Source organism: Hyla sarda, chromosome 9, assembly GCF_029499605.1.
Source record: "Hyla sarda isolate aHylSar1 chromosome 9, aHylSar1.hap1, whole genome shotgun sequence".
Classification (NCBI taxonomy): domain Eukaryota; kingdom Metazoa; phylum Chordata; class Amphibia; order Anura; family Hylidae; genus Hyla; species Hyla sarda.
In genome coordinates, this window is record NC_079197.1 from 16325133 (window position 1) to 16456226 (window position 131094).

At 45.2% G+C, this 131094-nt stretch overlaps 1 protein-coding gene across 7 annotated transcripts; it reads right to left on the reverse strand.

The window, feature by feature from the left end:
• Window positions 1-28902: 28902 nt before the first annotated feature.
• On the reverse strand, window positions 28903-100751 carry AK1 (adenylate kinase 1). Of its 7 annotated transcripts, XM_056540452.1 has the most exons (14): window positions 100324-100574; window positions 90107-90284; window positions 88047-88202; window positions 87645-87817; window positions 82450-82563; window positions 81771-81962; window positions 80058-80148; window positions 79860-79936; window positions 43725-43764; window positions 38010-38045; window positions 37751-37914; window positions 36777-36893; window positions 32156-32347; window positions 28903-29007 (listed from the first exon to the last, which is right to left on the reverse strand). In XM_056540452.1, the coding sequence occupies exons 1-14, from the start codon at window positions 100381-100383 to the stop codon at window positions 28939-28941; spliced, it is 1659 nt and encodes a 552-aa protein (XP_056396427.1). In that variant the 5' UTR covers window positions 100384-100574; the 3' UTR covers window positions 28903-28938. The 7 variants fall into 7 exon arrangements, with proteins under 7 accessions (XP_056396427.1, XP_056396434.1, XP_056396431.1 ...); XM_056540459.1 differs by lacking the exons at window positions 87645-87817; window positions 88047-88202; window positions 90107-90284; window positions 100324-100574 and adding an exon at window positions 83949-83965; XM_056540453.1 differs by lacking the exons at window positions 28903-29007; window positions 32156-32347; window positions 36777-36893; ... (1 more) ...; window positions 38010-38045; window positions 43725-43764 and adding an exon at window positions 44945-45253 and having other exon boundaries at window positions 100324-100751.
• Window positions 100752-131094: the final 30343 nt, after the last annotated feature.

A 131094-nucleotide genomic window follows, 5' to 3' on the forward strand; every position in this document is an offset into this window, starting at 1 on the left:
CTCTTGTCTACTCCCTTGTACCGCGCCTATCTTCAGCAGTCAGAGAGGTTGAGCCGTTGCTAGTGGATACGACCTGGTTGCTACCGCCGCTGCAAGACCATCCCGCTTTGCGGCGGGCTCTGGTGAAAACCAGTAGCAGCTTAGAACCGGTCCACTAGCACGGTCCACGCCTATCCCTCTCTGGCACAGAGGATCCACCTCCAGCCTGCCGAATCGTGACAGTAGATCCGGCCATGGATCCCGCTGAGGTTCCCCTGCCAGTTGTCTCTGACCTCACTACGCTGGTCGCCCAGCAAGCCCGACAGATCGCCCAACAAGATCACCAGCTGTCGTACTTGACCACCATGACACAGCAACTTCAGTCGCAGCTACAGCAGCTTCAGTCACAGCTACAGCAATTTCAGTCACAGCTACAGCAGCAACAACCATCTCCTCCGCCGGCTCCTGCACCTCTTCCGCAGCGAGTGGCCGCTCCTAGCCTCCGCTTGTCCCTGCCGGACAAATTTGATGGGGACTCTTGACTCTGCCGAGGTTTCCTGTCACAATGTTCCCTACATTTGGAGATGTTGTCGGACCAATTTCCTACTGAACGGTCGAAGGTGGCTTTCGTGGTTAGTCTCCTGTCTGGAAAGGCTTTGGCTTGGGCCACACCGCTCTGGGACTGCGATGACCCTGTCACCGCCACTGTACACTCCTTCTTCTCTGAGGTTCGCAGTGTCTTCGAGGAACCAGCCCGAGCTTCTTCTGCCGAGACTGCCCTGCTGAACCTGGTCCAGGGTAATTCTTCAGTAGGCGAGTACGCCATCCGATTTCGTACTCTCGCTTCCGAATTATCTTGGAACAACGAGGCTCTCTGCGCGACCTTTAAAAAAGGCCTATCCAGTAACATCAAAGATGTGCTGGCCGCACGAGAGATTCCTGCCAATCTGCATGAACTTATCCATTTGGCCACCCGCATTGACATGCGTTTTTCGGAAAGACACCAGGAACTCCGCCAGGAAAAAGACCTTAATCCCTGGGCACCTCTCTCACGGTATCCCTTGCAATCTACCCCTGTGCCTCCCGCCGAGGAGCCTATGCAAGTAGATCGGTCTCGCCTGACTATTGAAGAGAGGTCTCGCCGTAGGGATAAGAATCTATGTCTGTACTGCGCTAGTACCGAACATTTCTTGGTGGATTGCCCGATTCGTCCTCCTCGTCTGGAAAATGCACGCACGCAACCTGCTCATGTGGGCCTGGCGTCTCTGGGTACGGAGTCTGATTCTCCATGTCTCACTGTGCCCGTACGGATTTCTCCTTCTGCCGACTCCTCCTTCTCTGCCGTGGCCGTCTTGGACTCTGGTTCCTCTGGAAATTTTATTCTGGCCTCTTTGCTTGATAGGTACTGCATCCCGGTAACCCGTCTCATCAAGCCGCTCTACATTGCTTCAGTCAACGGAGTCAAGTTGAACTGCACTGTGCGTTATCGCACAGTGCCTCTGCTTATGAACATTGGACCACATCTCGAAAAGATTGAATTCTTGGTTCTGCCCGGCTGCACATCTGAAGTCCTTCTCGGTCTGCCATGGCTCAAGCACCATTCTCCCACCCTTGACTGGACCACCGGGGAGATCAAGAATTGGGGTCCTGCTTGCCGCAAGGAGTGCCTCACGTCTGCTCCCAGCCCCGTCTGTCGGTCCTCAGTGTCCCCTCCTGTGCCTGTTCTCCCCAAGGCCTGTCAGGACCGTGCCGTGCCCCCTCATAGTCCCCGTCCTGGTGACACTCTGCCCCGTGTCAAGCCTCACCCTCTGCCCCCCCTCCCCATTCCCACTCCTTCTGGACTATCTGCCATGCATGGGCATACCCAGGACTTCGCTGTCCCCCGGAGGGAGACTCTACAGCCGCTCCCGATGTCCTCGTCCTCTATGGAGCGACATCCCGACAAAAAGAGGGGGAGACCTAGGGGGGGGGGTACTGTTACGCCGAGCGCTCCGGGTCCCTGCTCCTCCCCGAAGCGCTCGCGGCGTTTCTCTCCCTGCAGCGCCCCGGTCAGACCCGCTGACCGGGAGCGCTGCACTGACATGGCCGGCGGGGATGCGATTCGCATAGCGGGACGCTCCCGCCCGCGAATCGCACCCCAGGTCACTTACCTGTCCCGGTCCCCGGCTGTCATGCTCTGGCGCGCGCGGCTCCGCTCTCTAGGGTGCGCGCGCGCCAGCGCTCTGAGATTTAAAGGGCCAGTGCACCAATGATGGTGCCTGGTCCAATCACCTTGATTAGCTGCACCTGTTCCTAGCCCTACTTATGCTCACTTCCCCTGCACTCCCTTGCCGGATCTTGTTGCCTTAGTGCCTAGAGAAAGCGTTTACTGTGTTTGTCCATACTGTGCACTTGACCTCCTGCTATTGCCATATTGACTACGATTCTTGCTGCCTGCCCCGACCTTCTGCTACGTCCGACCTTGCTCTTGTCTACTCCCTTGTACCGCGCCTATCTTCAGCAGTCAGAGAGGTTGAGCCGTTGCTAGTGGATACGACCTGGTTGCTACCGCCGCTGCAAGACCATCCCGCTTTGCGGCGGGCTCTGGTGAAAACCAGTAGCAGCTTAGAACCGGTCCACTAGCACGCTCCACGCCTATCCCTCTCTGGCACAGAGGATCCACCTCCAGCCTGCCGAATCGTGACACATATTAGGAAGTACTGTGAAATAACCATAGCAATATGCGCCAAGTACTCAACAGAGCAAAAGGCAAGGCACAGAGTGGTTAAGAGGAAGGGAAAAAATTAAGATTATCACAATTGGCAAGCAGCTGAAAACCTGCGCCTAATCTCTGCACTTGACAGAACACTATTGAGGTTACGAGAAACTGCAAAAAATGAAACAAGAGGAGCAAAACTGAGACCAGGAAGGCCATGTGGCCCCATAACGGTCCACATCTGATGGGAGGACCGCCAGAAGCTCCTCCATGCGTTGGACTCGAGAAACCTCAGCTACCCATTCAGCCAGCAAAGGAGGAGCAGGATCTTTCCACTTCCGAGGTATAACCGTCTTGGCCGCCTGAAGGAGGTGGCGCGCCAGAGACTTCTTATATCTCGACTGGGCCATAGGGAACATAAATAATAAGGCTGATTCAGGGGTTTGGGGGGACCAGAACCCAAGTAATCTCCTCAATGGCGTTCAGGACCATGCGCCAGAAGGGAGCAAGCCTGGGACAGCTCGACTGTCACGATTCGGCTTACAGGTAGTGGATCCTCTGTGTCAGCGAGGGATTGGCGTGGACCGTGCTGGTGGACCGGTTCTAAGAGGCTACTGGTGTTCACCAGAGCCCGCCGCAAAGCGGGATGGTCTTGCTGCGGCAGTAGCAACCAGGTCGTATCCACCGGCAACGGCTCAACCTCGCTGACTGCTGAGAAGGCGTGGGACAGAAGGACTAGGCAGAGGCAAGGTCAGACGTAGCAGAAGGTCGGGGGCAGGCGGCAAGGTTCGTAGTCAAGATGGATAGCAAGGGTTCAGGTAACACAGGCTTTGGACAACACTAAACGCTTTCACTGGCACAAGGCAACAAGATCCGGCAAGGGAGTGCAGGGGAAGTGATCAGATATAGTCTGGGAGCAGATGGAAGCCAATTAAGCTAATTGGGCCAGGCACCAATCATTGGTGCACTGGCCCTTTAAGTCTCAGAGAGCTGGCGCGCGCGCGCGCCCTAGAGAGCGGAGCCGCGTGCGCCAGCACATGACAGCAGAGGACCGGGACGGGTAAGTGACCTGGGATGCGACTCGCGAGCGGGCGCGTCCCGCTGTGCGAATCGCATCCCCGACGGCCATGTCAGTGCAGCGCTCCCGGTCAGCGGGACTGACCGGGGCGCTGCAGGGAGAGAGACGCCGTGAGCGCTCCGGGGAGGAGCGGGGACCCGGAGCGCTAGGCGTAACAGTACCCCCCCCCCCTTAGGTCTCCCCCTTTTTTTGTCCGACAAGTGCTTTACCTGGGACGAGGACACCGGGAGTGAATGGAGGGTTTCCTCAAAGGCAGGGAGTACAGCAGGAGTGGGAATGGGGAGGGAGGGCAGAGGGTGAAGCTTGGCACGGGGCAGGGTGACACAAGGACGGGGGCCATGAGGAGGCACTGAGGCTTGCCTGACGGGACTGGGAGGGGGGGAGAGGCACTTCCTATGGCAGGCAGAGTCCCAGTTCTTGATCTCCCCGGTGGTCCAGTCAAGGGTGGGAGAATGAAGCCGGAGCCATGGCAGACCAAGGAGGACCTCAGAGGTACAGTTGGGAAGGACGAAGAACTCGATCACTTCGTGATGGGGTCCAATATACATCAGGAGGGGTTCTGTGCGGTAACGTACGGTGCAATCCAAACTGACTCCGTTGACCGCGGAAATGTAGAGCGGAGCCGCGCGCGCCAGCACATGACAGCAGAGGACCGGGACGGGTAAGTGACCTGGGATGCGACTCGCGAGCGGGCGCGTCCCGCTGTGCGAATCGCATCCCCGACGGCCATGTCAGTGCAGCGCTCCCGGTCAGCGGGACTGACCGGGGCGCTGCAGGGAGAGAGACGCCGTGAGCGCTCCGGGGAGGAGCGGGGACCCGGAGCGCTAGGCGTAACATCGACCAAATGTGGGTCATCGTGCCCACCGCCGAATTGCATCTCCAGCACTGGTCAGAAACCGAGGGATTCCATTTATGAAGGGTAGCAGGCACCCGGTACCACCTGGAAAGAACTTTATAGCAGGTTTCTTGAGCTTTTGTGGCTATGACTGCCTTGTGGGAAAGAAAAAAGCACTTAGACCACTGTTCGCGAGTGAAAGAGGAACCAAGTTCAGTCTCCCACCCACGACAGAAGGCCGGCAAGGGAGTCGCCCTAGAGGAAATCAATAGACCATAAATGATGGAGATGGAATGACGGGGGCCCGAGGACGCCATACAAAGATGTTCAAAAGGGCGTGAGGGTGCGATGAAGTGAAGAGGTAGAGGGCAGTGATGAGTAAAAGTGGCGAAGTTGTACATATGCAAAGGGGCCCCGTCTGGAGGAGGGTCGGTCCCGGACCAGAGACTCCCCAAGGGTTTGAGGGCACCATCAGCTAGGACATGGAAAAATCGAAGTGGAGTCGATATTTAAGCCCCAAAAAACCCTCCTGCAGAGGAATCGCCTGGGGGGAAGTCAGGACTGTCAGTAATGGGTAGAAGGGGGCCTGTATTGTCTATCAAATTAAGAGCACCATTAGCAGCATGAAGAAAAGCCAGCGTATGTCTAGTAGAAAAGGAGGTAAAAAAAATCACCCTGTGAGGGAGGAGACCAGGTCCATGGGAGGGTGGATAGAGTCCTGGGGCAGACAGCTTGCGCTATTTGGACCCAAAGTTTAGTTGAGGCATTATGAAAAAAGTCTAAAACACGGTCATGGACACAGGCTAGGTAATACATACGGCAGTCCGGGAGACCCACACCATCTGACACCTTCGGTCTAGACAGTACCAACCTATTTAAACGAGGACGGGTAGATGACCAAACAAACTTCCCAAAGCATCTTTGCAGCTGGCGCCAGTAATGCTGGGGGATGTGGATGGGGATTGTTTGCAGAAGAAAGAGAAGGCGGGGCATCAGGGTCATCTTCAGGACATTTATCCGTCCGAACCAAGAGAAGTTTTTACTAGACCAAGAGTCTAGGTCAGATTATTAGATTAGATTAGATTAGATATGTCAGTGCAAAAGTCATGAAACACCAACAAAATGCCTTCAGTAGTGTGGACTGGGTGACCAGAGGATGGGCGGATGCTAGTAATATAGGATTGGGCAATACTGGTCCTCAACACTTTGGCCAGCATGCGCCCGCTCTTGTTGCCATACTCATAAAATTTGCTCCTGCCCATTTGAAGCCAGCGACCCCAGGAAGCTTCTAACAGTCGCTTCACTTCCAATCTATCTAACAATAAATCATGCAGTATGGATTGTGAGAGCGAGCGCTTGTGAGCCAATTCGAGCGAAGAGACCTTTGCAAGGGCTTGGCAGAGAGTGTGGGCCTTCTCCCGTTTCAACCTTGAACCATGCTTGATGAGGACCCCCCGGAGGACACATTTAAGGGCCTCCCATTGGTAAAAGGGAGCGGTAGAGTCTTCAGAGTGGTCGGTCACAAAATTGGCAACAGATCTGGTCAAATCAGCCTCACACAGGGGGTCCAAGAGCAGGGATTCATTGAGCCGCCATGTCCACGCAGAGTTCTGCACGAAAGGGAGCCAGAGGGAGCAGAAAACCCTTGCGTGGTCCGACCAGAGTATGTCGCCAATTGAGGAGGATGAGAGCCAGGACAGGGCGCTATGCTGGACCAGTATGTAATCCAAACGACTATAGTACCTGTGCGGGGAGGAGAAAAAGCTGTAATCCCGATCAGAAGGGTGAAAGAGGCGCCATGAATCGCTCAACTGCAATAAGGAAAGAGAACGCTTCACACGCTTGATAGCCGAATAAGAAAGGCTGGAGCGACCCGTAGAATTATCCAGCGTCGGGTCTAGGGTCAAATTCAGGTCCCCGCACAGGACCACAGTCCCCCGGATCACTGGCAACAGTCGATCCACCAGACCAGATACAAAATCCGATTGTCCCTGATTAGGGGCATAGACGTTAATGATGTCGAAGTCCCTCCCACCCACCGTCAGGGAGAGCGCTATATAGCGGGCATTGGGGTCAGGGAGAACAGAGATAACCTGATGGGCAAGGGATTTGTGTAGGGCAATGGCAACCCCTCTGGACCTAGAGTCAGGGTTATTAGCATAGAACCAAATGGGGTAGTGCCTATTCTTAAGGTTCAGGGTGTGACCTACTTTAAAATGGGTCTCCTGGAAACAGGCGATGTGTACCTCACGCTTGTGAAGGTGTTGCAAGATCTGCGTCCTCTTGGCTGGAGAATTGAGGCCCTTGGTATTGAAGGAGGCCATGTTAAGTTCGGCCATGAGTCGGGCGGATCACGGTACACCTGAAAGGGTCGGGTCAAACGCCAGCGAGTACAGAGACTAGAACGAAATGAAAATTATTAGAGATGAAGATAAAGAACAGGACAGAAACAGAGAGAGGAAAAAGTATAAGAAGGGTGAGAGTGGCAACAGTGGACCTATTGTCCCACACACTAAGGGAAGAGTTAAACACTTTAGAGGCATGAAGTGACCAAGTGACCAAGTGACCAAGAAGTCCAGCGGAGACTCTACCCAACTGGGGGATAGTAGAAGTCACGGATGCATAAGGGGGGAGCTCCTGTCCAAACACACTACAGAAATATGAAATGAGAAAGTCTCTGGCAAAAAGCACATGCAACTGAGATGAGAGGAAGAATGATTAAGGGGAAAAGGAGAAAGAGAGGCCTAAGTAGGGAGGGAAGGGAGGGAGCGAGGAGAGGGAACGGGAGAAAGGTAAGGGACCAGGCTGCAGGAACATAGGGAAAGTAAAGGAGGGGAAAGGTAAGGCTGGGTTCACACCACGTTTTGTACTTACAGTTCCCGTATATGGCTGGGAGGAGGGGGCGGGGCTTAATCGCGGCGCCCGCACTCAGCCGTATAGGGGAACCGTATTTAATGCATGTCCATGAGCCGACCGGAGTGAAGCGCAGCCTCCGGTCGGCTGCGTTTTCGGCCGTATGCGGTTTCCTGACCGCAGGCAAAAACGTGGTCGACTGGAGGCTGCGCTTCACTCCGGTCGGCTCATAGACATGCATTAAATACGGTTCCCCTATACGGCTGAGTGCGGGCGCTGTGATTAAGCCCCGCCCACCCCTCCTCCCAGCCGTATACAGGAACCGTAGTTACAAATTGTAGTGTGAACACAGCCTAACACAGGAGACACGCACAAGGCAGGAGGGGGAGGAAAAAGGAGTTGGAGCACAAGCAACAAGCAGAAGACCACATAAATGATTTATCTATGTCGAGGTTAAAGGGGTTATCCAGGAAAAAAAACTTTTTTTTTATATACCAACTGGCTCCAGAAAGTTAAACAGATTTGTAAATGACTTCTATTAAAAAATCTTAATCCTTTCAGTACTTATGAGCTTCTGAAGTTAAGGTTGTTCTTTTCTGTCTAAATCCTCTCTGACGACAAGTGTCTCGGGAAACACCCAGTTTAGAAGCAAATCCCCATAGCAAACCTCTTCTAAACTGGGCGGTTCCCGAGACACGTGTCATCAGAGAGCACTTAGACAGAAAAGAACAACCTTAACTTCAGAAGCTCATAAGTTCTGAAAGGATTAAGATTTTTTTAATAGAAGTCATTTACAAATCTGTTTAACTTTCTGAAGCCAGTTGATATATATATATATATATATATATATATATATATAAAAGTTTTTTTTCCTGGATAACCCCTTTAAGCCTGAAATGTATAGGAATATATGAATAATCCAGGGAATAGGTTCTCTTCCCAGGAGGCCATGCTTATCTCCAGAGCTGGGAAGCTTATTCTATTTCAGTGGTCTTTAAACTGCGGACCTCCAGATGTTTCAAAACTACAACTACATCGGCTGTCCAGGCATGCTGGGAGTTGTAGTTTTGAAACATCTGGAGGTTTTCAGGTTGAAGACCACTGTATTTCATATCCAGATTTGAAGCAATTCGGGCCGTAGGTTTTGCTATTAAAGAGGTATTCCGGTCAAACAGATTTGTAGATTACTTTTATGAAAAAAATCTTAATCCCGCCAGTACTTATCAGCTGCTGAAGTTGAGTTGTTATTTTCTGTCTGACCACAGTGCTCTCTGCTGACACCTCTGTCCATGTCAGGAACTGTTGTCAGACAGAAAAGAACTCAACCTCAGCAGCTGATAAGTACTGGTAGAATCAAGATTTTTTTCTAGTAGTCGTTTACAAATCTGTTTAACTTTCTGAAGCCAGTTGATATGAAAAAAAAATAGTTTTTCACTGGAATACCCCTTTAAAATGAATTTTATGTAGTGTATGCATTACCTAGGTAGACACCTACTGGACTCTGCACCACCTATGAGACGATGAGTACAGAAGGACCATATACAACCACAATACACAGATACAGATGCGGTATAATGGCTCTCACGTGTAGCGGGGTTGAGTTTAGCGCAAGTCATTATTCTGATCTTCTGATTTTAATCGGTGTTACATGGGACTGCAGGTAAAGCTGGACGTAAAACTATTTTTGGGAAATTTAAAGAAACAGATCATGTTATTTTTAATGCACTGAGAATTGCGTAAATTTAACACACAAATAAGAATACTTGGACATTCTGTATTGTGAATTCCCGCTTCTGAATTCTCCATTCAGTTCCAATACTCATATATTTGGGCTATTGGGAGGGGGCAAATGTTATGCTACATGAAGTCTATGGCATTCTTACCAATCATAAGTCCTCCAGAACATTCTATTTCCTGTGTATAACATACTTAAAGGGGTACTCCACCCCTAGACATCTTATCCCCTGTCCGAAGAATAAGGGATAAGATGTCTGACTGCTGGGGTCCCTCGTCACGCCCCCTCCCATAGACTTGCATTGAGGGGGCGTGGCCGTGACGTCACGAGCCTTCGGCGCTGCACCTGATTCTCTAAACCAGTGGTCTTCAACCTGCGGACCTTCGTGGACAGCAGTTGTCTCCAACCTGCGGAGCTCCAGATGTTGCAAAACTACAACTCCCAGCATGCCCGGACAGCCGTTGGCTGTCCGGGCATGCTGGGAGTTGTAGTTTTGCAACATCTGGAGGTCCGCAGGTTGGAGACCACTGCTCTAAATGAACGCCAGGTGCAGCAGGCAGATCATGGGGATCCTTTGGGTAGGGGGATAAGATGTCTAGAGGCAGAGTACCCCTTTAAGGACACTTTCGGTAGAAGCATATTTGTACCTGCTGTTCTGTTCTTTTAGTTTTTAGTGTTTTCTGTATCATCCTGACCATTTTTATGCTCGTGACTCGTGAGTCATTATGCATGGCCAAGTACTTGTACCAGGGCCGGACTGGCCATTGGGTGCACCGGGCATTACCCGGTGGGCCGGGCCGTCCATGGGGCCAACCATCTGCTGGCACCAGACTTGTTTTTTCAATAAAACAAATGCGGCCCTTTCCGCTCCCTCTGCGCCCCCGGCCACCCCCTCTAACGTGCGCGAGGCCCCCTTCTAAGATCACGCTGAAGGGGGCCTCACTCCTGGCCGGTCTCCCGGCCCCGAGAATTCCTGAGTTAGCCGGGGCAAGGACACTGTTGCTTTAAAAGGCACACCCTGACGTCACGGGTATGTCCCTGCCCGGCCGCTCCGAGCAGAAGGGGGGAATCGCTGGCGCTGCAGCCTAAGGTAACGAATATGTGGTTGAGGGTGTGATGCAGGGCAGATGGAATTACCCTAGGGGCAGATGGCATTAACCCCTTGTATTCGTGGCGTCAGGGCGTGGTTTATCCTCGATACCACCCGAAGGTATACCGCTGAGGTTTACTGAGGGTAGACAGATGGTAAAGTCTATACAGTTCAGCCAGGGCCCAAGGAGGTGACCAGTGATGCAGAGACCTTAAGGGCTTGCTGGGACTTGTAGTAGGACTGGACAATTTAATGCAGATCACGCTGACTTGACAGTTGCTGACAGGGACTGACTTGACTTGACTGACGACGGACAAAGCTATGACTGTCGATTACTTGCAATTGACTGTGGCTGCAGACTGGACTTGAGGCCTCCAATGATTCTGGATACACACACTAGGCGACTGCACTGGACCTCAGTTTAGCAGAAAGAGCAAATGAGAGCGAGATAGCTCCACCCAGGGCTTATATGGGGGAGACTAGCAGGGAGCCCATAGGTCACCTCTGGGATCACCTGGTCACTGGTATCTCCGGGGTAACAATCACATGGTACATTTCTTAAAGCAACAACACATTATATAGTATAATACATAGAAAAACATATATACAGGGGGGAACAAGTACAAGGGTCCCAGGGGACACTGAAGGAGACTGCCGGACAGGGCAGCAAGGGTACGGGGTAACACCTCCCGTACTGGGCCACCACATTTCCATCAATGTGTTATTTTTGTTATCTTTGCAAAATGTTTAAGGAAAACTGACAGCAGGATCACCCACAGTAAACCCAATACAGAGGGTTATAGTGCAGGTAAACCAGATTACAATGAGGCATCACTTACCCAGTTCCGTGGTCGTGTTCCGGAGATACCTGTTGCATTAGCCGGCAATGCTAATCTGGAAATGTCCATTGCTTTGCACACTGGAGGCTTGATATATAAGTTTGACTCACAGCTTGGACTGCTCTGTACTGCCCAATACTGATCAGCGGTTGTGGTCCTTGTATTCAGTCATCGGACCCCACACACGCAATTGCGGGGATCCAATGAGTAAACAATGTGTCAAGGTCCTCCTCACCTGCTCCACAGTAGGTAGGTAGGCTAAACAGATAGATTGGCTCTTTCACTGATCAGTACTATGCCAATGCATAGTATTGATCAGTAATAGCAATCCAAATATTGCTATAAATAGTCTCCTATAGACTTAAAAAATGTAAAATAAATAGCAATTTTTTTTAATGTGTATAAGCCACCCCCCCCCCATAAAAAAATTAAATCAAAAGCCAAAATTGATGATTTTTGGTCACATCTCATCTCATAAAAATGGACTAACAAGTATTAAAGAGTCACACTAGCTACACTAGCTCTCATACTGCCATTTTAAAAAATATTTATTTTGCACGCCCCCTCCCATAGACTTGCATAGCGGGGGCAGGGGGTGACATCACACAGGGGCGGAGTTGTGATGTCACAATGCTCCGGCCCCGTGGTCGCCACCCGGCTGTTTGTGAGCTGGCACCGCTGCGTGCAGCTCAGAAAGGTGGGTGGCGAATACAAGATTGCGGGGGTCCCCAGCGGCGGGAACCCCACGGTCAGACATCTTATCCCCTATCCTTATCCCTATTTTCTTTCGCCCCTCTTATTGCAACAAGACAAAAAGAATGATTTCATGCATGAGACGCCGCAGGGGAGGGGAGGTCACACGTCTGCCGCAAGTTCCCATTTCTAGAAAACTAAATTTACACGCAAAGTAAACATTAGAAAAAAAAACAGTTCCCTAAACAATATAGGAAACAATAGCAGGTGACACGAAAACTGCGAACAGTACAAGGGAGGGACCGAAGAAACAGACCAGAGCCAGAGATGTAGAGATCGCACACAGAACAAATAGGAAAATATCTAATATATGACCTCACTGCACGAGCGTATCGGGGAGACCACCGCGCACTCCTAGACCTCCAATCTGGGTGGCTTTGAGTGGTTCGGGAGACATTGCTGGTCTGAAAATGTTCCCTGCAGGAAACAAAGAGACAGATATTTTTGGGATATAATTGTGCAAGTAACTCACAATAGGAATAAATGGCAGGGGGCATTTCCCGTCTGTCACCCAACATATGACTGGCGACAGCTAAGGGTCAGGAAGTGCCCTGTCTGCGTCCCTTATAACTGCGTCCTATCCAAATAAGTCAAGAGACACCGCGTAGCAAGGGGGTAACATACGGCTGCTGATACAGAACGTGGACGATAGGAAATACAGTGATCCCTCAACTTACAATGGTCTCAACATACAATAGTTTCAACATACAATGGTCTATTCTGGACCATTGTAACTTGAAACCAGACTCAACATACAATGCTATGGAATCTGCGAAACATGTCAATGGCTGGAAGAACTGACCAATCAGAATGGACATTTCACTGGTAAAACCCCTGTATTACTGAAGTGTATGCAGCGACTGGTGTCTGGTAGCGCCCCCTACAGTACAGGGAGGTATTACATGTTCTGTACTCTTTACCTGTATTACTGAAGCGTATGCACTGACTGGTGTCTGGTAGCACCCCCTACAGTACAGGGAGGTATTACATGTTCTGTACTCTTTACCTGTATTACTGAAGTGTATGCACTGACTGGTGTCTGGTAGAGCCCCCTACAGTACAGGGAGGTATTACATGTTCTGTACTCTTTACCTGTATTACTGAAGTGCATGCACTGACTGGTGTCTGGTAGCGCCCCCTACAGTACAGGAAGGTATTACATGTTATGTACTCTTTACCTGTATTACTGAAGTGTATGTACTGACTGGTGTCTGATACCGCCCCCTACAGTACAGGGAGGTATCACATGTTCTGTACTACTCTTTACCTGTATTACTGAAGTGTATGTACTGACTGGTGTCTGGTAGCTCCCCCTACAGTACAGGGAGGTATTACATGTTCTGTACTCTTTACCTATATTACTGAAGTGTATGCACTGACTGGTGTCTGGTAGCGCCCCCTACAGTACAGGGAGGTATTACATGTTCTGTACTACTCTCTACCTGTATTACTGAAGTGTATGCACTGACTGGTGTCTGGTAGCACCTCCTACAGTACAGGGAGGTATTACATTTTCTGTACTACTCTCTACCTGTATTACTGAAGTGTATGCACTGACTGGTGTCTGGTAGCGCCCCCTACAGTACAGGGAGGTATTACATGTTCTGTACTACTCTCTACCTGTATTACTGAAGTGTATGCACTGACTGGTGTCTGGTAGCACCCCCTACAGTACAGGGAGGTATTACATGTTCTGTACTCTTTACCTGTATTACTGAAGTGCATGCACTGACTGGTGTCTGGTAGCGCCCCCTACAGTACAGGGAGGTATTACATGTTATGTACTCTTTACCTGTATTACTGAAGTGTATGTACTGACTGGTGTCTGATAGCGCCCCCTACAGTACAGGGAGGTATTACATGTTCTGTACTACTCTTTACCTGTATTACTGAAGTGTATGTACTGACTGGTGTCTGGTAGCGCTCCCTACAGTACAGGGAGGTATTACATGTTCTGTACTCTTTACCTGTATTACTGAAGTGTATGTACTGACTGGTGTCTGGTAGCTCCCCCTACAGTACAGGGAGGTATTACATGTTCTGTACTCTTTACCTGTATTACTGAAGTGCATGCACTGACTGGTGTCTGGTAGCGCCCCCTACAGTACAGGAAGGTATTACATGTTCTGTACTCTTTACCTGTATTACTGAAGTGCATGCACTGACTGGTGTCTGGTAGCACCCCCTACAGTACAGGGAGATATTACATGTTCTGTACTACTCTCTACCTGTATTACTGAAGTGTATGCACTGACTGGTGTCTGGTAGCACCCCCTACAGTACAGGGAGGTATTACATGTTCTGTACTCTTTACCTGTATTACTGAAGTGTATGTACTGACTGGTGTCTGGTAGCTCCCCCTACAGTACAGGGAGGTATTACATGTTCTGTACTCTTTACCTGTATTACTGAAGTGCATGCACTGACTGGTGTCTGGTAGCGCCCCCTACAGTACAGGGAGATATTACATGTTCTGTACTACTCTCTACCTGTATTACTGAAGTGTATGCACTGACTGGTGTCTGGTAGCACCCCCTACAGTACAGGGAGGTATTACATGTTCTGTACTCTTTACCTGTGCCAGGGTTAGCTGCTCCTTTGGACACCAGGTGAGGGCGGCTCCATTTTCCTTTTTTTTAGGACATTGCGTGTTCTGTACAGGACCCTGAAGAAGCTTCTGTCCTCTACATAGACCAGTGTTTCCCAAAGAGGGTGCCTCCAGCTGTTGCAAAACTACAACTCCCAGCATGCCCGGACAGCCGAAGGCTGTCCGGGCATGCTGGGAGTTGTAGTTTTGCAACAGCTGGAGGCACCCTCTTTGGGAAACACTGAAATAGACAGTGATTACAGCTCCCAGGCGATCTTTATTACTTTTATATGTAAGGATTTGCTTTATCTATATTAGTTATCTACTTATTTTTCTTTAATCCTCACTTTTTCCTATTTTTTGGATGACATTTTGGTGGCTTCAGAAACAATTATAAGGTTTCCATAGAGTTCTGGTCTCAACATACAATGGTTTCACCATACAATGGTCGTCCTGGAACCAATTAATATTGTAACTTGAGGGACCACTGTATGTCATATAGAGGCACGAGACAGCTGACTAATCCCGAGCAGGCGTCGTGTATTCTGGGATATTTTTGGGATATTATGGGATATCCAGTAATGCATAGTGGAGGAGAAGATGATGATGGTGATGGATTTATTTACAGGGATGAGACAATGGCTTCAGATGTCAACATTTACATCACTGAGAGGATCCGTCTTCCTTCCTTATGGAGCAGCTGTGGTAGCCGCACATTGTGGGGGCATCTTAGGTTGGCGCACACTGTTGCTAAGGCGTAAAGATCCTTTGTAGTCCCGAGTCTCTGACATGGTTCATAGGCTTGATATAGTCTAGCGCACTGTTTACCAAACTGTGTCTCCAGCTTTTGCAAAACTACAAATCCCAGCATGCCTAGAGTGCTAAAGGGTTCCTTATGGAAGTGTGGTATGGGGTGTGAGATGCAGGGCAGATGGAATTACTCTAGGGGCAGATGGCATTAACCCTTGTATTCGTGACGCCAGTGCGTGGTTTATCCTCAATACCACCCGAAAATATACCTCTGGATCCTGGGCGAGGCACGGGGGCAATAATGACTCCGACGCCAAGTTATGGACAACGATAGCTTTACTGAGGGTAGACAGATGGTAAAGTCTATACAGTGTAGCCAGGGCCCAAGGAGGTGACCAGTGATGCAGAGACCTTAAATGGGCACTGTCACCAACTTTATTTTTTGATATGTTGTAGTACTTATGTACTACAACATATCTCTAATATAGGAAAACCAAAAAATACAGTGTAGCCCGGACCTTCTAGGTGAGTATAAAATGGATATACATGGATCGTGCTTCAATAATAATTATCATTTATTTATAAAAATAAGATTTCGACACTTCTCACAGGGCCCTTGTGAGAAGAACATACATAATAAAAGGCAACCTAACAATGTATTAGGCAATAGTATTAAAATTATAAACTTGGCATAGAGTAATAGAATAAAATAGCAGAGTAAGATCTGTACCATACAAATATATTAGAAAGTTGCTCTTCTAGATGTTTAGGGTAAATATGTCCCTTTTAGATACAGTAGCAAACAGTCTGTATTATTAGAAATTGTTACCGGTCTGTAAATTGTAGCTCAGGCGATGGATATTGCTCCCGCAATGGCTGAGTGTCCGTGGTGTGCACAGTTCACTGTGCGGTGCTTCCAATTGTAAGCCTGGTCCAGTAGGGTCTGAGCGTGGTGGCAGTCGCTGTCGGATAAGGCGCTGGCAGGCGCCGAAGATCGTGGTGGTGTCCGGGGACTGCTGGCGCTGGCGTGCGTTAGAGCTGGTATTCCTCACCACTTTGTTAGTTGGTAGACAGGACCATATACTGGAGGGCTGGAAGTTCACCTCGTGGTGCCGGCGTCTGACGTCAGAGCCGGGATGGCTACACCAGGATAGTTGCACCGGGACGGATCTGAACTGCTGAACCGGGTAGGTAGCAGAGTGAGAGCGCTAATGATGGTACAGTTCATGAAGTGTAACTGGCCATAAAATTTAGGCACAGTTCAAGTACTACTATGCCAGTAGATAACGACTAGACGCGTTTCAGGGTTGTATAATATAACCCTTTCCTCAGTAGTCATGACTACTGAGGAAAGGGTTATATTATACAACCCTGAAACGCGTCTAGTCGTTATCTACTGGCATAGTAGTACTTGAACTGTGCCTAAATTTTATGGCCAGTTACACTTCATGAACTGTACCATCATTAGCGCTCTCACTCTGCTACCTACCCGGTTCAGCAGTTCAGATCCATCCCGGTGCAACTATCCTGGTGTAGCCATCCCGGCTCTGACGTCAGACGCCGGCACCACGAGGTGAACTTCCAGCCCTCCAGTATATGGTCCTGTCTACCAACTAACAAAGCGGTGAGGAATACCAGCTCTAGCGCACGCCAGCGCCAGCAGTCCCCGGACACCACCACGATCTTCGGCGCCTGCCAGCGCCTTATCCGACAGCGACTGCCACCACGCTCAGACCCTACTGGACCAGGCTTACAATTGGAAGCACCGTACAGTGAACTGTGCACACCACGGACACTCAGCCATTGCGGGAGCAATATCCATCGCCTGAGCTACAATTTACAGACCGGTAACAATTTCTAATAACACAGACTGTTTGCTACTGTATCTAAAAGGGACATATTTACCCTAAACATCTAGAAGAGCAACTTTCTAATATATTTGTATGGTACAGATCTTACTCTGCTATTTTATTCTATTACTCTATGCCAAGTTTATAATTTTAATACTATTGCCTAATACATTGTTAGGTTGCCTTTTAATATGTATGTTCTTCTCACAAGGGCCCTGTGAGAAGTGTCGAAATCTTATTTTTATAAATAAATGATAATTATTATTGAAGCACGATCCATGTATATCCATTTTATACTCACCTAGAAGGTCCGGGCTACACTGTATTTTTTGGTTTTCCTTTTCTAGCAATTAAGGTATAGTTGCTTGCCCCGTTTGACCTCGGTGCGTAATAGTTGTGAGCTGCACACACCTACATAGTTTTTTTATATCTCTAATATACTTTTATTATTTTTTTTTTCCATTAAAAAGGTTTAATTTACATAAAAAAAACGGCCACTGAAAAAGGACTGATTTTGGAGTGGTAATCGGTCCTTTTTCAGTTAGGCTGCACTCGCTCCCTGCCTGTCAATCAGACAGGCGGGAGCTAGCGCATTGGCTCCCCGGCCACTGGCTGGGAGGCCACTTCTCACCGCCGCCGCCTCGTTGCCGCCGCTGTCCCTGCACGCCCGCTGCCGGACTCTGCAGTAACTGCAAGTGTAATGAGGGAACGGGGTATGCGGGGCGGGGGGGGGGGGAGGAGGGAATGGGCTAGTGCCGTAGCGGGGGGGGGGGGGGGGGAGCGGGCTAGCAAAAAAAATTATATAGGAAGGTGGGAGCTACCCTTTAAGGGCTTGCTGGGACTTGTAGTGGTTTTGGACAATTTAGTGCAGGCCACATTGACTTGACAATAGATGACAGGGACTGACTTGACTGGAGACTGACTAAGCTGGGACTTTATCTTACTTGTAGACCTGTATCTTGTGGCTGCAGACTTGACTTGAGGCTCCGATGACTCCAGACTCTTAGGCTCGACTGCACCTCAGCAAAGACTCAGGGACTAAGAGAGAGAAGAGACTCCTCCCAGGGCTTTTATAGGGGAGGCTCTGGTGTGGTCCCATTGGTCACCCTAAAGTCACCTGGTCACTGATATCTCCTGGGTAACAATCACATGACAAGTCACATGACAACTGCTGATCACATGTTAACCTTTCTTAAAGATACAACATTCTCATATACATAATATACAATTACAGTAGAACAGATGCAGGGGGGGGGGGGGGCCAGGGGACAATACAGGGAGGCTGCCTGAGGGGGCAGAAAAGGTACGGGGTAACAACTCCCGTACTGGGCGACCACAGAGGCATCTGTGGCAACCGCACATTATGGGGGCATCTTAGGTTGGCGCACACTGTTGCTGAGGCTTGAAGATTTTTTGTAGGCCCAAGTCTCTGACCTGGTTAATAGGCTAAACATAGTCTAGCGCAGAGTTTTCCAAACTGTGTGTCTCATAGGTGTTGTAAAACTACAACTCCCAGCATGCCTGGGCTGCCAAAGGCTTCCTTATGGAGGCATCTGTGGTAGCCACACATTGTGGGGGCATTTTAGGCTGACGCATACTGTCGCTAAGGATTAAAGATCCCTTGTAGGCCCGAGTCTCTGACATGGTTTGAAATTTCCCGCTGCGAGTTATGATCCTGCAGTTTTTGTTTTCTTGCTGCTCGCGTGGCACCTTGTAAAGTCAGTGCGACACTAACCCCTTCTCCCTCTACATGTGTTATATAGGGGTGTACTGTAAATTATCCCCAGAATAGTGCAGCCTGTTCAATCTATGTCATTGCATAGCAGTGAGGAGTAGGTGCTGTTCTGTCTTGTGAATGGCCAGGAAACTAAGGGAAAGGAAGTGCCTGTGTGTGTACTGCTGGCAAACATCCAAGTTCTGGACTCGACCCTTGAAATAAAGCGAATTAGAACTAGCTGCAATGAACTATAAAGCGTGCTCTAAGGGGCGCCATAACAGTTACGAGAATCGCAAAATGACCTTGTCTCCACTCTGAAGGGAGTTAATCTAACAAAACAACACAGGTTTTCAAAAATCCCTTGAAATCACAGGTACATTTTTGCCTGTTTTTTTTTTTTTTTTTGCTATGGTAAATTGTCGCTAATGTTCACGCAATGGGTTAAAATGTCACAACATTTTGGCGCAAATTATTTGGACTCGTTCAAGAAAACAACTTGAATGTCGTGTGGCAAAATTATCTTTTTGCAGTGGTCGGCAATTTATCAACTGCAACTTTTTTTTTTTTTTTTATCGATGTTACATTTTTGCACAGTCTTACGCCAGCTGGGACCAGACTTAGAAACATGTCTACATTAAAGGCGGGGGTTCATAGTGACGCTGAGCTACGCTAAAGGGAGGGAGTTGAGTGGAAACCAAAAAAAAAAAAATGGCATGTCCAAATTTGTTTTGATATTATTCTTCAACTGTTGCAAAACTACAACTCCCAGCATTCCCGGACAGCCAACGGCTGTCCGGGAATGCTGGGAGTTGTAGTTTTGTAACAGCTGGAGGCACCCAGGTTGGGAACCACTAAAATAAATGCTTAGAACATAGCTCCCCTAGTGGCTGAACCAAGGAAATACAGCTAAATTATACTGTCAGACCAAAAATCATTGCTGACCATTGCTCCATATTTGCAGTCTCAGTCAGTGACCTGGACTAGAGATGAGCGAACTTACAGTAAATTCGATTCGTCACGAACTTCTCGGCTCGGCGGTTGATGACTTATCCTGCATAAATTAGTTCAGCTTTCAGGTGCTCCCGTGGGCTGGAAAAGGTGGATACAGTCCTAGGAGACTCTTTCCTAGGACTGTATCCACCTTTTCCAGCCCACCGGAGCACCGGAAAGCTGAACTAATTTACGCAGGAAAAGTCATCAACTGCCGAGCCGAGAAGTTTGTGACGAATCAAATTTACTGTAAGTTCGCTCATCTCTAACCTGGACTCATAGCCGACCGAGCCAGCAAAAGTGAAGATTTTCCTTTTTCTAATTTGTCGCCTTGTAGAAGACAAATTACTTCCAGCATTTGTTCTTCAGGTTATAGAGCGCTTCCCCCAAAAAAACCAAAAACCTGGAAATATAAAATTCCTCAACTCATCCACCGCGCACAGTTTGATATTATAACGCTTTAAAGGGGTACTCCGGCGCTAAGATATCTTATCCCCTATCCAAAGGATAGGGGATAAGATGCCTGATTGCGGGGGTCCCGTTACAATCAGTCCCCAGAGCGTGTTCGCTCTGGGTCTGATGACTGGCGATCACGGGGCCGGAGCATTGTGACATCACGGCCCCGCCCCCGTGTGACATCACGCCCCACCCCCTCAATGCAAGCCTATGGGAGGGGGCGTGACAGCTGTCACGCCCCCTCCCATAGGCTTGCATTGAGGGGGCGGAGCATGATGTCACACGGGGCGGGGCCGTGACGTTCACACTGCGGAATTTCACTGCGGAGGGACAGTACCATCTGTCACTCAGTAAAGCTACCATTGTCCGTAACTTGGCGTCAGAGTCATTATTGTCCCCCCGTGCCTAGCCCAGGATCCAGCGGTATACCTTTGTGTGGTATTGATGATAAACCATGCCCTGGCGTCACGAATACAAGAGGTTAATGCCATCTGCCCCTAGGGTAATTCCATCTGCCCTGCATCACACCCCATAATACATATGGATATGGCGATGAATCCGGTTCTATACCATTTTATAATATAAAACCATATACGGTCCCCATATACATAAACCATGGGGTGAATGCACCCTTACGGTAGCATGTAGCGTATATACTGCGTATTTAATGCGACATGGGAGTAATAATAAACACCCGTACATTTTGGTAGCACTTGAAATAGGCATATGCATCCAATAGGCATGCATCAAATACGCAGCGTATACCCTACTTGGGACCCTACCCGTATAAGGTTTTGCTGTCAGAACACGTTTTTATAACTGAAGTAGCACAAGGTGAACCAGAGAGCTCTAAAGTCATGGGATGGAGCTGAGCAGGGTATACGCCTGGGTGACAATATTACAGCACAATATCCGGGGCCTAAGTGGCTGACATAGACATAACTTGCCTTCTCAGCTTTTTTGGTTTTAAAGGGGTACTCCGGCATTTAGACATCTTATCCCCTATCCAAAGGATAGGGGATAAGATGCCTGATCACGGGGGTCCCGCTGTGATCTTGCACGTCGCACCCCGTTTCAATCAGTCCCCGGAGCGTGTTCGCTCCGGGTCTGATTACCGTCGATCACGGGGCCGGAGCGTTGTGACGTCAAGGCTCCGCCCCGTGTCACGGCTGTCACGCCCCCTCCCATAGGCTTGCATTGAGGGGGCAGAGCGTGACGTCACACGGGGCGGAGCCTTGACGTCACAACGCTCCGGTCCCGTGATCGACAGTAATCAGACCCGGAGCGAACACGCTCCGGGGACTGATTTTCAAAGGGGTGCGGCGTGCAAGATCACGGGGGTCTCCAGCGGCGGGACCCCCGCGATCGGGCATCTTATCCCCTATCCTTAGTATAGGGGATAAGATGTCTAAGTGCTGGAGTACCTCTTTAAAGATATTTTTCAGCTGCAGTTTTACCTCACGTAACCCTTCTATAAATGGATTATACGGTAATATTCCATGCGTTCAGCCGGGCCCTGTGCCCTTGTGAAGATGACCAGATAAATGTTATTTTATGGAGTGTCATGTCCAATATTCGCTTTGGTTGTGGCACCGAACAGGCGGAGAAATCCCATGCGGCCTCCTGGGCATCTGAACTGTACTGGGTGAACACGTGCTGCTCTATCGAATGGGAGCCCCAACAGTACGGCCCCATGGCATGCTGGGACATTTGGTGCACATCAGTGGGTCAGTCACATTGAATCTGTATTTATAAAAAAAAAATTTTTTTTGGGGGGGGGGTCATGACTACTCAGCTGAATGAACGGTTTTATTGCTGACACTTTATAATATATATAGCCTATAGGGGGCAGTATTTTCTTACACGTAGTGTCTGAGCATGTGGCTAAAAGGGTTAACGATGATGCAGTAAAGCATAGCTGCAATGTGTCATGGGATTCTGATGTCCAAAATCAACTCCCAGCATGCACCGACAGGGAGGAAGTTGCCACATGAGATGTAGGGGGAAGCAAGGGAATGCCCCCCTCCTCCTCAGTGAACTGTATGCAGTGTAAGCAACATAAACAAGAGAAAAGGATGAAAACCAGGATTTAAAGGGGTATTCCAGGAAAAAACTTTTTTTTATATATCAACTGGCTCCAGAGAGTTAAACAGATTTGTAAATGACTTCTATTTAAAAAAATCGGAATCCTTTCAGTACTTATGAGCTGCTGAAGTTGAGTTGTTCTTTTCTGTCTAATCCCCATAGCAAATCTCTTCTACTCTGTGCAGTTCCCGGGACAAGCAGAGATGTCAGCAGAGAACACTGTTGCCAGACAGAAATCAACTCAACTTCAGCAGCTGATAATTATTGGAAGGATTAAGATTTTTTAATACGAGTAATTTACAAATCTGTTTAACTTTCTGGAGCCAATTGATATAAAAAAAAAAGTTTTTTCCTGGAATACCCCTTTAAGCTCATGGACAGGATCAGCACCAGGTAAAGAGTAAGCCTTGAGAACAGGATTGCAGTGTAAACCATGGAGTACAAAAAGAACAGTAGTTTTGTCTGATCCACATATGATATAGGATGGGGTTTCCCAACCAGGGTGCCTCCAGCTGTTCAAAACTACAACTCCCACCATGCCCGGACAGCCGTTGGCTGTCCGGGCATGCTGGTAGTTGTAGTTTTGCAACAGCTGGAGGCATCCTGGTTGGGAAATGCTAACATAATTGCTGAGAACATAGCTCCCCTGGTGGCTGTAGTTGGCTGTCCGGGAATTGCTGAGAGTTGCAGTTTTCCAACAGCTGGAGACACACTGGTTGGGAAACACCGTCCTATATCATCTGTGGATCAGACTAACTACTGTTCTTTTTGTTCTCCATGCTTTACACGTTACTGTTTACCTGGTGCTGATCCTGTCCATGAGCTTATATCCTGGTTTTCATCCTTTTATGGCTCCTAATTCTCTTGCTTATTGTTGCTCACACTGCATGCAGTTCACTGAGGAGGAGGGGGTGTTCCATTGCTTGCCCTTAGATCTCATGTGGCAACTTCCTTCCTCACTCAGTGCCGACTACTGGCTGCTCTGTGCACTGTGACCTGCCCCGGCTCACACAGCAGGCTGATTGACAAGCCAAGGGCCTGCACAGAGCCCTGCTTGTCCCGCCCTCTCTTCCTGTGTTCTGGTCAATGGAGGGACCCCTAGTGGTACGAAATATAGAGAATTTTTTCACCCCAAAATATTAACATTTTTTTTAACCAATTGTATATTACAAATATACATATAATGTTATTATCTACATTTTAGATTTTTTTTTGCAAATGACAGCGCCTATTTAAAGGGGTACTCCCGTGGAAAACTTTTTTTTTATATCAACTGGTGCCAGAAAGTTAAAGAGATTTGAAAATCACTTCTATTAAAAATTCTTAATGCTTCCAATACATTTTATGGGCTGTATACTGCAGAGGAAATGCTTTTCTTTTTGGATTTCTCTGATGTCACGACCACAGTGCTCTCTGCTGTCCATTTTAGGAACTGTCCAGAGCAGCATATGGTTGCTATGGGGATTTTCTCCTGCTCTGCACAGTTCCTAAAATGGACAGCAGAGGTCAGCAGAGAGCACTGTGGGCGTGACATCAGAGAAATCCAAAAAGAAAAGCATTTCCTCTGTAGTATACATCCCCTAAAAGAAGTTGTGTTGTTCTTTCCAGTCTGAACACAGTGCTCTCTGCTGCCACCTCTGTCCATGTCATGATCTGTCCAGATTAGAAGCAAATCCCCATAGAAAACTTCTCCTGCTCTGGACAGTTCCTGACACGGACAGAGGTGTCAGCAGAGAGCATTGTGGTCGGACTGGAAATAACTACACAACTTTCTCTGTAGTATACAGCAGCTGATAAGTACTGGAAGGGTTAAGATTTTTTAATAGAAGTAATTTACAAATCTGTTTAACTTTCTGGCACCAGTTGATTTGAAAAAAGTTGTTTTCCGCCGCAGTACCCCTTTAATATCTGACTGGTGGGGTCTAAAGTTGCCTATACACCTTATACTAAAGCCGTCTGAATCCGCCTCCGCCGGCAGGTCTGGCCAGCTGTATCAGGTGTTTGGCGGTCTCCAGCTCTCCTCTGACAGATATCTTTGGAGAGAAGGATTGGGCATGCTGGATTTTTGTCACCCAATCATTTTATTCTGGGAGAAAGAAGCCAGCGCCAATACTGTCTGGTTAAGGCTTACCCCTCCCCTCATCAGAGAATACATGAACACTTGACTGCGCCGAACATTCATGTGTATGGGTAGGTCAGGAGAAATAACTCTTTTAACACTTGTTACCTATACATAGGATAGGGTTGTGTTTCTCAACCAGGGTGCCTTCAGCTGTTGCAAAACTACAACTCCCAGCATGCACATACACAGTAAATGGTGCCGGAAGCAGACAGTGCCATACATTGTGTAGTGGTCATGCTGGGTTACTGCAGCTCAGCTCCCATTCACTTTAAAGGGGTTCTCCACCCCTAGACATCTTATCCCCTATCCAAAGGATAGGGGATAAGATGTCTGATCATGGGGGTTATGCCGCTGGGGACTCCCGCGATCTCAGCTGCAGCACCCCAGACATCCGGATGGGGCGTGACTGGCGATGTGGGGCGGAGGCTCGTGACGTCATGGCCACGCCTCCTCAATGTAAGTCTATGGGAGGGGGCGTGACATCCATCACGTCCCCTCCCATAGACTTGCATTGAGGGGGCGTGGCTGTGACATCATGAGCAGGACGTGGCCATGACATCACAAGCCTCCGGTGCTGCACCCAACACTCTAAACGAACGCCGGGTGCAGCAAGGAGATCGCGGGGGTCCCCAGCAGCGATCAGACATCTTATCCCCTATCCTTTGGATAGGAGATAAGATGCCTAGGGGCGGAGTACCCCTTTAATGATAGCTGAACTGCAGTACCCCAGCTTGGCCACTACAACATTTATGGTGCTGTCTGCTTCCTGCGCAGCTCACTGTATATGTGGGCACCATGGCTGTGTCAAACAAATGATCAGTTTGGGGGGGGTTCTGGGTGTCGGACCCCCAAAATCCAATCTTGATGACCCATCCCGAGGAAAGGCCATCTGTACAGCCCCTTTACCCTACTAGCAATGAACTGCAGACACCTGCACTTTCATCCGTCTTATGAGGAAACGATTCCCGTTGAGAAAGAAGCTTGGACGTCTTGTGAAACCTTTTTAAGATGACCACCCAGAATTGAACAAAACAATGGTCTTCTAGTAGTAAAGGGGGTGGTCTTCTCCAAGAGGTGGTCTCACTGTATGTCATTAGGGGTTTCATTAGGATTCTAGAACAGTGTTTCTCAACCAGCGTGCCTCCAGCTGTTGCCAACTACAACTCCCAGAATAAAAGTACAGCCTTCAGCTGTCTGAGTAAGGAGGTGGTCTTCTCAAAGAGGCCAATGTGGTGGTCTCACTCTCCCGGCGTGCGGGGAGTTTTAGTTTTGCAACAGCTGGAGGCACACCGGTCGGTAAACACTGTTTATATTTCTGTTACACAGCACCCCATGGATGTTTTTATTCTTATGAATTCTGTTTTTCTATATGTATTACTGAGGCCACACATTGTAGTTGAATCCTACATTCATGTTGCAGGGGTGACCTGAAGGGGCGCTTGCTTTTTGGTAGACTTTTCAGTTGATATTAACATTCCCTAGCACGGGACAAGGGGCGTAACTATAGGGCTGTGTTTCCCAACCAGTGTGCCCCCAGCTGTTGCAAAACTACAACTCCCTGCATGCCCGGACAGCCGTTGGCTGTCCGGGCATGCTGGAAGTTGTAGTTTTGCAACAGCTGGAGGCACCCTGATTGGGTAACTGCTATAAGGGGTGCAGAGGTAGCAGTTGCACCCTATAAAAAAACACCAGTAGTATGAATCATACATGGTAGACATGGGCCCCATTACAAATTTTGCTTTGGGGCCCAGTAGAGGCGTAACTTGTAGCTTCTGGGCCCCAATGCAAAATGTGCAACAGGTCCCCATGTGCGATTTATAATACTTTTCTCTAATGGGGCAGATGTGCCAACATTGATGTTGCAGGGGTGACCTAAAGGGAAACTTAAAGGGGTACTCCGGTGGAAAACTTTTATTTTTATTTTTTTTAATCAACTGGTGCCAGAAAGTTAAACAGATTTGTAAATTACTTCTATTAAAAAATCTTAATCCTTTCAATAATTATCAGCTGCTGAAGTTGAGTTGATCTTTACCCTTCCAGTACTTATTAGCAGCTGTATGCTACAGAGGAAATTCTTTGCTTTTTGAATTTCTTTTTTGTCTTGTCCACAGTGTTCTCTGCTGACACCTCTGTCTGTCTCAGGAACTGTCCAGAGCTGCATAGGTTTGCTATGAGGATTTTCTCCTGTTCTGGACAGTTCCTGATACGGGCATCAGGTTTCAGCAGAGAGCACTGTGGACAAGACAAAAAAGAAATTCAAAAAGAAAAGGATTTCCTCTGTAGCATACAGCTGCTAAAAAGTACTGGAAGGGTAAAGATTTTTTAATAGAAGTAATTTACAAATCTGTTTAACTTTCTAGCACCAGTTGATTTAAATAAAAAATAAAAAATTCCACCGGAGTACCCCTTTACATTTTTGAGATATGTTTCAGTTGATACTACCATTACCTAGCATGGGACCAGGGGCGTAACTATAGAGGTTGCAGAGGTAGCAGTCACACCAAGGCCCCATAAAAGACACCAGTAGTATGAATGGCACATGGTAGACATGGCCCCATTACAGATGCTCTGGGGCCCAGCAGAGGCGTTACTTGTCTACCATGTGCAATTTACAATACTTTTCTCTTATGGGGCAGATGTGCCTTGGGGCCCCCTCAGTCACAGGGCCCTGGTGCGACTGCTACCTTTGCACCCCCTATAATTACGCCCATGGGGCCCAGAAGTGACTAGTTACGCCTCTGCTGGGCCCCAATTCAAAATCTGTAATGGCGCCCATGTCTGCCATGTGCCATCCATACTACTGGTGTCTGTATGTGGCCCCCTCAGTCACAGGGCCCCGATGGTACTGCTACCTCTGCACTCCTTATAGTTAAAGGGGTAGTCCAGGAAAAAAACTTATATATATATATATATATATATATATATATATATATCCATCCACTGGCTCCAGAAAGTTAAACAGATTTGTAAATTACTTCTATTAACATTTTTTAATCCTTCCAATAATTATCAGCTGCTGAAGCTGAGTTTTTCTTTTCTGTCTGGCAACAGTGCTCTCTGCTGACACCTCTGCTTGTCTCGGGAACTGCACACAGTAGAAGAGGTTTGCTATGGGGATTTGCTTCTACTCTGGACAGTTCCCGAGACACGTGTCATCAGAGAGCACTTAGACAGAAAAGAACAACTCAACTTCAGCAACTCATAAGTACTGAAAGGATTAAGATTTTTTTTTTTTATAGAAGTCATTTACAAATCTGTTTAACTTTCGGGAGCCAGTTGATATATATATATAAAAAAAAGTTTTTTTTCCTGGATAACCCCTTTAAGTCCATAGGGCCCTGATGCTACAAGTTACACCTCTGCATGGGTAGTATTGGCGCCAAAAGAAACGGCTCCTAAAATCCATGATATTTCGGCGATACATAATTTGTAGTAGAGAGGGTGACACGTAGGACAAGGCTTCTAGAGAAGTTTCTTGGATTAAAATTTCTCGAAGGCCGAAGATTGAGCCCCCCCCCCCCCCCCTGCCATCATCACGCATAAGTATGTGTTGAATTCGCCAAGAGGCGCAAAAACAACAATCTCCGACCTTGGGCTGTTAATAGGTTAAGTATCTTTTCCTGCTCTGACATTCCATTGATGTTATGCTACGGTCGCCCGGTATCACTTTCTGCTGAAATAATATGTGACAAATGCATCATTTCAGACTGGACACCTCCCAGAAGACAATGTAGTATCCGGTCTAGCGTTCTTCCTCTCTCTCTCCAGCCTGCCTGCATAGCGCCCCCCCCCCCCCCCAACCTGTTCCTTCATATCAGAGGCCAAAGGTGACCTTACAGCTTTCTACAAGGAGATAGAAGGCTTCCAAGAGGAAACAGCCTAAACGGCCAACTTCGGCTTAACCCCTTCCTGGGGCTCTTGTCATGGTGTCCCTTTGACCGAGGCCACGCGAGTCACGGTGAGCCATGGAGGTGACGCATAATTTTTTGTTAGTTTTTTTAAACAAACTTTTTCCTGTTCTGGAAAGGAATGTCTCCTGCCCTGGTCCGGAGCAACAAAAAACAAAAAAACTGGATGGGGGGGCGAATAAAATACGAAAAAACAGAAGCCGAGGCAAGGGACCTGAAATGTTTCCTTGAAGTCGTTTACTGTTCGGGAAAAACAGGAAGAGAGCGAGGATATCAACATTCTGAGGACAGACAGAAGGGGATCGGGGGTCGAGGAGCGCACCTTCCTACGGGAAGTAAGGACGAATTCTTTCGAGTCTCTGGACGGGATTTGGTGACGTGTGAGACTGTGACGGAGCGACACTGACCTGGTCCAATGTTCAAACGCTCCGTGCCAAGTTTGTTCTGTTTAAATAAGATCTGTATTAATATATTTTTTTTTTTGGGGGGGGGATGTGGAGGGGGGGGGGGGGGCGGGGTCACAGAATAAGGCAAAAGAATGTTGTGTACAGAGAAAAATAAGGCATAAATTTTTTGTTTGTTTTTGTGTTTTTTTTTTTTTGTTCAGCTTCACTGTTTATTTAAGGGCATCAAGGGATTCGCTGACTTGTTTGAAGACGTCGTCTACTGATCCTTCGGCGTTGATCTGCGGAGAAGATAAACCATACGTGAATTGATGACATTGACGTGAGTAGGATGGCATACTATATGCCAGTGGGCTTCAACCTGCGGACCTCCAGATGTTGCAAAACTACAATTCCCAGCAACGGCTGTCCGGGCATGCTGGGAGTTGTAGTTTTGCAACATCTGGAGGTCCGCAGGTTGGAGACCACTGTTATACACGTATGTCATTAAAGGTTTCATTAGGGTTTTAGACCAGTTGTTGCAAAACTACAACTCCCAGCATGTCCGGACAGCCATAGGCTGGGTGTTGTACTTTTGCAACAGCTGGAGGCACCCTGAGAACCGTTCTAGTTATAAGCAGCAGTCATCTGATGATCTACTTTAGTGTTTCCCAAAGAAAGGTGCCTCCAGCTGTTGCAAAGATACAACTTCCAACACACCCGGACAGGCGTAGGCTGGGTGTTGTACTTTTGCAACAACTGGAGGCACCCTGAGAACCGTTCTAGTTATAAGCAGCAGTCATCTGGCGGTTTACTTTAGTGTTTCCCAAAGAAAGGTGCCTCCAGCTGTTGCAAAGATACAACTTTCAACACACCCGGACAGCCGTAGGCTGGGTGTTGTACTTTTGCAACCGCTGGAGGCACCCTGAGAACCGTACTAGTTATAAGCAACAGTCATCTGGCGGTTTACTTTAGTGTTTCCCAAAGAAGGGTGCCTCCAGCTGTTGCAAAACTACAACTCCCAACACGCCCGGACAGCCGTAGGCTGGGTGTTGTACTTTTGCAACCGCTGGAGGCACCCTGAGAACCGTACTAGTTATAAGCAGCAGTCATCTGGCGGTCTACTCTAGTGTTTCCCAAAGAAGGGAGCCTCCAGCTGTTGCAAAACTACAACTCCCAGTATGCCTGGACAGGGGTGGTCTTCTCAAAGAGTTGTTCTAACTGTATGTCATTAGGAGTTTCATATAGACCAGTGGTCTCCAACCTGTGGACCTCCAGATGTTGCAAAACTACAACTCCCAGCATGCCCGGACAGCCAACGGCTGTCCGGGCATGCTGGGAGTTGTAGTTTTGCAACATCTGGAGGTCTGCAGGCTGGAGATCACTGATATAGACTATAGAGCAGTGTTTCCCAACTAGTGTGCCTCCAGATGTGCAAAACAACAACACCCAGCATGCCTGGACAGCCGAAGGCTGCTGGGAGTTGTAGTTCTGCAACAGCTGGAGGCACACTGATTGGAAAACACCGTTCTATAGATCCTATACTTCTCTTACACCCATTGCATCCCATGGGGTATGTTTTTAATCTCAAGGATTCTGTATGGGTTCGTATTAAACTGGAGGCACTGTATTTCTATAGGCTCTGTATTGAGACAATAATAATTGCGCATGAGGCCGTGATCTTGTGAAACCCCCCAAAAATGATATCCTCACTGAATTAACACATTACTGCCTTCCATACATGGCCCAATGGACACGTATGGCGCTGACGCTGCAAGACAGCTGCCATATTCTTCTTAGCTCCCATGTATCACTCAGTATCACCAATCTAATTCAGCGCTGGGATTGGACGCTGTGCAGATTGTGGGCGTGTGACTTGCCAGACTCCTACAGTTTTCCCTTTAGTGCATCTCAATGGGAGAGATAAAGTGCTGTACTCGTGTATCTCCAGCTCTCCCATAGAGATGCATATAGGGGGCGTGATGGCCTCTGCTTCGTGCGGCAGTCGACACAGCTCCATGCATTGGGAGAGCTGGGGCACCGGGCAGCAGATCGTGGGGCGTCCCAGCAGTGGTACCCCCCCTTGATCATACACTTTAAGGGATAGTGGATAAATTGTCCTGAACTGGAGTTCTCCTTTAAGTGCATTCAAGTGCTAAGGCAGGAAAGCCATTTAAAGGGGTACTCCGGTGGAAAACTTTTTTTTTTTTTTTTTATCAACTGGTGCCAGAAAGTTAAACAGATTTGTAAATTACTTCTATTAAAAATTCTTTTCTTTTTGGAACACAGAACTCTCTGCTGACATCATGACTAGAGATGAGCGAACTTACAGTAAATTCGATTCGTCACGAACTTCTCGGCTCGGCAGTTGATGACTTATCCTGCATAAATTAGTTCAGCTTTCAGGTGCTCCGGAGGGCTGGAAAAGGTGGATACATTCCTAGGAAAGAGTCTCTTAGGACTGTATCCACCTTTTCCAGCCCACGGGAGCACCTGAAAGCTGAACTCATTTATACAGGATAAGTCATCAACTGCCGAGCCGAGAAGTTCACGACGAATCGAATTTACTGTACGTTCGCTCATCTCTAATCATAACCACAGCGCTCTCTGCTGACATCTCTGTCCATTTTAAGAACTGTCCAGAGTAGGAGAAAATCCCCATAGAAAACACATGCTGCTCTGGACAGTTCCTAAAATGGACAGAGATGTCAGCAGAGAGCACTGTGCTCATGATGTCAGCAGAGAGCTCTGTGTTCCAAAAAGAAAACCATTTCCTCTGCAGTATTCAGCAGCTAATAAGTACTGGAAGGATTAAGATTTTCTAATAGAAGTAATTTACAAATCTGTTTAACTTTCTGGCACCAGTTGATTTAAAAAAAGAAAAGTTTTCCACCGGAGTACCCCTTTAAGATTGTTATTGCACCATGTCAAACTACCCATGGCGTAAAAAGTGTGATTGGTAGGGATGTGATCATAGGGATTTTCTACAATCACTAAACCTGGACTAGACAAGACTTTGCCAAATGTCAGTGGAAGAAAGAATTGGACACGTTGAATAGAAAAGATTTCAACATCCCACAGAACAGTGGTCTTCAACCTGCGGACCTCCAGATGTGTCAAAACTACAACTCCCAGCATGCCCGGACAGCCAACGGCTGTCCGGGCATGCTGGGAGTTGTAGTTTTGCAACAGCTGGAGGCACCCTGGTTGGGAAACACTGGTCTAGACTTAGTGAAGCCTGAGGCCATGTTCACATGTCGCAATTTCATTGCATGCTGGGAGTTGTAGTTTTGCAACATCTGGAGGTCCGCAGGTTGAAGACCACTGCCATAGAAGATAAGCCGCTGCCTATTCTCCTATGCCATATATGTATAGAGGAATGAGGAGGAACGGCTCAGTTGTATGGCCCACATGTTATGACCCCATTGTTGCCTTGCTGGGACCACTTACCTTTCTCACAATGCCTCTGCCTTCATACAGTGCAATGACAGGTTCTGTGGCCTTGTAGTAAGTCTCCAGTCTCTTCTTGATAGTTTCTTCATTATCGTCAGCCCGGCCGCTGGTCTCGCCGCGTTTCAATAACCGTTTCACCATTGTGTCGGAGCCGGCATCGATGTACAGCAACAGTGAGGGGGCAGCGATCTGCAATGATAATAGAGAAGGGATTATCACTGGGATTAGGAGAACACACACGGAAAAGGGTTATACATGGGATTATGTCTGTTTACATTGATCAGGGATTCCTTCTGGATTATGGTGTAAAATGCTGTAAAATCATTGCTATGAATGGGATTACATTAATATCTGCTAGGATTACATTAATGCAGTGTTTCCTAACCAGTGTGCCTCCAGCTGTTGCAAAACTACAACTCTCAGCATGCTCTGGTTGGGAAACACTGAAATAATGTATGGTGGCAAAAAGTGTAATATAGCAACTTACTATACTAATGTTATTAGCCATAATACACAGATCTCTCCATTACCAGAGCTGTCTTACTTGAAGCTGTGACATCACATCCCACTCTCTGAATACAGAGCTCCCGTCCCTTCTCCCCCCCCCCCCCCTTCCTTCTTGTCTGCTAAAGATGAGACTATTCATGTGAAGAGGAGGAGCTCATATTACTGCTCACGAGCCACCATCCCACATCACCAGTCATCTGGTAAGGAGCGAAGTTCGCTCCGTGCACTGGATGCCTGGGGTGTCCGTGCACCAGATATCTAGGGGTGGAGTACCCCTTTAAAGATCACCATACAGTTTAGAGAACGAGCAGCCTAACCAGATGATTTCAGCAGGATCCAGCCAACTATATTTTGTGTATGGGGGCCTCCTGACTTCCTGATGATGTCCAGAGAAAAGAAGGATCGGACATTCTAGATTGAAAACACATGCATACTCAGCTGAGCCGTGTGTCCATGTGTATCAGGGATGTAGTAAAACTCTTTTAGCCAAGAGCTAACGAATAGGTATGGGGACCATCAGCATCTTGTAAAGCATGGGTAGCTGAGTAGATAAATACATAGGGGGAGATTTATCAAAACCTGTCCAGAAGGAAAGCTGCTAAATTGCCCATAGCAACCAATCAGATCGCTGCTTTCATTTCTGAAAAGGCCTCTGAAAAATGAAAGCAGCGATCTGATTGGTTGCTATGGGCAATTTAGCAGCTTTCCTTCTGGACAGGTTTTGATAAACCTCCCCCATAGATTTGTAGAACAATAGACAGTACAACTTTTTAATTGAAAGCCCTTCTTATTAGGTCATTAGGACCCTAGATATATATATATATATATATCTATACTCACTGGACTCCATATATATATATCTATCTATACTCACTGGACTCCATATATATATATATATCTATACTCACTGGACTCCATATATATATATATATATCTATACTCACTGGACTCCATATATATATATATCTATACTCACTGGACTCCATATATATATATCTATCTATACTCACTGGACTCCATATATATATATATCTATACTCACTGGACTCCATATATATATATATATCTATACTCACTGGACTCCATATATATATATATCTATACTCACTGGACTCCATATATATATATCTATCTATACTCACTGGACTCCATATATATATATATCTATACTCACTGGACTCCATATATATATATATATATATATCTATACTCACTGGACTCCATATATATATATATCTATACTCACTGGACTCCATATATATATATCTATCTATACTCACTGGACTCCATATATATATATATATCTATACTCACTGGACTCCATATATACGGTATATATATCTATACTCACTGGACTCCATATATATATATATATATATCTATACTTACTGGACTCCATATATATATATATCTATACTCACTGGACTCCATATATATATATATATATCTATACTCACTGGACTCCATATATATATATATATATCTATACTCACTGGACTCCATATATATATATATATATATATATATATATATCAATACTCACTGGACTCCATATATATATATCTATACTCACTGGACTCCATATATATATATATATCTATACTCACTGGACTCCATATATATATATATATATATATATCTCTATACTCACTGGACTCCATATATATATATATATATATATATATCTATACTCACTGGACTCCATTTATATATATATATATATATATATATATATCTATACTCACTGGACTCCATATATATATATATATATATATATATATATATATATATATATATCTATACTCACTGGACTCCATATATATATATATATATCTATACTCACTGGACTCCATATATATATATATATATATATATATCTATACTCACTGGACTCCATATATATATATATATATATATATATATCTATACTCACTGGACTCCATATATATATATATATATATATCTATACTCACTGGACTCCATATATATATATATATATCTATACTCACTGGACTCCATATTTATCTATACTCACTGGACTCCATATATATATATATATATATCTATACTCACTGGACTCCATATATATCTATACTCACTGGACTCCATATATATATCTATACTCACTGGACTCCATATACATATATATATATATATATATATATATATATATATATATCTCTATACTCACTGGACTCCATATACATATATATCTATACTCACTGGACTCCATATATATCTATACTCACTGGACTCCATATATATATATCTATACTCACTGGACTCCATATACATATATATATATATATATATATATATATATATATATATATCTATACTCACTGGACTCCATATATATCTATACTCACTGGACTCCATATATATCTATACTCACTGGACTCCATATACATATATATATATATATATATCTATACTCACTGGACTCCATATATATCTATACTCACTGGACTCCATATATATATATATCTATACTCACTGGACTCCATATACATATATATATATATATATATATATATATATATATCTATACTCACTGGACTCCATATATATATATATGCATTCCGCCTGAACATTCCGCTGCAGCAGATTCCCATTGATGTCAATGGGATTGTGCTGCGCTGTGCACATGACGGAATTTCCGATTCCGAAATCCCGATTTCAGAGTGCGCAGAGTACACCTATTCACTGCCAAATAGACGGTGTGGTCCAAGCCTCCCCCATTTCATGAAGGCAGAAGAATTATGATTCCAAAAGTCATTGGGGGAGATTGATCAAAACCTGTGCAGAGGAAAAGCAACCAATCAGATCGCTTCTTTCATTTTTTTTTTTAGAGGCCTTTATAAAAAAAAAAAAAAAATGAAAGATGCGAACTGATTGGTTTCTATGGGCAACTGGTCAACTTTTCCTCTGCACGGGTTTTGATAAATCTCCCCCATTGTCTGTAGATATAGTCAGATGGTGAAAACATGCTGGGAGTTGTAGTTTTGCAACAGCTGGCAGCACCCTGGTTGGGAAACACTGGACTCCATTTCTCATGATCCATTCCTAAGGATAGGTGATCACCTTACAATATACCTTTAGACCATTCACACGGTTCACGCGGCGGATTTTGCTACCAGTGACTTCAATGGGTCAGCAGAAAATCCGCAGTAGAGGCAGATTGGCAAATTTTCCTTCAATGGCAGCAAAATCTGCTGCAGATTTTCTGCAGGTAGTCCGTCTGTGTGAACGGATCCTTTAAGGTAGGGTCACACATAGCGTTTATGCAGCATATTTGGCGCTGCGTATTTGATGCTGCATATTTCTGTGCTAGCGAATTCTATGGGAGTAATAGTAAACCCCCATAGATTTTGCTAGCACTGAAATACGCAGCATGAAATACTCTGTGTATACGCTACCTATGACCCTACCCTTAGGGTAGGGTTACACATTCCGTATTTTTCTGCGTATTTCGGCTGTCCGGGCATGCTGGGAGTTGTAGTTTTTCAACAGCTGGAGACACCCTGGTTGGGAAACACTGCCCTGGACGACAATGGACTCCCTTTCTCATGATCCATTCCTAAGGATAGGTGATGTGATCACCTTACAATATACCTTTAGGGTTCATTCACACAGTCGGATTATCTGCGCAATTTCTGCAGCGTATTTGCCGCGGACCAGTGACTTTAATGGGTCAGCAGGAAATCCGCAGTAGGGGCAGATTGGCAGATTTTCTTCCAATGGCAGCAAAATCTGCTGCAGATTTTCCGCAGGTAATCCATCTGTGTGAACGGACCCTTTAGGGTAGGGTCACACGTAGCGTATACGCAGCATATTTGGCGCTGCGTATTTGATGCTGCATATTTCCGTGCTAGCGAAGTCTATGGGAGTAATAATAAACACCCATAGATTTTGCTAGCACTAAAACACGCGGCATGAAATACTCTGCGTATACGCTACCTATGACCCTACCCTTAGGGTAGGGTTACACATTCCGTATTTTGCTGCGTATTTCGGCTGTCCGGGCATGCTGGGAGTTGTCGTTTTTCAACAGCTGGTTGGGAAACACTGGTCTACAGGGAAGTATGGTGTAAGACATCACGTTCCTCACCTTCTTCTCAAACTCTTCCCCCTGCTTGACCTCGCGTGGGTACCCGTCTATGAGGAATCCTTTGGAGACGTCAGCCTTGGCGATCATGGCGTCTCTCAACATGTCCAGCACTGTGTCCTGGGGAAGGAAGAGACACTTGACTACATGATCTACTACCAGAATAATGAGTAAAATACACATACTGTAATAATGCTATCGAAAGCGTAAACAGGACATCGAATCCCCTCTCGGCAGCACGGACCTGCTCTGGGTCACATACTACCGTGTTGTTTATAACGTCTCCAATTTCCTCTAGTTCCTCGGAATAATTTCCTTCATTAAGGTTTAGCGTCTATTAAGGTGTTCGGGGTCATGACTGCAGGGGGCAACAAAACATTCGCCGGCTAATGCGTGACCCAGACCGGGAGCTCGTCGCGTAGAAGGTAAACACAAGACGCCGATGAGTAGAGCTCTGTGTATATAGAAAAATGAGGATACAGCGCCACCTAATGGAGGAGAAGACCCTGACAACTAGTAAAGGTAAGATTTAGGCAAAACGAACATGATCAGACATCTTATCCCCTATCCTTTGGATATGGGATAAGATGTCTAGGGGCGGAGTACCCCTTTAAGCTATCACTTTGTTCCCATTGCGCACCCCCATCCAGCGTTCCTTCCAATATAATTTGTCGCCAAGGTGTATGTACTAGCAGTGGTGCCACCTGCATACTTCTCTGTGCCTAGTGATATTTCACCTCCTTTCTGGTGATCCGCAGGGGTCCCAGCGGTTGAACTCTAGACCACAGATCACCTAGCTATCCCCTATTCTATTGACAGAGGATAGATTAAAATTGGGTTCACACAAACCAGGAGTTTCTCTGTGTCGGGTCCTCTTCAGGTTTAAGCTAAAAATACTGAAATATATTGTAAATCCAGACAAACCCTTGTGTTGCATTGTGTGGGGTCATGTGGGTCTATGTGGATTTTGGACTCACCAAAGGCACAAGCTCTCCCCTCTCCATGATGGCGGACAGGGTCTTCCCTCTCTCTGTTCCTGAGGACACTTCAGCCCTCAGTAGGTCTCCAGTGGACAGATGGGTGTAGCCATATTTTTGGACGATCCTCTCACACTGGGTCCCCTTGCCGGAACCTGGACCTCCTAAAGTCACCGACAATAAAAACTTGTAAAAACCTCTCAGTACCTGACAGAAAGTTCTGTATAACACAGACATGACCTATACACCTGATACTCACCGACCACGAAGATGATCTTACTGTTCTTTAATTTCTCTGAAGAGAGAGAGAAAGATAATAGATTAATTGTATAATAATCACAATTCTGGTCTTAAAGGGGTACTCCGGTGGAAAACTTTTTTCTTATAAATCAACTGGTGCCAGAAAGTTACACAGATTTGTAAATTACTTCTATTAAAAAATCTTAATCCTTCCAGTACTTATTAGCTGCTGAATACTACAGAGGAAATTCTTTTCTTTTTGGAACACAGAGCTCTCTGCTGACATCACCAGCACAGTGCTCTCTGCTGACATCTCTGTCCATTTTAGGAACTGTCCAGAGCAGCATATGTTTTCTATGGGGATTTTCTCCTGCTCTGGACAATTCTTAAAACGGACAGAGGTGTCAGCAGAGAGCACTGTGCTTGTGATGTCAGCAGAGAGCTCTGAATTCCAAAAAGAAAAGAATTTCCTCTGTAGTATTCAGCAGCTAATAAGTACTGGAAAGATTAAGATTTTTTAATAGAAGTCATTTACAAATCTGTTTAACTTTTCTGGCATCAGTTGATTAAAAAAAAAAAAAAAAAAAAAAAAAAAAAAAAAAAAAAAGGTTTCCACAGGAGTACCCCTTTAATAGGCTGGGCTCATACAGTGCAAGGTTGGGGCTATGGTGATCCATATTAAACTATGTGCAGTGGCGTTTTTAGCAATAGGCCAACATGGCTCACGCCTAGGGCGGCAATTTAAGAAGGGGCGGCAGAAATTCCTTCTGAGCTGCATCTGTCTTCAGGAGGTGAGAGAGGAGACTGTGGCCGATCCAGGGCAGGAGAAGAAGCCGGCAGAGAAGGTCCTGGTCCTGTTTGAACATCATTATGGTAAAGTGGATAATCATACCCTGCCCCCCCCCCACCCCCCAGAGGTGTAACATGTAGCTTTTGGGCCCTATGTATATCATGTGCCATTTATAATACTGGTCTTTTATGGGGCAGATGTGCCCTTAGGCACCAGGGTCCTGTTGCAACTGCCACTTTGCACCCTTTATGGTTACGCCCCTGCTTCCCCCCATCCCAAGGCTAGCCCATTACCCCAATGCCCCCCCCCCCCCTTCCCTGTCTAGGGCAGCAGAAAACCTTATTACACCACTGCCTATGGGTGATGATCAGGAGACATATCCGTTAAACAGAAACTTACAATGTATTCGTTAAACGGAGCCCATGTTAGTCTATGGGTGATGGACACCGGGATATAAAAACGTATCCGCTATCCTAAAGGTAGGGAAAAAGTGTCAGATCGCGGGGGGTCTGACTACTGGGACCCCCTGCGATCGGACAATTATCCCCCACTTGTTTTTTTTTTTGGAGGGGGGGGGGGGGGGGGAACGCCAAGAAAAACGCCAATTCTGCCACATGGCGTTTTTTAAACAGAGATCAATTTATGTGTGCGGGCAGGGCACTAAAAATGTAGCCGACAATAATAAAAATGTAATGTGTGTTTCACTTTTTATTCTTTGTTATTTTAATTTTTTAGGTTGCACTACTACTTCCAGCATGGAACACACTGTTCCATGATGGGAGTAGTAGTACCTGTACTAATTGACAGATCTCCCCAGGTCCGTTGTGATCCTCCTGTATAATGTATAGATGCGTCCGCCGCTCTTCTATGGTCCCCTGCACTGCCGTATATATACACCTATTCATATTTCCCACAGAGAGCTGTGATTGGCCAGATGGTTCCAGCCAATCACAACTCTCTGTGGGAAATATGAATATGTGTATATATACGTCAGTGCAGGGGACCATAGAAGGGCGGCCGCCCGCATCTATATATTATACAGGAGGATCGCAACGGGTGTCAGGAGTGACACCCGCTGTGATCTGTCCTTAACTGCAGGAACTACTACTCCCAACATGGAGCACACTCTGCTCAATGCTGGGAGCTGCAGTACCTGCATTAATAGACAGATCGCAACAGGTGTCAGAAGTTACACTTGCTGCGATCTGTCTATTAATGCAGGTACTACAGCTCCCAGCATGGAGCAGAGTGTGCTCCATGTTGGGAGTAGTAGTACCTGCAGTTAAGGGCAGATCACAGTAAGTGTCCCTCCTGACACCTGCTGCGATCGTCCTATCTATTGCAGAGATGCAGAGCGGCTTTCTCCTGTGCTCCGCATCTCTGCACTATACTCCGGCCAGTGATATGAATAAGAACATCACTCCTTCATATTTCCCGCTGAGAGCGGTGATTGGCTGCAACCATCCCGCCAATCACCACTCTGGGCGGAAAATATGAATGAGTGAGGTGAATTTCTATTCACCTCACTGGCAGAGATGCGAGCGCTGTATAGAGCCGCTCCACATCTCTGCTATATTATGGACGATCACATCAGGTGTCAGGAGTGACACCCGGGTGATATGTCTATTAGTACAGGTACTACTACTACTACACTTTATTAAAAATTTATAAAAAGTTTGTTATAAAAAAATGTAAATTTCGTTAAATAAATTTTTTCCCATCCCTACTGCATCCTTTTTTATTTATTTATTTATTTTTTTTTGGTACCCAAGAAATTTTGAACAAAATGCCAAAGGGGCCAAAAATGCAATTTCCACTCAAATACAAAAACTCCAGAAAAAATGCCAGAAAAAACGTCACATGCAGGAAGTGGCACTGGCGGTTTTTCTGGTGTTTTTTTTTCTGTGAAAAAAAACGCATGGAAAAAAAAAACAAGTGGAATCCTAGCCTTAGGAAATCCTTAGGAAAGGGGATAAGTTTTGATATCCCGGAGTACTCCTTTAACTTCAATAGACAAATCATTCCTACTAGAGATGAGCGAACTTACAGTAAATTCGATTCGTCACGAACTTCTCGGCTCGGCAGTTGATGACTTTTCCTGCGTAAATTAGTTCAGCTTTCCGGTGCTCCGGTGGGCTGGAAAAGGTGGATACAGTCCTAGGAAAGAGTCTCCTAGGACTGTATCCATCTTTTCCAGCCCACCGGAGCACCTGTAAGCTGAACTCATTTATGCAGGAAAAGTCATCAACTGCCGAGCCGAGAAGTTCGTGACGAATCGAATTTACTGTAAGTTCGCTCGTCTCTAATTCCTACTAAAGTGAATTACGTATAGTCCAAATATCCCCACTGGTCGGATCTGCATTTTACCCTAAATCATAGATCTCCAAACTGTGGACCTCCAGCTGTTGCAAAACTACAACTCCCAGCATGCCCAGACAGCCAACGGCTGTCTGGGCATGCTGGGAGTTGTAGTTTTGCAACAGCTGGAGAGGCCCACAGTTTGAAGACAACTGACCAGGCCTGGCGTTGGTGTTTGATATGGTCCGGCCAAAATCTAAAAGTAAAGGGGACAGATGGGTCGTAGGGACTGATCCAGAGATAAGCGTCGCACACCCCTATCTCCTAATGACAGGATAACAAATATGGCCGACTTGGGATTCATAAGCGTCTACAATACGGAAGATACGGATCTGACTGAACCCTGTTTTGTTACCTGTCTCCGGTGAAGTCTTGGACCGCCGACGGCGACTGCAGCCTGCCCCCATTTTGCGCTCGGACTGCGCCTACCGTAGCCTGGGATATCCTTGCACCCTAGTACCCCGGCTCTATTGTAGCAGAACCTCAGACGTTTTTTGGAGTCAGTAAAGTAGGAGGGAAGCTTAATGTTAGTTCTTTGCTGTTCTGGCAACCACTGTCCTCCTCCTCCCTGAGGCCGGGCCTTGTGGTCAGTGGCAGCCTGCCTGTTGTCCTGGAGACACGTCTCATGCAAGCCTGAAGACAGTTACCAATGTCAACTGTAAACAGTGACAGCAAGCAGTGATCCTGCCGGAAGTCATGTGACTACTGCCCCTATCAATGATTATTGCTTGTTTTTAGTCAATGATAAACTTAGCGACAGAAAATAAAAAGCAGAAAATCAGCTGCACAAAACGCGCAGCAAAATCCCTTAGGGTACGTTCACACGCGCAGATTTTTTTGGCGGGTTTTGAAAGTGGGCGGGCTCTTCTCGGATGTCCGCAGCCGATGTACACTGCGGAAAATCCCCCACAAGCCCCATTGAAGTCAGTAAGGACTGTGGCGGATTTTCTGCCGCGGAAAATCTGCTGCGGACAGCCGAGACGAGCCCGCCATCTTTCAAATACGAAGCAGAAAACCCGCTAAAAAAATCTGCGCGTGTGAACGTACCCTAAGGGCGGATTCTCTGCGGATTTTTACCGCATCGTATTTTCTGCAGAAAATCATCAGCGGATTTTACTACCATGGGCTTTAAATTTATCCTCTGGAATATCCCTTTAAGGGAAGGGTCACACGTGCCGTATTTTGCTGCGTATTTGCTGCTGCCTATTTCCTACCCAAAACTGGGTGGCAAAATCAGCTGCAGAAAATATGCAGCAAAATACGGAACGTGTAACCCTACCCTAAGGGTAGGGTCACAGGTAGCTCATACACAGCGTATTTGACATTGCGTATTTCAGTGCTAGCAAAATCTATGGGTGTTTATATATTACTCCCATAGACTTTGCTAGCAGGGAAATACGCAGCGTCAAATACGCAGCGTCAAATATGCTGCGTATACGCTACGGGTGACCCTACCCTAAAGGGTCCGTTCACACAGGCGGATTACCTGAGGAAAATCCGCTGCAGATTTCGCTGCCATTGAAGGAAAATCTGCCAATCTGCCAATCTGCTGACCTGCTGAAGTCACTGGTAGTAAAATCCGCCGCAGATGTTCTGCAGCAAATACGCTGCAGAAATTGCGCAGATAATCTGACGGTGCGAACAGACCCTAGGTGATCACCTATCCTCAGGAATGGATCATGACAAATGGAGTCTGGTGTCCCCCAGGGCAGTGTTTCCCAACCAGGGCGATGCCAGCTGTTGCAAAACTACAACTCCCAGCATGCCCGGACAGCCTTCGGCTGTCCGGGCATGCTAGGAGTTGTAGTTTTGCAACAGCTGGAGGCACCCTGGTTGGGAAACACTTAGTTAAAGGAATAATGTATGGCAGATTGGAGCGGCAGTTCTCATGCCCAACCACCACTCCATTCAAATGGGGGACACGGGACCCCTGTTCCCGTGACCAGTAGGGGGCCCCACTAATAAGACATATGTAGATGCAATCTGTGTTCTCAGTAGCACATAGGCCGCGCTGTTAGCTCAGTATTTGGAATAACACATGTTGCTGAAACATGTACTTACGCAGCTATAAATAGGGGTCAGGCGGAGGGGGGGGGGGGGGGGTGTCACTAACATTTAACTGGCTTCAAAGTATTGCGTTCAGGCCGGGAGACCTCTGTGTGGTGCATGAGGAAATATCAGATTCTCTACGCCAATTCCTCTTAAAGGGCATTTCTATTAAAACGAATTTACAAGGAGCAGAACAGCAGTAATTGTAAAGTTGAGAGTTGGTTTCCCTTGCAGTGCCCCCGCAGGAGGAACGAAGCATTACAACATTGTGATCATTGAAATGAACAGCATCCCTGGTAATACAGGCGCAGACTTCAGATGCTATTTATGCTAGAAGTTCGGTCAAAAAAGACAAAAAAAAAAAAATCTGCCAATTCCATAGAATTTCACCTTCATTTACTATGCTCCTCCTCTTCCCACTTATACTGATTGGAGAACATAAAGCGGCGTCACTGTCAATAGGAGGAAGCCAAAGGCTGACAATGGCGCAGACAGATAGTCAGAAAAGTGGAGCAGGGGTGGTAGTGACGCTCTTACCTGCCATTTTTGTAGGATCGGGGCTCTCGGTGACCTCTATCTGTAAGAGAAAAGGGAAATAAACGTTATTAATACAATATTATCATTCCGCATGTGGCCATTAGACTGGATAATCTGGATGCAACAATGCTTTGGGATATACATTTGCTTATGAATTGATAAAGGGAGGAATCCCGAAAGCTTCTCTACAAAATCTTGTTAGTCCAATAAAAAAGGTTATTACAAGATACTGGAACTACCGATGATTTCGCATTTTGCATCACTGGACTAATACGGCTACTGCTAACTACTCGACTAATTGTATGTAGATATACAAATATCTATACATCTCATATCTATCTATCTATCTCATATCTATCTATCTATATATCTATCTATCTATCTATACATCTCATATCTATCTATCTATACATCTCATATCTATCTATCTATCTCCTATCTATCTATCTCCTATCTATCTATCTATCTCATATCTATCTATCTCATATCTATCTATCTCATATCTATCTATCTCATATCTATCTATCTCATATCTATCTATCTCATATCTATCTATCTCATATCTATCTATCTCATATCTATCTCATATCTATATATCTACCTCATATCTATCTATCTATCTCTCTCATATCTATCTCATATCTATCTATCTATATCTCATATCTATCTATATCTCATATCTATCTATATCTCATATCTATCTATATCTCATATCTATCTATATCTCATATCTATCTATATCTCATATCTATCTATATCTCATATCTATCTATATCTCATATCTATCTATATCTCATATCTATCTATCTATCTCATATCTATCTATCTATCTATCTATCTCTCATATCTATCTTGAATACCCCCAAGTACATTTACTGAAAAGTGTTCCCAAACTTGGGGCCCTCTCCAACAACTGCAAAACTACAACTCTCATCATGCCCCCACAGCCTTCGGCCACTATATAAGACAAGGTTCCTTAACCTGTGGCTCTCTAATTCAGTGTTTTGCAACCAGGGTGCCTCCAGCTATGACAAAACTACAACTCCCAGAATGCCCGGACGGCCAAAGGTTGTCCAGGCATGCTGGGAATTGTAGTTTTGCCACAGCTGGAGGCACCCTGGTTGGGCTGTCATGGCATGATGGTAGTTGTGGTTCTGCAACAGCAAGAGAGCCACAGGTTGGGGGACAGTGATGCAAGAGGACAGCTATAGAAAAGCTCAGCCATTGTATGCCATTCAGGGTGTGTGGACAGCTGGGTGACCAGCACTATATTGGTTAATATTCATGTAAGTCAACTTAGAAAGTTCACTGCCCATCAGGTTGAAATTGCACAGACAATTGTAGTGATCAATGTGCGGTCTAGGAGCAGCGCTGACCTGTCCAGGCTCCTGTGTGGCTGGTACAGACTCCATGTTACCTGTCGGGGGAAGAAAGTATTTCCTCCTCAGGGCTACAGGCAGGATGTCTCCAGAGAGGACAATGTCTCCACGTGCCTTCCTTCTTACTTCTATGGGGAAATTAAAGGGGTACTCCGGAGGCAAAAAAAATAAATAGATTTGTAAATTACTTCTATACAAAAATCTTAACCCTTCCAGTACTTATCAGCTGCTGTATGCTCCAGAGGAAGTTGTGTAGTTCTTTCCGGTCTGACCACAGTGCTCTCTGCTGACACATCTGTCCATGTTAGGAACTGTCCAGAGCAGGAGAGGTTTGCTATGGGGATTTGCTCATACTCTGGACAGTTCAGAGGTGTCAGCAGAGAGCACTGTGGTCAGACTAGAAAGAACTACACAACTTCCTCTGGAGCATACAGCAGCTGATAGCAGCTAAAAGTAATTTACAAATCTGTATAACTTTCTGCAACTAGTTGATTTGAAAAAAAAATGTTCCCCCTCTGAAGTACCCCTTTACGTCTTTGCCCTAGCCTCTCTTATCAATGGATGGTATGAACACGCATAATCCAACCAAGATGTGGTGACAGGATATGACGGTCGGGATGTGAGGACAAGATATGTGGATGGGATATGAGGACGGGATATGACGGGATATGAGGATGGGATATGCAGACAAGATATGAGGATGAGATATAAGGACGGGATATGAGGACGGGATATGAGGAAGAAATATGAGGACAGGATATGAGGAGGAGATATGAAGATGAGGACGGGTTATGAGGGGGATACGATTCAGCTACTAAATCTATTCATTGCTTTGCCCCAAACTAGAAAGCTACAGATCCTATATAGAAAGCACCGGATGCTATAGGCGCCTGTAGCTTTTCCTGCAGATTGTGGTGACTAATAGACAGGAGGGGAGATCCCACCGCTTTTCCCATAGGACCCTCCTATCCTGAGAATAAATGGCGCTGGTGACCGTCCACTATACAGGCCCACATCATCATGTACACAAACATATATACGGAATCCTATACATACCCCATAGCATGTAGCTGTATACGCTGTGTTACGCTGTATAATTGTCTGTACTTCGCCCAGTAAAGGATTGTGATGCTTTTACTGCCGCACTAAACAATGACATCTCTGTGTTTTGCAGAATTCTCTCCCCCCCCCCCGCACCCCCTTTACAGTCACCGCAGGCACCAAATCCACTCTCTAATAGGCCTATCTGTGCCATACTAGACTACATAATACAATGCAAAGTCATAAAGCAATATAACAGCTACACAATGCTAACTAGTTGCATATAGGCATACGTATAGACCCCCAGGCTTACATAGAAGACCCCAACGACCTTCCTCAATGTCACGCCGCAGAAGTAGTCCTCTCAGCCGACAGGTAAGTGGTGCCCGGGTGGTAAGATGGCACAGATCAGCATCTCAGCCTTCGATGGTACATGATCTGCAGAGGAGCGGAGGCTGAGAGCAAGAAGCAGAATGACGCAGGATGTGATGGAGTCGGCGGAGTTAACTATTGTGCAGCCAGACTGAAAGCTGCGGACTCTTCACCTGCAGGCGTCCTTCACCCGAGGAGCATTCTACTACCCACGTACCTGATATCACACCGTCATACGGGAGGAGCTTTAGCAGACGCCATGGACTCATATATCTATATATTTATGGAAACAAAGACTGTCTGGGCATGCTGGGAGTTGTAGTTTTTCAACAGTTGGAGGTACCCCAAGAACCATTCTAGTTAAAAGCAGCAGTTATCTGGCAGTCTATTTCGCTGTTTGCAAATCAGTGTCCCTCCAGCCAACGGCTGTCCGGGCATGCTGGGAGTTGTAGTTTTGCAACAGCTGGAGGCACCCTGAGAACCATTATAGTTATAAGCAGCAGCCATCTGATGGTCCACTTCAGCATTTTTCCAACCAGAGGGCCTCCAGCTGTTGCAAAACTACAACTCCCAGCATGCCCAGACAGCCAACGGCTGTCTGGGCATGCTGGGAGTTGTAGTTTATCAACAGTTGGAGGTACCCTGAGAACTGTTCTAGTTATAACCAGCAGTCATCTGACAGTCTATTTCAGTGTTTCCAAATCAGTGTCCCTCCAGCTGTTGCAAAACCACAACTCCCAGCATGCCCGGACAGCCGTTGGCTGTCCGGGCATGCTGGAAGTTGTAGTTTTGCAACAGCTGGAGGCACCCTGAGAACCATTACAGTTATAAGTAGCAGCCATCTGATGGTTTACTTCAGCTTTTTTCCAACCAGAGGGTCTCCAGCTGTTGCAAAACTACAACTCCCACCCACGTACCCGATATCACACTGTCTTATGGGAGGAGCTTTGGCAGACAGCATGGACTGATATATAAAGACTGTCTGGGCATGCTGGGAGTTGTAGTTTTGCAACAGTATATACCCCAAGAACCATTCTAGTTAAAATCAGCAGTTATCTGTCAGTCTATTTCAGTGTCCCTCCAGCTGTTGCAAAACCAGAACTCCCAGCATGTCCGTAGTTTTGCAACAGCTGGATGCACCCTGAGAACAATTATAGTTATAAGCAGCAGCCATCTGATGGTCCACTTCAGTGTTTTTCCAACCAGAGTGCCTCCAGCAGTTGCAAAACAACAACTCCCAGCATGCCCAGACAGCCAAAGGCTGTCCGGGCATGCTGGGAGTTGTAGTTTTGCAACAGCTGGAGGTGCCCTAAGAACTGTTCTAGTTATAACCAGCAGTCATCTGATGGTCTACTTCAGTGTTTTCCAACCAGTGTGCCTCCAGCTGTTTCAAAACTACAACTCCCAGCATGCCCGGACAGCCTTTGGCTGGGGATCATAGTCAAGAGGAGACACCCTTCACATCTAAAATAGCTGGATAGGTATCTTATGAGTAGGGGGTCAAGATACTTGCTATACAGTATATTCTATATATTGTCAGCATGTCCTGTATTATAAAAATGGACAAAATAAAGGAAAAATAGGACAAAAATAGTGTTAGGCTATGTTCACACGGCGGAATTTCCGAGCGGAATTCCGTGGGAATATTCCGCTCGAAAATTCCGCTGCAGAAGAGTCCCATTGATTTCAATGGGATTCCGCTGCTCTGTGCACATGGTGGAACATCCGCAGCAGATGTTTCGATTCCCGATTCCGTTTTCCGCAGAAAAAAAAAGTCATCATATCTATTCTTTGGCAGCCATTCCCGGCAGACATTCTGCCCAGAAATGCACCCTCTTCATAGATGGCAATACATTTTCAAGTGTACTCTGCAGAAAGAATAGAAATGGTGGCTATTCTTTCTGTGGATGCCATGTGCCAAGGCACCGTACAGCAGAATCCCATTGAAATCAGCTGAATTTCTGAGCTGAATATTCCTTTCTGTGGAATCCATTCGGAAATGCGCTGCTGTCTATGGAGATGACGAATTTCTGAGTGGTCCTAGTGCCGGCATGTTCTGCTGGCGCCGCTGTCAGCGGAATGTTTGCCCGGAAACTTTCATTCCACTGTAAGAAAATAGCCTTAGGGTATGTGCAGACGAGCGGATTTTCGGCGCCTATTTCGCTGCAGATCCGCCGCTGAAGGACCTCTGTATGCTGCCTTTACATGTGCCTGCTCGGAGCGGCAATACACCGATACGAGCAGACACACTACGATGTGCGAGCCGCGCGCATGCGCAGTATACTCGCACATAGTGGCAGCTCTCGGCCTGGCTCATAGAGCAGGGGGAGCGGCCGCGATGTGTGCGAGTACACCGCGCATGCGCAGCCACTCACACATCGCTTCAGTGTGTCTGCTCGTAGCGGCGTATTGCCGCTCCGAGCAGGCACATATAATGGCAGCATACAGAGGTCCTTTAGCGGCGGATCCGCAGCGTAAAATACGCTGTAAATCCGCTCGTCTGAACGTTTAGAGAAGTGGGAAGAACTGTGCAGGCCCCCGATTGTAGTATAACAGACACTGGAACCCCCCAAGGAGCACCAGGACCCACTATTGATAGATGTTACTGCAACCTGTAGGGCCGTGCCCAAGGGCCTAGATGATTCTACAGACCCTCAGTTAGAATGAATGAGATAAACGCTGATCCTATGGGCTTCCCAACTGGGGGTAATATGGGCCCAAGGCCTTTACCACCGACTGCACAGATCACACTCATAGTAATATAGACCAGTGGTCTTCAACCTGCGGACCTCCAGATGTTTGCAAAACTACAACTCCCAGCATGCCCGGACAGCCAACTGCTGTCCGGGCATGCTGGAAGTCGTAGTTTTGCAACATCTGGAGGTCCGCAGGTTGGAGACCACTGATATAGACCAATGTGGTATCTTTGTCTGTACATAATGGCATACATCGTGTACAACCCCTGCTCAATATAATGGCATTCGTGCCCTTTGGATGTATGGATGCCATATAGTGAACATATCCCAATAACAAACCCTCCCAATCTAATATTATATCCTATAGCATTTAGCATATCCTATAGCATATATTCCTATAGCATTTAGCATAGCATTTAGCATATCCTATAGCATATATTCCTATAGCATTTAGCATAGCATTTAGCATATCCCATAGCATATATTCCTATAGCATTTAGCAACGCTGCTGTGCATTAGAGTAGGGTGTGAATTGTGAATATGTTGCTGTATACAACTTACGTTTTACCTTACGGTGCTCCTGTCTTGCTCTGATCACTCGCCCAGGCGCCGATGCTTCTCCTATCTATATTTAATGAGCGGAAAGAATAAACCTAATTTGTGGTGTCACAACAGCCCAGGCCGCTCCCCATCTCTTCAGCCCTCCCTGAAGCTTCTCGTGCACAGAAAGCTTCATATATATATATATATATATATATATATATATATATATATATATGGTACAGTACACTATACACTATTCCTTATTCATCCACAAGGGGCAGCAGCACACACAATTAGAGTAGAAAAAAAAACATTTCTTTTATTTTTTTTAAAGGGTACCTTTTATCAAAAAAAAACTTTTGATATATTATAGATTAATGTATGCAGAATAACATTCCAATTGCCTGTTATTAAAAAATATGCTTCTTTCTATTTAATTTTCCACTTTGAAAAAACGACCACTAGGGGTCTCCCTACCAGTCCTGGCCGCAAGCCCTTTTTTATAGATTTCGTGGGGGGGCGTAGATGAAAAAAGAACCACAGGTGTCACCCCGATATGACATAAAGTGCCTCAGTGCATATACATAGACAAGTCTCATAGCAGCGGGTGAATAGCAGCATTATAATTATGAAGTAGAGATAATAGTAATATGAAAAGGACACATTAGATAAATACTCAACTCAAACAAAGGTTTGCCGAAACGCTGCGTTGGGTGGTGTCGCTCCGGTATCCTGTGCTCTGCTATTGTAATGTATGGTTGAGTATTTATCATTACTATTATCTCTACTTCATAATTGTAATGCTGCTACTCACCTGCTGCTATGGTTGTTCTTTTTTCACCCCCCCCCCCCGGGTGGATATCCTCCTATATTTTAATATAGACTATATTTCAATAAAGTACTTCTATTTTTGTAAATATCCCTTCAAATGACTCCAGTTTTTTGTCTGTGTGTATATATATTAATGTGAGGAGATCATAGAGCATAATGAATTTGGGGTGTTGGTATATTTATTTACTTATAAGGGTTTACCTATGTTTTCACCCCTGTAATCTGAGATACAAAGTGAGACTAAATATATATATATAAAATGAATGAATGAAGAAAAAATAGGCAGCGATGCACTCACCTCTCAAAATTCACTTCTTTAATTCACATCCATCCGATAGGGCTGGGCAAACTTCGGGCAGAGTAGAATGAAAAAACGCTGCGGCGGTGCCGGGCACCGCCGCAGCGTTTTTTCATTCTACTCTACCCGATGTTTGCCCAGCCCTATCGGATGGATGTGAATTAAAGAAGTGAATTTTGAGAGGCGAGTGCATCGCTGCCTATTCTTTCTTCATTCATTGAATGTACCTCAGACTGTATTCTTAGGCTCTTTGCAACCCTCATTTTTTTTCACAGTCCTGGCGCATATCCCCTCAGTGGACTTACATATTGTACCGGTCTTTCAGCTGTGAGTAGTGCCATCCCCAGCTATGCTCTATAGTGCCTATATATATATATATATATATATATATATATATTTATTTATATATAGTACAGACCAAAAGTTTGGAAACACCTTCTCATTCAGAGTTTTCTTTATTTTCATGACTATGAATATTGTAGATTCACACTGAAGGCATCAAAACTATGAATTAACACATGTGGAATTATATACATAACAAAAAAGTGTGAAAATCTGTCATATTCTAGGTTCTAGCCACCTGTTCCTTTGATTACTGCTTTGCGCACACATTCTCTTGATGATCTTCAAGAGGTAGTCACCTGAAATGGTCTCCAGCAGTCTTGAAGGAGTTCCCAGAGATGGTTAGCACTTGTTGGCCCTTTTGCCTTCACTCAGCGGTCCAGCTCACCCCAAACCATCTCGATTGGGTTCAGGTCCAGTGACTGTGGAGGCCAGGTCATCTGGCGCAGCACCCATCACTCTCTTGGTCAAATAGTCCTTACACAGCCTGGAGGTGTTTGGGGTCATTGTCCTGTTGGTCCAACTAAATGCAAACCGGATGGAATAGCAGCCGCTGCAAGATGCTGTGGTAGCCATGCTGGGTCAGTATGCCTTCTATTTTGAATAAATCCCCAACAGTGTCACCAGCAAAGCCCCCCCCCCACCACCATCACACCTCCTCCCCCACACCATCACACATCCTCCTCCTCCACACCATCACACCTGTGAAGTGAAAACCATTTCAGGTGACTACCTCTTGAAGCTCAACAAGAGAATGCCAAGAGTGTGCAAAGCAGTAATCAAAGCAAAACGTGGCTAGAACCTAGAATATGACATATTTTCAGTTGTTTCACACTTTTTTTGTTATGTCTATAATTCCACATGTGTTAATTCATAGTTTTGATGCCTTCGATGTGAATCTACAATTTTCATAGTCATGAAAATAAAGAAAACTCTGAATGAGAAGGTGTCCAAACTTTTGGTCTGTACTGTATGTATATATATATATATATATATATATATATATATTAATATACAGGAAATACAATTTTCCAGAACTAATCATTGTACCCCACAGCAAAACCTATATCTTCAGCCCCCGTGTATAGTATAGACTTACAGTAGACGTGTCAGGATGATGAATTGGGGGCTGTGAACAGCTGCTGCCCGGACCCTCTGCTCCCTGTCACCTGTCCAGACCTAGGTCACATTACATCCTGGCCCCGAGCCCCTACCTAATAAGGTCAAAATGGCCGCTATCCCGTCTCCTTACAGGTTCTAAGTATGGATCACTCCTTGTGTCACCGCAGCTGAACATACACACTCCAGTATATACCATGTGCAGAACCAAGACTTACAGGGCTAATATATCTGACAAAATGTTACCTCAAATGTTGGTATATATAGCCGTATAAATCCAGATTCCCATAATTCCTTATTGCCCTCCATCAACTTCAGGTACCACATATACCTCTCTAATACAGTAAGTAGAGGTTGCAACTTGCTGATCGACATCAAATTGTGCCCCATCCACTTCTTTGTATGTGCGATTATATGGGGCCGTTATATGGCCATGTGAAATAGGTTACAATTATGAGCTGGAATTACTTAAAGGGGAACTCCGGTGGAAAACTTTAGTTTTTTTTTAATGAACTGGTGCCAGAAAGTTAAAGGGGTACTCCGGCGCTAAGAAATCTTATCCCCTATCCAAAGGGGGTGGAGCTGTGACGTCACAATGCTCCGACCCCTGTGATCGCCAGTAATCAGATCCGGAGCAAACACGCTCCGGGGACTGATTGTAACGGTGTGCTGCATGCAAGATCCCGGGGGTCCCCAGCGGGACCCCCACGATCAGGCATCTTATCCCCTATCCTTTGGATAGGGGATAAGCTGTCTTAGCGCCGGAGTACCCCTTTAAACAAATTTGTAAATTACTTCTATTAAAAAATCTTAATCCTTCCAGTACTTATTAGCAGCTTTAGGCAACAGAGGAAATTCTTTGTTTTTTGAATTTCTTTTTTGTCTTGTCCACAGTGCTCTCTGCTGACACCTCTGTCCGTGTCAGGAACTGTCCAGAGTAGCCTAGGTTTGCCATGAGGTTTTTCCTGATACGGGCATCACGTGTCAACAGAGAGCACTGTGGACAAGACAAAAAAGAAATTCAAATTGAAAAGAATTTCCTCTGTAGCATACAGCTGCTAAAAAGTACTGGAAGGAGAAAGATTTTTTTAATAGATTAATAGAAGTCATTTACAAATCTGCTTGAATTTCTGGCACCAGTTGATTTAAAAAAAAAAAAAATTGTTTTCCACCGGAGTACCCCTTTAAAGGGATACTTCTAATGCCAGAAAGTTATATAGATCTGTAAATTACTTCTATATATTAACCTTAATCCTTCCAGTACTTATTAGCTGCTGTATGCTCCAGAGAAAATTGTGTAGTTCTTTCCAATCTGACCACAGTGCTCTCTGCTGACACCTCTTTCAATATCAGGAACTGTCCAGAGCGGGAGAGGTTTGTTAGGGGGATTTGTTCCTGCTCTGGACAGTTCCTGACACGGACAGAGGTGTCAGCAGAGAGCACTGTGGTCAGACCGGAAAGAACTACACAACTTCCTGTAGAGCATACAGGCCAGAGGCTGTCCAAGCATGCTGGGAGTTGTAGTTTTGCAACAGCTGGAGGCACGCTGGTTGGGAATGACTGATTTAGGAGCATTATCGTTGCACTTACCCCACTGCGTTCCTTAGGCTTCTACCTTACATCACATGCTATCTTTATCTGCAGGGGTTAAGTAATCCTGGTAGCTGGAGGAGTGAAATGTCACACGGGAAGCTGAACCACCGATCTCTTATCTGCTCCACATACAGATAGTGTCACCTTACCTGTAACGTTCAGTGACTTTCAGGGTTCACTATAGGAACGCCATATCTACAATAGAGTGCGCGTTCCATACAGTCTGCAGATCATTACGCACCGGCCATAAATTGCTGTGCAAAAAGTTTCAGGAACTTTTGCTATTTATGACCCTGGTCTTAAAGGGTTAATCCCCAGATTAAAGGGGTACTCCGGTGAAAACCTTTTTTCTTTTAAATCGACTGGTGGCAGAAAGTTAAACATATTTGTAAATTACTTCTATTAAAAAAATCTTAATCCTTCCTGTACTTATTAGCTGCTGAATACTAAAGAGGAAATTCTTTTCTTTTTGGAATTCTCTCTGATGACATCACGAGCACAGTTCTCTCTGCTGACGTTATTATAATAATAATAACGCTTTATTTATTGTTGTCCTTAGTGGGATTTGAACCCAAGTCCCCAGCTTCAAGGCAGCAGTGCTAACCACTGAGCCACCATGCTGCCCTTAGCATATATCTGCTATGCATGGTTGCTAAAATGGACAGAGATGTCAGCAGAGAGCACTGTGCTCGTGATGTCATCAGTGTTCCAAAAAGAAAGGAATTTCCTCTGTAGCATTCAGCAGCTAATAAGTACTGGAAGGATTAAGATTTTTTAATAGAAGTAATTTACAAATATGTTTAACTTTCTGCCACCAGTTGATTTAAAAGAAAAAAGGTTTTCACCGGAGTACCCCTTTAAAAGTTATCCACTATCCACAGGATATCAGCCCTGCTCATTCTGTAGGGAACCTTCAAACATTGCTCAGCTATGTTTGGAAATCCTTTAGACCAGTGTTTCCCAACCTGTGTGCCTCCAGGTGTAGCAAAACTACAACTCCCAGCATGCCCGGACAGCCAAAGGCTGTCCGGGCATGCTGGGAGTTGTAGTTTTGCAACAGCTGGGACCCTCACTGATTACCAGTATAATCCCCCAAGTGAATGGAGCATCTGCTGCATCAATTTCTATCTATAGAAGTTTTCCAACTAGCAAAACTACAACTCCCAGCATGCCCGGACAGCCAAAGGCTGTCTGGGCATGCTGAGAGCTGTAGTTTTGCAACAGCTGGATGCACCTTGGTTGGGAAACACTGCTATAGACAGTGAATAAAGTGGCAGACACTCCATTCACTTGGGGGATAACTGATCTCCATTCTCGTGACCAGTGGGGGTCCCAGCTGTTGCAAAACTACAACTCCCAGCACGCCCGGACAGCCGAAGGAGGGGGGGGGGGGTTGTATTCAAAACTAACTTTGTATACACTGCGGCAGATTTGTTAAAAAAAAGGGGGCACAGCATACATTTTCACCTAAATTTTGCCTTGTTTGCACCACATAGATTTTTTTTTTAAGAGGGGCATGGCCTTGGGAAAGGGGAAATGCCTTAAATTGCGCCAAATTTTCAAAAGTCTGCAACCAAATAAAAAAACAACAACAACAAAAAAACAGTAATTTACTAGACAGTCACTTAAAAAATAAATAAATAAATAAATAAATATATCTAAGTAAAAAATTGAAGCAGCTCAACCCAGGAAAGAAGAAAGCGCCAGGTGCCAGCAGGTCGTTGTCCCAGGTAACGGGTCAATTGTAGATACCAAACAAGAAAAGTCAGCAGCACTCCAAAATGTGGTGAAAAAATTGTGGATTTATTTAGCCTAACGGCATAGCAACGTTTCGGCTTCCCACTTGCAGCCTTTCTCAAGTGGGCAGCCGAAACGTTGCTCTGCCGTTAGGCTAAATAAATCCACAATTTTTTCACCGCATTTTGGAGTGCTGCTGACTTTTCTTGTTTGGTAAATATCTATCTATCTATCTATCTAGACCTATTTATATATATATATATATATATATATATATATATATATAAATAATAATGTAATAGCAGTGCCTTTATATGCAGTATCCCTTCCCCTACTCCCCTTTAGACCCCTTTCACACTACCGTAAGGCACCTGTAAAAACTACCATCATAAACTGTCAGAGAGTCCCTAAAACAGTTGTCAAGAAATCCCATTCCCCTCCCCTTATGACTGATGTCCGTTATTTTTGACGGCACAAAAGATGGTGCATGCACTCATTTTTGTCCCGTCAAAAATAACGGTGAAATAACGGCCGTTAAAATCTTAACATTGAAGTCTATGGGTGACGGATGTTCCCGTTATTTTAACGTCCGTTATGATCCGTTATTTGTACCGCGCATGCTCAGAACATGGGAATAAAATATGGGACATAAAATAATGGATGAAATAACGGGTGATAACGGATAAATATGTCCGTTATTTTGACGGAATGCCCGTTAGATAACATTGGTCATCCGTTATGTTCAGTTATTTTGTCTATTTTTTTATGACCTCTTTCAGCATAAAAATGGCAGAAACATGACGTCCGTGTGAAAGAAGCCTTACCCGCCTTTGCCCTCTCTGGAGATGACTTTGCTCCGGGCTCAGGCGGGTGGTTGAATATTTATTTATATACAAAGTAAATCCTAATTAATTCTTACAAAATCTAAACTACTGTATATCTGGCTACAAGTCACTGAGTTATACAGAGGGCACAGCGAGGGGCATGGAGACCTGGGGGAGTCCATTAGACATGCTTCCATACGCAAGAATCTGATGACAATTTGTTGACCCAACCACAATGAATTAAAGGGGTACTCCTGAGGGAAAGAAAATGTTTTCAAATCAGCTGGTGCCAGAAAGTTATACAGATTTGGTGAATTACTTCTATATAAAAACCTTAATCCTTCCAGTACTTATCAGCTGCTGTATGCTCCAGAGGAAGTTGTGTAGTTCTTTCCAGTCTGACCACAGTGCTCTCTGCTGACACCTCTGTCCGTGTCAGGAACTGTCCAGAGCAGGAGAGGTTTGCTATGGGGATTTGGACAATTCCTGACACGGACAGAGGTGTCAGCAGAGAGCACTGTGGTCAGACTGGAAAGAACTACACAACTTTCTCTGGAGCATAATGCAGCTGATAAGTACTGGAAGGATTAAGGTTTTTATATAGAAGTAATTTACAAATCGGTTTAACTTTCTGGCACCAGTTGATTTACAAAAAAAATTCTATTCCTCTGGAGTACCCAGCAACTGTGCCATCTTTTGCTTGGCGCTAAATTTTGTGCGGAATAGCGTGGGAATGGCTCAAAATTTGACACAGAATTTAAAGTGGAAATCAGGAGCAGGATCAGAAATGCTGTGGAGGATGTTCAGCCATTTTGGCGTTCTGCGTCAATTCTGTATCAATTCCGCTCCAAACTCATTTCGTCTGGAAAAGTTGGAAAAGTAAAGTCCCGTTGACTTCAATGGGCTTTTACCCCCAGATTCCGCAAGAAGAATGAACATGTTCAATCTTCTGCCAGAATATAATTCCACATGGAATTTCACCCGATCTCAGCGGCGAAAAGGTACTCCGGTGGAAAACTTTTTTTTTTTTTTTAAATCAACTGATGCCAGAAAGTTAAACAGATTTGTAAATTACTTCTATTAAAAAATCTTAATCCTTCCAGTACTTATTAGCTGCTGAATACTACAGAGGAAATTATTTTCTTTTTGGAACACAGTGCTCTCTGCTGACATCACGAGCACAGTCCTCTCTGCTGACATCTCTGTCCATTTTAGGAACTGTCCAGAGCAGTATATGTTTGCTATGGGGATTGTCTCCTACTCTGGACAGTTCTTAAAATAGACAGAGATGTCAGCAGAGAGCACTGTGCTTGTGATGTCAGCAGAGAGCTCTGTGTTCCAAAAAGAAAAGAATTTCCTCTCTAGTATTCAGCAGCTAATAAGTACTGGAAGGATTAAGATTTTTTTTAATAGAAGTAATATACAAATCTGTTTAACTTTCTGGCACTAGTTGATTTAGAAAAAAAAAAAAAGTTTTCCACCGGAGTACCCCTTTAAAGTCAATGGAACTTTTATTCAAGTTGGAATTGGAGCAGAATACTGGTGCGGAATTACGCGAGTAAATTCCTTGTCAATTCCTTAGTGTGAACATACCCTGAGAGTTTACATTTACAAATGCTAAGGATGGCGGTGTGATATAAAAAAAAACTGTACTCACCTGTCTCTGATACCCTGCAGTTCTTTAGCAATGGTGTCAGTCCTGCTGCTGATGCGCTTCCTGTTCTTTGTCCCGCCTTATCCAGTGATTGGCTGAGCAGGACAGACACCAGGAAGCTCTAAGCAGTGGGGCGGCACAGCCGGGAACGGAGGCAGGTGAGTACAAATCTTTTTTTACATGTTATACTGTAGTGGTCTCCAAACTGTAGTGGTCTCCAAACTGTGCAAAACTACAACTTCCAGCATGCCCGGACAGCCAACGGCTGTCCGGGCATGCTGGGAGTTGTAGTTTTGCAACATCTGTCATTTCGCAGTTTGGAGACCACTATTATAGTTAAACCCTACATGCTTTTAAGATACGTTCACAGGGGTGGATTACCTGCAGAAATTCTGCAGCATTTTTGCTGCGGAAAATCTGCTGCAGTTAATCTACTGGGTCAATGGGTCCGAGGGAAAATCTGCAAAACTGCCTCTATTGCGGATTTTCTGATGACCCATTGAAGTCAATGGTAGCAAAATCCGCTGCAGATTTTCTGCAGCAAATATGCTACATGTTAATCTGCCCATGTGAACGTACCCTTAATGTATAATCATCAGTAAATAAGAGTCATAAATCCAGTGGTTATAGATTTCGAGCTGCAATACCGCACACAATCCATGGACATGAGTGGCGCTGATCCTGGAAGGAAGCAGCCAAATCTTGAAGCGGAGGACGTATAGCTGCCAGCCTAATCCTGTATGCGATTCAGCCTCCTTAGAAAGGCGAAAAAAGTAATGGCGGTCGTATAGCGGTTACGAGGCTTTTCCCAAAACAATTTTATATACAGGAACGACTTCATGTTAATGGAGACAAGGAAAGAACATGTGTATGGGGCGGATTAATTCCTAGCGCTTCTGTCGTACTGACTGCAGGGAATAAGGGAATTCTATTTACATAACCTGAACAATCTCCGGGCCCACAAGTCTGGGTCTTATTTGCATTTTCCTTTTATCCCAGAGGAGATCTTGTGATTTTGATTTCTGTGCAAGCGACAAAAAGAGTCATTTACAGAGAAACTATAGAGAGAACCATAGTCAGATCTGTCAAGAACTGTCCTCGCTGTTAGTGTGTCCCCCAGTGTGTCCTTCAGTGTGTCTTCCAGTGTGTCTCCCAGTGTTGTCCACCAGTGTGTCTTCAAGTGTGTCTCCCAGTGTTTCCTTCAATGTGTCATCCAGTGTATCCTCCAGTGTGTCCCCCAGTGTGTCCTTCGGTGTGTCCTCCAGTGTGTCATCCAGTGTGTTCCCCAGTGTGTCCTTCGGTGTGTCCTCCAGTGTGTCATCCAGTGTGTTCCCCAGTGTATCCTCCAGTTTGTCCTCCAGTGAGTCCTTCAGTGTGTCATCCAGTGTATCCTCCAGTGTGTCCTTCGGTGTGTGTCCCAGTGTGTCCTTCGGTGTGTCCTCCAGTGTGTCATCCAGTGTGTTCCCCAGTGTATCCTCCGGTAAGTCCACCAGTGTGTCATCCAGTGGGTCCTCCAATCTGTCCTTCGTTGTGTGCCCCGGCGTGTCTCCCCCCCCCCCCAGTGTGTCCCCCAGTGTGTCCTCTGGTGTTTTCTCCAGTGTGTACCCCAGTGTTTCCTCTGGTGTGTTCTCCAGTCCCCCAGTGTGTCCTCCTGTGTTTCCTCCAGTGTTTCTTCCAGTGTGTCCTCCAGTGTTTCCTCCAGTGTGTCCCCCAGTATGCCCTCCTGTGTGTACCCCAGTGTGTCCTCCTGTGTGTACCCCAGTGTTTCCTCCAGTGTATCCTCCTTTGTGTACCCCAGTGTTTCCTTCAGTGTGCCCCCCAGTGTGTTCTCCTTTGTGTACCCCAGTGTTTCCCCTAGTGTGCCCTCTGATGTTTCCCCAGTGTGTTCCCCAGTGTGTCCTCCTTTGTGTACCCCAGTGTGTTTCCCAGTGTGTCCACCTTTGTGTACCCCAGTGTGTTCCCCAGTGTGTCCTCCTTTGTGTACTCCAGTGTTTCCCCTAGTTTGACCTCTGATGTTTCCCCAGTGTGTTCCCCAGTGTATCCTTTAGTGTGTCCACCTTTGTGTACCCCTGTGTTTCCTTCAGTGTGTCCCCCAGTGTGTGCCCCAGTGTGTCCTCCAGTGTGTGCCCCTGTGTTTTCTTCAGTGTGTCCCCCAGTGTGTACCCCTGTGTTTCCTTCAGTGTGTGCCCCAGTGTTTCCTCCAGTGTTTCCTCCAGTGTGTCCTCCAGTGTGTCCTCCAGTGTGTGCCCCAGTGTGTGCCCCAGTGTGTGCCCCAGTGTGTCCTCCAGTGTGTGCCCCAGTGTGTCCTTCAGTGTGTGCCCCAGTGTTTCCTCCAGTGTCCTCCAGTGTGTGCCCCAGTGTGTCCTCCAGTGTGTGCCCCAGTGTGTCCTCCAGTGTGTGCCCCAGTGTGTCCTCCAGTGTGTCCTTCAGTGTGTGCCCCAGTGTGTCCCCCAGTGTGTGCCCCAGTATTTCCTTCAGTGTGTCCCCCAGTGTGTGCCCCAGTGTTTCCTTCAGTGTGTCCTCCAGTGTGTGCCCCAGTGTTTCCTTCAGTGTGTCCTCCAGTGTGTCCTCCAGTGTGTCCTCCAGTGTGTCCTCCAGTGTGTCCCCCAGTGTGTCCCCCAGTGTGTCCTCCAGTGTGTGCCCCAGGTTGTGCCCCAGTGTGTCCTCCAGTGTGTGCCCCAGTGTGTCCTTCAGTGTGTCCCCCAGTGTGTCCTCCAGTGTGTGCCCCAGTGTGTCCTTCAGTGTGTCCCCCAGTGTGTCCTCTACTTTACCCCAGGACACTGGTTGTTAAAGAGTTATACGGCGGCAGCTTATCTCTCGAAGTATAAGACTTATACGGCGGCAGCTTATCTCTCAAGGTACCAGATATGTTAAAATCCAACAGAATCAGGCGGCCCCATATACATGAGATTAGATTATTGGAAATTAGCATTGAAGGAGTTATCAAGGATTAGAAAAACAAAGCTGATTTTAAAAAAAAAAAAAAGTTTCGAAGGGTCCCCCACAGTCCTGATGCTGAATTCCCTGAAATCGTACAGCTTACCCAACAGTAAGTGTACAGAACCCCTGCAGCGCCACCACTGGAGAAACTAAATATTACAATGACTGTACTGAAATCAATGGTTGTCTTGTCTAGGGTTAGGGGGGAGTGTTTCCCAACCAGGGTGCCTTCAGCTGTTGCAAATCTACAACTCCCAGCATGCCCGGACAGCTGTCATCCCCACATCTAGCATCATGCATAACCATAATAAATGTTTGTACATCTGTTTGCACACCTGTTATTTTATGTATATACTTATGTTTTATTACTCTTATTATGAAAGTTTGTGTAAATCCTGACCCCCCCCCCCCCCCCCACTGGTGTCCATTCTGGTACAATTTTGGGCTTATAAGAACAATGTGTACATTAATGTTTCATACCTGAGGAAGGGAGATGTTCTCCCAAAATGCGTCATGGCTATTACATTGTTTTATCTGTATCACTTCTTCATACCCTAATGCAGTGTTTCCCAATCAGGGTGACTCCTGCTGTAGCAAAACTACAACTCCCAGCATGCTCGGACAGCCAGAGGCTGTCAGGGCATGCTGGGAGTTGTAGTTTTGCCAAGCACTACCACTGCACAAGTAGCGGCATTCTCAGTACTCTTCATAACTCTTCAGTTTTCAGGTTCCAAGCAAGGGATGCCAGAAGAGTCACTGACCGCTTGCACCACAACTATTCTACACAATCCCTAAATACGGGGTGACAGGCATGTGTCACAAATTGTAAGAGTCCTTTTAGTATTACGGTGTCACAAACATGGGCTTACACGAATTACACAGATTTGCAGTAAAATGGTTTTGGGTAAGTCTACGACTACCCCCTCCCCCTTTCACACTCACACACACACACACACACACTGGTGTCTATATTGACTCCATATCGGGCATATAAGGACAACATGTACATTAATGCATCGTGCTTACAATGAGAAAGGGAGCTGTGCTCTCCCAAAACACGTCATGAGTCAATCTAGTATTGGGGGGGGGGTCAAAGACATGTGCTTGCACGAATAATACGGATTTGCATTAAAATGTTTTGTGTAAATGCGCACCCTCGCACTGGTGTCCATCATTTTGGGCCATATAAGGACAACATGTACATTAATGTGTCACACCTGCAATCTGAGGAAGGGAGCTGTGTGTCTCCCAAAACGCGTCATAAGTCCATCTAGTATTGGGGTGTCACAGACATGGGCTTATACCAATTACATAGATGTGCAGTAAAATGGTATTGTGTTAGTTCTATCACCCCCCCCCCCCCACCACCACCACCACTGGTGTCCATTCTGGTTCCATTTTGGTCAAATGAGGACAAAATTTACATTAATGGCTGTTTGGGCATGCTGGGAGTTGTAGTTTTGCCACAGCCCTGACGACTCTAGAGGATTTATGCACAAGCAGTACCATTCTCACTACTCTTTATAACTTTTCAGTTTTTCGGTTCCAACTATCCTACGCTACCCCCCAAATAAAGGGTGATACGCATGACCACAAGTGGTGAGAGTCCATCTAGTATTGGGGTCTCAAAGACATGGGCTTACACAAATGACACGGATTTGCAGTAAAATGGTTTTAAGTAAGTCCTGTCCCCACCCCTCCCCCACTGGTGTACACTCCGGCACCATTTTGGGGCTATAAGGATCTCCATGTGATCTCCTGAAACCCATCAAGACTACTTTATAGTTTTATCTGTACCAATTAACGATTGATGTATCACACCCTGACGTAGTGTTACCCAACCAGTGTGACTCCAGCTGTGGCAAAACTACAACTCTTAGCATGCAGGACAATATGTACCACATATATCACACCTGCAATCTGAGGAAGGGAGCTGTGATCTCCCAAAACGCGTCATAAATCCATCTAGTATTGGGGTGTCACAGACATGGGCTTATACCAATTACATAGATGTGCAGTAAAATGGTATTTTTTCAGTCCTGCACCCACCCCCACCCCCCACTGGTGTCCATTCTGGTGCCATTTTGGGCATATAAGGACAACATGTACATTAATATATCACACCTGCAATCTGAGGAAGGGAGCTGTGATCTCCCAAAACGCGTCATAAATCCATCTAGTATTGGGGTGTCACAGACATGGGCTTATACCAATTACATAGATGTGCAGTAAAATGGTATTTTTTCAGTCCTGCACCCACCCCCACCCCCCACTGGTGTCCATTCTGGTGCCATTTTGGACATATAAGGAAAACATATACATTAATATATCACACCTGCAATCTGAGGAAGGGAGCTGTGATCTCCCAAAACGCGTCATAAATCCATCTAGTATTGGGGTGTCGCAGACATGGGCTTATACCAATTACATAGATGTGCAGTAAAATGGTATTTTGTTAGTCCTGCACCCACCCCCACCCCCCACTGGTGTCCATTCTGGTGCCATTTTGGGCTAATAAGGACAACATGTACATTAATATATCACACCTGCAATCTGAGGAAGGGAGCTGTGATCTCCCAAAACGTGTCATAAATCCATCTAGTATTGGGGTGTCACAGACATGGGCTTATACCAATTACATAGATGTGCAGTAAAATGGTATTTTTTTCAGTCCTGCACCCACCCCCACCCCCCACTGGTGTCCATTCTGGGCATATAAGGACAACATGTACATTAATATATCACACCTGCAATCTGAGGAAGGGAGCTGTGATCTCCCAAAACGCGTCATAAGTCCATCTAGTATTGGGGTGTCACAGACATGGGCTTATACCAATTACATAGATGTGCAGTAAAATGGTATTTTTTCAGTCCTGCACCCACCCCCACCCCCCACTGGTGTCCATTCTGGTGCCATTTTGGGCATATAAGGACAACATGTACATTAATGGCTGTCCGGGCATGCTGGGAGTTGAAGTTTTGCAACAGCTGGAGGCACCCTGGTTGGAAAACAATGCCGTACGGTCTGTCAGAGAATGAAATCCTCAATTCTTAGCCTAAGGAACAGGTGGCGGTGACGGATAAGACCCTACAAGGGACCAGATGTCCAGACAGCTCCTACGCTGACCATAACCCTACAGAATAATTCCCATTAAATAAACCACCACCGGTTATTAAAGAGCATCGGTCATAGAGTCCTGAGCATCTAAGAGACATCTGCATCCAGGCATGAGACTTGTTTGACCCCGCAGCGGCTGATGCCCTGTTGTACTGACCTGTCCGTGCCTAAGCAAGGGGAACCCAAAGGCCAAGGAGGAGAAGGCTTGGTGTCTTCAAGCAGCTGTCCCGGCTATTTCTGCCACTATATATAGCCGTGTGCTGCGATGCATGCTGGGATTGGGATTTCTTACTATATCGCGGCCAATAAAGGACAGTGGGCTCTAAAGATGTGACCTGCATAATAATGTGCGAGGAGCGAGAACAGGGAGGAGGCAAAGGAGGGGAGAAGAACTGCTGGTAAAGATAGGAACGCTGGACAACCTGTTAACCCCTCCGGAGAGAACTGGGATGGATCTAACCGCAAAGGACATATAACAAATAAAAGACAAATAACCTTATAAAGTCACATATATTATATATATATATTATATCATATAGATATTGCGGTGTTTCCCAACCAGGGTGCCTCCAGCTGTTGCAAAACTACAACTCCCAGCATGCCCGGACAGCCTTCGGCTGTCCGGGCATGCTGGGAGTTGTAGTTTTGCAACAGCTGGAGGTACCCTGGTTGGAATAAACTGCTCTGTGTACCTATGTACTAATATAAAGGAAGGGCATGCTGGAAGTTGTAGTTTTGCAACAGCTGGAGGCACCCTGGTTGGAATAAACTGCTGTATGTACTGATATAAAGGAAAAGCATGCTGGGAGTTGTAATTTTGCAACAGCTGGAGGCACCCTAGTTGGAATAAACTGCTTTATGTACCTATGTACTGATATAAAGGAAGGGTATGCTGGAAGATGTAGTTTTGCAACAGCTGGAGGCACCCTGGTTGGAAAAAACTGCTGTATGTACTGATATAAAGGAAAAGCATGCTGGGAGTTGTAGTTTTGCAACAGCTGGAGGCATCCTGGTTGGAATAAACTGCTCTATGTACTAATATAAAGGAAGGGCATGCTGGGAGTTGTTGTTTTGCAACAGCTGGAGGCACCCTGGTTGGAATAAACTGCTCTATGTACTGATATAAAGGAAAAGCATGCTGGGAGTTGTAGTTTTGCAACAGCTGGAGGCACCCTGGTTGGAATAAACTGCTCTATGTACTGATATAAAGGAAGGGCATGCTGGGAGTTTTTGTTTTGCAACAGCTGGAGGCACCCTGGTTGGAATAAACTGCTCTATGTACTGATATAAAGGAAGAGCATGCTGGGAGTTGTAGTTTTACAACAGCTGGAGGCACCCTGGTTGGAATAAACTGCTCTATGTACTGATATAAAGGAAGGGCATGCTGGGAGTTGTAATTTTGCAACAGCTGGAGGCACCCTGGTTGTAATAATCTGCTCTATGTACTGATATAAAGGAAGGGCATGCTGGGAGTTGTAGTTTTGCAACAGCTGGAGGCACCCTGGTTGGAATAAACTGCTCTATGTACTGATATAAAGGAAGGGCATGCTGGGAGTTGTAGTTTTGCAACAGCTGGAGGCACCCTGGTTGGAATAAACTGCTCTATGTACTGATATAAAGGAAGGGCATGCTGGGAGTTGTAGTTTTACAACAGCTGGAGGCACCCTGGTTGGAATAAACTGCTCTATGTACTGATATAAAGGAAAAGCATACTGGGAGTTGTAGTTTTGCAACAGCTGTAGGCCCCCTGGTTGGAATAAACTGCTCTATGTACTGATATAAAGGAAGGGCATGCTGGGAGTTGTTGTTTTGCAACAGCTGGAGGCACCCTGGTTGGAATAAACTGCTCTATGTACCTATGTACTAATATAAAGGAAGGGCATGCTGGAAGTTGTAGTTTTACAACAGCTGGAGGCACCCTGGTTGGTATAAAATGCTCTATGTACTGATATAAAGGAAGGGCATGCTGGGAGTGGTTGTTTTACAACAGCTGGAGGCACCCTGGTTGGAATAAACTGCTCTATGTACTGATATAAAGGAAGAACATGCTGGGAGTACTCCCATGGAAAACTTTTTTTTTTTTTTTTTTTTTATTCAACTGGTGCCAGAAAGTTAAACAGATTTGTCTATGGGAGGGGGCGTGACGGACCTCCCAGAGACTTGCATTGAGGGGGCGGTGCGTGATGTCACACGGGGCGGAGTCATGACATCACGCTCGTCCGCCATTGTGGTCGGGATCCGAAGCCTCCAGCGTTGCCGGTGTGAGGTGGAAGCTGTACAGGTGGGTGCTGCAGCCGAGATCCCGGGGGTCCCCAGCAGCGGGACCCCGGCGATCTAACATCTTATCCCCTATCCTTTGGATAGGGCATAAGATGTCTAGGGGTGCGGAGTACCCCTTTAAGTAGAAATCCTTGAGTCACATGATGAATGAGTCACATGATGAATGAGTCACATGATGAATGAGTCACATGACTTGTAATGATAAAAACACAGGGAAAATACCTTGGAATTGCACATTTAGAGGGGAGTTTTTTTTTTTTACGCCAAAAATAAGTTGTATAAAAACTTGGCCTAATAGGGAAGCATTTTAACTTCATACTATGGACACAAGTTCCAACAGCTGTCAGGTCAGGAGACCCGTAGTTAGGCTAGGACAGTGTTTCCAAAGCAGGGTGCCTTCAGCTGCTGCAAAACTACAACTTCCAGCATTCCCGGACAGCCTTTGGCTGTCCGGGAATGCTGGGAGTTGTAGTTTTTCAACAGCTGGAGGCACACTGGTTGGGAAAACAGCCCTAATGCACCTGCATTTTGAAAACACACACAGCACCGCCCGCTCTGGATTCTTACACAGAACAAAAACGTTCATTCATATAAAACCTAAACAGGAACCGCTCTATGGTTTTCCGTCACAACAGCTGACAACCGCTTATGTCTCCTGTCTAAATAAAGAACAACCCCAGTGCTGCAAAGGCTTTTTAGGAAAGTTTTTATCTATCTATCTTTAAAACTCAATTATCAAAACCCGTGCAGAGTAAAAGTTGCCCCGTTGCCCATAGCAACCAATCAGATCGCTTCTTTCATTTTTAACAAGTTCTCTGCAAAATGAAAGAAGCCATCTGATTGGTTGCTATGGGCAACTGGGCAAATTTTTCTTTGCACAGATTTTGATAAATCTCCCCCAATAAGATTATGTATATATGTATATCTATAAATATATATATATATATATATATATATATATATATATATATATATATACTTGTGTGTGTGTGTGTGTGTGTGTGTGTGTGTGTATACAGGTGAAACTTGAAAAATTTGAAAATTGTGCAAAAGTCCATTAAATGTCATTAATGCAACGTAAAAGGAAAGTAAGTATGAAGCGCTCCAAAATCTCCTGGTAGACGGATGCATTGACCCTGGGCTTAAAGGGGAACTCCACTGAAAAACAAATGCTTTTAAATCAACTGGTAAATTACTTCTATTTCAAAATCCAGAAAGGTAAACAGATTTGTATATTACTTCTATATAAAGATCTTAACCCTTGCAGTACTTATCAGCTGCTGTATGCTCCAGAGGAAGTTGTGTAGTTCTTTCCAGTCTGACCACAGTGCTCTCTGCTGACACCTCTGTCCGTGTTAGGAACTGTCCAGATTAGAAGCAAATCCCCATAGCAAACCTCTCCTGCTCTGGACAGTTCCTGATATGGACAGAGGTGTCAGCAGAGAGCACTGTGGTCAGACTGGAAAGAACTACACAACTTCCTCTGGAGCATACAGCAGCTGATAAGTACTGGAAGGATTAAGATTTTTATATAGAAGTAATTTACAAATTTGTTTACCTTTCTGGTACCAGTTGATTTGAAAACATTCTTTTTTTTCTACTGGAGTACTCCTTTAATGAAGCAAAGTGGACCAACACGTAGTAATTGGGGGGGCTTTGGAGTTTTCATGAGCTGTAAGCCATAATCATCACAATTATGACAAATCATGGCTTAATCTCTCTCGCTTTGCATGTAATGAGTCTCTCTCATAAATATCAGTTTCACCTTTTAAGTTGCATTACTGAAATAAATGAACTTTGCACGATATTCTAGATTTTCGGGTTTCACCTGTGTATGTTCAGGCATAACTTCCAAACGGCTGGAGATATTTAGATGAAACTTGGTCACATGTTACTAATATGTCAACTACACATTAATTAGAGTTAAATAAGCCCTAACCCACCCTCTTTTGTGAGGATGGGGGGCTTTCTCTGCTGTCTCATGCAAGTCTATAGGACTTCCGGTACATCTGCTGAGCGTGTTACTCTTGGGCTGCAAAGATTGCCCGGGACTTTTAAACATCCTGCCGACTGCCGGATGATAGACAGATGCTGAGAATAGTTAGGACGTGAGGTGAGGACAGGATATGAGGATGAGATATGAGCATGAGATATGAGGATGAGATATGAGGTCAGGATATGAAGACGAGATATAAGGTCTGGATATGAGGATGAGATATGAGGTCAGGATATGAAGACAAGATATAAGGTCTGGATATGAGGATGAGATATGAGGTCAGGATATAAGGACCAGATGTGAAGATGAGATATGAGGATGAGATATGAGGACCAGATATGAGGACAAGATATAAGGACGAGATATGAGGACGGGATATGAGGACGGGATATGAGGACGGGATATGAGTTTGAGATACTAGGATGAGATAGGAGAATGGAATATGAGATTGAGATATAAGGACTGGATATGAGGACAGGGTAGAGGACAGGATGTAAGGAAGGGATATGAGGACAGAATATGAGGAAGGGATATGAGGTCAGGATAGAAGGTCGGGATTTAAGATCGAGATATGAGGACGGCATATGAGGACAGGATATAAAGATGGAATTTGAAATTGGGAAATGAGGTTGGGATATAAGGACAGGATATTAGATCAGAAGATTAGGACAAGATATGAGGTTGGGATATGTGGACTTGATTTGAGGATGGGAGATGAGGACGGGATATGAGGTTGGGATATGTGGTAGGATTGTGAGGACGGGAGATGAGGACAGGATACTAGGAAGGGATATAAGGAAGGAATATGAGGATGGGATATGTGGTCGCAATGTAAAGACGGAATATGAGGTCAGGATGTGAGGATGGTATATGAGGATAGGAGATGAGGACGGGATATGAGGTTAGGGTATAAGGATGGGATATGAGGAAGGAATATGAGGACGGGATATGAGGTCGCGATGTGAAGACGGGATATGAGGTCAGGATATGAGGACGGGATATGAGGTCAGGATATGAGGACGGGATATGAGGTCAGGATATGAGGATGGGAAATGAGGTTAGGGTATAAGGACAGGATATGAGGATGGAATTTGAAGATGGGATATGAGGTCAGGATATGAGGATGGGATATGAGGTCAGGATATGAGGACAGGATATGAGGACGGGATATGAGGTTAGGGTATAAGGACGGGATATGAGGATGGGATTTGAAGATGGGATATGAGGATGGGATATGAGGACGGGATATGAGGATAGGAGATGAGGACGGGATATGAGGTCGGGATGTGAGGATGGGATATGAGGAAGGAATATGAGGACGGGATATGAGGACAGAAGACTGAGAAATGCTGTGTACTCTGCTAGTAAAACATCTAAAACACTATAGGAGATTGCACACAAAATATGATTTATGTATTCTGTAGCTATGATGGACTCTCTCAGGTGTCGGTTCACATTGCAGCCTCAGCAGTGAGCTCTTGACTCAGAAGGTCAGACACAGGGATAGAATGATGGATGGCATGGGAATCCCCAAAGGAGCTGGGGGGGGGGGGGGGGGGGGAGGGAAACTTCCCATAGTGGGGAGAGCATATTTTAGGTTATTTGTTCAAAGTCTTATAATTTGCATGTCTTACTGTATATACTAGCTGGAATGTACTCGCCTTTGGTATTGACTTTGTATATGAATATGACTATGACTAGTTTTAGGATGTTACAGACTGGCGTATGAGCATTTCTCTAACAGGGCAACATGTATTCCTCATGGCAGACATCTGAGGCTGGCCCTTGGCTAATTCCCACCAGGATTCGCCCCATTGACATCTGCAGCAAATAAGTGACATCACTTTTGATGTCACTTATTGTCATTTAGGTTCAGAATGTAACTCATGTCATAGCTTAATGGGGCTATCATAGCTTATCATAATCATATCTAATCAAAGTTTAAAGGGGTTCTCCACAATAAGGCGACTTTAGTACGTACCTGCCAAACAGTAATGGACATGATTAGGAAGGATCTGCGCTCGTCTTGGGGCTAAATGACTATGTCGTGAGTCCCCCATAACACTGTGGCTATCTTATTGTGAACTGACTATTTCCTGTTGAAATTTCCTCCCTTCAACTACAAGTCCCATGATTCCTTGTTTGTAAGTGTGAGGTCACTTTTCTCCCTCCCACACATCAACCACCCCACCCACTGCACTAGACCAGTGTTTTCTAACCAGGGTGCCTCCAGCTGTTACAAAACTAAAATTCCTTGCAGAATGATCTCCCTCCCACCCAGCGGTGGCTCTACCCATTGAAGCACAGTCAGGCTCCCTGTCATCAGCTGCCTAGTGATGTAATGTCTCGGGCCGCACTGCAACCTGGGAAAAGCTGAGACGACACTCATTTTGTATGCTGTTAAAAAATAAACATTGGGAAAAAATCACAAAAGAAATGAGAGACCACCATGACACACAGGTACAGACATTATATTATGAACTACACTAACTTTACAGCCCCTGTAGCACAGTCAAATAAAAAAAAAAAAAATCTGGAATACCCTTTTAAGGAAATGTTTTCCACAAAGCCTTTGGCTGTCCGAGCATGCTGGGAGTTGTAGTTTTGCAACAGCTGGAGGCACCCTGGTTGGGAAACAATGACCTATGCACAGGAGTCGCGCTGTTTCAGGAAAAAGCAATTTTTTTCTAAGAATCTCATCCCTTTCGATTTACCGTATTTTTGTATTATGTGACTCCCCCGACTGCGAGGTGACATTGTGGCCATATACTCCGCACATCAGACAGATAAGGAGATGGAAATGACAGAACATCTCGGGGGGGCCGCTACAGGCATACGATCATTATTAGGGGATTAAAAGGATTCGGTCATATGTGAAATAATCCGTCTGGAGATATAGGAGATATCTCTTCGAGCAGAAGGGATCGGACTGACAACACGTAGAGAGAAAGAGAAACAAGCAAAAGCAGACTACACAACGGATCACAGCGCCCCCCATGATGGTGTCACCTTGTGCTTTGATCTATTTAGGTGGCTAATTCAGCACAAAACTCCCAGATACATTATTGTTATATGAGATATCTAGTCAATAGAGAAAAATGACAGAAATTAGAATTAAAGGGGTATTCCGGTGGAAAACAATGTTTAAATCGACTGGTGCCAGAAAGTTAAACAGATTTGTAAATTACTTCTATTTAAAAATCTTAATTCTTCCAGTACTTATCAGCTGCTGTATACTACAGAGGAAGTTGTGTAGTTCTTTTCTGTCTGACCACATTGCTCTCTGCTGACACCTCTGTCCATGTCAGGAACTATAACTAACGAAAATACCCCCTGAGGGATCTATGGGCTACTAGAGCAATATTAACAACCTTGGGGATATAAGTCCCCTCAGGGAAACCCTGAATAAAGACCCTCTCCGGTCTAAAACTTAACTTTTATTCTTTTTACAACTAATAATTAAGGGTGCTCGATTACTATTAGGTGGCAGTGTGTGATTAGAATTACAATCCCTTATTTGTTATATTTCAGTTCTATGGCATCCTATGCATGGATGTAAGTGACCGCGGAGCTCTGTTTGCAGTTCTCTGCAGTGTGAGGTACTCTTGAAAAAGCCAGTTCCTACTGGCGAAACGTTGAGTCAGAGGAGAATAGATTTTAGCTCAATCCCTGTTTTTGAATATGGATGGACCACGGAGATCTGTGATGCTAAGTCTGTAGACGGCATCAGAGCAGAGAACTGCAAATAGAGCTCCGCGGTCACTTACATCCATGCATAGGATGCCATAGAACTGAAATATAACAAATAAGGGATTGCAATTTTAATCACACACTGCCACCTAGTGGTAATCGAGCCCCCTTAATTGAGCACCCTTAATTATTAGTTGTAAAAAGGATAAAAGTTACGTTTTAGACCGGAGAGGGTCTTTATTCAGGGTTTCCCCAAGGTTGTTACTATTGCATGTCAGGAACTGTCCAGAGCAGGAGAGGTTTGCTATGGGGATTTGCTTCTGCTCTGGACAGTTCCTGGTGTCAGCAGAGAGCACTGTGGTCAAACAGTAAAGAAATTAAAAAGGAAAGGACTTCCTCTGTAGTATACAGCAGCTGATAAGTACTGGAAGGATTAAGATTTTTAAATAGAAGTAATTCACAAATCAGTTTAACTTTCTGGCACTAGTTGATAAAAAAAAATTCCAGGGGAGTACCCCTTTAAAATTTTCATGGAACTCTTAGAGGTGGGACCCCCACTGATCGCCAGAATGGAGGTCAAATATTCCCTGGGAATGAAGCAGCAGCGCACATGCTTTGCCGATGCTTCATTGATTGTCTACGAGACGTCTGAACATTGCAGAGCGCTGAACTCTCCTACATTCTGAAGTCACATAGAGAGTGACTCTTGGTGGCCGAGAATGCTTACTGCAGATCTATTCACTTGGGGACACTTGACCTCTGTTTTTGTGACCAGTGGGAGACCTATGGTCAGGGGAAAAAGTGACCTTAAAATGAATGGAACCTTGATCATATGACCTTTCCTCAGACAACTTCTGCTAGGAATCTCCCAGGTTCAACCCTTTTCCAGATTTAGAATCAATCTAAACCCTAAACTGACTCACACTGTCTGTCCCTTCATTTAAGAATCCCCACCTTCTTAACCCCTTAAGGACCAAGCGTTTCAGATTTTTCACTTTCGTTTTCAATCATAACCCTTTCAATTTTGCACCTAAAAAACCATGAGGGCTTTTTTTTTTGCATCACCAATTCTACTTTGCAGTGACATCAGTCATTTTACCCAAAAATCTACGGCGAAACTGAAAAAAAAAAAAAGCATTGTACGAAAAAACTGAAGAAAAAACGCCATTTTGTAAATTTTGGGGGCTTCCGTTTCTACGCAGTACATTTTTCAGTAAAAATGACACCTTATCTTTATTCTGTAGGTCCATACGATTAAAATGATCCCCTACTTATATAGGTTTGATTTTGTCGCACTTCTGGAAAAAATCATAACTTCATGCAGGAAAATTTATACATTTAAAATTGTCACCTTCTGACCCCTATAACTTTTTTTTATTTTTTCACATACGGGGCGGTATGAGGGCTCATATTTTGAAGTTTTTATCAGTACTATTTTTGTTTAGATTGGACTTTTTGATCGCTTTTTATTAATTATTATATGGTATAAAAAGTGACGAAAAATACGCTATTTTGGACTTTGGAATTTTTTTGAGCGTACGCCATTGACCGGGCGGTTTAATTAATGATATATTTTTATAGTTCAGACATTTACGCACGCGGCGATACCATATATGTTTATTTTTATTATGTTTATATATTTTTATATGGAAAAGCGGGGTTATTTAAATTTTTAATAAGGAAGGATTTAATGTGTTTTTAAACTTTTTTAAAATTTATTTTATTTTTTTTACACTTTTTGTCCCCTTAGGAGACTTTTAAGAGGAATCATTTGATTCCTCATACAGATCAATGTGGTTCATTAAAACCACATTGATCTGTGTGCTCTGTGCTCGATTGATAAAGCCTGGCCCTGCCAGGCTTTATCAGTCTGAGTGCAGGAGCCGACATAGGACGAGAGGTAAGCCCTCGGGCTACCTCAGCAGTGGATCTACCCCCGCGATCGCGCTGCAGGGGGAGGCGATCCACCCCACTGGACCACCAGGGACGGGATAAAGGCCCCTTTAGACACCGCTGTCAGCTTTGACAGCGGTGATCTAAAGAGTTAATGGCCGGGTGCGGCGATCGCCGCATGTCGGCTATTAACGCCGGCCCCCAGCTACAGGAATCAGCTGAGGCCGGCCGGTATGACATGAGCGAGTGAACAATATAAATGCCATGAGCGTATGAAACAGTATGAATGCCATGAGCTTATGAAACAGTATGAATGCCATGAGCATATGAACAGTACAAATGCCATGTATGAACAATGTAAATATTATGAGCATATGAACAGCATGAATACCATGAACGTATGAGCAGTATAAATGCTCTGAATGTATGACCAGTATGAATATTATGAGCGTATGACTAGATATAAACAGTATAAATGCCATGACTATATGAACAGTATAAATGCCATGACTATATGAACAGTATAAATGCCATGAGTGTATAAACAGTATAGATGTCATGAGTGTATGAACAATATAAATGCCACAGCATATGAACCGTGTAAATGCAATGAGCGTATGAACAGTATAACTGCGATGAGCATATAACCGTATGAACCATACGGACAGTATGAATGCCATGAGCGTATGAATATTATAACTGCCATCAGCATAAGAACAGTATAAATGCCATGAGCGTATGAACCGTATGAATGCCAAGAGCGTATGAACAGTATAGATGGCATGAGCGTAAGAAACAGTATAAATACTAAGGGTGTATAACCAGTATAAATGCCACAAGCACATAAACAGTATAAATGCCATGAACTTATGAACAGTATGACTGCCATGAGCATATAAACAGTGTAGATGTCATGAGCGTACGAACAGTATAAATGCAGTGAGCGTATGAAACAATTTAAATGCCATGAGCGTATGAACAGTGTAAAAGCGTGTGAAAAAGCCACAATCATGTAAACGGTATAAATGCCATGAATGCTTGAGCAGTATAAAAGCCATGAACGTGTGAACAGTATGAATGTCATGAGCGTATAACCAGTATAGATGTCATGAGTGTACAAACAGTATGAAAGCCGTGAGCGTATGAACAAAATAAAAGCCACCAAGTATGAGCAGCGTAAATGCAATAAGCGAATGAACAGTATAAATTTCATGAGCGTATAGTTTTTTCTTTCTTTTTTTTATATATACTATAACCGTATGATTACAGAATAAAATGCTAGGAGGGTGACACTACGAGTGTACATGGCATATAAGCTACAACAATTATAGCATATAAATGCTGTCAGCGAATGAACCGCTATAAGCGAAAACGTGATACCAACGCCAAGAGCGCATGCACCACACAGAAGCCGCGAGCGCATGCCTTGTACAACTTCTACAAATGTAGGATGCTATAACCGTACATACATGCCAAACCACGTCCATATTGAAAATAGGGCCTGCCCCTATAAAACGTGTTTCAACCGTGGGGATACAAGCACCCGTGCCAAGATATTGCTATAACAAAGCGTCTAATGATAATTGAAAATGACGTGTCAGGTACCGTGGGGATATAACCCCTAAGTGTCAAGTTATTGCTGTAAAAACATGTTACTTGATGATTGAACTGAGTGTATCTGACTAGAAAAAGTGTTAGGTACAGCAGGGAAATAACAGTGTCTATGACCTACATGCAAATTATATGACTTAAAATGTCATGCAGCCTTGCTGAACCACAACTAATATAACCTCCGGGTTTCCGGGACTGGGGACGTGGCGTCACGCCACACCCCCTCCATTCATGTCTATGGGAGGGGGCGTGACGGCCGTCACGCCCCCTCCCTTAGACATGAATGGAGGGGGCATGGAGTGACGTCATGTCCCCAGTCCCGGAAATCCAGAGGTTTCCGAAACTGGAAACGCAGCCCCGCATAGAATGCGGGGGCTACAGGGAGATCGCGGGGGGCCCCCCGCGATCAGACATCTTATCCCCTATCCTTTGGATTAGGGATAACATGTTTTTGGCCGGAATACCCCTTTAATATCAAACCACTTTTTTTTTTCCAGCAAGGATGCAGACAAACTATGACCGAAGGGAAACAAACTGCGGCTTTGCCAGAAGTTGTACACAGGGAAATCAGTGCTGCCATACGGACATTGGGAAAGCATAATGCAAATCACTAACCAAACTGCCCAAGCCGACATGCTGCCACCCAGCTAAGCCCAAAAGCGCTGGCACTGACATTCCCCTCTTGGCTGCACTGCAGATCAAAAGCCAGGACCCACTGCCCACACAGCTACCCCCTGATACAGGCCCTGTCCAAAACCCATAAAACCTCGGCCAACATGTGGTACCGGCCGCAACCTCAGTACCAGAGTCAGGGATACCCGTAGCTATATAGGTGACGTACGTCCCGCATTCCGGTCCCAGCTGGCGGTGCTGCGCAAGATGGGGGGTCCGCACCACCCCCAGCGACGACTCAACTTACCCACAGGCTACTGCTGCTCGCGGACCCCGACACCACTGCGGGCAGTGCCTGACCACGCAGGTCGTTTATACCTTACCCTGACGGCAGCCTGCACTACCTAAACTAGGCTCCGGATCAGCGAGGGTCCGGCAGCGAGCAGCTACCCAAGCGCCGCAGGATTTTTCGGCGGGAGATTCAAAAGGCCCATCCACAAAACGTCACGTACGCCCGGGCCATTAGGTGCAGGGGCATTATATACCCCCTCCCCTACACACAACTCCCAACACCCCACCTGGAAGTGCGGGAGGCGGCGAATACTCCCGCCCCTCGCACAAATACAGCCTGATAGGCTCAACGCATAGATAGAATTGAATCGCATGATGATTTAAAGACATCCCATAGCAGTAGGTGACGTGTAACAGGGAAATGTATACATTTCTTACCAGTTGACAGGTTCATGCCATCTGCAAATTAAGCCCCGCCCACTAGTGCCGAACTTAACCAAACCTTTTGTACAGACAAATCCCATTCATGCAAACGCTCAGTAGGAAAGCATCAATACCCCCGATCTGTAGAAGTGATCGAATTCTCAAGAATATTCAGAGTTATTAAGTCAATGACAAGACAATTTATTTTGGTTCTGCGATGACCCTGCCGGGCGGAAATGATTCATTCTCCCAGGTGTGATGAAGTGTCGCCTTTTGTCGCTTCTCCATAAACACTTCAGATACCTTCATTTTCTTCACACATTTAAGTGCGTTCTGAAGGACAAGGTCACTGACACAGATTCATCCCAAGCTCTTCTGTATCAGTATGTGGTACCGGCGGGAGAATAGAAATGTAAAGGAATATTCACCCGTGATACATTACTGAATATGACTATGAAGTGGATACAAGGACATATGGGATACAATTGTATGAGATACATACAACAAGTGTCTGTCCGTGTCTGGTATGATTGTTCTAATCACAGCAGTTCTTCCCTTAAAGGCGCACTCCAGAGGGGAAAAAAAATTTCAAATCAACTAGTCCCAGAAAGTTAAACAGATTTGTAAATTACTTCTATATAAAAATCTTAATCCTTCCAGTACTTATCAGCTGCTGTATGCTCCAGAGGAAGTTGAGTTGTTCTTTCCAGTCTGACCACAATGCTCTCTGCTGACACCTCTGTCCATGTCAGGAACTGTCTAGACCAGGATAGGTTTGCTATGGGGATTTGCTCCTGCTCTGGACAGTTCCGGACATGGACACAGGAGGGAGCAGAGAGCATACTCCATACATCCACATGTTACACAATGTCATAGATAAACAATAATGAATTGTGGTTGAAGATATTTATTCTTATTTATCTATGACATTGTGTAACATGTGGGTGTATGGGGTGTCATAGATTTTGAGCTTCTTTCATGCTATTTTAATATCATTTAAAGGGGAACTCCAGTGGAAAACTAGTTTTTTTTTTAATCAACTGGTGCCAGAAAGTTAAACAGATTTGTAAATTACTTCTATTAAAAAATCTTAATCCTTCCAGTACTTATTAGCTGCTGAATACTACAGAGGAAATTCTTTTCTTTTTGGAACACAGAGCTCTTTGCTGACACCACGAGCACAGTGCTCTCTGCTGACATCATGACCCCAATGCTCTCTGCTGACATCTGTGTTCGTTTTAGGAACTGTCCAGAGCAGCACATGTTTGCTATGGGGATTTTCTCCTACTCTGGACAGTTCTTAAAATCGACAGAGATGTCAGCAGAGAGCACTGTGGTCGTGATGTCAGCAGAGAGCTCTGTGTTCCAAAAATAAAATAATTTTCTCTGTAGTATTCAGCAGCTAATAAGTACTGGAAGGATTAAGATTTTTTAATAGAAGTAATTTACAAATCTGTTTAACTTTCTGGAGCCAGTTGATTAAAAAAAAAAAAAAAAAGTTTTCCACCGGAGTACCCCTTTAATAAAGTATATATTTTTTAATATTGTACAAGTGACTCCAGTTCTAAGATTCATGCCAAAATGGAATAACTATAACCCAGAACTATGTAGATGAACAATCCACTATTTAATTTAAAGGGGTTATCCAGGAAAAAAAACATTTTTTATATATCAACTGGCTCCAAAAAGTTAAACAGATTTGTAAATTACTTCCATTAAAAAATCTTAATCCTTTCAGTACTTATGAGCTTCTGAAGTTGAGTTGTTCTTTTCTGTCTAAGTGCTCTCTAATGACACGTGTCTCAGGAACCATCCAGTTTAGAAGCAAATCCCCGTAGCAAACCTCTTCTACTCTGTGCAGTTCCCGAGACAAGCAGAGATGTCAGCAGAGAGCACTGTTGCCAGACAGAAAAGAACAACTCAACTTCAGCAGCTGATAAATATTGAAAGGATTAAGATTTTTTAATAGAAGTAATTTACAAATCTGTTTAACTTTCTGGAGCCAGTTGATTTAAAAAAAAAAAGTTTTTTCCTGGAATACCCCTTCAATGTTCCCCAACTTGTGGCTCTACAGCTACCACAAAACTATGGGCATGCTAGGAGTTATAGTTCTACAACAGCTGACAAGCAACAGGTTGGGGCTCACTGTACTAAGTCAAGGGAAACATTAAAGGGGTACTCCACTGCCCCAGCGTCCGAAACATTTTGTTCTGAACACTGGGTGCAGGAGGCGGGGTCGTGACGTGATGGTCACGCCCCCTCATGATGTCACACCGCCCCCTCAATGCAAGTCTATGGGAGGGGGCGTGGCGGCTGCCACGCCCCCTCCCATAGACTTGCATTGAGGGGCGTGGCGTGATGTCACAAGGGAGAGTGGCCGTGACATCACGACCCCGCCGCCCCCACCCGGCATTCTAAACGAACGCCGGATGCTGCACAGAGATTGCGGGGGTCCTGCCGCTGGGATAGGGGCAGAGTACCCCTTTAAAATCATTTATAATGTCTGTGCATTTTGCTACTACAGAGAATGTCTATATATGCAATGTGTGTTATGACAGCTTAGGGCACGTTCACATATACAGGGGATCCGGAGCCCCCTGAAATGGGAAATGCCGCATGTAACAAGCTGGACACGTGGTGTGATATGGGGCATGGGGCCAGACCTATGGGCGCCTGTCACCTTGTCAGATCAAAAAACACTTCATACAACTTAGTGTTAATTGTCGCGATCACACCAGATGGGAACCATGTTGTCTTACCGGACATACATAACCCCACCCATCCTGCATCCCTGTACAGCACGCTTTGTATTATACACTATTATACACCAACATACCGCCTGCTGCACTTACCTGCTCTTTACCTTCCATCTCCCTGGGTTGTGCAGGGTCATCAGAAAGCGCGGCACAAAGGTTCTGTGGACAGAATTCTACAAAACAAGTAAAGAATCACAAAAAGATTGAAAAAATAAGGGGGGGGGGAACTTGGACACACAAGGGAGAAGGGAAATGGTGAGTAATAAAAAAGTATGAGAAGTGCGTCACCCTCACCTTTCACTCCCAAACCATCAGGGAAGAGAAGACCTTGTACCGCACAGCAGATGTCCTCAAAGATACAGTTCTCTTCTCTGTCCGCATCAAACTGTAGAAAAAGAGAATCAGAAGGAGTCATGACAGTCACATTGCTTCAGATGGGAAGAAAACTTATAATAGTCACAGATCTCAAGAGATCCCATTGACTTCAATGGGATCCATTGGTGTCCAGTTGCTTAGAAGGATTTGACCTAACAAAAATTGTCTAGTCAAAAATTGCAAAATAAACAGAATCTGCAATGGAGCTTCACAAATGGAGCGCCAACTCACAAATGAAACAAGTTATCTTGGAACTTTTCCCAAAAAACTATACAGTTATATCATCTGCTCAGCTCCTCCTGCTCTATATTATGATACCTGCAGATTGTACTGTATTGTATATATCATCTGCTCAGCTCCTCCTACTCTATAACATGATACCTGCAGATTGTACTGTATTGTATATATCATCTGCTCAGCTCCTCCTGCTCTATAACATGATACCTGCAGATTATACTGTATTGTATATATCATCTGCTCAGCTCCTCCTGCTCTATATAATGATACCTGCAGATTGTACTGTATTGTATATATCATCTGCTCAGCTCCTCCTGCTCTATAACATGATACCTGCAGATTGTACTGTATTGTATATATCATCTGCTCAGCTCCTCCTGCTCTATAACATGATATCTGCAGATTGTACTGTATTGTATATATCATCTGCTCAGCTCCTTCTGCTCTATATTATGATACCTGCAGATTGTACTGTACTGTATATATCATCTGCTCAGCTCCTCCTGCTCTATACATGATATCTGCAGATTGTACTGTATTGTATATATCATCTGCTCAGCTCCTTCTGCTCTATATTATGATACCTGCAGATTGTACTGTATTGTGTATATATATATATATAATCTGCTCAGCTCCTCCTCCTCTATAACATGATACCTGCAGATTGTACTGTATTGTATATATCATCTGCTCAGCTCCTCCTGCTCTATAACATGATACCTGCAGATTGTACTGTATTGTATATATCATCTGCTCAGCTCCTCCTGCTCTATAACATGATACCTGCAGATTGTACTTTATTGTATACATCATCTGCTCAGCTCCTCCTGCTCTATAACATGATGTCTGTAGATTGTACTGTATTGTATATATCATCTGCTCAGCTCCTCCTGCTCTATAAAATGATACCTGCAGATTGTACTGTATTCTATATATATCATCTGCTCAGTTCCTCCTGCTCTATAACATACCTGCAGATTGTACTGTATAGTATATATCATCTGCTCAGCTCCTCCTGCTCTATAACCTGATACCTGCAGATTGTACTGTATTGTATAGATCATCTACTCAGCTCCTCCTGCTCTATAACATGATACCTGCAGATTATACTGTATTGTATATATCATCTGCTCAGCTCCTCCTGCTCTATAACATGATACCTGCAGATTGTACTGTATATTATATATCATCTGCTTAGCTCCTCCTGCTCTATAACCTGATGTCTGTAGATTGTACTGTATTGTATATATATATCATCTGATCAGCTCCTCCTGCTCTATAACATGATACCTGCAGATTGTAGGGGACCCAGATGTCAGACCCCACCGGTCATAAAGCAATGGCATATCCTTGGGATCATGGGATGGTAATGGTGCAGGATATGTTCTCACTCACTCTGGCTATGAGTCCTTTGTCTTGGTAATACTTGACAATCAGAGGAAGATTTTGTTTGAATGTCTCTACTCTTCGATCAATGGCATGGGCATTATCATCCGGACGCCCCTGTTGTGCTGAACGTCTTTCCAATCGCTGCCGTAGACGCTGGCTTGAACACGCCAAGAAGATCACCAGGTCTGGAGTACCAATCTGTAGGCGACACAGAGCTATTAGAAAGTCCTATGGTTTATTAATTAGACAATCTCACATCTTGGACCGGAGTGTTCCCCAGATGAACGCTGATGATGGGAACTGTAGTTTCGCAAGAGATGGAGAGCAGCAGGTTGGAAAATGCTGATGTAGAGCCCTGTGTGGGACGCTTTTTTTAATCCTGATCCCTAACTATTACTGCCCGCTTCCGCAATGTGTGTGTTCCACTCCCGTTGGGGGAGGAGTCAGCAGCACAGGTCAAGAGGCTGCGCGTGCGCAGTGCTCAAAGCATGACGCCGGGTGAGCTCAGCTGGAACTCAGGACAGCAGTCTTGGTGGGACATAAAGGTCGGGTGTACAGTACGGGAGTGCACACAATTTGTGGGACCCATCAGACATGACTGCCCGCTACCACCCGCAACAGCCTCATTACCACCCGCAAGTTTTTTATTGGATCCGCATTGTCTGTACTGTTACTGAATCCCCACCTGCTCCTCGAAAGTGAACGCCTGTCCGATGTCCCTGGGAAACCCATCTACAACAAAGCCGGTGGCGTCCTGATGGTTAATAAATTGCTGTTTCAGCTCTTCAATTGTGGTTTCCTGAATAAAGACAAAAAAAGACAAAATTGAGGAACCTGTATCAATGATATGTGCGGCAACGCTCTTCTATCTTGGTGTGACCTAGAATTAAAGAATTGCCAGTGACACAAAGGCAGAGCAGTAGGATCAAGGGTCTAGGGGGCCTAATACGCCTTTTATCCTGAGCTAACGGTTCAAGAATAGGATTCCGAAACTGCAGAAACTACTGGATTATTATCAGTGTGCATTACTGGTAGATACCCAGTTGGTGGCTGCAATAGAGCCCGCTGAACAGCATACACACGCCCAAGATTTAACATTATCTCACGTACATGGGATAGGGTATAACTATCTGATCAATGGGGCTCCGACTTCACTGATCCCAAGAACGGAGGACAAAATGGCGCGATAACATGCATGCGCGGGCAGCACTCCATTTGATCTCTATGGCAGTGTTTTACAAAAAGTGTGCCTAGACCTGTTGCAAAACTACAACTTCCAGCATGCCCAGACAGCCAAAGGCTGTCTGGGCATGCTGGGAGTTGTAGTTTTGCAACAGCTGGAGGCTTACTGTTTGGAAAACACTGTTCTATGGGGTTCTGAACACTGCCAAGCACTGAGAACAACAATGCTTAGAAGCTCCATAGAGAACAAATGGAGAGCTGGCTGTGCAAGTGAACCTCTGCTACATTCGTTTGGGGGACATTTTCCTCCATTCTCTGTATTGGGGGGGGGGGGGGGGGGCTGATCATCTAGTTATCCCCTATCCTGTAAATAAAAGATAACTTGGGATCTTGGGATAATGGATAACACCTTCAAGTTAGGCCTTAATGCACTATTTCCCAACCAGTGTGCCTCCAGCTGTTGCAAAACTATCACTTCAAGCATGCCTGGGCATGCTGGGAGTTGTAGTTTTGCAACAGCTGGAGGCACACTAGTTGGAAAATACGGCCTTAAAGTGAATGGGTCACGTAGATAGTTTTTTTTTTTTTTTTTTACAGATTAGAGTGAGATACTGAAAATATTGCTTGTTTTCTAATCTGTTTCCATTTTCTGGTTGCAAATTATCTTATTTGTTTATTTTTTTGTACATTATTATGGGGGGGCGGCTATATTGCCTAAGCTTTAGCGCTGTTAACAGCATTTAGAGAGGTGCTTTACAGCACCTACATAGACATAGGAAACAACAGACTGGCCTAGACCCCTATTCACTTCTACGGGAGAGTTTTCTAGGCATGTTCTGTGACCTGTGCAGAGGTCGTTGTGCAGGAGAGGTTGTCACCATCTATTGTGAATGATCTGATGCCATCTTATCTATATACTTGTATCATTTTTGTCCCTGTAATCCTCTCTGTGATAAGGAGGAGGCCGCTGAGAAGTGATCTGTACGGAACAAGAAGTATCACCTTATTATTAGGCTTAGTGGCCGGAATGAAAATTGCAAGATTTCAGGAATATTCCATGGATGCTATAATGGAAAATACAAAAAAAAAAAAATTAAGGAAAATAAAAAATTCTGTGAATCCTGAAAATTCAATAACACTTTAGCCCAATCCTGCAATGACTCCTACATGCCAGCAGGGGAAGCATAACACCTCTTTCTGCTTGTTCCACTGTGCTACCATGTAACCCAGCATTTAGCATTCACTGAAGCTCAGCTGGTACGCTGGCATGACACAGGGCAGCGGAGCCCCTTAAGTGGATTTTGGATGGTAATAGAAGTGCATTTAAAATCAGGGATGTTCCATTTGCAAAAGGATCATTTTCCGAGGGGGTAAACAGTGTGATTACTTAATAAAAAATAGGAGAGAAGATACCGGGATATAGGCTACTTTCCATTCTGCAGACTTGGATATAACCCGATTTAACTTCAAAGACATAAATATATAATACAAAAAATGTATTATTTAATACAATTATCTTTATGGGGAAGGATAAATGAATGGGCCTGGCCACAAGTGAACGATAGGCTCTTACCGCAAGCTAGTGAATTTGGATCATATTTATTAGAACTGACACTTTGAAAGCTCCTAAATGGCCCTTGATGTGAACCAGTCTCATTTCTAGTGATCTAGCCATCTGTGTGGCACAGACCTCTCCACCATATTAAGAGACACTGTAATTGATGTTTTTCCACCTTCACCCCATTCTTATCCAATAGAACAGATAGATATGGCAGATAATTTCATCTGACATATCAGTCACAGCCCTCAGAAAGAGTTATCAGTGACCACGGTATCATAAGACGCCATGATTGGGAAGCTCCGCACACGCCTAGGTCCCATTACTGTTCTTAAATGTGATATGCAGTCTATGTGGGATTTTGCTGGAGTATTTTGATGAAAGTATTTGACATTTCACTTACACCCACCAGAAGGAGACATCAAGAGGTGCTGGGACCCTAAAATGCTTTTATTAGGAAGCCCCTAACGTGCTTAGGTCCCATTGCTGTTCCCAAATGTGAGATGCAGTCTAAAGGGAATCTTGGTAGAGTATCTTGATGATAAAATGTCACTCACACCCACCAGAAGGAGACATTAAAGGAGAACTGTCACATGTTTGCTCCCGCACTAACCACAGGTACTGATGGATAGTGCGGGAGACGCTGATTCCTATGATCCCAACCTTGGCCGGATCCATCTGGCCGTTCGCCCGAAATCTTAGTTTTATTATATCTGGAAATGTGGCTGTAACTGGCACGGGCGGGGCTTCTGTAGCTTAACTGGCACTAACTTCAGCGCCGCCCGTCAGTAGCGCCGCCCGCTTATGAATATTCATCCCCCCTCCCTCCAGCTCTCCCTCTCTTCGCCGCTCCTAACTGGACTTCACTGCCCATGCGCCGCTTCCTGACATGCGTAGTGAAGTCCAGTGAGGAGCGGCGGGCAGAGGGAGAGCCGGAGGGAGGGGGGATGAATATTCATAAGCGGGCGGCGCTACGGACGGGCGGCGCTGAAGTTAGTGCCAGTTAAGCTACAGAAGCCCCGCCCGTGCCAGTTACAGCCACATTTCCAGAAATAATAAAACTAAGATTGCGGGCGAACGGCCGGACGGATCCGGCCAAGGTAGGGCTCATGGGAATCAGTGTCTCCCACACTAACCATCAGTACCTGTGGTTAGTGCGGGAGCAAACATGTGACAGTTTTCCTTTAAAGGGGAAAACTTTTTTTTTTAAATCAACTGGTGCCAGAAAGTTAAACAGATTTGTAAATCACTTCTATTAAAAAATCTTAATCCTTCCAGTACTTTTTAGGGGCTGTATACTAAAGAGAAATCCAAAAAAAGATTTCCTCTGATGTCACAACCACAGTGCTCTCTGCTGATCTCTGCTGACCATTTTAGGAACTGTCCTGTGCAGCATATGTTTGCTATGGGGATTTTCTCCTGTTCTGGACAGTTCCTAAAATGGACAGCAGAGGTCAGCAGAGAGCACTAAAGAACGCCGGGTGCTGCACAGACATCGCAGGGGTCCCAGCGGAGGGGTCCCAGCGGAGGGACCCCTGCGATCAGACATCTTATCCCCTATCCTTTGGATAGGCGATAAGATGTCTAGGAGCGGAGTACCCCTTTAAGAAGCCCCTACGTGTCCAGGTCCCATTATTGTTCCTAAAAGTGATACGTCACCCTCACCTTTCTTTATATGACTGTTGTTTGATAGTTATTCTAGGAAATGAATCAAGCTTTTCAATGACAATGCAGCAGGGGGGCGTTCAAGTGGCTGTGTCTCTTTTGTGACAGTATGAACAATTGCTACGCCCTTACATCAAGCTGGGATTCATTGAATATAAATGTATACAGTACTAGCAGCTGTAATCGGTGAAAAACATCACGTGTGGCACCTCTCATAAACACTGTTATTATTGAGGGGTGCTCACCGGTGTATCTGTGGCTCTCCAGCCATTGCAAAACTACAGGTTAGGGAACTCTGATTTATTATACTATAATACAATCCAGGATCTTTGAACTTTTAACCTATGTGCCCCTGATTCCAAGTTAGGAATGATCCTTATATTACCTGTATGGGGTGAATTGTGCTCTTTTTTGTCCGTTCATGCTCCTTGAGATTCTGCATTGTTGTGCATTATGAATGACTGTCATCTCGAGCCTTTCCCAGCTAATCATAGGGGGCTTGGTTTTTTTCTCCTCTTCCCTGACAAGCCAGCCCCCTGATGACGCCTGCGGCCCACCTGTACATCACACTAAGGCTGCGTAAAATGCGGACACTGCTGGATGTACAGGTGTTCATCCAATACAGTGTACCTAATAAAGTGGTCAGTGAGTGTATATGCCAGTGTTACATAAACTGGTACAGCAAGGGAAAAATGACCTTTAGCCAGGCGCTCGGAGATCCGAATGATGTCACAACCAAATCATGGAAGTGAATGAAGGTTTAAGCTTTATTGGTAGATAACAACAATGCGTTTCGGGGTTAGCATACCCCTTCTTCAGATTGACAGATTAGACTAATCTGTCAATCTGAAGAAGGGGTATGCTAACCCCGAAACACGTTGTTGTTATCTACCAATAAAGCTTAAACCTTCATTTGCTTCCATGATTTGGTTGTGACATCATTCCGATCTCCGAGCGCCTGGCTAAAGGTCATTTTTCCCTTGCTGTACCAGTTCACTCCCAGGATTTCCTTTGGATCCATCCTGAGACCTGCACGGATTCCTACATCACTACCTCAATTTGAGGTTATATGCGTATTTAATATATGCTCCAGGTGAGCGACCACCTATTAGACCCCCGACTTGTCCCCACTTTTTGTGGGGTGCTACTCGCTTCCTAGGATAATGCACTAGGCGCCTCTTTGGGCCTTTTCTCTTTTTTTCTTTATCTACAGTCTTACATAAAGGTCATCATGGTCCACCTATAACCCTAAAAAGACAAAAAGACCCTAGTGAGTAGGTGTTATGACTAATGGTAGCCAATAAAGTGGCCACACAGTGGTGACAGGCGGGGTAGCCCAGGGCCCTAGCTTCTCTGTTGCCGGTCTATGCCCCTACGGCCAGGTCAGGCCACAGAAGTCCCTATGACGTGGCTGGTGGGCTTATGCAGGACACTGCCTCCCTTTTCTATACAAAAAATAAATAAAAATAACATACCGGTGGAGCGAGTTCCCCTTTAGAGATAATCTGAGCAATCAATTCCCACTTGCGATCGCTGGTGGCGTGATGGATCAGCTGTTTGCGTAATATCTCTCCGACGGAAATACAGATAAAACCAAAATGGGAGGCCATCTTTGTGCTCTGAGTCCCTTTACCGCTGCCCGGACCACCTAAAGGATAGGAAACAGGAGTAGAACCGCAACCCACAGCAGGAAGGCTAAAGGGGTTTATGGGTAAAACAGAGTTCTTCAGGCCCTGCATATCAGGACATTGGGGTCATTCAGCCAATGCATTAGCACCATCTGGATTGTTTCTAATATGAAATGTCATTGTGAAATCCCAAAAAATCTGTCGCTATAAGCAGCATAAAATCCCTCCTAATGCAGCGTCAGTTCTTACCAATGACAAAGATGACTTTGGGACGAGGTCTATTGGGGTCAAAGACGTCATATTCTTGAATAAGCCCTGAAGATTCTGTCATATCTGAGTCGCTGTCAATTGAAAACTGGGACTGGGTGGGAGGCAGACGCTCATAGCGATGTGTATGTGTCCCCTCTGGAAAGAGGAAAAGAAACACATTAACACAAATGGAGAAAACTCACGGAGGGTGAAGTATAATAATACGGACGGTAAGGTGGTAAATGTCCTTTAAAGATAAAGGGAACCTGTCACATTGAAAATCCAGTCCAACCTGCATGTGTCATGTTATAGAGCAGGAGGAGCTGAGCAGATATATACAATACAGTACAATCTGCAGGTATCATGTTATAGAGCAGGAGGAGCTGAGCAGATATATACAATACAGTACAATCTGCAGGTATCATGTTATAGTGCAGGAGGAGCTGAGCAGATGATATATACAATACAGTACAATCTGCAGGTATCATGTTATAGAGCAGGAGGAGCTGAGCAGATGATATATACAATACAGTACAATCTGCAGGTATCAGGTTATAGAGCAGGAGGAGCTGAGCAGATGATATATACAATACAGTACAATATGCAGATGTCAGGTTATAGATCAGGAGAGCAGATTGTACTGTATTGTATATATCATCTGCTCAGCTCCTCCTGCTCTATAACATGATACCTGCAGATTGTACTGTATTGTATATATCATCTGCTCAGCTCCTCCTGCTCTATAACATGATACCTGCAGATTGTATTGTATATATCATCTGCTCAGCTCCTCCTGCTCTATAACATGATACCTGCAGATTATACTGTATTGTATATATCATCTGCTCAGCTCCTCCTGATCTATAACCTGACATCTGCATATTGTACTGTATTGTATATATCATCTGCTCAGCTCCTCCTGCTCTATAACCTGATACCTGCAGATTGTACTGTATTGTATATATCATCTGCTCAGCTCCACCTGCTCTATAACCTGATACCTGCAGATTGTACTGTATTGTATATATCATCTTCTCAGCTCCTCCTGCTCTATAACATGATACCTGCAGATTGTACTGTATTGCATATATCATCTGCTCAGCTCCTCCTGCTCTATAACATGATACCTGCAGATTATACTGTATTGTATATATCATCTGCTCAGCTCCTCCTGCTCTATAACATGATACCTGCAGATTGTACTGTATTGCATATATCATCTGCTCAGCTCCTCCTGCTCTATAACATGATACCTGCAGATTGTACTGTATTGTATATATCATCTTCTCAGCTCCTCCTGCTCTATAACATGATACCTGCAGATTGTACTGTATTGCATATATCATCTGCTCAGCTCCTCCTGCTCTATAACATGATACCTGCAGATTATACTGTATTGTATATATCATCTACTCAGCTCTTCCTGCTCTATAACATGATACCTGCAGATTGTACTGTATTGTATATATCTGCTCAGCTCCTCCTGCTCTATAACATGATACCTGCAGATTGTACTATATTGTATATAACATCTGCTCAGCTCCTCCTGCTCTATAACATGATACCTGCAGATCATTCTGTATTGTATATATCATCTGCTCAGCTCCTCCTGCTCTATAACATGATACCTGCAGATTGTACTGTATTGTATATATCATCTGTCACAGCTCCTCCTGCTCTATAACATGATACCTGCAGATTGTACTGTATTGTATATATCATCTGCTCAGCTCCTCCTGCTCTATAACATGATACCTGCAGATTGTACTGTATTGTATATAACATCTGCTCAGCTCCCCCTGCTCTATAACCTGATACCTGCAGATTGTACTGAATTGTATATATCATCTGCTCAGCTCCTCCTGCTCTATAACATGATACCTGCAGATTGTACTGTATTGTATATATCATCTGCTCAGCTCCTCCTGCTCTATAACATGATACCTGCAGATTGTACTGTATTGTATATACCACCTGCTCAGCTCCTCCTGCTCTATAACCAGGGAACAAAAAGCACACAAAAAGGAAACTGTGATGTGTGAACGAGGTCTTTTACATACCTGACTTTTGTTTACATTTCTTTCCCTGATTTCCATAAATAGGAGGCAGATTCTGACCCAGAAATGTGTCCCACTGCACCTTCTCGGGTCCCCCTAAATTCCGGACCCTTTGCAGACACAGTTCTAGGTAATTGATGGGGTCCTCTGGACGGTAGTACATGAGGCCTGTCAGCAAACTCTAGTAGAAAAAGATTCATTATATTATTGACTTTGGTGCGTATATTGATAACATAGACCAGTCCACAGATCTGGGATATATACATAAGTCAGTATTTCCCTACCAGTGTGCCTCCAGCTGTTGCAAAACTACAACTACCAGCACGCCCGGACAGCCAAAGGCTGTCCGGGCATGCTGGGAGTTGTAGTTTTGCAACAGCTGGAGGCCCCATGGTGTGGAAACACTGCTTTAGAACCTGGGATTCTATTCTAGAACACTTTACGCACTCCTAGGGACCTGATAAAACAATAATGTGTATTATGCTGTAATAAAACTATTTAATATAGTATAATAAATGTTAACTGCATATTATAGCACACATATTTATCATATAAATGTATACAGTATATATATATATATATATATATATATATATATATATTATTATTTTTTTTACACAATGTATTATTATGTCCGGAACATATATAAAGACATCAGGGCTGCAGCACAACAAAATTCTATAGGAGGATGCGCTCCCTCCTACACGGTGCGGCGTACGGCTGTAATGCAGAGAGATCCTTACAGTATATGATGACAGAGAACCAGTGTCTGTATACAGTGTGCGTGTTATATACATATGTGGGTGTATTTTACATGGCTGAATTTGTGTGTACAGTACATATATATGTGTGTGTGTACATGATATATGTGTGTGTGTATCATATATATTTATATATATATATATAATATATATATACATATATATATATATATATGTGTGTGTGTATACACATAGTAATAGTAATAGCATGTATAGAGTAATCTGCCCCAGTTTGATAGGAGTTGTATACAGTGTGATAGGAGCTGTATACAGTGTGATAGGTGTGATAGGAGCTGTATACAGAGTGTAGGAGCTGTATACAGTGTGATAGGAGCTGTATATAGTGTGATAGGAGCTGTATACAGTGTGATAGGTGTGATAGGAGCTGTATACAGAGTGTAGGAGCTGTATACAGTGTGATAGGAGCTGTATATAGTGTGATAGGAGCTGTATACAGTGTGATAAGGGTGATAGGAGCTGTATACAGAGTGTAGGAGCTGTATACAGTGTGATAGCTGTATATGGTATGATAGGAGCTGTATACAGTATGATAGCTGTATATGGTATGATAGGAGCTGTATACAGTGTGATAGGAGCTGTGTATAGTGTGATAGAAGCTGTATACAGTGTGATAAGGGTGATAGGAGCTGTATACAGAGTGTAGGAGCTGTATACAGTGTGACAGGAGCTGTATATAGTGTGACAGGAGCTGTATTCAGTGTGATAAAGGTGCTAGGAGCTGTATATAGAGTGTAGGAGCTGTATACAGTGTGACAGGAGCTGTATACAGTGTGATAGCTGTATATGGTATGATAGGAGCTGTATACAGTGTGATAGGAGCTGTATATAGTGTGATAGGAGCTGTATACAGTGTGATAAGGGTGATAGGAGCTGTATACAGAGTGTAGGAGCTGTATACAGTGTGACAGGAGCTGTATACAGTGAGATAGCTGTATATGGTATGATAGGAGCTGTATACAGTGAGATAGCTGTATATGGTATGATAGGAGCTGTATACAGTGTGACAGGAGCTGTATATAGTGTGACAGGAGCTGTATACAGTGTGATAGCTGTATATGGTATGATAGGAGCTGTATACAGTGTGATAGGAGCTGTATATAGTGTGACAGGAGCTGTATACAATATGATAAGGGAGATAGGAGCTGTATACAGTGTGATAGCTGTATATGGTATGATAGGAGCTGTATACAGTGTGACAGGAGCTGTATATAGTGTGACAGGAGCTGTATACAGTGTGATAGCTGTATATGGTATGATAGGAGCTGTATACAGTGTGATAGGAGCTGTATATAGTGTGACAGGAGCTGTATACAATATGATAAGGGAGATAGGAGCTGTAAACAGAGTGTAGGAGCTGTATACAGTGTGATAGGAGCTGTATACAGTGTGATAAGTGTGATAGGAGCTGTATACAGAGTGTAGGAGCTGTATACAGTGTGACAGGAGCTGTATACAGTGAGATAGCTGTATATGGTATGATAGGAGCTGTATACAGTGTGATAGGAGCTGTATGTAGTGTGATAGGAGCTGTATACAGTATGATAAGTGTGATAGGAGCTGTATACAGAGTGTAGGAGCTGTATACAGTGTGATAGGAGCTGTATATAGTGTGATAGGAGCTGTATACAGTGTGATAAGGGTGATAGGAGCTGTATACAGTGTGATAGGAGCTGTATATAGTGTGATAGGAGCTGTATACAGTGTGATAGGAGCTGTATATAGTGTGATAGGAGCTGTATACAGTGTGATAGGAGCTGTATATAGTGTGATAGGAGCTGTATACAGTGTGATAGGAGCTGTATATAGTGTGATAGGAGCTGTATACAGTATGATAAGTGTGATAGGAGCTGTATACAGAGTGTAGGAGCTGTATACAGTGTGATAGGAGCTGTATACAGTGTGATAGGAGCTGTATATAGTGTGATAGGAGCTGTATACAGTGTGATAGGAGCTGTATACAGTATGATAAGTGTGATAGGAGCTGTATACAGAGTGTATGAGCTGTATACAGTGTGACAGGAGCTGTATACAGTGAGATAGCTGTATATGGTATGATAGGAGCTGTATATAGTGTGATAGGAGCTGTATACAGTATGATAAGTGTGATAGGAGCTGTATACAGAGTGTATGAGCTGTATACAGTGTGACAGGAGCTGTATACAGTGAGATAGCTGTATATGGTATGATAGGAGTTGTATACAGTGTGATAGGAGCTGTATATAGTGTGATAGGAGCTGTGTATAGTGTGATAGGAGCTGTATACAGTATGATAAGTGTGATAGGAGCTGTATACAGAGTGTATGAGCTGTATACAGTGTGACAGGAGCTGTATACAGAGTGTATGAGCTGTATACAGTGTGACAGGAGCTGTATACAGTGTGACAGGAGCTGTATACAATGTGATAGGAGCTGTATTCAGAGTGTAGGAGCTGTATACAGTGTGACAGGAGCTGTATACAGTATGACAGGAGCTATATACAGTGTGATAGGATCTGTATACAGTGTGATAGGAGCTGTATACCGTGTAGGATCTGTATACAGTGTGCAGAAAGCAGAAGCTGTATACTGTGTGTAGAATCTGTATATAGTGTGTAGGAGCTATATATAGTGTGCAGGAGCTATATATAGTGTGTAGGAGCTGTATATAGTGTGACATGAGCTGTATACCATGTGTAGGATCTGTATACAGTGTGTATGAGCTGTATATAGAGTGTAGGAGCTGTATATAGTGTGTAGGAGCTGTATATAGTGTGTAGGAGCTGTATATAGTGTGACATGAGCTGTGTACCATGTGTAGGATCTGTATACAGTGTGTGGGAGCTGTATACAGTGTGTGGGAGCTGTATATAGAGTATAGGAGCTGTATATAGTGTGTAGGAGCTGTATATAGTGTGTAGGAGCTGTATATAGAGTGTCAGAGCTGTATATAGAGTGTAGGAGCTGTATATAGTGTGACATGAGCTGTGTACCATGTGTAGGATCTGTATACAGTGTGTGGGAGCTGTATACAGTGTGTGGGAGCTGTATATAGAGTATAGGAGCTGTATATAGTGTGTAGGAGCTGTATATAGTGTGTAGGAGCTGTATATAGAGTGTCGGAGCTGTATATAGAGTGTAGGAGCTGTATATAGTGTGACATGAGCTGTGTACCATGTGTAGGATCTGTATACAGTGTGTAGGAGCTGTATACAGTGTGTGGGAGCTGTATATAGATTGTAGGAGCTGTATATAGTCTGTAGGAGCTGTATACAGTGTGTAGGAGCTGTATATAGAGTGTCGGAGCTGTATATAGTGTGTAGGAGTTGTATATAGTGTGTAGGAGCTGTATATAGTGTGTAGGAGCTGGATATAGTGTGACATGAGCTGTATACCATGTGTAGGATCTGTATACAGTGTGTAGGAGCTGTATATAGAGTGTCGGAGCTGTATATAGAGTGTAGGAGCTGTATATAGTGTACAGGAGCTGTATATAGTGTGTAGGAGCTGGATATAGTGTGACATGAGCTGTATACCATGTGTAGGATCTGTATACAGTGTGTAGGAGCTGTATATGCAGTGTAGGAGCTGTATGCAGTATGTAGGAGCTGTATACACTGTCCTAGAAGCTGTATACAGTGTGCAGAATCTGTATACAGTGTGCAGGATCTGTATACAGTGTATTAGGATCTGTATATAGTGTGCAGGATCTGTATACAGTGTGCAGGATCTGTATACAGTGTATTAGGATCTGTATACAGTGTATTAGGATCTGTATATAGTGTGCAGAATCTGTATACAGTGTGCAGGATCTGTATACAGTGTATTAGGATCTGTATATAGTGTGCAGGATCTGTATACAGTGTGCAGGATCTGTATACAGTGTGCAGGATCTGTATACAGTGTGCAGGGTCTGTATATAGTGTGCAGGGTCTGTATATAGTGTGCAGGGTCTGTATACAGTGTGCAGGGTCTGTATACAGTGTGCAGGATCTGTATATAAGGTGCAGGGTCTGTATACAGTGTGCAGGGTCTGTATACAGTGTGCAGGGTCTGTATTCAGTGTGCAGGGTCTGTATACAGTGTGCAGGATCTGTATATAAGGTGCAGGGTCTGTATACAGTGTGCAGGGTCTGTATACAGTGTGCAGGGTCTGTATTCAGTGTGCAGGGTCTGTATATAGTGTGCAGGGTCTGTATATAGTGTGCAGGGTCTGAATACAGTGTGCAGGGTCTGTATACAGTGTGCAGGGTCTGTATACAGTGTGCAGGGTCTGTATACAGTGTGCAGGATCTGTATATAAGGTGCAGGGTCTGTATATAAGGTGCAGGGTCTGTATACAGTGTGCAGGATCTGTATATAGTGTGCAGGGTCTGTATACAGTGTGCAGGGTCTGTATACAGTGTGCAGGGTCTGTATACAGTGTGCAGGGTCTGTATATAAGGTGCAGGGTCTGTATACAGTGTGCAGGGTCTGTATACAGTGTGCAGGGTCTGTATATAAGGTGCAGGGTCTGTATATAAGGTGCAGGGTCTGTATACAGTGTGCAGGGTCTGTATACAGTGTGCAGGGTCTGTATATAGTGTGCAGGGTCTGTATATAAGGTGCAGGGTCTGTATATAAGGTGCAGGGTCTGTATATAAGGTGCAGGGTCTGTATACAGTGTGCAGGGTCTGTATATAAGGTGCAGGGTCTGTATATAGTGTACAGGATCTGTATACAGTGTGCAGGGTCTGTATACAGTGTGCAGGGTCTGTATACAGTGTGCAGGGTCTGTATATAAGGTGCAGGGTCTGTATACAGTGTGCAGGGTCTGTATACAGTGTGCAGGGTCTGTATATAAGGTGCAGGGTCTGTATATAAGGTGCAGGGTCTGTATACAGTGTATTAGGGTCTGTATATAAGGTGCAGGGTCTGTATACAGTGTGCAGGGTCTGTATATAGTGTGCAGGATCTGTATACAGTGTGCAGGGTCTGTATATAAGGTGCAGGGTCTGTATACAGTGTGCAGGGTCTGTATATAAGGTGCAGGGTCTGTATACAGTGTGCAGGGTCTGTATATAAGGTGCAGGGTCTGTATACAGTGTATTAGGGTCTGTATATAAGGTGCAGGGTCTGTATATAAGGTGCAGGGTCTGTATATAGAGTGCAGGGTCTGTATATAGTGTGCAGGGTCTGTATACAGTGTGCAGGGTCTGTATACAGTGTGCAGGGTCTGTATATAAGGTGCAGGGTCTGTATACAGTGTGCAGGGTCTGTATACAGTGTGCAGGGTCTGTATACAGTGTGCAGGGTCTGTATATAAGGTGCAGGGTCTGTATATAAGGTGCAGGGTCTGTATACAGTGTATTAGGGTCTGTATATAAGGTGCAGGGTCTGTATACAGTGTGCAGGGTCTGTATATAAGGTGCAGGGTCTGTATACAGTGTGCAGGGTCTGTATATAAGGTGCAGGGTCTATATACAGTGTGCAGGATCTGTATACAGTGTGCAGGGTCTGTATACAGCGTGCAGGATCTGTATACAGTGTGCAGGATCTGTATACAGTGTGCAGGGTCTGTATATAAGGTGCAGGGTCTGTATACAGTGTGCAGGGTCTGTATATAAGGTGCAGGGTCTGTATACAGTGTATTAGGATCTGTATATAAGGTGCAGGGTCTGTATATAAGGTGCAGGGTCTGTATACAGTGTGCAGGGTCTGTATATAAGGTGCAGGGTCTGTATACAGTGTATTAGGATCTGTATATAAGGTGCAGGGTCTGTATATAAGGTGCAGGGTCTGTATATAGTGTGCAGGGTCTGTATACAGTGTGCAGGGTCTGTATATAAGGTGCAGGGTCTGTATATAGTGTGCAGGGTCTGTATACAGTGTGCAGGGTCTGTATATAAGGTGCAGGGTCTGTATATAGTGTGCAGGGTCTGTATATAGTGTGCAGGGTCTGTATACAGTGTGCAGGGTCTGTATACAGTGTGCAGGGTCTGTATATAAGGTGCAGGGTCTGTATATAAGGTGCAGGGTCTGTATACAGTGTGCAGGGTCTGTATATAAGGTGCAGGGTCTGTATACAGTGTGCAGGGTCTGTATATAAGGTGCAGGGTCTGTATATAAGGTGCAGGGTCTGTATATAAGGTGCAGGGTCTGTATACAGTGTGCAGGGTCTGTATACAGTGTGCAGGGTCTGTATACAGTGTGCAGGGTCTGTATTCAGTGTGCAGGGTCTGTATACAGTGTGCAGGGTCTGTATATAGTGTGCAGGGTCTGTATACAGTGTGCAGGGTCTGTATACAGTGTGCAGGGTCTGTATACAGTGTGCAGGGTCTGTATATAGTGTGCAGGGTCTGTATACAGTGTATTAGGGTCTGTATACAGTGTATTAGGGTCTGTATACAGTGTATTAGGGTCTGTATATAAGGTGCAGGGTCTGTATACAGTGTGCAGGGTCTGTATATAGTGTGCAGGGTCTGTATATAGTGTGCAGGGTCTGTATACAGTGTGCAGGGTCTGTATATAGTGTGCAGGATCTGTATATAAGGTGCAGGGTCTGTATACAGTGTGCAGGGTCTGTATACAGTGTGCAGGGTCTGTATTCAGTGTGCAGGGTCTGTATACAGTGTGCAGGATCTGTATATAAGGTGCAGGGTCTGTATACAGTGTGCAGGGTCTGTATTCAGTGTGCAGGGTCTGTATATAGTGTGCAGGATCTGTATACAGTGTGCAGGGTCTGTATATAGTGTGCAGGATCTGTATACAGTGTGCAGGGTCTGTATATAGTGTGCAGGGTCTGAATACAGTGTGCAGGGTCTGTATACAGTGTGCAGGGTCTGTATACAGTGTGCAGGGTCTGTATACAGTGTGCAGGATCTGTATATAAGGTGCAGGGTCTGTATATAAGGTGCAGGGTCTGTATACAGTGTGCAGGATCTGTATATAGTGTGCAGGGTCTGTATACAGTGTGCAGGGTCTGTATACAGTGTGCAGGGTCTGTATACAGTGTGCAGGGTCTGTATATAGTGTGCAGGGTCTGTATATAAGGTGCAGGGTCTGTATACAGTGTGCAGGATCTGTATATAGTGTGCAGGGTCTGTATACAGTGTGCAGGGTCTGTATACAGTGTGCAGGGTCTGTATACAGTGTGCAGGGTCTGTATACAGTGTGCAGGGTCTGTATATAAGGTGCAGGGTCTGTATATAAGGTGCAGGGTCTGTATACAGTGTGCAGGGTCTGTATACAGTGTGCAGGGTCTGTATATAGTGTGCAGGGTCTGTATATAAGGTGCAGGGTCTGTATATAAGGTGCAGGGTCTGTATACAGTGTGCAGGGTCTGTATATAAGGTGCAGGGTCTGTATATAGTGTACAGGATCTGTATACAGTGTGCAGGGTCTGTATACAGTGTGCAGGGTCTGTATACAGTGTGCAGGGTCTGTATATAAGGTGCAGGGTCTGTATACAGTGTGCAGGGTCTGTATACAGTGTGCAGGGTCTGTATACAGTGTGCAGGGTCTGTATATAAGGTGCAGGGTCTGTATATAAGGTGCAGGGTCTGTATACAGTGTATTAGGGTCTGTATATAAGGTGCAGGGTCTGTATACAGTGTGCAGGGTCTGTATATAGTGTGCAGGATCTGTATACAGTGTGCAGGGTCTGTATATAAGGTGCAGGGTCTGTATACAGTGTGCAGGGTCTGTATATAAGGTGCAGGGTCTGTATACAGTGTGCAGGGTCTGTATATAAGGTGCAGGGTCTGTATACAGTGTATTAGGGTCTGTATATAAGGTGCAGGGTCTGTATATAAGGTGCAGGGTCTGTATATAGAGTGCAGGGTCTGTATATAGTGTGCAGGGTCTGTATACAGTGTGCAGGGTCTGTATACAGTGTGCAGGGTCTGTATATAAGGTGCAGGGTCTGTATACAGTGTGCAGGGTCTGTATACAGTGTGCAGGGTCTGTATACAGTGTGCAGGGTCTGTATATAAGGTGCAGGGTCTGTATATAAGGTGCAGGGTCTGTATACAGTGTATTAGGGTCTGTATATAAGGTGCAGGGTCTGTATACAGTGTGCAGGGTCTGTATATAAGGTGCAGGGTCTGTATACAGTGTGCAGGGTCTGTATATAAGGTGCAGGGTCTATATACAGTGTGCAGGATCTGTATACAGTGTGCAGGGTCTGTATACAGCGTGCAGGATCTGTATACAGTGTGCAGGATCTGTATACAGTGTGCAGGGTCTGTATATAAGGTGCAGGGTCTGTATACAGTGTGCAGGGTCTGTATATAAGGTGCAGGGTCTGTATACAGTGTATTAGGATCTGTATATAAGGTGCAGGGTCTGTATATAAGGTGCAGGGTCTGTATACAGTGTGCAGGGTCTGTATACAGTGTATTAGGATCTGTATATAAGGTGCAGGGTCTGTATATAAGGTGCAGGGTCTGTATATAGTGTGCAGGGTCTGTATACAGTGTGCAGGGTCTGTATATAAGGTGCAGGGTCTGTATACAGTGTGCAGGGTCTGTATACAGTGTGCAGGGTCTGTATATAAGGTGCAGGGTCTGTATATAGTGTGCAGGGTCTGTATATAGTGTGCAGGGTCTGTATACAGTGTGCAGGGTCTGTATATAAGGTGCAGGGTCTGTATATAAGGTGCAGGGTCTGTATATAGTGTGCAGGGTCTGTATATAGTGTGCAGGGTCTGTATACAGTGTGCAGGGTCTGTATACAGTGTGCAGGGTCTGTATTTAAGGTGCAGGGTCTGTATATAAGGTGCAGGGTCTGTATACAGTGTGCAGGGTCTGTATATAAGGTGCAGGGTCTGTATATAGTGTGCAGGGTCTGTATATAAGGTGCAGGGTCTGTATACAGTGTGCAGGGTCTGTATACAGTGTGCAGGGTCTGTATACAGTGTGCAGGGTCTGTATACAGTGTGCAGGGTCTGTATACAGTGTGCAGGGTCTGTATACAGTGTGCAGGGTCTGTATACAGTGTGCAGGGTCTGTATACAGTGTGCAGGGTCTGTATTCAGTGTGCAGGGTCTGTATACAGTGTGCAGGGTCTGTATTCAGTGTGCAGGGTCTGTATACAGTGTGCAGGGTCTGTATACAGTGTATTAGGGTCTGTATATAGTGTGCAGGGTCTGTATATAGTGTGCAGGGTCTGTATATAGTGTGCAGGGTCTGTATACAGTGTATTAGGGTCTGTATACAGTGTATTAGGGTCTGTATACAGTGTGCAGGGTCTGTATATAAGGTGCAGGGTCTGTATACAGTGTGCAGGGTCTGTATACAGTGTGCAGGGTCTGTATATAGTGTGCAGGGTCTGTATATAAGGTGCAGGGTCTGTATATAAGGTGCAGGGTCTGTATACAGTGTGCAGGGTCTGTATACAGTGTATTAGGGTCTGTATACAGTGTATTAGGGTCTGTATACAGTGTATTAGGGTCTGTATACAGTGAGGGCAGAGCTCCGGTACCTCGAATAGCCGGGGGATGTGCTGCTCCTGCAGGTAATCCTTGGCTTGTGCGGAGCTCATGGTGCGGCCGCTGCCTCCTCTCCGCACTGTGCTCTGCCGCCTCCTCCGCTCCGGGCTCCGGGCTTCTCCTTCTCTGCCACCTCCTCCCGAGCTGCCGAACTGCACACCCAGCCCTCACACCCCCACCCAACGGGGCATCAGACCCTCATACACCGGAGCATCAGACCCTCATACACCGGAGCATCAGACCCTCACACACCGGGCCATCAGACCCTCACACACCGGGGCATCATCCCCTCATACACCGGAGCATCATCCCCTCATACACCGGAGCATCATCCCCTCATACACCGGAGCATCAGACCCTCACACACCGGAGCATCAGACCCTCATACACCGGAGCTTCATCCTCTCACACACCGGAGCATCAGACCCTCACACACCGGGCATCATCCTCTCACACACCGGGGTATCATCCCCTCACACACCGGGCATCATCCTCTCACACACGCCACACCGGGGCATCATCCCCTCACACACCGGGGCATCATCCCCTCACACACCGGGGCATCATCCCCTCACACACCGCCACACCGGGGCATCATCCCCTCACACACCGGGCATCATCCCCTCACACACCGGGCATCATCCCCTCACACACCGGGGCATCATCCCCTCACACACCGCCACACCGGGGCATCATCCCCTCACACACCGGGGCATCATCCCCTCACACACCGACACACCGGGGCATCATCCCCTCACACACCGCCACACCGGGGCATCATCCCCTCACACAACGGGCATCATCCCCTCACACACCGAGGCATCATCCCCTCACAGGCCAGGCATCATCCCCTCACACATCGGGCATCATCCCCTCACACACCGCCACACCGGGGCATCATCCCCTCACACACCGGGCATCATCCCCTCACACACCGGGGCATCATCCCCTCACACACCGGGCATCATCCCCTCACACACCGCCACACCGGGGCATCATCCCCTCACACCCCCACCCAACAGGGCATCATCCCCTCACACCCCCACCCAATATGGCATCATCCCCTCACACACCGGGGCATCATTCCCTCACACACTGGAGCATTATACCCTCCCACACTGGGGCCTCATCCCCTCACACCCCCACCCAACGGGGCATCATCCCCTCACACACTGGGGCCTCATCCCCTCACACACCGGGGCATTATCCCCTCACACACCGCCACACCGGGGCATCATCCCCTCACACAACGGGCATCATCCCCTCACACACCGGGCATCATCCCCTCACACACCGGGGCATCATCCCCTCACACACCGGGGCATCATCCCCTCACACACCGGGGCATCATCCCCTCACACACCGGGGCATTATACCCTCACACACCGGGGCATCATCCCTTCACACCCCCACCCAACGGGGCATCATCCCCTCACACACCGGGGCATTATACCCTCACACACCGGGGCATCATCCCCTCAAACACCGGGGCATCATCACCTCACACACTGGGTATCAGACCCTCATACACCGGGGTATCATCCCCTCAAACACTGGGTATCAGACCCTCACAAACCTGGGCATCATCCCCTCACACATCGACACACAAGGGCATCAGACCCTCACACACCGGGGCATCGCCCCCTCACACACCGGGGCATCATCCCCTCACACCGGGGCATCATCCCCTCACACACCGCCACACCGGGCATCATCCCCTCACACACCGGGGCATTATACCCTCACACCGGGGCATCATCCCCTCACACACCGCCACAGCGGGGCATCACCCCCTCACACACCGGGCCATCACCCCCTCACACATCGACACACCTTGGCATCAGACCCTCACACACCGGGGCAACACCCCCTCACACACCGCCACACCAGGGCATCAGACCCTCAAACACAGGGGCATCATCCCCTCACACGCCTGGGCATCATCCCCTTACACACTGGGGTATCAGACCCTCACACACTGGGGGCATCAGACCCTCACAAACTGGGTATTAGACCCTCACACACCGCCACACTGGGGTATCAGCCTTTTCACACACCGGAGTATCAGACCCTCACACACCGCTACACCGGGGCATCATCCCCTCACACACTGGGGCATCATCCCCTTACACACCGGGGCATCATTCCCTCATACACAGGGGCATCAGACCCTCACACACCGGGGCATCAGACCCTCACACACCGAGGTATCTGAACCTTGCACACCGTGTTATCAGACCCTCACACCAGGGTATCAGACTCTCACACACTGAGGTATCAGACCCTTACACACCGCCACACCAGGGTATCAGACCCTCACACACCGGGGTATCAGACCCTCACACACTGGGGTATCAGACCCTTACACACCGCCACACCGGGGTATCAGACCCTCACACACTGAGGTACCAGCCCCTCACACACCGGGGTATCAGACCCTAGCACACCGGAATATCAGAGTCTCGCACACCGGGGTATCAGACCCTCACACACCGGGGTATCAGACCCTCACACACCATGGTATCAGACCCTCACACACTGGGGTATCAGACCCTTACACACCGCCACACCGGGGTATCAGACCCTCACACACTGAGGTACCAGCCCCTCACACACCGGGGTATCAGACCCTAGCACACCGGAATATCAGAGTCTCGCACACCGGGGCATCAGACCCTCACACACCGGAGTATCAACCCTCACACACCGGGGAATTAGCCCCTCACACACCTCGGTATCAGCCCCTCACACACCGGAGCATTTTTACCCTTACACACCGAGGCATCAGACCCTCACACCCCGGGGCATCATCCCCTCACACACTGGGATATCAGACCCTTACACACTGGGGTATCAGACCCCCTTAAACACCGCCACAACAGGGTATCAGACCCTCACACACACCGGGGTATCAGACCCTTACACACCGCCACACCGGGGTATCAAATCCTCACACACTGGGGTATCAGTCCCTTACACACTGGGGTATCAGACCCCCTTACACACTGCCACAACAGGGTATCAGACCCTCACACACCGGGCTATCGGACCCTTACACACCGGGGTACCAGCCCCTCACACACTGGGGTACCAGCCCCTCACACACCGGGGTACCAGCCCCTCACACACCGGGGTATCAGACCCTAGCACACCGGAATATCAGAGTCTCGCACACCGGGGCATCAGACCCTCACACACCGGAGTATCAACCCTCACACACCGGGGAATTAGCCCCTCACACACCTCGGTATCAGCCCCTCACACACCGGAGCATTTTTACCCTTACACACCGAGGCATCAGACCCTCACACCCCGGGGCATCATCCCCTCACACACTGGGATATCAGACCCTTACACATTGGGGTATCAGACCCCCTTAAACACCGCCACAACAGGGTATCAGACCCTCACACACACCGGGGTATCAGACCCTTACACACCGCCACACCGGGGTATCAAATCCTCACACACTGGGGTACCAGCCCCTCACACACCGGGGTATCAGACCCTCACACACCGGGGGCATCATCCCCTCACACACTGGGGTATCAGTCCCTTACACACTGGGGTATCAGACCCCCTTACACACTGCCACAACAAGGTATCAGACCCTCACACACCGGGCTATCGGACCCTTACACACCGGGGTACCAGCCCCTCACACACCGGGGTACCAGCCCCTCACACACCGGGGTATCAGACCCTAGCACACCGGAATATCAGAGTCTCGCACACCGGGGCATCAGACCCTCACACACCGGAGTATCAACCCTCACACACTGGGGAATTAGCCCCTCACACACCTCGGTATCAGCCCCTCACACACTGGAGCATTTTTACCCTCACACACCGAGGCATCAGACCCTCACACCCCGGGGCATCATCCCCTCACACACTGGGGTATCAGACCCTTACACACTGGGGTATCAGACCCCCTTAAACACCACCACAACAGGGTATCAGACCCTCACACACACCAGGGTATCAGACCCTTACACTCCGCCACACCGGGGTATCAAATCCTCACACACTGGGGTACCAGCCCCTCACACACCGGGGTATCAGACCCTCACACACCGGGGGCATCATCCCCTCACACACTGGGGTATCAGTCCCTTACACACTGGGGTATCAGTCCCCCTTACACACTGCCACAACGGGGTATCAGACCTTCACACACTGGGGTACCAGCCCCTCACACACTGGGGTACCAGCCCCTCACACACCGAGGGCATCAGTTTTTATCAGTACCAATTTTGTTTTAATGGGAATTTTTGATCACTTTTAATTTATTTTTATGATATAAGAAGTGACCAAATATGCTCAATTCTGGACTTATGTATTTGTTTTTCACGTATACGCCATTGACCATATGATTTAAATAATGATATATTTTGATAGTTCAGACATTTTTGCATGCAGTGATACCACATATGTTTATTTTTGTTTATATTATTTTATTTAAAAAATGGTAAAAGGAGGGTGATTTAAACTTTTATTAGCAAAGGGGTTAATTCACTTTTAGGATACGTTCACATGGGCGTATTTCTTTTCATACTCGCAGTGGATTTTTCACAGTGAGTGAAAAGGGGCGATCTCTCTGCGCTACCCACATCAGATTTTTGCCAGCAGAATCTCTGCTCTTGAAAATCTGCCACAGACCCTATTGACTTCAATGGGGTGTGTGGCAGATTTTTAACAGTGGAGATTTCGTTGGCGATAATCTGCTGTTAGTAGCTGAAAATCCGCTGCGAGTATGAAAAGAAATACGCCCGAGTGAACCTACCCTTATTAACTATTTTCACAATTTATTCACTATTTTTTAGTTCCCATAGGGCACTGTTAGATGCGATCTTATGACTGCGTATACTGTTCAATGCTGCTCCATAGAGCAGCATTGATCAGTGTTATCAGTGCTCTACTGCTTTAGCCTCCCATGGCTGACTGGAGCACCAGAGCACCGATCGGACAGCGAGGAGGCTGGAAAGGGCCCTCCCGCTGTCCTCTCAGCTGATCGGGACATCCGTATTTTACAGCAGTGGTCCCCATCCGACTGCTAAGCTCACCGAGAATAGTTTGTTACAAAAATTACAATCACAACTTTGATTGCAACATTTAAAGGGTTAATGCCATTGATCGGCAATGTCCGGCATTAGCCACAGGTTCAGGTTGCTGCTGAGCGCGCTTCATTGTTCGGGAACAGGACAAAGCTATCTTACCGACATTGGTGTGCTGCAATTTTCTGTGTATGTATATGGAGTTCACAACTATTTTAGGGGAAACCCCCTAGGGGGAACCCTTAAACTAAGTACCTCCTAAAATGTAACTTTTATTTGTCCTATTAAAATATTAAACTAAATAGTAATGTGTAATTTTCTTTATGATGTAATCTACACCACTAATTATTTAAAATCACAGCCTCAGATCAGCTCCCCTTGTAATGTAGTAGTAACTGCAATTCATGTCAGAATAATTGCACAGTGATCATCATCTTGGAATATGATGAACTGTTAATGGGGAGTTGTTAGTGGCTGCTAATTAAAAAAACAGAGCATTAGCCAGCACCTCCAACGTTTCGCTGGCACCCCAGCTTCGTCAGGAAGGGTCATTAGCTACCAGCCCTTCCTGACGAAGCTGGGGTGCCAGCGAAACGTTGGAGGCGCTGGCTAATGCTCTGTTTTTTTAATTAGCAGCCACTAACAACTCCCCATTAACAGTTCATCATATTCCAAGATGATGATCACTGTGCAATTATTCTGACATGAATTGCAGTTACTACTACATTACAAGGGGAGCTGATCTGAGGCTGTGATTTTAAATAATTAGTGGTGTAGATTACATCATAAAGAAAATTACACATTACTATTTAGTTTAATATTTTAATAGGACAAATAAAAGTTACATTTTAGGAGGTACTTAGTTTAAGGGTTCCCCCTAGGGGGTTTCCCCTAAAATAGTTGTGCATATATTATGATCCTGGTACCCCCTGTGGGGCAATTGTTGTGATATGTATATGGAGAGCCTCTGATTGGGACTAGTCTGCTTGCGTTCACCTCTGTTAATCTTTTTCAAAAATCTATATCTAGGGCTGCAATCGATAATATTCGATAATGGGATTAATTGTCGACGTTTCCCGTTATCGAATAATCGGCTGATTAGTTGCAGCAGCCTCATGGCCGCAGTCTTCACCTGCGCCCGGCCTCCCGTCCGATAGCATGACCCCCCCCCCGTCCAATAGAACCCCATCACCTGTGCCCGGGTCTGATGAGGGAAGTCGCACAAATGACGTCCCTACGCAGACCCACGCAGGAGGATGTCAGTGATGTCAATCGCCTTTGTGTGCTTGTGTGTGTGTATTTGAGTCACAGTGTGTGTGTGGGGGGGGGGACTTTCTATGCGATCTAATGTGGGGGAACTGCTACATAATGTGTGGAAACTGCTATCTAATGTGGGAAATCTATGCTACCTAATGTGGGGAAACTGCTACCTAATGTGGGAAAACTGCTACCGAATGTTGGAAATCTATGCTACCTAATGTGGGGAATCTATGATACCTGATGTGGGGAACCTGCTACCTAATGTGGGAAACCTGCTACCTAATGTGGGAAAACTGCTACCTAATGTGGGGAACCTGCTACCTAGTGTGAGGAAACCTGTTACTTAATGTGGGGAATCTATGCTACCAAATGTGAGGAACCTGCTACCTAATGTGGGAAAACGGCTACCTAATGTGGGAAAGCTGCTACCTAGTGTTGGGAACCTGCTACCTAATGTGAGGAAACCTGCTACCTAATGTGGGGGAATCTATGCTACCTAATGTGGGGAACCTGCTACCTAATGTGGGAAAACTGCTACCTAATTTGGGGAATCTATGCTACCTAATGTGGGAAATCTATGCTACCTAATGTGGGGAACCTGCTACCTAATGTGAGGAATCTGCTACCTAATATGGAAAAACTGCTATCTAATGTGGGGAACCTGCTACCTAATGGGAGGAAACTGCTACCTAATGTGGGGAATCTATACTACCTAATGTGGGGAACCTGCTACCTAATGTAAGAAAACCTGCTACCTAATGTGGGAAATCTATGCTACCTAATTTGGGGAATCTACACTACCTAATGTGGGGAACCTGCTACCTAATATGGGAAACCTGCTACCTAATGTGGGAAAACTTCTACCTAATATGGGGAACCTGCTACCTAATGTGGGGTAACTATGCTACCTAATGTCAGGAAACTGCTACCTAATGTGGGTAACCTGCTACCTAATGTGGGAAATATATGCTAACTAATGTGGGGAACCTATGCTACCTAATGTGGGGAACCTGCTACCTAATGTGGGGAACATGCTACCTAATGTGGGAAAACTGCTATCTAATGTGGGGAATCTATGATACCTAATGTGGGGAATTTATGCTACCTCATGTGGGGGACCTGCTACCTAATGTGGGGAATCTATGCTATCTAATGTGGGGAAACTGCTACCTAATGTTGGAAAACTGCTACCTAATGTGGGGAACCTACTACCTAATGTGGGGAAACTGCTACCTAATGTGGGGAAACTGCTACCTAATGTGGGGAAACTACTACCTAATGTGGGAAAACTGCCACAAACTATGCTACCTAATGTCAAACATTGGGGGAGCTTGAACCGTCTTTTTTTTCTCCCGCTATTCCCATCAAAAAACAACGGCGCCTGAAGGCCCCCATAAGAGTAAGTGGGAGCCGTCGAGACCCATTGTTGCCCGTTGCTCCCCGTCACGAGAACTGCCATTAAAGTCACAAAAAGATAAGAGACTTTAACGGCCGTTCTCTACGGGGAGCACTGGTAGTGTGAATGGGGCCTTATTAGGGTATGTTCACACGTACGCAGATTTAATGCACAGGATTTTTTGTGCAGGTTTCAATGCAAACTAAATGACTGAGCACAACTTCTAATCAGCAGCCTGTATGTGTGAACCTAAAAGTGTAAATAAACCTATTGCTATAAAGAAAAAAGTAAAAAAAAAATTTGGACAACTAATCGATTATTAAAATAGTCGTTAGCTGCAGCCCTATTTATATCTATCTATCTATCCATCTCATATCTATCTATCTCATATCTATCTATCTCATATCTACCTATCTATCTCATATCTATCTATCTCATATCTACCTATCTATCTCATATCTATCTATCTCATATCTACCTATCTATCTCATATCTATCTATCTCATATCTACCTATCTATCTCATATCTATCTCATATCTACCTATCTATCTCATATCTATCTCATATCTATCTATCTATCTCATATCTACCTATCTATCTCATATCTATCTATCTCATATCTACCTATCTATCTCATATCTATCTATCTCATATCTACCTATCTATCTCATATCTATCTCATATCTACCTATCTATCTCATATCTATCTATCTCATATCTATCTATCTCATATCTACCTATCTATCTCATATCTATCTATCTCATATCTACCTATCTATCTCATATCTATCTATCTCATATCTACCTATCTATCTCATATCTATCTCATATCTACCTATCTATCTCATATCTATCTATCTCATATCTACCTATCTATCTCATATCTATCTATCTCATATCTACCTATCTATCTCATATCTATCTATCTCATATCTATCTATCTCATATCTACCTATCTATCTCATATCTATCTCATATCTACCTATCTATCTCATATCTATCTATCTATCTCATATCTATCTCATATCTACCTATCTATCTCATATCTATCTATCTCATATCTATTTACATCTATCTATCTATTTATCTCTTATTTATCTGTCACATATAATGGGATCTGTGAGAAGCCTCCAACAGAAATGTGAACAGAGCTTAAAAGTGATGTGTGAATACAGATCTGTATACTTTCCTCTATGTTTTCTTCTGCTGCTTCTTTATGATCACAGTATATAGGAGATCAAGGTCTTTCTGTGTATCTTTATCTCACATCTATCCGATCTATCTCATGTCTACAGCACACTTTGTATGTACACTATATATATATATATATATATATATATATATATATACGGTGGGGCAAAAAAGAATTTAGTCAGCCACCAGTTGTGCAAGTTCCCCACTTTACCCCTTAAGGACATGCACCGTAAATGTACGGCGCTGCTAAGAGGTACATTTACGGCGCAGCTTTCCTGAATCACCGTGTCTCCGGACACGGTGATCGGAACGGGGTGACTGCTGATAACTACCAGCAGCCATCCCAGGACATCCCGGCGAATCACTGCTTTTCTGGGCAGATTGGTTCTCTGGTGACTCGATCACCCGGAAAATAGGGGAGACAGCCCCGATCATCCTAAAGGATAGGAGCAAGGGGGCAGGGGTGCCACCTCCTCCTATCCCCTGCGATTTGCCGGTCCGGACTGACCGGCCAATCACAGGGCGGGGGGGAGGGTTAAAGCAGAGATCCCCCGCTTTGCCTGCCCCTGGAAGTCCGGGCAGAGCGGGGGAAAGATGGCTGCGATGGTTACCGGCTTCTATGGAAGAGGGGGGCAGGCGGCAGACAGTGGGGGACCGGCGGCATGCAGCGGGGACCGGTGGCGGGGAGGAATGGCGGCAGCAGAATGCATGCAGTGGCGGAAGAATGCAGGCGGCGGAGACAGAGGCTGCAGTAAAGATCTGTTAAGTGATCTTCCCTGCTGCCTTGTAGTTTCACAACTACAACTCCCAGCATGCCTAGACAGACAAAACAGAGCCTCCAGCTGTTAGTTGCAAAATAACTCCCAGTATTTCCAGACAGCCATTGACTGTCCAAGCATGCTGGGAGTTTTGCAACAGCTGAGGGGCACGCTGTTTGGGAAACACTGCCGTACACTATTTTTTGTGGAGGAGGCAAGTGCCATGCTTGCATCTGGGTCCGTCCCTATGCAAATCCCTAATTTAGGCCTCAAATGCGCATGGAGCTCTCTCACTTCGGAGCCCTGTCATTTTTAGAGGCAACAGTTTAGGGCGACATATGGGGTATTTCCGTACTCGGGAGAAATTGCCTAACAAATTTTGAGGGGCTTTTTCTCCATTTACCCGTTATGAAAAGGTAAAGTTGGGGTCTACACCAGCATGTTAGTGTAAAAAAAAAAAAAAATTTACATTAACATGCTGGTGTTTGCCCCATACTTTTCACTTTCACAAGAGGAAAAAGAAAAAAATATCCCCAAAATTTGTAACGCAATACCCCATATGGTGGTGTAAATACCCCATATGGTGGTGTAAAGTGATCTATTGGAGCACAACAAGGCTCAGGAGTGAGAGAGCACAATTTACATTTGAGGCCTAAATTGGTGATTTGCACAGGGGTGGCTGATCGTTATGGCAGTTCTGACATAGACGCAAAAAAAAACACCCCATGTGACCCCATTTTGGAAACTACACCCCTCACGGAACGTAACAAGGGGTATAGTGAGCCTTAACTCCCCACAGGTGTTTGACAAATTTTCGTTAAAGTTGGACGTGAAAATAAAAAAATTTATTTTTTTTTTACTAAAATGCTGGTGTTACCACAAATTTTTCATTTTCACAAGGGTTAATAGGAAAAATAACCCCCAAATTTTATAACACCATTTCTTATGAGTATGGAAATACCTCATATGTGGATGTAAAGTGCTCTGCGAGTGCACTACAATGCTCAGAAGAGAAAGGGCTCCATTGGACTTTTGGAGAGAGTATTTGGCTGGAATTGAAGGCCATGTGCGTTTACAAAGCCCCCATGGTGCCAGAACAGTGAACCCCCCACATGTGACCCCATTTTGAAAACGACACCCCTCACTGAATTTTTCACCAAGAAATTATGCAAGCATTGACGAAAATTTGCCACTATGTTACAGTAGAATATGTCATGAGAAAACTTTCTCATAATCAAATTCATAAGTAAAAGCATCCCAGAGTTATTAATGCTTAAAGGGACAGTGGTCAAATTTTCAAAAAACGGCTGCGTCCTTAAGGGGTTAAAAAGATGAGAGAGGCCTGTAATTTTCATCATACCTCAATTTTGAGAGACATAATGAGAAAAAAAATCCATAAAATCACCTTGTCTGATTTTTAAATAATTTATTTGCAAATTATAGTGGAAAATAAGTATTTGTTCAATAACAAAAGTTCATCTCAATACTTTGTTGTATACCCTTTGTCGGCAATGACAGAGGTCAAACGTTTTCTGTAAATCTTCACAAGTTTTTCACACACTGTTGCTGGTATTTTGGCCCATTCCTCCATGCAGATCTCCTCTAGAGCAGTGATGTTTTGGGGCTGTCGTTGGGGTAACACGGACTTTCTACTCCCTCCAAAGGTTTTCTATGGTGTTGAGATCTGGAGACTGGCTAGGCCACTCCAGGACCTTGAAATGCTTCCTATGAAGCCACTCTGTTGTTGCCTGGGCGGTGTGTTTGGGATCATTGCCATGCTGAAAGACCCAGTCACGTTTCTTCTTCAATGCCCTTGCTGATGGAAGGAGGTTTTCACTCAAAATCTCATGATACATGGTCCTATCCATTCTTTCCTTTACACAGATAAGTCATCCTGGTCCCTTGGCAGAAAAACAGCCCCAAAGCATGATGTTTCCTCCCCCCATGCTTCACAGTAGGTATGGTGTTCTTTAGATGCAATTCAGGATTCTTTCTCCTCCAAACACGACGAGTTGAGTTTTTACCAAAAAGTTCTACTTTGGTTTCATCTGACCATATGACATTCTCCCTATCCTATTCTGGATCATCCAAACGTTCTCTAGCAAACTTCAGGACATGTCTGGCAGGGCATGATTTGAGTCCCTGGCGGTGTAGTGTGTTACTGATGGTAGCTTTAGGTCCCAGCTCTCTGCAGGTCATTCCCTAGGTCCCCCCATGTGGTTCTTGGATTTTTCTCACTATTCTTGTGATCATTTTGACACCATGGGGTGAAATCTTGCGTGGAGCCCCAGATCAAGGGAGATTATCAGTGGTCTTGTATGTCTGCCATTTTCTAATAATTGCTCCCACAGTTGATTTCTTCACACCAAGCTGCTTGCCTATTGCACATTTAGTCTTCCCAGCCTAGTGCAGGTCTACAATTTTGTTTCTGGTGTCCTTCGACAGCTCTTTGCTCTTGGCCATAGTGGAGTTTGGAGTGTGACTGTTTGAGGTGTATACAGGTGTCTTTTATACTGATAACAAGTTCAAACAGACGCCATTAATACAGGTAACGAATGGAGGACAGAGGAGACTCTTAAAGAAGAAGTTACAGGTCTGTGAGGGCCAGAAATCTTGCTTGTTTGTAGCTGACCAAATACTTATTTTCCACCATAATTTGCAAAGAAATTCTTTAAAAATCAGACAATGTGATTTTATGGATTTTATTTCTCACTATGTCTCCCATAGTTGAAGTATAACTATAATGAAAATTACATCTCTCATCTTTCTAAGCGGGAGAACTTGCACAATTGGTGGCTGACTAAATTCTTTTTTGCCTCACTGTATATACAGTATACAATGCAGCATGGTCATATATACAATATAGTACAATCTGCAGGTATCATGTTATAGAGCAGGAGGAGCTGAGCAGAGGATATATACAATACAGTACGATCTGCAGACATCATGTTATAGAGCAGGAGGAGCTGAGCAGATGATATATAAAATACAGTACAATCTGCAGGTATCATGTTATAGAGGAGGAGGAGCTGAGCAGATGATATATAAAATACAGTACAATCTGCAGGTATCATGTTATAGAGCAGGAGGAGCTGAGCAGATGATATATAAAATACAGTACAATCTGCAGGTATCATGTTATAGAGCAGGAGGAGCTGAGCAGATGATATATACAATACAGTACAATCTGCAGGTATCATGTTATAGAGCAGGAGGAGCTGAGCAGATGATATATACAATACAGTACAATCTGCAGGTATCATGTTATAGAGTGGGTGGAGCTGAGCAGATGATATACACAATACAGTACAATCTGCAGGTATCATGTTATAGAGCAGGAGGAGCTGAGCAGATGATATATACAATACAGTACAATATGCAGGTATCATGTTATAGAGCAGGAGGAGCTGAGCAGATGATATATACAATACAGTACAATCTCCAGGTATCATGTTATAGAGTGGGTGGAGCTGAGCAGATGATATACACAATACAGTACAATCTGCAGGTATCATGTTATAGAGCAGGAGGAGCTGAGCAGATGATATATACAATACAGTACAATATGCAGGTATCATGTTATAGAGCAGGGGGAGCTGAGCAGATGATATATACAATATAGTACAATCTGCAAGTATCATGTTATAGAGCAGGAGGAGCTGTGACAGATGATATATACAATACAGTACAATCTGCAGGTATCATGTTATAGAGCAGGGGGAGCTGAGCAGATGATATATACAATACAGTACAATCTGCAGGTATCATGTTATAGAGCAGGAGGAGCTGAGCAGATGATCTATATACAATACTGTACAATCTGCAGGTATGTTATAGAGCAGGGGAAGCTGAGCAGATGATATATACAGTACAGTATAATCTCCAGGTATCATGTTATAGAGTGGGTGGAGCTGAGCAGATGATATACACAATACAGTACAATCTGCAGGTATCATGTTATAGAGCAGGAGGAGCTGAGCAGATGATATATACAATACAGTACAATCTGCAGGTATCATGTTATAGAGCAGGAGGAGCTGAGCAGATGATATATACAATACAGTACAATCTCCAGGTATCATGTTATAGAGTGGGTGGAGCTGAGCAGATGATATACACAATACAGTACAATCTGCAGGTATCATGTTATAGAGCAGGAGGAGCTGAGCAGATGATATATACAATACAGTACAATATGCAGGTATCATGTTAAAGAGCAGGAGGAGCTGAGCAGATGATATATACAATACAGTACAATCTGCAGGTATCATGTTATAGAGCAGGGGGAGCTGAGCAGATGATATATACAATATAGTACAATCTGCAAGTATCATGTTATAGAGCAGGAGGAGCTGTGACAGATGATATATACAATACAGTACAATCTGCAGGTATCATGTTATAGAGCAGGGGGAGCTGAGCAGATGATATATACAATACAGTACAATCTGCAGGTATCATGTTATAGAGCAGGAGGAGCTGAGCAGATGATCTATATACAATACTGTACAATCTGCAGGTATGTTATAGAGCAGGGGAAGCTGAGCAGATGATATATACAGTACAGTATAATCTGCAGGTATCATGTTATAGAGCAGGAGGAGCTGGGCAGATGATATATACAGTACAGTATAATCTGCAGGTATCATGTTATAGAGCAGGAGGAGCTGAGCAGATGATATATATAATACAGCGCAATCTGCAGGTATCATGTTATAGAGCAGGAGGAGCTGAGCAGATGATATATACAATACAGTACAATCTGCAGGTAACATGTTATAGAGCAGGATGAGCTGAGCAAATGATATATACAATACATTACAATCTGCAGGTATCAAGTTATAGAGCAGGAGGAGCTGAGCAGATGATATATACAATACAGTACAATCTGCAGGTATCATGTTATAGAGCAGGAGGAGCTGAGCAGATGATATATACAATACAGTACAATCTGCAGGTATCATGTTATAGAGCAGGATGAGCTGAGCAGATGATATATACAATACAATACAATCTGCAGGTATCATGTTATAGAGCAGGAGGAGCTGAGCAGATGATATATACAATACAATACAATCTGCAGGTATCATGTTGTAGAGTGGGTGGGGCTGAGCAGATGATATATACAATACAGTACAATCTGCAGGTATCATGTTATAACATGACACCTGCAGATTGTACTGTATTGTATATATCACCTGCTCAGCTCCTCCTGCTCTATAACATGATACCTGCAGATTGTACTGTATTGTATATATTATCTGTTCAGCTCCTCCTGCTCTATAACATGATACCTGTAGATTGTACTGTATTGTATGTATCATCTGCTCAGCTCCTCCTGCTCTATAACATGATACCTGCAGATTGTAGTGTATTGTATATATCATCTGCTCAGCTCCTCCTGCTCTATAACATGATACCTGCAGATTGTACTGTTTTGTATATATTATCTGTTCAGCTCCTCCTGCTCTATAACATGATACCTGCAGATTGTACTGCATTGTATATATCATCTGCCCAGCTCCTCCTGCTCTATAACATGATACCTGCAGATTGTACTGTTTTGTATATATTATCTGTTCAGCTCCTCCTGCTCTATAGCATGATACCTGCAGATTGTACTGTTTTGTATATATTATCTGTTCAGCTCCTCCTGCTCTATAACATGATACCTGCAGATTGTACTGTTTTGTATATATTATCTGTTCAGCTCCTCCTGCTCTATAACATGATACCTGCAGATTGTACTGTATTGTATATATCATCTGCTCAGCTCCTCCTGCTCTATAACTTGATACCTGTAGATTGTACTGTATTGTATATATCATCTGCTCAGCTCCTCCTGCTCTATAACATGATACCTGCAGATTGAAGTGTATTGTATATATCATCTGCTCAGCTCCTCCTGCTCTATAACATGATACCTGCAGATTGTACTGTTTTGTATATATTATCTGTTCATCTCCTCCTGCTCTATAACATGATACCTGCAGATTGTACTGCATTGTATATATCATCTGCCCAGCTCCTCCTGCTCTATAACACGATACCTGCAGATTGTACTGTTTTGTATATATTATCTGTTCAGCTCCTCCTGCTCTATAGCATGATACCTGCAGATTGTACTGTTTTGTATATATTATCTGTTCAGCTCCTCCTGCTCTATAACATGATACCTGCAGATTGTACTGTTTTGTATATATTATCTGTTCAGCTCCTCCTGCTCCATAACATGAAACCTGCAGATTGTACTGTATTGTATATATCATCTGCTCAGCTCCTCCTGCTCTATAACATGATACCTGCAGATTGTACTGTATTGTATATATCATCTGCTCAGCTCCTCCTGCTCTATAACATGATCCATGCAGATTGTACTGTATTGTATATATCCTCTGCTCAGCTCCTCCTGCTCTATAACATATTACCTGCAGATTGTACTGTATTGTATATATCATCTGCTCAGCTCCTCCTGCTCTATAACATGTTACCTGCAGATTATACTGTATTGTATATATCATCTGCTCAGCTCCTCCTGCTCTATAACATGTTACCTGCAGATTATACTGTATTGTATATATCATCTGCTCAGCTCCTCCTGCTCTATAGCATGATGACAGCCTTTAGCTGTCTGGGCATGTTGAGAGTTGTAGTTTTGCAACAGCTGCAGTCACTCAGTTTGGAAAACACTGATATATGCAAAACACATTGGGGGAAATTTACCAAAATGTACCCACTGGTGTGAAAGGGTAAAAAAATGTACCCACTGGTGTAAAAAGGGATGTGCGTCCTTGTTCAAATCAAGGGCATGCTCAAAAATGTACAACTTGGTGGTCACTTACATTGGCTGACATTACAGAGATCAGCATGTATGGGGCAGCATGGACTACCGCATCCTCCATATAGCCACGTTGGTCGCCATGACTACCACTGCGATTGTGAAAAGCAGCTAAAAAACAATACAGTGATCCTACTGAGGAAAAGGATCAGCCTGGACATTATATGAGCCAACGCTATCACCCAGCTTTCCTGTCACAATGTCCTTTCTCTGGATCAACTTTGGGCTCCTCCACCTTGTTGGGATGATAATAATAGCAATATCCAATATGAGTTTTCCATCATAAATGTTTTATATATATTTCTTCGGCATTTATTTTGATATATAGTCTATATATATATATATATACACGGTATTGATATATATATATATATATTATACTCCAAACTATTGTGTATATATATATATATATATATATATATTTTAAAAAAAAAATATATATATATATATATATATATATCAGGCTGCATTCACACCACTTTTTTGCAATGCAGTTCCTGTATCAGGTTTTAGATGAAAAACGGATTCCTCAAAACCGGACTAAACTGTATCAAAATGTGTGTTCAAATTTCAACCTGTATACAGTTAAAAACCATATACGGTTTGAAAAATTATGTCTGGTTACATCTGTTTTGTAAGAAAAAAAGTATACGTTTTTAACTTTTCACTCCATTTTGAATAAAGTTTCATTTGTTTGATTGAAATTCCAAGAAAAAAACTGCAAAGTCAAAAACCGGATGGAACCGTATGCACAAACGGTTCTGTACGGTTCCCATTGACTCCCATGTTTTAAAAAAACGTATACTGTTTAATACAGTTTTTCACCCGGATCAAAAAACGTGGTAGGCTACAGTTTTGAGTACAGGAAGTAACCGTACAGGATGCAAAACGGACACAACCTGATGCATCTTTTGGCTTATTACGGTTTTCAATGGGGAGTCAATGCATACGGTTTTCAATACGGTTCCGTACGGTTTTCACATTGAAAACATATACAGGAACTGTATTGCAAAAACAAGGTGTGAGTGCACCCTTAAGATTGTTTCAAGCATGTGACGCTCCTTTAAACTCACCTGGGGCATGTAACAGGTAGAGATGAGCGAAATTACAGTAAATTCGATTCGTCACAAACTTCTCGGCTCGGCAGTTGATGACTTATCCTGCATAAATTAGTTCAGCTTTCAGGTGCTCCCGTGGGCTGGAAAAGGTGGATACAGTCCTAGGAGACTCTTTCCTAGGAATGTATCCACCTTTTCCAGCCCACCGGAGCACCTGAAAGCTGAACTAATTTATGCAGGAAAAGTCAGCAACCGCCGAGCTGAGAAGTTTGTGACGAATCGAATTTACTGTAAGGTCGCTCATCTCTAGTAACAGTTGTGGGCAATATAAAAATCACACCTGAAATCAGATAAAAAGGAGGGCATTCTCGGCTCGGCAGTTGATGACTTATCCTGCATAAATTAGTTCAGCTTTCCGGTGCTCCGGTGGGCTGGAAAAGGTGGATACAGTCCTAGGAAAGAGTCTCCTAGGACTGTATCCACCTTTTCCAGCCCACAGGAGCACCTGAAAGCTGAACTAATTTATGCAGGATAAGTCATCAACTGCCGAGCCGAGAAGTTCATGACGAATCGAATTTACTGTAAGTTCGCTCATCTCTAGTCACAATGTTTATGCTTGATAAAGGCTGCATGGGAAGCTGAAATGTTGCACTGTTAAAGCTATTTTGATTTTTTTAAGTCTAGACATGCTGGGAGTTGTAGTTTTGCAACAGCTGGAGGCACCCTGATTGGGAAACACTTCTCTAAGCGCTGGCCACCCATGCTATATTACTTGTACTGTATTACGTGTGCTGTAGTTAAATGGGCACTGTCAGAATCACAAACATTTTATATGTTATTATTTCCTTTTCATAGAAATCATGGCTTATAAAAAAAGACCACTAGGGGTCCCCATACCATCCAGAACATAATCCTGTCCGGCTGCAGCATCATCTTTGTCCCGGCTGAAGCACAGGTTGGGACAAAGTCCAGAAAGTAAGGGTGGGACTAACACTCCTCTGTGCTCACTCCTGTCCTATCAGACTGCAGCATGAAAACAGAGAGGAGGGGGATACAGAGCAGCCTGTAATAATTGGATGAAGAGACCCAGCACAGCACAGCAGACTCAGGGAGGAAGTGAATGCATGGTGAGTGAGGGCGGGCTCAGTGCTTGCCTCGGGCACTGTGCATTATAAGCATGGTTCCCTTGACACACAGAATAATTTGACAGTGAATGCAGTATATAAATCCCCAGTGACAAGTGATTGGCTTCATAGTGAGCTCCCAATGAGGATGTTTCATCTGGGGCCCCGTTGCATTAGGCGGCCATTCTTAAAGGGGTTATCCAGGAAAAACTTTTTTATATATATCAACTGGCTCCAGAAAGTTAAACAGATTTGTAAATTACTTCTATTAAAAAATCTTAATCCTTTCAGTACTTATGAGCTTCTGAAGTTTAGGTTGTTCTTTTCTGTCTAAGTAATCTCTGATGACACGTGTCTCGGGAACCGCCCAGTTTAGAAGAGGTTTGCTATGGGAATTTGCTTCTAAACTGGGCGTTTCCCGAGACACGTGTCATCAGAGAGCACTTAGACAGAAAAGAACAACCTTAACTTCAGAAGCTCATAAGTACTGAAAGGATTAAGATTTTTTAATAGAAGTAATTTACAAATCTGTTTAACTTTCTGGAACCAGTTGATATATAAAAAAAAAGTTTTTTCCTGGAATACCCCTTTAAGTCAGTACCAGGGAGGATCCTCCGGTACTTTGCTTCTGCCGTCTCATCTTCCAGTCATGCGCCCCTTAGTGTCCTCTGCCCCATAACGCAAAAATAACTATTCCAAGTCCACAAAAAAAACAGAAAGACCAGATTTGATATTAAAATTAGATTTATTTATTTTCTTCTGCGAAATCCAACACTTAAATTATTTTTCATTTATTTTATTATTATTTCTCACAGTTTTAGCCTTTATTTATAAAGTATCTTAGCGATCTACTCGTTGACATGCCACACATTCTCTAAGACGATCCGAGAACTTTGGGGACAACACATATGGATGGAGTAGACGGCAGGACCCTGGGTGTCCCAAAGTTTGACCATAAAGACTTGTTTTCCCACAGCATTATATTACGTTCTCCTCGGGGTTTATAAAACAAACATCTGCATCTCACACGTATTCATTTTAGAAAAGTACCTCACGTCTCACACAGGTTCAATCCTCCTTTTTACCAGTGTTTCAAAAATACAGTAGTAAAATAAACTTTTTTGACTTTTTTTTTTTATGCCCTATGTTGCACATATTGAGGGACATTTATCAATGTTTTCTTATGTCTTCCTTTTTTTAGTACTTTTTTCTTTACTTTTTTATTGATTATGTGCGACTTATTTATCATCTGCTTTCAGCCTGTTGATAATTTTCTTTCACGTCAGCAATTTTTTCTTTTTTACTTTGGTAGTAGCTTTTTCTTCTCCATGTTTGAGTAAATTTAGTCAATTTTTAACCTTGTTGCGACTGTCGCAGTTAATAAATACCAGACTACCCGTAGTCCATTTTAAAATTATTACTTGGTAGTTAAGTTTTTGAAAACGTGCTTTTCTCGCTTTCCAGTCAAAATGTCGCATGAAAAATCGCGTAGGCGCAGGTGCGACATTTTTGCGACATTTTTAGTAAAGAAAAATTTACTAAATCGCTTGATAAATGCCTGTCAATAAGTCTCCAGTCTGATCACATAGAACAGAGGACAGTTTAAGCCCTTCCCACCCCAGCATAAGAACGTCCCCCAAATGGAACAGAAACACCCACTTTATGCAAATATGCATAAGCTCCGCCTCTCTGCTGCAGTCCCATCCCATGAAAGATGTAACTGGCGGGGGGGGGGGGGGGGGGGGGATGTGTTTTACTCCTGAGGAGCTGCACTATTTCTGCATATTTTTCAGCAGATGTCTGCTCTGCAGGTTCCATCTATAATTTGCAGTTCTTTCAGTGCTGGTGGGCGGAGCTTCCCGTTTTGAATGGGTCAACAGAAAACCTATTAACACTAATGTTAGATTTCCTAGGGTAATTCCATTGTGTAAATGTAGCCTTAAAGGGGTACTCTGGTGAAAAACATTTTTTTTTTTAAATCAATTGGTGCCAGAAAGTTAAACAGATCTGTAAATTACTTCTATTTAAAAATCTTAACTCTTCCAGTACTTATCAGCTGCTGTATGCTCCACAGAGAGTTCTTTTATTTTTACATTTCTTTTCTGTCTGACCACAGTTCTCCCTGCTGACACCTCTCTCTCCATGTCAGCAATTGTCCAGAGCAGAAGAGGATTTGCTCCTGCTCTGGACAGTTCCTGACATGGACAGAGGTGTCAGCAGAGAGCACTGTGGTCAGACTGTAAAGAACTACACAACTTCCTGTGAGCTGATAAGTACTGGAAGGGTTAAGATTTTTAAATAGAAGTACTTTACAAATCTGTTTAACCTTCTGATACCTGTTGATTTAAAAAAAAAAAAATAGTTTTTCACCGGAGTACCCCTTTAAGCCACCTAAAAGTGGAGGTGCAGTACAAAATGATGGCGTTTACAAACACAATGGGCCCCATATATCAACATTTTCCAGCTACTTTTTTTTTTTAAAGAAAAAGGAAAATGATATGCCCAATCATTGGCCTGAGGGGGGGGGGAGGGGTTGGTGGAGCATGACACAGGGGTTTAAAGAGAACAGAAGAGGGGATCCCTGTGTCATGCTCCACCCCCTCGGGGTCTGCACTAGGTATTATATATACATAGTCTCTTAGTTTGGCATACTATGTTTCTTTAACTGCTCTAGAATACGATTATTCCAATATCATACGATATGTTGGTGATGGCGTTAATAAAATAATAGGAACATTATCATTGTGGATTCCAAATCAGACTATAAATGCTGTTGTCCTGGTCTATGAAGATCAAAGGGAGAAAATCCTGGGTTTGTGGCGCAATCCTCCAAGTTGCTGGTGAAGTTATTGAACCAATATCAAGTTTTTTAAGTAAAACCATCAAAACCAATGCTTTTCGAGGCTTACAAAGCCTCTTTATCAGATGAAATGGTACAAGCTATTTTTGAACCATAAAACACAGCGCGTTTCGAGGCTTAGGATGCTTTCACATCATGTTTTCCGCCTACGGCTGCCGGATCTGGCTGGGGGAGGGGAAAACCATGCACTCCCGTAGCCCAACCGAACTGGCACTGAAATCCATTGCCTTTTATGAGCCGACCGGAGTCAGTTCTGTGACTGTATCAGGTTTTGTGACCGGACCTAAAACCGTAGTATACTACGGTTTTAGGCCCGGTCAGAAAACCAGATACGGTTCGAAAATGAGCCGACCGGAGTCAAGCGGTGATTCCATTCAGCTCATTAGGGTCAATGGATTTCAGCGTCAATCCGGCTGGCGTATGGGAGCGCACGGTTTTCCCCTCTTCCAGCCAGATCCGGCAGCTCTAGGCTGAAAACGTGGTGTGAAAGCACCCTTAGCCTAATCATAGGTGTCACGATGCCGGCTGGCAGGTAGTGGATCCTCTGTGCCAGAGAGGGATTGGCGTGGACCGTGCTAGAGGATCGGTTCTAAGTCACTACTGGTTTTCACCAGAGCCCGCCGCAAAGCGGGATGGTCTTGCTGCGGCGGTAGTGACCAGGTCGTATCCCCTAGCAACGGCTCAACCTCTCTGGCTGCTGAAGATAGGCGCGGTACAAGGGAGTAGACAGAAGCAAGGTCGGACGTAGCAGAAGGTCGGGGCAGGCAGCAAGGATCGTAGTCAGGGGCAACGGCAGGAGGTCTGGAACACAGGCTAGGAACACACAAGGAAACGCTTTCACTGGCACGATGGCAACAAGATCCGGCGAGGGAGTGAAGGGGAAGTGAGGTGATATAGGGAAGTGCACAGGTGTAAACACTAATTGGAACCACTGCGCCAATCAGCGGCGCAGTGGCCCTTTAAATCGCAAAGACCCGGCGCGCGCGCGCCCTAGGGAGCGGGGCCGCGCGCGCCGGGACAGAACTGACGGAGAGCGAGTCAGGTACGGGAGCCGGGGTGCGCATCGCGAGCGGGCGCTACCCGCATCGCGAATCGCATCCCGGCCGGAGGCGGTATCGCAGCGCCCCGGGTCCGTGGAACCGACCGGGGCGCTGCAGTGAGGAGAGTGTAGCGAGCGCTCCGGGGAGGAGCGGGGACCCGGAGCGCTCGGCGTAACAGTACCCCCCCCCTTGGGTCTCCCCCTCTTCTTGGGGCCTGAGAACCTGAGGATCAGACTTTTGTCCAGGATATTGTCCTCAGGTTCCCAGGACCTCTCTTCTGGACCACAACCCTCCCAATCCACTAAAAAAAAAGTTTTTCCTCTGACCTTTTTAGAGGCTAAGATCTCTTTGACAGAGAAGATGTCCGAGGAGCCGGAAACAGGAGTGGGAGGAACAGATTTGGGAGAAAAACGGTTGAGGATGAGAGGTTTAAGAAGAGAGACGTGAAAGGCATTAGGGATACGAAGAGAAGGAGGAAGAAGAAGTTTGTAAGAGACAGGATTAATTTGACACAAAACTTTGAAAGGACCAAGATAGCGTGGTCCCAACTTATAGCTAGGGACACGGAAGCGGACATATTTAGCGGAGAGCCATACCTTGTCTCCAGGGGAAAAAATGGGAGGAGCTCTTCTTTTCTTATCCGCGAATCTCTTCATGCGTGAAGAAGCCTGTAAGAGAGAATTTTGGGTCTCTCTCCATATGATGGAAAGATCACGAGAAATTTCATCCACAGCGGGCAGACCAGAGGGCAAGGGGGTAGGGAGGGGGGGAAGAGGGTGACGGCCGTACACCACGAAAAACGGAGATTTAGAGGAAGATTCAGAGATTCTGAAATTATACGAGAATTCGGCCCAAGGTAGAAGATCTGCCCAGTCATCCTGGCGGGAGGAAACAAAATGTCGTAAATAGTCACCCAAGATCTGGTTAATTCTCTCTACTTGTCCATTGGATTGAGGATGGTATGCAGAAGAAAAATTTAATTTAATCTTGAGTTGTTTACAGAGAGCCCTCCAGAATTTAGACACAAATTGGACGCCTCTATCCGAGACGATCTGTGTAGGCAACCCGTGAAGACGAAAAATGTGTACAAAAAATTGTTTAGCCAACTGAGGCGCTGAAGGAAGACCAGGAAGAGGGATGAAATGTGCCATTTTGGAGAATCGATCAACGACCACCCAAATAACAGTGTTGCCATGGGATGGGGGTAAGTCAGTAATAAAATCCATACCGATCAGAGACCAAGGTTGTTCGGGGACAGGTAGAGGATGAAGAAAACCAGCGGGCTTCTGGCGAGGAGTCTTATCCCGGGCACAGATAGTGCAGGCTCGCACAAAGTCCACCACATCAGTCTCTAGAGTCGGCCACCAATAGAAGCGAGAGATGAGTTGCACAGATTTCTTGATGCCCGCATGACCTGCGAGATGGGAGGAGTGACCCCATTTGAGGATCCCAAGGCGTTGGCGTGGAGAAACAAAGGTCTTTCCTGGAGGAGTTTGCCTGATGGAGGCTGGAGAAGTGGAAATCAGGCAGTCAGGAGGAATGATGTGTTGAAGAGAAGGTTCAATTTCAGAAGCATCTGAGGAACGAGAGAGAGCATCGGCCCTAATGTTCTTATCAGCAGGCCGAAAGTGAATTTCAAAATTAAATCGGGCAAAGAACAGAGACCACCTGGCCTGACGAGGATTCAGCCGTTGGGCAGACTGGAGGTAGGAGAGGTTCTTGTGATCGGTGTAAATAATAACTGGAAATCTTGATCCTTCCAGCAGATGCCTCCATTCCTCAAGTGCTAATTTAATGGCTAGAAGCTCTCGATCCCCGATGGAGTAGTTCCTCTCTGCCGGAGAGAAGGTCCTAGAAAAAAAACCACAAGTAACAGCGTGCCCGGAGGAGTTTTTTTGTAGAAGGACAGCTCCAGCTCCCACTGAGGAGGCATCAACCTCCAATAGGAAGGGTTTAGATGGGTCAGGTCTGGAGAGCACGGGAGCCGAAGAAAAGGCAGACTTGAGTTGTTTAAAGGCGTCTTCCGCTTGAGGAGGCCAAGACTTGGGATCGGCATTTTTTTTGGTTAAAGCCACAATAGGAGCCACAATGGTAGAAAAATGTGGAATAAACTGCCTGTAATAATTGGCGAACCCCAAAAAACGTTGGATGGCACGGAGTCCGGAGGGGCGTGGCCAATCTAAGACGGCAGAGAGTTTATCTGGGTCCATTTGTAGTCCCTGGCCAGAGACCAAGTATCCTAGAAAAGGAAGAGATTGGCATTCAAACAGACATTTCTCTATTTTGGCATAGAGTTGATTGTCACGAAGTCGCTGAAGAACCATACGGACATGCTGGCGGTGTTCTTCTAGATTGGCAGAAAAAATCAGGATATCGTCTAGATATACAACAACACAGGAGTATAGGAGATCACGAAAAATTTCATTAACAAAGTCTTGGAAGACGGCAGGGGCGTTGCACAGGCCAAAGGGCATGACCAGATACTCAAAGTGTCCATCTCTGGTGTTAAATGCCGTTTTCCATTCATCCCCCTCTCTGATGCGGATGAGATTATAAGCACCTCTTAAGTCCAGTTTGGTAAAAATATGGGCACCTTGGAGACGATCAAAGAGTTCAGAGATGAGGGGTAGGGGGTAGCGGTTCTTAACCGTGATTTTATTAAGACCGCGGTAGTCAATGCAAGGACGTAGAGAGCCATCTTTTTTAGACACAAAGAAAAATCCGGCTCCGGCAGGAGAGGAGGATTTACGGATAAAGCCCTTTTTTAAATTTTCCTGGACGTATTCAGACATGGCAAGAGTCTCTGGGACGGACAGAGGATAGATTCTGCCCCGGGGTGGAGTAGTGCCCGGGAGGAGGTCAATAGGACAATCATAAGGCCTGTGGGGAGGTAGAGTCTCAGCTTGTTTTTTGCAAAAAACGTCCGCAAAGTCCATATAGGCCTTAGGGAGACCGGTTACAGGAGGTACCACAGAGTCACGGCAAGGGTTACTGGGAACCGGTTTTAGGCAGTCCTTGGAACAAGAGGGCCCCCAACTCTTGATCTCCCCAGTGGACCAATCCAGGGTTGGGGAATGGAGTTGAAGCCAGGGAAGTCCAAGGAGAATTTCAGAAGTGCAATTGGGGAGGACCAAAAGTTCAATCCTCTCGTGATGAGGTCCGATGCACATTAGGAGGGGCTCCGTGCGGAAACGTATAGTACAGTCCAATCTTTCATTGTTTACACAATTGATGTAGAGGGGTCTGGCGAGACTGGTCACTGGGATGTTGAACCTGTTGACGAGAGAGGCCAAAATAAAATTTCCTGCAGATCCAGAGTCCAAGAAGGCCACAGCAGAGAAGGAGAAGGCAGAGGCAGACATCCGCACAGGCACAGTAAGACGTGGAGAAGCAGAGTAGACATCAAGGACTGTCTCACCTTTGTGCGGAGTCAGCGTACGTCTTTCCAGGCGGGGAGGACGGATAGGACAATCCTTCAGGAAGTGTTCGGTACTAGCACAGTACAGGCAGAGATTCTCCATGCGGCGTCGTGTCCTCTCTTGAGGTGTCAGGCGAGACCGGTCGACCTGCATAGCCTCCACGGCGGAAGGCACAGGAACAGATTGCAGGGGACCAGAGGAGAGAGGAGCCGGGGAGGAGAAACGCCTTGTGCGAACAGAGTCCATATCCTGGCGGAGCTCCTGACGCCTTTCGGAAAAACGCATGTCAATGCGAGTGGCTAGGTGAATGAGTTCATGTAGATTAGCAGGGATTTCTCGTGCGGCCAGAACATCTTTAATGTTGCTGGATAGGCCTTTTTTAAAGGTCGCGCAGAGTGCCTCATTATTCCAGGATAATTCTGAAGCAAGAGTACGGAATTGTACGGCATACTCGCCAACGGAAGAATTACCTTGGACCAGGTTCAACAGGGCAGTCTCGGCAGAAGAGGCTCGGGCAGGTTCCTCAAAGACACTTCGAATTTCCGAGAAGAAGGAGTGTACAGAGGCAGTGACGGGGTCATTGCGGTCCCAGAGCGGTGTGGCCCAAGCCAGGGCTTTTCCAGACAGCAGGCTGACTACGAAAGCCACCTTAGACCTTTCAGTGGGGAACTGGTCCGACATCATCTCCAAGTGTAATGAACATTGGGAAAGAAAGCCACGGCAAAACTTTGAGTCCCCATCAAATTTATCCGGCAAGGATAGTCGTAGTCCAGAAGCGGTCACTCGCTGCGGAGGAGGTGCAGGAGCTGGCGGAGGAGATGATTGCTGGAGCTGTGGTAGTAACTGTTGTAGCATAACAGTCAGTTGAGACAGCTGTTGGCCTTGTTGCGCTATCTGTTGTGACTGCTGGGCGACCACCGTGGTGAGGTCAGCGACAACTGGCAGAGGAACTTCAGCGGGATCCATGGCCGGATCTACTGTCACGATGCCGGCTGGCAGGTAGTGGATCCTCTGTGCCAGAGAGGGATTGGCGTGGACCGTGCTAGAGGATCGGTTCTAAGTCACTACTGGTTTTCACCAGAGCCCGCCGCAAAGCGGGATGGTCTTGCTGCGGCGGTAGTGACCAGGTCGTATCCCCTAGCAACGGCTCAACCTCTCTGGCTGCTGAAGATAGGCGCGGTACAAGGGAGTAGACAGAAGCAAGGTCGGACGTAGCAGAAGGTCGGGGCAGGCAGCAAGGATCGTAGTCAGGGGCAACGGCAGGAGGTCTGGAACACAGGCTAGGAACACACAAGGAAACGCTTTCACTGGCACGATGGCAACAAGATCCGGCGAGGGAGTGAAGGGGAAGTGAGGTGATATAGGGAAGTGCACAGGTGTAAACACTAATTGGAACCACTGCGCCAATCAGCGGCGCAGTGGCCCTTTAAATCGCAAAGACCCGGCGCGCGCGCGCCCTAGGGAGCGGGGCCGCGCGCGCCGGGACAGAACTGACGGAGAGCGAGTCAGGTACGGGAGCCGGGGTGCGCATCGCGAGCGGGCGCTACCCGCATCGCGAATCGCATCCCGGCCGGAGGCGGTATCGCAGCGCCCCGGGTCCGTGGAACCGACCGGGGCGCTGCAGTGAGGAGAGTGTAGCGAGCGCTCCGGGGAGGAGCGGGGACCCGGAGCGCTCGGCGTAACAATAGGATGAAATAGTACAACCTATTTTTGAACCATAAAATGCAGCGTATTTTGAGGCTCACAGTGCCTCTTCGTCAGATTAAATGGCTGTACCATTCCGACTGACGAAGGAACTTTCTACACCTCAAACGCGCTGTGTTTTATGGCTAAAAAAAGATTGTACTATTTCATCTCTGCTCTACCATTTTGGTTCTCGGTTGTGGTAGATACACCCCAGTAGATACAAACCACAACTTTATATGGGGCCATAATAGTCAGGCAGACACTATGGTTTTAGCCACAGTGCCTGTGGTCTGCTTCAGGGCCTAAGTGACTGTGCCGACCATATCAGTGTAAGCGGATTATCTGCTCAGAAAGCAATTCCAGACATAGGAACAGAGGAGCAAACAAGACTGGACATAATATAGTGCTCTATTACGGGTATGGCCAGAAAACATCTTCAGCCCGTGGCGCACTATCCCTACCATGCCAGTTAATGCGGCAGGCATAGCGTATTTTTTTTGGCACGTACTAGACCCTCCCTGCAAAGTGCCAACAAGCAATGCTCATACTTTTCGTAGGCAGACAAACGCAGAACAGAATTATTAATCCTCAACTCAATGCTCTGGCAGTTTTGCCACCTTAGCTGGAGCCAATGGGGTCTTTCAGGGGAAAAAACAAGCGTACACTGGGCATACACACGGCCATTTCAGATGACCTTTATCTCTTGTGTATGGTATTGCCATAGAATGAGATTTGCCATAGAATGAGATGATCCGCCTCCATCACATCCTATTGGCTCAAAATCTCATTCTACGGCAATGCACCAGCTTTAGTTTACGAAAATGTAAAAAATGCACAGACATTTTGGAGGGCAGGAGCTTAAGTTATTAAAAAAAAAAAAAAAAAAAGGGCACTTTACTGTGTGAAGTATGTCTGTACATCACAAGTCTATAGAGAATCCCCTGGCACTACTTTGGGACAACAGCTCCTCAATCCATGTGGTCAGTCAGTCTGCGCTATTCACATCAGCATTCTAGAGGTGGTGCTCACACCAAATAGTCACTGCAAATACACTCATAGAAGAAGTATAGAAGAAAGACGCGGATCACTCACCACGATTCCAATGCTGTGTTCTTTATTCCAATCAACATAGGTGGCTATACATGGACGGGTGTAACGGCAGGGCAGTAGGTGCTGGGGAGCCCCGTCCGGAGCGACGGCGCTGTTAGATGCCCTCTGGGCCTTTCCTCACGCCCAGAGGGAGTGAAGCTGCTCCTTTGCTACGGACGGGGCTCCCCACCACCTACTGCCCTGTCATTACACCCGTCCATGTATAGCCACCTATGTTGATTGGAATAAAGAACACAGCATTGGAACCGTGGTGAGTGATCCGCGTCTTTCTTCTATACTTCTTCTATGCCTGTACATCACTGTGTATTATCTCTGTACTGTGACATCACTGTATATTATCCCTGTACTATAACATCATTGTGTATTATCCCTGTACTGTGACATCACTGTGTGTATTATCCCTGTACTGTGACATCACTGTGTGTATTATCCCTGTACTGTGACATCACTGTGTATTATCCATGTACTGTAACATAACTGCGTGTATTATCCATGTACTGTAACATAACTGTGTGTATTATCCCTGTACTGTGACATCACTGTGTATTATCCCTGTACTGTGACATAACTGTGTGTATTATCCCCGTACTGTGACATCACTGTGTGTATTATCCCTATACTGTGACATCACAGTGTATTATCGCTGTACTGTGACATCACTGTGTGTATTATTCCTGTACTGTGACATCACTGTGTATTATCCCTGTACTGTGACATCACTGTGTGTATTATCCCTGTACTGTGACATCACTGTGTGTATTATCCCTGTACTGTGACATCACTGTGTGTATTATCCCTATACTGTGACATCACTGTGTGTATTATCCCTGTACTGTGACATCACTGTGTGTATTATCCCTGTACTGTGACATCACTGTGTGTATTATTCCTGTACTGTGACATCACTGTGTATTATCCCCGTACTGTGACATCACTGTGTGTATTATCCCTGTACTGTGAAATCACTGTGTATTATCCCTGTACTGTGACATCACTGTGTGCATTATTCCTGTACTATGACATCACTGTGTGCATTATTCCTGTACTATGACATCACTGTTTCTATTATCCCTAATTAACAGACGTTATGTCACAGTACAGGGATAATACACACAGTGATGTCACAGTACAGGGATAATACACACAGTGATGTCACAGTACAGGGATAATACACACAGTGATGTCACAGTACAGGGATAATACACACAGTGATGTCACAGTACAGGGATAATACACACAGTGATGTCACAGTACAGGGATAATACACACAGTGATGTCACAGTACAGAGATAATACACACAGTGATGTCACAGTACGGGGATAATACACACAGTTATGTTACAGTACATGGATAATACACACAGTGATGTCACAGTACAGGGTTAATACACACAGTGATGTCACAGTCCAGGGATAATACACACAGTGATGTCACAGTACAGGGATAATACACAGTGATGTCACAGTACAGGGATAATACACACAGTGATGTCACAGTAGAGGCATACTACACACAGTGATGTCACAGTACAGAGGTAATACACACAGTGATGTCACAGTACAGAGGTAATCCACACAGTGATGTCACAGCACAGGCATACTACTCACAGTGAAGTGCCCTTTTTATGTGCCTGTCAATAGGGCATCAAAGGGGTGGTGTAGAAAAAGGGCAAGGGCTCAAGCCCCCTTGTATATCTATGTGCGCACTTCCCTGCCACACAGTGCAAAACAGCCAGACATTGCAAAGCAGTAGACCGGTGGTCTCAAACTGTGGCCCGCCATATGTTGCAAAACTTCAACTCCCAGCATGCACGGACAGCCGTTGGCTGTCCGGGCATGCTGGGAGTTGAAGTTTTGCAACATCTGGCAGGCCACAGTTTGAGACTACTGCAGTAGACCAACATCACCAGAGACTACTGCCCCATAGAGATCACAGGCCTACTTTCCCATAGTCCACGTCTCA

Bases quoted from the DNA above. Each gene is read 5' to 3' on its own strand.
- AK1 (XM_056540452.1), bottom strand. From the start codon at position 100,383: ATGAGCTCCGCACAAGCCAAGGATTACCTGCAGGAGCAGCACATCCCC. The intron at 87,818-88,046 runs GTAAGAACTGAC...CCTATCCTTTAG, and splicing joins CAAAGTCATCTTTGTCATTG to GTGGTCCGGGCAGCGGTAAA. The intron at 29,008-32,155 runs GTAAGTGGTCCC...TCTTCTCCGCAG, and splicing joins GCAGAGGCATTGTGAGAAAG to ATCAACGCCGAAGGATCAGT.